Here is a 144,179-nt window from a genome sequence, read left to right as displayed (position 1 = left end):
GAGGAGGAGGAGAAGGGGTGAGATGAGATTCAGAGTTCAGGTGAATAGCAAGACTGTGCTGGTTTGCAAATAACTTATGTTTGTTTTTTTTGTTTTTGATTCTCATGGAGGTACAGACTTTTAATGGCACGGAGAAGCAAGTCCTGGATTTTCTGTTTTTGTTTTGATTTCACCCTCACAACCTCCCTCACTCACAGTTTTGTTTTGTATAAAAATAATAAACTTGTTATTTATAACTCAATGCAACTGTGTACATTGTCTCCTTATCGTGACCATCCTGTCACAGTCACCTTTCATACAAACCAGTGTACCATGTATAATCAATCTGAACATGCTGGTCAGTCTTCATTGGAATAACTTTACTTAAAATAATTCCTCTGTGATCGCTACAACTATCCATTAGGGGAGCAATTGGTTAAAAGAAAATGAATGTTTCCTTGCCTCTATCTTCGGACTACTTTAATCCGGTTATTTCTGTTATTTGCTACTCCAAGCACTCCAAATTCAGTGACAATACATTTTACATGATCTTTTCAATGGACTTTTAATTTAATGTGCCATGCTATTAAGCATACATCGAAAACATTACAGATTCTGACTCAACTGTCCTGTTTTGCTGTTTCCACAAGATGACTCAGCTCTGAGCAATACAGTAACATGCTGCAAGTTATCAGTTTTTTTGGTGCTAGATGTTTGAGAAGTCTGCCATTAAATTAAAGAAAAAAAGTATTTCCAATCTAAAGAGCAAGTAGCTTTGATTACCATTCACAATCACATTTTGACACATTGTAGCATGATATGTGGATAGGGTACTTGGTGCTCCATCTTAGTTTAAGTGAACGGCTTTTACTATGTATGACATCTAACTGAACACATGACGGCTGCAACACATTGTGACAGCAAGTCCAGAAGATGCTGATAGTTCTCGCTAGAGATCTAATTCTGCCATCCGTCAGAGCAATAGATAAATCCATAATATAAACAGTTAGATTAGCTGTCCTGACATGCTGTCTCAGCACAAAGTTATTTGATAGTGATGGAGATACATTATGTTATCTTCCTTCATACATCCATTTGTTGTGTTGGATGTCAATATCTGGATCAGCTAATACTAATTAAATATTTACAGTAGTCTCTCCTAAGAGAAAACTTCGCCTAAGGGAACACCGTTGTGGTGAAACAGATTTTTCCCATTGTAAATGCTCTGGCTAAAAGAACAGGCACTTCTCTTAAAAGAACACCTTGCCACCAATAGCAATTCGTTCACAATGGATACAGTACTGTTTTGTAAAAAAGCTACTTGAGGTGCACTGATTGGTTTATTAAATCTTTCCAGAACCGCTGTCATATAATTGAATTGTTTTGTATTCTGATTTCCACAAGTGCACCTCATTGGTACAAAATGCCATGTAAACAAACGGCAAAATGCACCGCTGTTTCTCTTGCTACAAAAAGTGGGAAATTGTTCAAGCTCTTGAAAAAAACCTGAATAAGACACAAGTTGCCGAGCAATTTGGTGTTTCCCATTCTGTAAAATAAACACACATTGCAATCTTGCACACAAACCTTAAAGAGCAACTTGGTACGGGCTTTTAATATCCCAGTTATCTTAACTATTGGATTCTTCTTATTTAGAATCTCTTTCTGTTTCAGTCATCACATCATGGTGTCTTTTTAAAACCTCTGAACCCCTGTGGTCTCATAAGAGCTCTCCAACATGTCTTCCTTCTAAGTACAGCTGGTGTACCAGAGTGTAACCATGAGCATGTTCTCCAGACACACACTGCCTCCAGTGGATGTAAGAGATACTGCAGTCACGCAATGTGGTATTTCGTACTGATGTATTTCTTGTTTCCACTTATGGCAGAGTTCTTTAGAATCTTTTCTTAGAGCCGTTGTCAAAATGAACTCTAATATCAAACAATACAGTCCCTTTGATTAACACTTTCTAAAACAAAATAACTCTGGCCTTTTAAATCGGTCAGTCCCTTTGTAGATTATTACGTTCACAGTGTAGTATAATTTTGTTCTGAACACATTTCAAGTTGAATACTTCAAAACGCCGTTATGCCTTACAATGACACCAGCAGTCATGATGCTGATAGATCTACTTCCTGAGTCAGTCACACAAACATTTTTTATTCCTGAATCAAATTGAACAGGATGATTTTTGCACAATGATAAAGTGTTAGCTGTGTTTTCAAGACCACAGTCGAGCTTGGTCAGAAATCAATTTCTGCTTCAGACCTTACCATCACCTGGTCAAAACCTTAACTGGAGGTATGATTTAAAAAAAATGGTGGCTTAGATCCATAATGGTTGTAATATTAATATTTGGTAATTTTTACTAAACAAGCCAGATAAAACAAAGAATGTACACTGTATTACATAGTTATAGAATTAATCTGCATCCCATCAGACGGTTTCAAACAGTAGCCTTCTTAATAAATACTATAATCTTACATAGCAAATTCTGAATAGTAGGGTTTTTTTGTTGTTGTTTTTTTTCTTACTGAATCTCATTTTGGAATCTGTCTTGCATTCATTTCAATATAATATCAGAATGACTGGGTGAATGATATGACACTGTTTCAGTGTGGAGTAGTGGTTAGGGCTCTGGACTCTTGACCGGAGGGTCATGGGTTCAATCCCCGGTGGGGACACTGCTGCTGTACCCTTGAGCAAGATACTTTACCTAGATTGCTCCAGTAAAAACCCAACTGTATAAATGGGTAATTGTATGTAAAAATAATGTGATATCTTGTAAGTCGCCCTGGATAAGGGCGTCTGCTAAGAAATAAATTATTTCAAATGATGCCAGGTTAGTAAGCAGGTGTAGAACTCCATCTAAGGAAATTAATTATCTGTACTCAGATGCTTAATTTAGTTTTAAACATACTTTTTCTTCCATGCATTGTACTTGTTATATAAACAGAATACTCCATGAACATTCATGGAGTGCTGAGTTTATTTCATTAGTATGGCTGAAAACTTACTCAGCCCCTACGGGGGCTCGTTGGTTCATGCAGTTCAGTTCATGGAGTATCCTGAATTGTTCTCGGAATCACAACCACTGCAGTACTCTTCATATTAAATGGGTCCAGTATCTAGATCTGTAGAAAGAAAAAAAAACATACCATTATGTTATAATCCCTTTGTTTCACAAGTAAGTTGTCATATTATATAACCAGTTCTTAGACACATCCTAAGGCAACACTAATTATTCAACTGGTGTTTTGGAATTGAGCAGTCTCTGTTGTATTTGAAATGCCAGAGCAGGTAAAATGTATATTGATCATGCTGCACAGTTCTGTTAAAAATGCCCTTTTCTATCTTCAAAAACCTGAGGAGCATCTTGAAAAGAAGACAGTACTTGAACTTGAGACTAATGCCCAAGGCATTTGCTCTACTTGCCGTAACTTTAAATCCCTGATTGTAGCTTCAATAGAACTCTCATAATCACATCTAACCTTTGAGTACAACTGGTACACCACAGTGTAGCCTTTCAGCTACCCCCTGCAACAAGCTGTCTCTAGTGAATGTAAGAAATACATCAGTAAGAAATAACACATAAAACAAATGTATTCTAACAGGGCAAGAGAGTTTAATGGTGGCACTCTGGTGTACCAAATGTACTTAAGAACGTACACATGCTTTTTAGAGCTTAGCTGAGTTTTTTGTTTTTAACTTCTGAGTTTTAAGCAAATGACCAGGATGTGGTGACTGAAACAGAAAATTATACAGTGGTTCTAAGCAACAAGAAGAATATATTAGTTATAAGAATATAAAAAGTTCAAATATCTAAATGCCCAATATTGTTATATGCTGGGTTGAGATCAGGTGAACATGTAGGCAAGGCATTTGGAAAGTACTATCTTGAAAACAGCTATGGGAACAAAAGCACAATTTTGTGCTATGCTGTAAATCATGGTGACCCCAGAGTTACAGATATACTCTTGTTTGAATACCGGGATTAGCCAACAGAGATGATCGCATTACATCATTTCTATGTTTTAGGATTTTAAAAGCTGGCCAAAGCACAACAGAAAACATGGTGGACTTTTTTAATACTCTCTCAAATTTCGAGTGTTTGACACTCACTGAGGAATATTATTAAACTGAAACAGTTTTTACTTTTGTTTGTTTTTCAATATATTTCTTTTATAATATGGCTATAATACATTTATTTGGTAAATATTTTTTGACCTTAGGAATAGTCAATTGTTGCTGCTGTGATGTTGATTACATGCAGGGGCACTGAGACTCCGCTGATTGATGTGTTCATCATATGTCTGGACTGAGTGTAAGGTTGTATACATTTTAATAAATATTTCCCAACGACATGCCTTAAAAGCACCTGGAAGCGATCCAAAGTAATTTGTTATTTCTGAATAAACTTCAGACATTTCTGCAGCAGAAAGAAAAACAGAGAGTTTATTCAAGGATAAGAGCCCTTACTGAAGAAAGACATCCTTTTGGGATTTAGCTAAAGATGCTAAATGGGTGTTTGTCACAAGAGAGAGGGAGAAAAGAAAAAAATAGAGCATTAAGGTAATAATGATCGTGACAATAATTAATGCAGACGTCTCCAACAATATAATTATGATTAACATTAATAAGCATAATAAAAAATATAAATGTAACCGTGTAGATTAATATATATGGCCATTATTGGTCATTTTGGCTTGGACCCAAATGTAATGGTGCTTCTTAAACTCCTCCTAACGGAATGCCCTGAAAGTGCATATGAATGCAGAGGCCTCATTCCCCAAGCTCTTGCCACTAGACGCCATCTGTGAGCCTTTAATGCTTATACGCATCAGCAATGACACGTGTGCCCTAGATACCATCTCCTTTGTTATATAAATTATAAACACATGTGTTTAAAGGTTCTGTGTCTTCTGTTTATATAAATCCATAGTTTACAAATGTTTCAAACCTAGTATCATTGTGCAACAACATAAGGAGCTGGCAATTCAACCCATGCCCTGAAAAAAAACCTTTAAAAGACTCTATTAAACTTATTATTTAAGTATTGTAAGACAACACCATCTTTTGTACTAGGAGGTACTTTTGAGGATTACCCATCACAATTCTGTATACACACTTTGAACAGTTTTAACTGCTCCAGTATTTGGTGAATTTATTCATGAATACATTTTATTTTACTTTTTCTTACACACATGTAACAATGTATTTAGATTCAAATAAATACAATATAATGCATTCCTTTGAGTATTTTTTTTTTTAATTGGGTGTGTTACCCATTCAGTTATTTCATTCTGAAGCATTTCCTAATAGAGTAAATGAGCAAGTTGCCTTCTGTTTTTAATTCTGCCACACATGTCTGTTTGGAAAGCTTGGTATGTAATGCTTTCTTGTTGTACTCCATGCAAGAGACATCATTGAGGTTGTAAGATATTTCTTCTGGTTTGTTGCCCATGACCTTGGTATTCATTGGAACCATTTTACTGAATTGGGTCGGTTCTCCAGAGAAATGTCATCACCAGACATTGACAAAGCAGTTGGTTTGCCTGACAGAAGTTTGATGAGTTTCCTGCAACAGTTTAACTCACATATCCTGTAAATAATGATGATGAAGTGCTAATCAGTTAGGGCTGACCGCAATGTAGTTCTGCACAAAGAAGGATCTGCCAAGTTGTTCACTTAGATGAACATTTTATGGATTTGCAATACAGTGCACAAAGTACAAGTTAGTATGATAAAATGGTTAGTGAAAAGCTAACATCTGTGTTTATAGCTGGAATACATAACTCTGTTTTCAAGGGTGTGATGGACTTTCTTTTAACTATCTTGTCATTTTCTGGCATTTTCTGGCATTACAAACTCATATCTGTATTGGGGGGGGGTTCAAAAAACAGTGTTACTGTATCAAACTTGCTGTATCGTAATGACAGCTTTAGTAGCAAGCGATTTTCAAATAAAATTTGTTAATAAAATCAATCCGATAATGCTTTGAAATTGAGTCGATGAGGCTGTTAATGAACGCATTTCTCGTTAAAAAGTTTAATTGTCGCAGGTCGTGTACATCACTTCCTGTCTCAGTGACAAAATGCATGTTAACGAGATCAAGAAAAATGAATGGAAGCATAGTTTGCTGTTATGGAAACTACTAGCATACAGGGAGACGGCTCTCCACCAGCGAGCAGCAGCCAAATGGAAATAAAAAAAATAATGGGAATATCAATTTTGTGTATAATTTATGAACTTAATTAAAAATTGTGCATTTTGTCATCCAGAATGTATATTTACTTAGAACACATATAAAATGCTGATTTACGATTATCTGGCGTGTGGGTAAAAATCGGATGGCACGGATTAAAAAAATAAATACAAAATTTAAAAATGAACCCCCCACTAGTCATAGCTTACTTTTAATGTGCATTTTGCAATTTTTTTTTGTGAAAAAGAAAAAATGCCTTTTTTTTTGGATGGGGCGGGGGGTAAGCTATTTATGTGGGCTTGGTTGGAATTTATTTTCTTACATTGACATCTACTTTTGTATGTATTTTAGTATGTACGAATGTAGGCTATAAATAAATAAATTTGAAGTGGCATTTGTGTTTATAGTTGTTAGTTATTATACATGTATACCATGTATGTAACACATCATTATATATTTATTAAGCTTTTAAAATTATGACAGAATTCCCTAACCCAATACACAATGTGTTTATATTGTTCATTGAATTTTCTCTGGTAGGCTACTCTTTGCTTGCCTCTGCGATAAATAAACTCAACATGTTTAGAAGTAGCCATCGAACACTTACAGTATTACAAGAACATTTTATATGCATACAGACGTGTGAAGATGAAAGTGTACATTGTACATAAAGTGTGAGGGAAGTCCGACAACATTACAAATACATTTAGGCAAAACCCATATCAATGCTCTCTTGCCTGTAAGGAAACTTTATTGTAATATCTAGTATGTCTTTGTATGTTTTCTATACCAAGATTTCATTATTTACTCTTATTTTTTTATTATTTTTTTATTTTTTGGTTTTTTACCCCAGTTTTTGGAATGACCAATTATTGTTTTTATCCCGGTTCACCGTTGCAACCCCCCCCCCCCAGCGACTCGGGAAACAGAGGCTGAAACACACGTCCTCCGAAACGTGTTCCTGTCAATCCATCATTTTTCGCACTGCGGATCCACAGAGAAGCTATCAGACCTATAGTGGACAACACATATCTGAATGGCTCCACTGCAGACTCCACAGACGCCCTATCAGCCACAGGGGTCGCTGGTGCACAGTGAACCATGGATTCCCCTGCCGACCTAATCCCTCCCTACCCAGGTGGCACTCGGCCAATTGTGCGCCACACCCTAGGAACCCCCGGTCACCTGCAATCACCTGCAATCTCCAAGCTATAGGGCGCATCCTGCACTCCACACGGAGCGCCTTTACTGGATGAGCCCCTACTCTTAGTTTTTAATTTGTATAATTCAAATGAATTCTACAGTACAGGTCAGTTGTCATATAATGTATGTATTCAGAGTTCAGATAGGCTACAGTTGCATTGATCATTTCTGTAACAATACACTAGGTGCAAATAAACTTATATAATTTTAGCAATACAACAAATGTTCTGTAAGGTTACAAATGATTATTATTATTATTATTTATTTCTTAGCTGACGCCCTTATCCAGGGCGACTTACAATTGTTACACGATATCACATTATTTTTACATACAATTACCCATTTATACAGTTGGGTTTTTACTGGAGCAATCTAGGTAAAGTACCTTGCTCAAGGGTACAGCAGCAGTGTCCCCACTGGGAATTGAACCCACGATCCTCCGGTCAAGAGTCCAGAGCCCTAACCACTACTCCATATAAATTGCATTCATAACCACAAGTATAGAAAAGGCTAAAATATTTTCATAACTACAAGTATTGAATTATCTAGGTAGTCTGTAAGAAATTAACCCTGATCCTGTACACTCTCTCTCTCTGTATCGTCGGCGTCATAGCCGCGGTCTGTTACATTTCTGTTTCAAGGTGAGTTATATACTCTTTCGTTAATTAAAACCCTTCTTTTCCAAGTGCAAATTAACTCCTGATAAATTATGACAACACGGATTTGCTTTTAAATTTCCACGCAAACAAAAGAAATAGTCGCAAGAAGCACTGCTCGTTAAGATATTAATATTATTTCGTAAATCAACATAATTTCGTAAATCACATTAGCACGATTATTTAATAATGAAAAAGGAATAACGACCGCTTGAAAATGCCTAAATCAACGCTACATTCTGATTTGTTGATTACAGATGTTTCAATACAAATGTTTGTAGTCGGACTATCGTTTATTGTTTAACAGCAGGAAAGTGGTTTCTGATTAGCTTGACCTTGGACTGAAGAGAATGACAGTCAGAAATATACTGTGAAGGTAGATTTATAAAGGCTAGACACATAATCACAGCATTATATATTCAAGAAAAGAAAGTGTTAGACATCACCTAAAATTATATAACCAATTGTCCGAGTATACCAATTATATATATTTCTACTGTGCCAGGATTTTTTCTGGGTCAATCTGTAGTACATTCTTATCCTTACTTGTTTGTAACTTCTGGTTTGTTTGGGGGGTTTTTTGGCATGAGCTGTCAGTCAAGCAGATGGTGTTGTAGGGATGTATAGTCTCCAAAGGACCTGGCTAGAATTAGAATGATTTTTCTTATGCAATGAAGTGATGCTTGGGCCAGATGGACCTAATTAGCATATTCTGTTTGCATATAAATGTAGCATTATTTTCTCATTGCTTAATGTAAGAAATCACATGCTGTACTTTTATAAAGGTAAGTATTCTCAATGTTGCTTATCATGCTTTTATTTAGTATATGTGACAATCACAGAAAATGTATTTCTTTATGTCCTCCTAGGTTTGAGGTTGCAGTAGGATGTATTATATTGACCACTGCAGGGAGCAAGATAAATCCAGGATAGTGTTTAACTGGGGCTTAACGAGCATTCTCATAAGACAGAGTGAAGTCTAAAGAATGGAAGCTGCTACTTTTAGTTCTGTTTAGTTTTAGGTCAGTAACCCTCCCAATTTGTCAAAGTAATCCACTCGTTAAAAAGTCTTAGCACAATATTCTATGTGTTTTATTTGGATGGCTTTATATATTATTTTTGATATTACAAGTATTAATGGAAAATCAGTATTAAAACTGTTGTAAACAATGTATTGAAATGGTGGCTATGTGTCTGAATAAATATCTTAGTTTTATCTATCATACAGTATCCAGAACTAGGATAAATAATGCATACATTTTTATAATCTTGCAATTAGAGATTTGTATTTTATTTTACTGGACACTAAACAGTCTTACTGGATGCTTTAATACATGCTGTTATTTGCCCTGCTAAACACAAAAATCACAGTAATGTTAGCATTGACTAAATGGTTTAGCTTAATGTGTCTATTGTTATTGCTGAATTAACACAGCAGTAAGGCTAATGCATAAAATACCAGCAATGACTTAATATATTTTAATTTACTTTTCTAATGCTGATTGCTTTAACTAAATACTTTTATTTTGTAGACTGAATTTAACCAAAATAATGCATTTGTGTAAGTAAAAGGGGTTTATAGATATTAAGATTTCTGATTGTGCTAATAAGATTATTGCAATTCTCAAGTCATAAATGATCGTACCAAGTTTTTCTGAGAAGTAACGAATGGAAGCCAGATGTGTTTTGTCCTGTTTGTATTCTACTCTTTTCAGTCAATCTGTTCCGTCTGGGACCCGTAACATTTATATAAAACAGCAGTAGGATGATGGGTTTTATTATTATTATTTTATTTATTTATTTATTAGTATAGAAAACATATATTTGTATGCAAACTGCAAAGACACATTTTGTGGTATAATAAAGGATGATGAAAAAACTGACAACGAAAGAAATTACAAGGAATGCAACATGAAGTCAGTTACAGGCATCAATTTTTTTGTTTTTTTGTTTAATACTTAAAAGTTTTCATAAATCTAATAAACAACTAAGCTTTTTTAAATTAGTACCCACAGTTGTTAACTTGGGTCACACTTTATGTTAAGTATTAACAACCAGCTGATAAACATGTTAATATAAATTATTTCCTTTTCTGTTAATTGTTAGTTAATATATAACAGGCCAGCTAAAACTGCAAACTTCAGATCCCTATAGATTATCAATTCCCAGTCAATCATTCATCGATTCCCAGTCAATCATTTATTTGAACTCGGTTCAACTTGCTACTGTAGTAATGCTTATCAAATGAAATCACTATGCAGAAGAGCCTGGCTCGTCTACATTCGTGTTTATAGACAATTTAACCGCATCACAACGATAGGGAACAGAATTAATAACAGCAGTGTATCACACAACAATGCCCATTACATTCGTTTATAAAAATGGTAATGAATAACCCTTAGCTCAACATCTGTTAACAGTTAATAAACTAAAAAAAGTGGCCCTTAAAATAAAACGACCAAAAATTGCTCCAGGATACTCATGTTTTGTATATAACAGTATTATTTTCTCCTTTAGTTTAATGTAATTTGTTTTATTGTATTTTTATTTTTGAAGTGCTATGGTAATGTATAACTGCTTTATTAGAATTGGTTCCAAGTTCATGAGTGATGGTTATTATATCAGTGGATTGGGAATAATACCTTTGCCAAGTTTATTTTAAGTTTATCCAAAATCACTTGTGTCCTTGAATGACCAGAAAAAGGATTACTAACTTTTGTGAATAAATCCATCTTTTTGTAAACCACGAACTTATGAAAGTTACAGCATAGCCAACTCAGGGCTGGTTTTGCTTTTACAGTACAGCTCCAACAGCTCTGAGTCCACTCTTGAGGGGGGCCAACTTTAAGTTATCTGAGTCCCCACAAGAACAGAATAAACTCACTGTGTAGTTAAGAACTGGCAATGATGATTCAGGCTAAGTAAATTGTATATGTAAAATATTTTAAGTAAAAAAAAACTGATGACATTTGAAGATAGTATACTACTGTTTACTTACCCATACAAGGGGTATTATGTTCTGATGAAAATGTAAATGCCTGCAAAGGATGTAATATATAATATAACATTCTTCAAACTTTATGTAAAGGTCTGATATACGACAATGTAGGATTCTTTGTACATAGCAGGTACTGCAGTTTGGATTTCACTGATTGATGCATGGTGCATGTTGGATATTGTAGGATAAAAATAAAACATTTCTATTCCATACTACACAACAAATATTACCCTGCAACATGGTTTTAATCAAGGGGATGGAAACAGTACTGGAGAACACAATAAATAATTGCTTTATTTCTAGGCTGAATTTCAATAACTTCAAAGCCAATTCCTTCTGCTTTCTTGTCAGTTCTCATCGACCTGAGTTATTTTCACAACTTCTACTCCTAAATATTCTTTGATGGCTTAAGTAGGATGGGCTTGTCTCAAACTTTAATCCCATAAGGAAAGGCTCATTTGTTTTGTCATTGTATTAGTCTCCTTAATCTAATGTGTTTCATGTGTGCATTATGAAAGATGAAGAGGAATAATTCATTCTTATGTATATACTGTGCAGAAATCTGTGACTTTACTGCCAGTACTAAAAACAAGTACAAGCTCGACAAATTCACTACTTAAGACAATTTTAACTGAAGTAACTTTGCTTGTTTCAAGATGTATTTGAACTCAGCTGGCCTTACGAGCACGATGGCAAAGTATAACATGCAGTGTAACATTTTGTTTTGTGGATATTTGTTTGCAATTAAGAAATTGTCATTCAAATACTGCCAGGAGGGAAACAACAATCACGCAAATGACTAGTAACGGTATAAGTAGTTAGAAGCATGTTTGAACATTTGAACATTTATTAAGAGGTGAATTTTCAAGAGCCATGGTCTCCTGACCACAGTCGAGAATAAAAGGAGGAATATAGGCAAAATAAAATAAATATGGGAAGATAGGAAACAGCACATCTTACAGGTATTGCTATAACTTATATGGACATGATAGTGGCTTTTTAAGTGCTATTAATTAATGCCTGGTTACCAGCCTGGTTTAATGAAAATGGTAGTCTCTATTTTTTTTCTTTTGGTTTTGAAATGGTCTTAAATAGATGTTTCTGTTAATGCAATACATGCATGTTCCATCATAACACTTAAAGGTCAATGTACTGCAATACCTGAACAGATTAAGTGCCTCTAAATGAAGAATTGTGACCTGGCCTCACTGCTGCAGTGGCTCAGGTTAACATTGGGTCACTTGTATAATGTCATTCATCTACCAATATAAAACAGTTGTCAAAAGTACAGCTATTGCATGCTTACTAGTCAATTGAAAATAGATGACATGTCTGGATAATTCGCTCACAGGACATTCCGAGTTCAAGAAGATTATTTATTTTCTTAGTAAACTGTCTAATGTTGTTTGTTGTCTAATTATGTTTGTTTCTAATTTCAGTAGTGTGGTGCCTTCCAAAAACAACAGGAGTAATGGACATTTGGCATGCAGACCCAGCCATAACCCTAATTACATGGAGGCCTTGATTTAAACTCACTGGGCAAAGGGCTTCTTTTTAGATTTATGTAAACTATGTATTCAGCACAAAATGGACTTGGATAGCATCTGGATTAGAAATTGGTTGATGACTGTGCTTTGAACTTTAGTGTCAATTACAAAATGTGTAACTGCAGATCAAGCCAAGTTTTCTCTCAAGAATTGTAAATGTTCAAGCTCGACAAGCAATCTTTATAGCATCCTATCACTCTGCCAAGGATTTCAGGATCCCTTAACAGACAGTCACCGCGCAGTGCACTGCATCCCTGTGCTGGAATATAATTATGTCCCCTGGATGAGGTCATACAGAATGTGATATGTAACCTGACTGAGATAACACATCTAAATGTATTCCATTACTGTGTGAGTCGTGGTGGTGGTGGTGGTGGTGGTGCACTGCAAGGTATACAAGAACACTGGTTTAAACTCCAGAGTCAGGAATGCAAATGAGGGGGTAGTAAAAGCTGAGATGCTCTTTGGTTTTGTAAATTATAATTAAGAGATTTTGAGTGATGTTTCTTTTCCGGGGTAACTGTGTGGCTTATCGTGCTTTCACTGTGCCTTTTCAATTCTTAACTGTTTTTACAGCTTTTTTTCTCAGTGTGTCTTTCGCATTTGCATATATATATATATATTTACAGTGGAGAGGGGGTTGTGATCAGGTCATTTTTGAACACAGTAGTATGTGCTTATTTTTTGTAAAAGCACTAATAGATACAGAGGTCGTTGATGCAGCAGTACCCATGTCTCTTCCTGCTAACTTTTCCGTTTCAAAAGGCAGGCCTTACTCAGCGCAGTCTCTGCTTTAGTGTTTAATCAGCTGTACAAATGCCAGTTCCCTATGTCAAGGCTCATCTAAAAGAAATGATTCCTCTAACAATCATTCCACATGCTCAATGATTAGCACTGGGAATTTGGACTAGGGGTTGCGGAGGAGGTGTCAGTGCAATGTAACAGCAAGCTCCTTGGGCAGGCTGGTGTTAGCAAGTATGGAAATCCTTGTAGGCTGCCAAATAAATCGTGACTGGGTGGGATCAGCATTCAACTCTCACTTGAATTGAAGAACATATAGGCAACAGTATTAGAATGCTGTCATGATAAAAAAAAAAAAAAAAAAAAAAAAAAACTCCTGACCTCAATGCATCTTAAAGGCACAGAGAGACAAAGGTTATGCTTCAAGCAGTAACTCATATTTAGGGCCTGTAGCTTTGCAGAACTTGTCTGCATACTTGTAATTTAGTGCAACAGCCACACAATGTCAGTTCAACATAAGTAAAGTAATAAGCACTAATTATCATCATATTTCTTAAATTTCACCATTTAGTGAATTCATCATCTCTTTACTACAAAATGAAATTTATAATTAAAGTTCGGGAGGAGGGTCAGACACCAATCTTCGCGTCACCAAGTTGAATCATTCAATTTACACATTAGCTCATTAAATTGTTAGCACTATAAATACCCTCTTCACTTATCTCTCAGTTGCGTTTTGATTTCATCGCAACCCACCACCTCCCCATCTCCACCTTTCTTAATAACAATTTTTATGTTTTATCAATGGGGGTCTCAGCCTCGTCCAGTCGGCCAGGAAGCGAACCCTCAAACCAAGTTAGGTTTGATGCCAAATGAATGTGTAAATACAGCATACTTTTCTGTAAAATCGCATACTCCGCATTCTCTACAATTTTGTGATTGGTGTTTGTCCCGAACTACTGAACTACTAATTAGCAGCTTATTCAACAGAACGCTTTAGATGGCCACTGGCATTTACTTATCCCTTTCTTTAAATGTACCTTTCTCTAAGTATAAACAGTATAGATGGATTTCACAAGTATAAGACAACTATTTATATTTTTTTATTGCCTTATCATTATATTAAATTTTAAAATGTTGAATTTAATTTAAATTCAAACATTGCATGCTGCCAAATTATTATTTAAGATACAATGTTGCGGCTAGTTTTTTTTTTACGTTAAACTTTATAAACATTTTATGGGACCTTAGTAAACATTAGAAGTTAAGATTAGGAATCAAGAAGTTAGTACTGTATCGGTTGAAGTCTTTATTTTAAAAATACATAAATGGTGAAATGGCCAGTGTTTTATAAGTAGCCAGTAGTTAACGTGTTAATCACTTCAATATTCTTTAGATCACTTTAATTGTAGTCGATATGTGGGTATCGTGAGGATTGGGACTGAATTGCATGCAAGTCAGTTCATGCAGATTCTGGATTTGTCAAAGTGAATGATCTGCTAGTGAATAATCTCACTATAACAACCTATATCATTGGCCTGATGTAGTTTACCTTTTGAGCCAATGCTCACTTCTGAGGCCTATTTTAGGGTTAAATTCTAAAGCAATAGGTGTTTAGGGGATTTTTTTAATGTATACTCATTTCATTTCATTAGGTCTGTTTTTGGAATTGTAAACAGAACGATGATATGATAATATTCCACCTATTCATTCTGCATTTGTACCAAGCATGGTAGATCAACAGTAAAACAGTAAACCAGAAAGAGATATGCCATGCACATTACAGCACGGCACAGAAAGAGATATGCCATGCACATTACAGCACGGCACAGAAAGAGATATGCCATGCACATTACAGCACGGCACAGAAAGAGATATGCCATGCACATTACAGCACGGCACAGAAAGAGATATGCCATGCACATTACAGCACGGCACAGAAAGAGATATGCCATGCACATTACAGCATGGCACAGAAAGAGATATGCCATGCACATTACAGCACGGCACAGAAAGAGATATGCCATGCACATTACAGCACGGCACAGAAATAGATATGCCATGCACATTACAGCACGGCACAGAAAGAGATATGCCATGCACATTACAGCACGGCACAGAAAGAGATATGCCATGCACATTACAGCACGGCACAGAAAGAGATATGCCATGCACATTACAGCACGGCACAGAAAGAGATATGCCATGCACATTACAGCACGGCACAGAAAGAGATATGCCATGCACATTACAGCACGGCACAGAAAGAGATATGCCATGCACATTACAGCACGGCACAGAAAGAGATATGCCATGCACATTACAGCACGGCACAGAAAGAGATATGCCATGCACATTACAGCACGGCACAGAAAGAGATATGCCATGCATATTACAGCACGGCACAGAAAGAGATATGCCATGCACATTACAGCACGGCACAGTATTTTCTGTCCTAAACGGTTGGTCTGGTAACACCTTCAACCATTTTGGACTTCTGTTATAAGATCAATTGATTGAAATAGAAATAATTCATTTTCTTGTAGCATTTGATCATTACTATTCCTGTGGGTATGATTTAAACCCCACTATCCCTAGCCGTGCATTACAAATTATGATTCACCCTGACCTTTCCCTTGTTGTCTGTTTTTCACCATTCTGTCTGAAATCAGAGTAGAGCTCCAGAAAGTCAATTATCTAGTTTCCATTCAGGGGCAGTACCCAAACCTGATACATGAAATTAAAGTGTCTTCCATGATTTAAAAAGGAAAATGCTTTTTTCATTCAGGGTTGTCTTAGAAAAACAACAGTCCGCACCTTAATTCTCTTTAGATAACCTATTCTATTACCAACCGAAATTTTCCAGAAAGTAGTTTTTAATGATAATATTAATAAAAAATAGGTGACTATGAAATTGTGGGAAATCAAGTTTTTTTCCAGGACAATTAAAAGCTCCAACAAACATGTTCCACTAGAAATATTTATTTAGAAAAAATGACCAATCCTACCAGAAGACACACACTATTGTACACATTTTCATGGAGGGCAATTATAAAGTTGCTTTTGAAAAACAAGGGGTCTATTCTAAGCAACCATGAATGTTGTTCTCCAGATAAATCTCTCCACCTGGCAGAAACCTTTTCCTGCATAACCTTACACCTCTACCAGGGGTTATGATACTCTGTTATGGTTAATGTAACAACAAAGGATAGTCATTGCACAACACATGGGCCAAATTAATAAAGCCATTTCAAATTGATGTGTAGTACTGTGTGTTTATCGGTGTGTTTTATGAAAAACGTCCTCATAAAAAGTGTGGCACTTTACTCAGTTTTCCTGACTTCTGAACTGTGTATCTTACAGGCCTTAAACTGATGAAATAAATACATTATAGGTGTCTAAAGCTGGCATTTCTGCTAAATTGTCTAAAAGCACTTTACTGGAAATACATACCTGTTTTTGTTTACTGTTGTAATTGAAATTTGTGTCTTCATTTTATGCTCCAAGCTCATACCACTACAGTACATAATTGATATGCTGGATCATTAAAGATGGCATCTGTTTAAAAAGTAAACAGCCTACAAGACCAGAAAACCCATGCACAGGTCATTAACAATACACAATAAGGACAAACAAGTAGAGAAAAAGATACTTGAATTGTAACTGACTGGGAGCTGTGTATGGAAACATCAGATGTTAGGCTGTGTACGATTCGCTATAACTAGGCTTGCTACTATTCGATTTTTATTTTTTTGCCAAATCGACGATTAATATCGACATCTATTTTTGGAAGAAGTTACCAGGGTTTTTTTTTCAAATCGACATTTATGCTTAAAAACATCAGGCTTTTAATGCCATTAGAAACATCTCATTTAGCAGAACCTCTTTATCATGGTTACCAACATTCTAGTTGAAATAACGTTTGATCACAGCAGAGCTACCTTGTATAGATAAAGATCCTACACAAATTTAAAGTGGTCTCAAATAAGCCATAGAAAATACAATATAAAAGTGTACTACACAGACTTTTATAGCATTGATTTACAAGTAAAAATAATATGCACAGCACAAAACATTAGATAGCTGAACAGAACTAACTTGCACTTATTATCCAGAGTCTGAGCTCCACACCTCTCCTGCTTCAGCACAGCTAGAGTTACTGAAGGCAAGGCAGACAGGCCCGCTTTATCCTGAGACTTCAGTTGTCGTTCTGGGTATTGTGCACAATACTCATTAAGTGTTTTCCTCTTGCACCCCATTTTCAAATCAAACTAGTAACTGTCACCGCATATACCTATAACAAAAGCCTACCTACACCTAAACCTGCTAATTTTAAAGTAGGTGCTTTGAATGATAGGCGCTGTAGCTGGCAAATGAAAGTGCACAGACGGTGCAGGTTTGATGATTGACAGTCATTTAAATGAATGAGAGCATTCTAGCGCTGCTTCAGTCAATGAGATCTGTCAGAACAGAATTAAATGACTGACGGTGAAACTACAGTAGCCACTAAGTTGACTGACAGCAAAAACTAGCCATTCAGAGCGGAACGGAGACGGGACAGACAGCACGTATTAAAACTACACAAACTAGAGATGATTTCTGAATTATAATTTTGGTAAGAAAAAAAAATAGCAAGTGGTTTTACTGATGTTTATCATACATAAATTTATTTCAGTCGAACGCAGATTTTTTGGGAATTTGACATTTAACGAGCTTTACCGATAGTAGCAAGCCTAACTATAACCTATTAGAGACTAGATAGCAAGACAGGTATAAGTGCCTTGAGCCTTCCTTTTGGCTGCAGAAACACCTGTGATGGACATGTTTTTAACAAGAAAGACAAGAATGTTTTTTGGCAAGAAAAGACCTGCTAGGCTGGGAGGTCCCACTTGCGGCTTATTACATTTTCAGCATCTTTTATTTTTTCTTCAGCAAAGCATTATCTCTGGTCACCCAGATGCAACAACCACCTTAGGCACCTACAGGCACAGAAAGAATAACTGGCATCGGCAGGAGAGGTCTGGCAGAGGGAGATGATTTAAGACAAAACACTGCTTTTTATGAAACCGTGGTAAACAGCAGTTCCAAAATGACCTATTGAGCCTGAATAACAATTCAGTTTTCTTTAAATGTCAAGGTACAAAGGTATTCTTATTTAGAGTGGATTGCATAACAGATGATTTGGGACTATACATTTAAATATTGGCAAGGTTTCAATATAAAATAAGAATTTCTCATAATATTGTAATATTTATCATGCAGAATTTACTAGCATGACAATTAGAACAGTATAAAACATAGCATAGAATTTAGCATGACCATTATGAGCATTTGAGATTTTAGCATGACAACATGGAATGACAAAGCATAGATGCTTTGGATTACATCATGAGGTCTGTCCTGCTCGCTGTCTCTTATTTCATCAATTTCCAAATAATACAACAAGATGTTTAAAATAAAATGTAATAAGACTAAATTAATATTTATTAGTCTTTTAACGTCTGGATCGCTCTTGCTGTGCATGTTTAAAAGCTACCTGTATTTAACACTGGGCTGCTGACTTCTCTGTGGGAATCCGAAGAGCTGCCTTCCCTAGTTGTCTCTGGTCTTACCCTTCAGCTAGTCTTAAGTTTAGGTATGGAAAGAAACACTGCTGACACTAGGGAAGCTAGGACGGGGATGTAGCTTGTTGTTATATTGTGGAAGATCCCTTTTACAACAGGAATCCAGAAATCAGTCAAACAGGCTGCACATAACATATATTGTACATTTTTCAGATTATTTTTTCATTGACCCTCAATTTCAGGCCAGTCCTATCCAAAGTGGGACTGGTGGTGACCCTTGTAACAATTGTAATTACAGCAAATGGCTGCCTAGTTAACACACATTAGGGTCTATTTGAACCATTTAAACAGCTGTGCATCTAAATACTGTATTTCAATCCAGCTTGACTTTTCTATCTGGGGTGAGTTATTGTCCTACATATTAACATTAATAACAATACAAATACAGTAGAATTAAGTATGAAAGAAACAGGTTTTAAAATGTTAGGGTGATGGTATTAAGATCAGCTTAAATCCTTAAAATAGACCCCACTGCTCACCAGCATTACCCAATAAAAAAGATAAAGGAATCAAAGCAATGTTAGGGGGATCTTTATATTAAAGATACATGTGATGTATACAAAGGTTATTTCAACCAGCAAATAACTACTTTTCTAGACCTTACCAAATCAAATGTTAAATTGGAGTCAGAAATTACTCCTGTAACTAGGGCTTTTACTCATTACAAAACCACTTTACAATGGTTACAGTTTCTGCTTTCCTGCTTTCTTTGTGTTTATGCTTCTTCAGCAGACAGACCAGAGCAATCAAACCTTACATCCACATGTTCTAAAATGAAATTCACCTATTTTACGAGAAATGTGTGCGCTGGGTGCACTTGAGTAGCTGATGTATTGTGAAATTGCTACACTTAATAAAAGGAACCATTCACCATTAAAATTCACTCTATAGAAGCATCTGAAAAGTACTCACTTATTTTCAAATGCACTAAATATGACTTTTTGCAGACATGTACTCAGCATTTTATAGTGTTTCCTTTAGGTTTCAGCACATTTTGCCTGTGTAAACTATGCACTGGACTCCTCTCACAATCTTCTCACTGCCTTTCAATAAAAATGAACTATGCATAAATGGTTACAAGAAGCAGAGTTGACTTTATCAGGAATTGGGTGTTGATTAAACTGTCACTTCTAAAAAAAAAAAAAAAAAAAAAAAAAAGTAGCAAGATATTTTTTTTTCAGTATGCAAATGACTGACTGGCAGGCGCACATTGCCTTAAGGAATTTGTCTCAGAAAACTGGATGAATCTCTAGAAAACAACCTTCCCTCTTTGGTAACATTGTGTTATTGGCAGGGCCTTTCCAATCTGTGCCACTTCTCATAAACATTAACAAAGTCACTTGCATGTAAAAATAAATGTCATTTGTACTACAGTAGCTTTTTCATATTTTATTTACAAGAATTGTGGGATATTTCTACTGGGATGTCAAACACGGCTTTATCCATTTCACAAAGTAAAAAGCAAATATATCTTTTAATAGAGGCTAATACAAGAGGTAATATAAAAATCTAAAGAAAGTGTGTTTGACATTTTCATTTTAGAAAACGAGAACAAAGATGTCTGTATGAGAACCTAATCAGGATCAATTCACTTCCTGGGCCGCAGGTACTAGAATTCTAATAAAGACCACAAGCTGGCATTCCCAAAGACTTTAAAACACGTAGCACTAAAAATCAGTCAGCAAAATGAAAAAAACAAAACAAACAAAAAAAACAAGAAAACATCAAAAATGGGATGTCGACTTTTTTTTCTTTTTCTGTATAGCACACAAACGGAAATTGATATTCTTCAGTTGTAATGATCATATTGTCTTAGATTGCACTACTTCCCAGACCCTTACCATAACAGCTCTAAGGGTTAACCATTCCTATTCAGTTTTAGGCCATGATTAGATGTCCTTACTTTTAAAATGTTTACTTGATGTATTAATTCTCAACATTATAAAAAGAAAAATCTAACACATGTTTACCATTGTGTGTGTCTTTTAAAATGTACTACATAATTGACTAAGATTTACTGGAATTATTATGTAGCTCTATGTATCTTAATGAGGGAAAGTGGGAAACGTTGACAAAAAGGTAAAATAAAAAGCAATTCATAACCAGTATTTCACATGGATTTGATACCTCTGTCATAACACTGGCTATTTTTTTTCCTCTGGTAACACAGCAAATGGATCTGTATATATAATACCACATCCCCACAAGACCTATCACATACAGTGTTTATGTAAAGTCTGATTCCCATGGTACCAAACAGAATGCCTCACTTCTTCTCATTAGAGATTGTGGGCCTTTAAGGAATTGGTTTATTTGCTTAACTTCCATTGAGCCAAAAAGTAGGACAGGTAAAGGGATTCTTCTCTCAATGGGGCAGTTTAATTAGAAGGGTGTCAGGAGTGCCAGAGTTACTCAGTCAGACGGAGGCTTGCCAAGGATGAACATCTGCAGTGCTTTGGCTTCCATTTGTTAGCTCAAAAAACAAATCCCACAGCTTCATTGAAGACGTGTGCAAGACATGTCAACATTGTGGCTAATAGGTATGCACTACCTGCTGGCCCAAAATTGTAAAACAACTTATTTAAATATAGTGGATATGACTTTTCCAATAATCACAATATAATAAAGAGGACTGCCTTCTATTTAAAATTACACATTTGTACATTCTCTGATATATATGACCAATATTAAATGTGTGGAATACTTGAAGATAGATCCAATGTTGCTAATGCTAAAAATGGGTGTGAAAGTGTTAAAAACACCTTTAAGGTTATGCGTATTAAAATAATGATCTACTGGTAAAAGTCCATGGAATAAAAAAAAAAAAAAAATCTTACATTCATTGTTTATTTTGTTAACACAATTTTTTAAATACTGTATATACAATTTCCCAACACCCTTCCCCCTAGTCACAGCACACATATTTAGTTGTAGTGATCTGCCTGCTTTAGGTTTTTCATTCATGTCATTACCCTTCCACTTATCCTTTTAGCATGTGTCCAAGTCAAGGCAGCAGCACGATACCTATACGCCTGTACTTTTACATTGCTTGGTATCAGTGGCAAACAATTGACTTGGAGGTGATTATTTAAGTCTGGTGTTTACACTTCAGCAAAAATAAAGACAGCTGAGCCAAAAAGATGTGCTTTGTATCTTACAGCAGTATAGCTTCCTGTGCTAAGCCCAAGTTTCTGTCAGAACAGTCTAACAAGGATAAGTCTATGAAGGTTAATTGCATCACTACCTGTGTGGCCACAACTGAATCATACATGCGTTAAGGATAGTGAGTATCTTGGAGTTTCTACATTATTTGCATAGTAGTACTCCAATGCTGATAACAAACCAAAGCCTAGGGGAATTAATTTACTGTAGTAAGGGCCCATGAGTGACATAACCACATTTGTGGGCTCAGGGTCTGAAGTTGATATATTACAGATGTCCCCCACAGTGAAAAGCATAAATATTAGAAAATTGTACAGTATGTTGTTATTCTAAACATACCAAAAACATCTCATGTTGTTAGGTTCAGAGGTTTGGAAGATCTAGGGCCAGGGGTTTCAATCCTGGTCCTGGAGGGCCGCTGTCCCTCCTGGTTTTTGTTCCAACTGTACCCTAAATTACATAATTGGACCAATTAAGTGCTTATCAGAAGCTTAATTGGTCCAATTAATTAATTTAGGGTACAGTTGGAACAAAAACCAGGAGGGACAGCGGCCCTCCAGGACCAGGATTGGAGACCCCTGATCTAGGGCATGAAAGTCAGGTCACAGTTTCTAAACTTCTAGCTGCATGCTGTCACAGCTGAAATTGCACTCAAGCTGCTATGTTTAACTGGTACTGAGACCTTCAGCTGTTTGTTGAGAAAAACAAATAAAGTAGTGTCAACATTCAGAATCTCCCTGATGATGTTAAAAAGGAGGTTGAAGTTTGTGTTTCACAAAACAGTCAAGTAGATAGGCCCACTGCTCATAGTATGCAGGGTAGTAAACTAAATATAGGGAGGTATTCCAGCTACTGCCACATTGCTACCACTACTGCAGTACAGTTAATACATGTTTTCTCTTGCTTTCGCTTATAAAGGTTTACCACTGTATTTTTGCAGTTTTGCCATGCTTTCCCCATGGAAGCTGATATGCTTCGCTGCACTATGAATAAACTAAATGTTTGAATAAGATGAACAGGAAGACAATAGTTTTTCAATATATTGTCTGCTAAATAGGCATGCTTATCTTCGGCATCACATCAGGCAATTCAGGTTCAAATGAATATAACATTATATTACCCAAGTCTTAGCTGAGTTCTAAGACATTTTTAGACTACTCTAAAATCTACTCTAATCAGCTTTCACAGATAACTTTCAACTGTGAGGTCAGGCTGTGGAGACTCATGCTAGGGGAAGAGGCCATGTTTTTTTGTTTCTTTGTTTTTTCATGAAAATGGATACAACAAAATATAGGTGTGTCATCTTCAGTCATTGAAAAAAGAAAAGAATATACAGTATTTAAAATCAAATGTGATATCAACATTTATATTAACCCATTTATGGTTCAAAATGAACAACAAATATCCCCCTAATCATTCTACATTGGTAGTAAAGGGACAATATTTGGGATACAACTGCACTTTTGAGACGTGTTAGGAAAACAAGAAAAATAAGAGTTCTATGGTAATACAGTATGTGATGTTTATAACATACTGTTTGCAAATTTTAAAAAAAATCATTTTGAAATAAATGAGTAGGAAAATAGATATTGATTGTATATGGCTCAATGTGTTTTTATATAAAATATACAAAAACAATTTGAACTAATTATAGACTGAAAAGATTTATACTGGTATTAAGGTTGGAGATTTACTATTGCAATTAAAAACATGGATTGATCAGTATCCGCTTTTTAGGGGGGGTTACTATATTGTGATGCAGTGGAGCACATAAAATGTAATAGTGAATATATGAAAAGATAAAAGAAAATACAAAAATCAATGTTTAAGAAAAAGTATAAATTAGATATGTGTACACATTTGGTTTATATTTTAACTGGGCACCTTAGCTGATCAAAGATGAAATGGGCATGGAGACTGAACCGCTGTGCTCTAAGAAGGTAGCATCCACAGGGTTGTCTTTAAGTCATGCTTGCAGAACAATGTGGGGAAGCTGTCTCTGCTTAGTGGATAGAGAAGAGAGACAGAGCGGCATTCTCTCACAAAAGTACTCTCTTTCAAAGTAATGAGCAATATATGGAATGTATAGCGCAAAGCATGTTGTATGAAGGTCATGGAATGCATATGGCAAGTTGTCCCTTAATGTGTCACACTCACAACTATTATTAGCTCTGCTGTACCTCAGAAAAACCACATGCTGCTGAGTCAAAAAGGAAGACTAAGGTTAATGCTGCATCTGTTGACTACAATGCTTGCAATATGTATTGTCTGTTTGTCTAAATCTGTTGAATTCCAGATATGCTGAGGATATAGACGTTAATCATCTTTGAGGAGAAAATGCAAAACAATCTACTGTATAAAATAAAATAAATAATACTGATATACTACACCTAATACTTTATGTGTAGTGTCACCCATGCATTAGCAATAAACATATACAACTATAACACATCAAGTTCCCTTCAGCCAATCAAAGCGCCTCAGCTAAATATTTGCTGACATCTTCCTATTTAAAAAGGTCCCTCTTCTCTAGTTGGGGATCCGGCATGGGCGTGTGGTGGGCAGGGTGAGTCATCCAGTCAGAGCTGGTTCATGTCCTGGCTATTTAAAGTTGCCAGTGTTCGCTGGGATTCCACTGGGAGCGTTGCATTGGCTGTGGTGCTCCCAGGGGTTAGGGATCACCATGCTATAGTAGACACAACTTTCCAGGCACCCAGTAGGCTCAGAGTGGATGCAAGCAGGGTTGACCAAGAGAAATATCTTGAAAACACACCACATCCACAAGTCTCTCTAAACCATATTTCTACTACTGGAACCAAAACTCCTATTCCCTTATTATGCTGCGTGACTCACACATCCAGAAGATGTGGTATCCAAAAAGTGAGTCATCTACTGATGAGCCATTCCTTATATTATATATTCCCACGCTTTGTTACTCTGTTATTAAATAATTTAAATCCATGCAAGATCTAGTTACGTCAAGTAATGTCTGGTTACTTTCAAATCTCAATCATGTTAAATAAGAATGTCATTTTTTTTCTTTTGGAAGGATAACAGGAACCGAAGAGCCTGCAGTCACTGCCACTTTTGCGTGATTCACTGCAGAGGCGTTAATGGCTTTTGAATGTGACATATCCACGATTAGATTCCAAAAAGTATAAATAGCCAATGTATTTTAGTCTGCACTATTTTTGTACAGTATTAATTAAAAATGATCCATTTGTTTAATAATACATTTAAATGTATTAGAAACGGTTCAGTATGCAATTAACCCCCTGAGGTTAATGTATGAAACTCTAGCCTCACACTTTGAGAGAATATATACTATCCAGCAGAAGCAAGGCATCAGATTATTAGATCCTGTCTTTAGTACTAGCCTTCATTGTAATTGTCCGCTCATGTACTGCAGCACATCGGTGCCATATGGAGGAAAATCATGTTTGTTAAGTTGTGACAATGAGGTCTATTTTAATGGGTTAAACAGTGGTGGATTTTAATACCACCACCCGAAAATAATAATAATTATTTTTAAAAAAAACTGTGGACTAATAAAGTTAATATGATTTGCCACAGTTCAGATATTTTTTTTTCCCATTGTGTTGGATCTGCTTTGGGCAGATGGTGGATTGTTTACATTTTTGGCGGCAGTTCTGAAATTAGCGTCTTCAGTCTTTCCAGTCAGGTAGTATTACGGTGCATCATGATAAAAGTCAGAAGATGCACCTATTATTTTCACTCAAGAGTATCCCCAAGCAAAATTCCAGTACATCTTGTGTACAAATGTCATCCTGTGCATAGAAGAGAAACTGTTTTTTTAGTGTTAATTAGTAGTAAATTAGTAGAATTGTGTTTGTGTGATTTATAATAAATGAACACTTAGTGTGTAGGGTGTCTCTCATCATAAGAGATGCACAGTTGAAGCTGGCACAGCCTTCACGAGATGACAATACAATACACAACAACAAGAGACAGCCCACATTATATTGCATGACAGCACATAACTGATTTATGAATAAAAAGCTGTATAGAAAACTGCAACCAAATTCATTGTCTGTTCTCATGGTATCATTAGATGTGCTGCAATCCTTTTGTTGACACTTTACAGATGGTGGTCAAATGCAGGAAATGGATATTGTTAATTACCAGCCACATGTGGAGAGATACAGCGAGGCAAAGGGAACAAAGGAAAATCAAATTATAGAACTGGTTGTTTCCTGATGATAATGGTGACACATGCTTAGTACAAAGTAGCATTTGTAATTATGTGGCACAAATTGAAGAATAACATTCCCTCATTTGAGAGTGGTACAGGTACATGGGTTTATTATTATGACACATGTTTTGAATACTCTATATTCTACGAGGCCTCATTATGTGTTGCAGAACTCCATTAAATACTACTTTTCATTCTTTGCTCCTATCCGGGACACTATGGACAGCAGACGTGGAATGTATTTTTTACCCTTTTAATATACTTGATTTCATTTGAAATTGCTCATCCCAACTGATTTGAAAGCCTAGGTTGTGTCAGAATTATCCGGGACACTATGGACAGCAGACGTGGAATGTATTTTTTACCCTTTTAATATACTTGATTTCATTTGAAATTGCTCATCCCAACTGATTTGAAAGCCTAGGTTGTGTCAGAATTATGTAGCTATGTTGCCACCTGCTGGATAAAGAAAAAAAAAAGGCCAATTTAGACCACAGAGGTATTTTGGATGGTAGAAGCACAAAATAAATGAATACAAAAAATACTACTTACAGAAACTACTAACATTAAAGTCTTGTACATGGAAGTGAAGATGTGATCTTATGAGTTCTGGATTTGTAAAAAGGAAGAATATATTCATGTGAAGGCATATAGTCACGTGAAGGTATAGTTACAGACTTTAGAAGTCATCGGTAGAGGTTATTCTTTTTTTGTTCTTTGTACTTTGTAATTTTACAGATAACTGTCCTTTCGGCTTCCTGCAGTCAATTGATCTGGCTGGCATTATTGCCTAATACAAATTTCTTGCTATTCTGTATCCCAGGGCCCTTTAATGGGGTTTACATCACTGCTTTTAATGAGATGTTTGGTGTAGCATATTCAGCCTAATTTACCATTACAGTAATGTCAAAAGAAAATGGATTTGTAAAATAAGTATTTTCATTAACACTTGAATACATTTGATAGCCTCTACATATGTATGAATTTGGACTGCATGGAGATCCGTTGCTCATAGCTCATGTTTTCAGATAAGCTGCTGTGTCCTCTCGCACTGGGGTGTTTTCACATTAAATTGATTCTGAACACATTTTCTGATGCACCCCAGAATCAAATACTGTATATTAAAGTTCCCTATCTATGATGTGTGTCAGAAAATGTCTGCACCTTACCATCACTGGGAATTAATCTTACTGAAACTCAACAAAGTATTTGCATTTTCATATGGTGAGGTTAATGTTTTGTAGACATTTTCTCCACTTTCATCTGTTCATCTATTCATCTTATAACTTTAGCATTTAGGGAATTGACAGCTTGAGACTAATGGAATATTTTGTACTTGTATAACTTATCTACCAGTAATATAAAACCTGCAAAATGCCATATTGCAGATCAGTTCCAGTATATTATACCTGGATGATCAATTTAGATATTTCAATAGTCTACTATAGTTTAAAAATACTTTTCACACTGTTCTGGAAAAGGTACTCTTTAAAAAAGCTGAGGCTTACGCTTATAACTTGACACAATGTCCAATAATTGTCGAAAGAGATTTAGCTTAATTTTAATTTAAGGATAATGATGTAGGGTTAATGGGGTCTGCCATGAATACATTAATTATATTTTAACCCTTCACACACACAAAAAAAATATTTCATGTACACTAATTGAAAAAGACATTGAAATTACTTCTAGTTTAAATGTTTTTCATTGAATTGGTATTGCATTTTAGTTTAGTATTTCTGTATTGAATATAGTTATGGGTGAGATTTATAATTTGTTTTTAAGCATTTTATCACCACATACCGGTAATGTAGAAAAGTATTAATAAAATCAAAGTATTAAAGAAATGGTAACACTTTACATTGTGTCTCTAATTACTGTGAATTTACATAGTAGTTATTTAAATGCATGTGTACTTATACATAATTACAATGTTATTGTGTATAGTTACTGTGTACTTATTATGTAAATCTTTTTGCACAATACAATCGTATCAGAAAGAGGTTAGGTTTAGAGTTAGGGACAGAGATAGGGTTATGGTTAGGGATAGAGTTAGGGTTACATTAAGTTCATTGTAACTATGCATAATAACATTGTAATTAAGTGTAAGTATTCATGTATGTACTAAGTAACTGATATGTAAATGCACAGTAATAAGGTACACTTAAGTTAAGTTATCATAACAATATAAATAACAGGTAGATGCCAGTTAAAAATGGTCTAAAAAATTAAAAAGTAGTCTGTCGTCAAATGAGACCAATGGCACTTAATAGGTTAACTAGAATATAAAAGCAACATTTTCCGTGTAGCCCTGTATGCTAGAAGAGAAACAAAACAAAGAAACTATTTACACAAATTAATTATTACCTGACATTTCATAAACTTATAGTGTAAGCATTTGGACATCTTAATGTTATTTAAATTTGTGTCTGTTTTTTTGTCGTAGTTTTTAGATTTATCTTTGCATAATTTCCATTTTTCTCTTTGCATGAGCAGCACAAATGCATGTGTTATGAATAGCAAATAAAGAGAGGTATTTGAGGCAGTTGTATAGAGCAATAGGCAGGTTTAATTTAAATGTCATGACTCATTTAGTAGAGCTAAATTAATCTGACAGGATTTAGTTTGCATAATCTTTTTAATACAGTTGCATAAATCAGGATGGGTTTTGTAATGGTGTTTTAGAATATAATAATGAAAAAATTGTTTTTGCCAAATCCAATCACACATCGGAGGCACGGGTTTATACAGCTGGGGCAGTTAGGCATCCCATTACAGTTGGCATGTGTATTTCATGTGGGAATATTATTTCATTACATTTTTGGCTCAATGAACCATTGCATTCTGGTAATGTAATAACAATACTTTATTGATGTATGCACTATTCCTTATTAAAAGTAAGCATACACCTTAGATGGGACACCACAATTCATGTTCTTACTTTGTCTAGGTATAAGAGCACCCATTCAATACAGATTACATAAACATTAATATGGCATCTACACACAGCAATTAGTGAACTGCCCAGTAAACAGAGATTAGGACACCTACTGAGACGTGAGCCATGATCTTACATATTTGAACACATGCTAATTCCTGATATGAAGGAACAGGAAACAATGAGCAGCTATGATTATTATGATCAGCAAATAATGTGTGTAATTTTTTTTGTTTTGTTGTTTTCTCCTACTACACAGTAGCTCTCTGTGAAATCAACACTTTTAACATTGTAGTCTTAACTGATGCTCCAGTAATAATCTTTTCCTCTGGGGTCATTTAAATCAGCCAACCTTGCAGGTTTGGAATATCTTGATACCAAGCTTTACTGAAGTGTTGTTTCTAAATGGGTTTCTTGTCAGGAGTTGGGGGCAAAAGCACAGCATTTATTAAGCTGCTGCTCTTACAAAGAACACAATCGAAAGCCCATGGCAATGAGTAGTTGTCTAATTAGCTTTTACTTTCAAACAATTATTACCTGTCATTGTGCTAAATAATTTCTCCAGAGGATAAATACCTTGCTAGTGGCTATATCCGTAGTAATAAACTAGTCAAAATATGAGAACTGTTTGCTTTGGTGGATTATAAAACAAGGAAAAAGCATCCTAAGGCTAAGACTGACCTTTAAGCCAGCCCTTGGGATCACAGTGCACACAGAAAGAAAAATGATTAGAGAAGCTAGTAATCCTTACAATTTTTTTTGTTGTCATTACTCTGGACTTGCCTAAATTACTTGCTGTAGGGTTATTACTTGTGGTACGTAGAGCTAACAGTAAATCTTTACTAACAGGTATTGTCATCCTTTCGTACAGCGAGTCTCACATTGTCCTTTATGAACACGCACACGTTATGATAAAAGGGGGATTTTGATTTTGTTACAGTATTTTTATTTTAAGCTATTAGTGAAGGAAGGTATTGATCTCTCCTTGCAAATAGTTCAGTGTTACACTTCCGGTCAGCCTGAAGAGGTCGCAAGAAAAGAACGCAGTCGTCATGGAAACATTTGAGTCATAGGAAAAGCAGCGATTGGTGCTGAGTAGGTGAGCTAAAGCTTGAAGATTTTAGGGGTTCAAGTTATTGTAAGGGAAATAAATTCCAAACATTTAGAATATTATTTTATTTTATTTTTTTTATGGAGAAATGTATTTATAGAAATGTATGGAAAAATAGCTAAAAAAGAGACTACAGAGTTAAAAAGGGGAGTACTGTACTGTACATATACAGTATATGAAATGTGCTTATAAAATAAACTGAACTAATCCAGTGTCTGAACTGATCCAGAGATTGTGTCTCTTGTGGTGCAGGACACCTGCAACATGAAGGGGCTTGAAGCGTTTTCAAAATTCCTTGTGAGAATACTGATAATGATGTTACAGCTCTGCAAGGGAGCTACTCATGAAAAAGATGTTGCTATTCTCTTTCAAACAATAGCTTCCTTTAAATGCTGAGCAAGTTGATAGTTGAGTAGTTGTTTACCTGAGTACTAGTTGCCATATCTCAAATATAATCACATTGACATGGAAGATTGACAGTAAAGAGTGGCTTGCTGACAAGAGGTATTTTCTAATTGGAAAATACTAAAAAAGCAATAATCAACAATTAGTCTCCAAACACAACTGCTCAGTTTAATTTGAGGAACAGTCCATTTACACAAATACTTTTGAAATATTATTAAGTAAAAATAAAAACAATCTAGCCAGTATGAAGCTATTCTAAAATTGCAGTGCCTTTTTTCATATTTAAGATGGTTTGTTACCTCGCAAACCCATGTGGAAAGTACCAGCTTTTCTTGAAAGATGTTACCAGTTTACAAAAACAACAAGATGTACTGAAAGCAAATTTCCTTTTGTTCCTCTGAGCTGAAACAGAGCTTACTTGTGGCACATATCCCTAGCTGCTGCAGGCAGTAGAATAAAGATGAGGTTTAGTTCACAGAGTGGCAGAAAGCTTCTGGGTGGGAAGCATGTGTCTGCATCAAGTAAATACACTGATAAGACAACAGTCTGATTTCTGACGAAACATAGTGCACAGAAAGCTAAACTACATGTACATAAGGATGTAGTAAATATCTACCCAGGGCCAGTGATCATATTATTGTAGAAACTAGAACATCATTGTGAGACACTGCAGCCTTCAATAGTCACTGGGAAGTATGTATGTATGTGTTTTTGTTTGGGCATGTAGATACCCAAAGAATGTAGGCAAAAGGTTTTCTTAACAAATTACACTAAAACAAGTGTTACAGTTTAGAAAGTCAGCCTTACAACAGAAATCCCACAGGTTATACATTTTTCAGGGATTTATTGATTTGATGAAAGCAACGAGCTGAGGTGTGCTCTGAATGCATAATGCTCAGCCTTCCCTTCCACTCTTAAAAATAGCCCATCAATTTACCATTCGGCACATCTGCTGTGCAATAAACACCCCTGTCCATGTCCCTGTAAACTATGTAGAAATTATTAGCAAGGACCGATAATGAAGATATTTACCAAAAGTGCCATGTCAGTGCATCTGTAGAAAATAAAGCTTAGGGAATTAGACCAAGGGATCACACACTAACCATCTAAACAGGCTTCTGTATTAAGCCGTCATGTTTGGAACGCCTACACATATATTTTAATAGAGTATATAGTTAGTATGGGGTCATATTACAAACAACTGTACACAGAGGTAAGACCAATTTATGGAGTATTGTATGGTACTGTATCTCAAAGGGAAAGAGTCTAGATTTAAGGTGTATTCTGACAAATATTATCTTCTTTAGCAGGACCCAATGGGAATGCTTTGCTGTGCTTCATTGTTTGTTAGTATTGGCTGATGTCCCACAGCAGGAAGCAACATAAATGATTTTTAAGATAAACTATTGAATGACCAACATTATGAAGCACTTTGCTCCCAGCTTTTTTGTTTATAGAAAGCAAATTCTCAGACAGCTTAAGGTGGACATGTTGTTTATGCTTGGCGTTTTTGCTGTTGGCAAAATATAGATGGGTCTGCATTTATAGAATGTTGTTTCAGATAGGAGATTTTAAATAGCATGACTTTATTCCTCATACCTTTACTGTGGGACACATACATTAAACAAGTGAATGAATAAAAGCTAAACTTGATAGAATATTATTGCCTTTCCTTCTCATTTACATTTTTTATAAACATCATTTATAAACTGTAAATGTTATAGACAATTTAATATATTATGTATTAATTACAGCATTCTTGTGTGGGCATTACATGTAATAAAATGGCTTTCAATTTGTTGCATGCCGAGGAAATTGACGTTATTCACATGCATTTTTGATTGATTACACAGTAAACAACGAGGGCAGCTAAAAAAAACAAAAAAAAAACCTGACGTACGAAAGTGTACAGATGAAATTTGACATCGATAAGCAGAGGCAACATTTTTGCAGCTCTGTATTTCACAGCTTTCTAATTCTAATACACAGGAATAGTAATCCTGATTTACATGTCATCTGCCTTGTTCAAGATATCGAACTATCTAAATAAAGGATTGTCATTACTGAACATTTCCCCCTATGGGAGATGTTACTTGCAAGTCAGTTAGAAAGCCTATTTCTATCTTATCTACAGTACAGCTGTACCAATTAAGCATGCACATAGGAGGCTGTGTGGTCCAGTGGTTAAAGAAAAGGGCTTGTAACTAGAAGGTCCCTGGTTCAAATCCCACTTCAGCCACTGACTCATTGTGTGACCTTGAGCAAGTCACTTAACCTCCTTGTGCTCCGTCTTTTGGGTGAGACGTAATTGTAAGTGACTCTGCAGCTGATGCATAGTTCACACACCTTAGTCTCTGTAAGTCGCCTTGGATAAAGGCGTCTGCTAAATGAACAAATAATGCACATAACTATATGTCTTCAAATGGCTGATTTGTTTAGTGTCCTGGGAACCATAAACTGCACATGTGTTGATTAATTAAACATACCCATAACTGTGAGGAGTCTCATTTTTTTTAATAATATATACTGTATGATGTTGGTCACTGGCAATCAAGTCCATACAACTTTGCTTAAGTCCCCTTAGTCCGCTTAGAGGGAGCCAATGCCCAGCCTCCCTTTTCCCCTTGATGTCAGTATTGTGTAAATGGGCTGTCCCTCATATCTGCATTATGAAAATTGGAAAAAACAAATTTAATACATAAAAACAGCATTTCCTGTTACAAATCAACAGCATGAATCACGAGCATTGAGAGGGTCAACGTGAAATATCAGAGCCCTGTTACACTGGAACTGCAAAGGAAACTACATAGCGGAGTGTCATGGCAGGGGAGCAGTCCAGTGGTGCAAGGAGTATAACACTATGAACACAGTATCAGCGGTGAACTGTGGTATGGTCAGATGAGTCCACGTTTTCCCACTGTCCATCAACTAGAGCCAGGATTCTGGAAATTCTTTAATGGTCTGTGGCCAGTTGTACAAAACATCTTAAGTTTTAATATTTTTCCTTTGAGTGCTGCAGAAACACTCAAAGGAAAAATATTAACACCCTGAAGGTAATACCTTAGATAATGGAAAATGTACTGTAACAGGGGAGATCTGGACTGACTGTCTGGCACATCCGTATTACTGCAGGTAGAGGGCAGCAGTCTCGTGGTATCCGCCTGTCGGTCATGGCGATGACACGGAGAGGTGGGGAAGAGGGTATGTGTGCTTTCCCTCTCTCTGAGTGGCTGAGGGGCGGGCCTTGGGAGACTGCTCGGCCCATAAGATCTGGCTTGGTTGTGCACTCAGGTGGCCGTGTTTGGGGAATATACAGTGACAATGACGAAAGACGTCAGTTTTAAAAACAAAACGAGGCAAACCTGGCTGGGGAAAACAGCCGGCCTTAAAATAATTTAAAGAGGAAATAAATAACAGAAATCACCACGTACCCGAGGGGACGTGTTTAGTCGTACGGGGAACTCCGGCCATCCCAGTGTATAGGGTAACTGAGCGTAGGACGGAGGCCCATTCTGACCGGCTTAGTGGCAGTGGGGGCACTGCGTAAGCAGCACTTTTGTTTGTAGTTTTATTACTGTGTTTTATTTTCCCTTTTTCTTTCGCCTTTGGTTTTCATTATTATTTACGAGCACTTGTTGTGTCTGTACCTGTATTGGTAAACACCGTGGTTCTGGTTACTGTTGTCAGTATCCAGTCCACGGACAACAGCGCCATCTACTGTACCAAATAAATCAGTGCGCCTGAGCAACAAATAAAGTACTGTCTCCTTGTGTCAGTGAATTGCCCACCACCCTTCCACATGTACCCTTAACTGTTATACAAATGTTTATGCAACTGACTACTTGGCTGCATGCTTCTGGCATGGACTGGGTATAAACATTCCTCCGAATCAGAGGATAACTGAAAACACATCCCTCCCTACCCAGTCGCCAGATCTGAATGTAATTAATGTTTTCTATTGGTTGACTGGCATTTGAAAAGCTCCAGCAATGGAAAAGTACTGACCCAAAGCATGCCATTCATGGTTCGCTAACTGTATTGTAATACATTGATTAGTAATTTGAGTCAGAATTTTCTCTCGATTTAAACCGTTGCATTGGGCAAGTTTGAATAGAAACTTTAGTTTAATGCCACCAATGGCAACCCCAAAATGCAACATCCCAGAAATGTTTTTCCAAAGATTGATTGGTTCTATGAGGTGCAGATGCACATTTTTTTTCTTTAACATTTTATTTGGGGGATCAAGGTACCACTCATTTTAACTTTAACACTATACCTTTATATAGGTAAAACTGAAATGGTTGTATTAATTATCTTAGGGTTATATTTGTGTATAATTTCAGTAGTTATGGAATGTTAACATTGTTCTTCCATTAAGTCACAAAGGTATAAACAACTAAGGTAAGGTGACGTGAAATGCTATTTTAAACAGTTTGAATTACAATGTCTAGCCAGTAGATGTCAGTGTAACATAATATAACAGAAATACTGCACTGTATGCACAGTCCAAACATCTTTGTAAAACCTTTATGTAAAAGGTTCTAGAATTATCTCAATATATGCATTCTAGCAAAGTGCTTAAAAACTAATTCTACAGTCTTCGGATAAAAAGCCCCAATAGGTAATGTTAAAGAAACATACAGTAACACAGAACTAATGTTTTTGTGGCAAGCTAGCAGTTAAACTTTATTTATGTCTGCAAGATCTTACCAAACAATTGGTTATTATATCAAACAATTAGCTTTTTCATTTTTAATACATACAAAAACACTATAAAATGGCACTCTGTAACAATGTTCTCAATGCAAAGTCTGTGTTTTAACATTCAAATAATAGTACATTGCAACAACTGAATTCTCTCTGACCAATCGCTTTCTCTGTAAGTGGGTCAGGGCACAGTAAGAGGTCACTGTCAGCAGTTTTATGTGTTTAATATTTATTTATTTATTTATTTATTTATAAATGTCATCATTTCCACACACCTTACTCACTGAATCCATAAATGTTTCTCTACACTGAATTTCTGTTCATATAAAAAGAAACAATTACAATATTTTTTTGCTAAATAAATTAAACCCTACAAATATCCACATTACCCTGACAATGACCTGTTTAGAGTGACATTTCCCTTCTCAAGCTTATATTGGCCTGTATGCGCTTATTAACACATGTCTACTTAAAGACAAGGTATTAGTTATTTCTGCTAATTAAACTTGCAATACTTTCTGTTTACATTACTGAAGCAAAAAACAAACTTATATTGTTGGTATTTAAAAGAATCCCTTTCCTTCAATTTAAGAAAATGCTTAAGTTGATCATGCTTGGCCAATATCAGCTGGAAAAAATAAAACTAATCACTTTAAGCTATGGATATATTTATTCTCCAAAATAAACATACAAATATGACCAAAAAACCAACAACTTAGTATAAGGGTTCAACTTATTTAAAAAAAGGCAGAAAATTAGGGTCATTTGTTTTTTAGTACGCACTTTCTTGCTGTGATGTCAGTACTGTGTCCTCATGGACCTTAGTGCTTGTAAAAAGAATCTGAATCTAAAGATTTGGCACATTGTTTAAAACTTTTTTTTTCAACTTCTCTTTATATTATTTAGTGCGTCGCGGGGTAGGTCCATTAGGTAATAGAGGGAGGGGGGGCAGGGTGTAACACAGTGTAGTGTTTAAGGTACGGTGACATGGAAAGGGCTTCCTGGAACATTTTCATCGCCCCATTTGACAATAAGAATGTAGTCCCCCTTTTCTTTGACAGTGTATGTTACGTTGTACATTCTGTTGCCCATATGTTTGACGTACACCTCTTCACATGGAGTCTTTGGACCGTGGACACCGACCATAAGCATGTTTGTGCCTAAAACAAAACAATTAGGATTTTCAAAACATATTTATAACATTCTGAGAGGAAAGTGTTGTTTTTATTTATTTATTTGTAACTGGGACATCTTAAAACAAATATAAATCCAGATTTTATTATTAAAACAGTACTAAAGAGATAACTCCTCCACTCTGTTTGGCTGGTTTTGTACAGATTTTACCAGGAAATTAAATACAAGCATACAATGGTTTCAGGTTATGAATACTTCAGTAAAATACAGCTCAAGGTGCGCTGTAGCCATTAGTTCTGATGGTGGAAAGCATGTGACTTTCTTTGAAGAAGCTTGGTATAAAGCATGTTTTATAACATCTGCCTTCAGTTTTGCCCTAACAATGCTGACTTACCTGCTTTACTGCAGTCTACTGTGAACGTGTTTTTCTGTCCTACAAAAGCCTTGGACAGGCCCGCCCCCCGTGACACAACTTTAGTGGCGTCAGATGAGAACTTGGGCATGGCTCCATAGCCCCCAACTGTGGCTGATTTGGTGACTGTTTCCACCAGCACTGTTGAAGTTTCATGCAAGCTGTGACCTCCAGATAGACGAGCACCTAAACATTAAAGAATGCGTCAGTAACAAATCTGCTCCTTGCATTATACTTCAACAACAGTATCTTCATTCACAAAATATTTCAACAACAGTATTTTCAACACAAATGCCCTTTTCATATTTACAATACATCCTTATGTGTGTTATTTTTTTTAAAAATTTGTATCTCTTTTGGCTTCACATGACATCTTAAAGTATAACTACAACTACTTTCAAAAGGAATACTAAGAAAGTCTAGGCCGGTTACCTGCTCCATTAGCTGTTACGCTGTTATGTTTGTTTTAAAATAGGTTTATTTTATATTTGTATATTTTATAATCCCATAAAATCTTACCTGTGACCTTTGCTTTAAAGGGGCTCCCCACGATGTGTTGAGGTCCACCATATTTGATAGATATCAGGTAATTACCAGGAGCCATTGGTGTGTATATAACCTTGTACCCCTCTGGACACTCATTACAGTCCATTTTAACCTTGGATGGGCCATCAATAGTAACTGACAGGGCCCCAGATCCAGCGTTACAGGTGTTAACTACAAACTCAGAAGGCACTCCTAAAGAAAAAACCAAACATGACATTTAGTAAAAATAGTAACTTCAGTATACTAGTCTTGCAGAGGCAGGATTTCACTGTGTAGTAGCTGCTGGTTTTCCCCTGAAAGATGTTACTTCCCAGTCCAATGTGAGTGGTTGAGCACGCTAAAAGAACCCCCTTATTTAAATGGTCAGTCAGTCAGTCAGTACTGTGTGAAGTTACCTGTTGTTCCTCCCTCAAGCCCTGGTCCGTACGCCGAGACGAGATCGGGGTCTCCTGCCTGGCCTGGCTCTCCCACTCGGATCTTGAAGGGGCTTCCTGGGATGTGGCTTCCGTTGAACTTCACATCAATGGAGTGGACCCCATTCTCGTGTGGAATGAAGCGGATTGCATACTTATCTACAAAACAAAAACAGAAAATGTAAAATAAAAAAAATAACCGGTTATGAGTGCACATTTTCACATAATCTGTGCCAATTTTATTAAATAGCGATGGAAAAGACTACTTTGTATTAACTTTTACACTGTTATCTTTTCTTTCTCTATGTCTCTCAGTTCTTCTGAAATCCCCTATCCTCTAACTGCTACCCCTGCAGATACTGTCCTGTACTGTAAGTATTAAATTCAGGTGATGGTTTACTTGCTGATGGCAAGCCACTGGCAATTGTAGCATGAATATGATGAACTGTGTCAAGTGCTATTGATAGAGTTCTACTAATATAAATGTTTGCAGGCAATTGGTTGAGCAATCTCACTGTCTGACCTGGTACTTACCTTTTTAACTTAGTTAATTGAAGTAAAACTGGTTGACCTATGAGAAACCATCAGCCCCATTTCTACTATTTTTACCCCAAAGCAATTCAATGCTTACAGCAAAACTCAATCATCTTTCAGCTCTTTATGTATTCTTAATCTCTGCAGTTAACAATATTTTAGAGTTATCTGAAGTTCAAGTTACTCACCACTGTCTAGTTCTGAGACATAGCACTCTTCCACAGCACCAGAGGGCGTGTGGACCTTGGCATCAATCACTCCTCTGGCTCCGTTCAGCTGCACAGCAAAGGATGCTGGTTGGTTGACCTTTAATCCGGTCTCCTGAAGGGGATCAGAGAGCAGTGTCAGGTTTAACTGGCAGGTTATTTCTGTCAGATTTAAAGATGAGCACATATCCCAAACGAGCAGGGAGGCAATACTATTGTAAAGTTCCCCTGTAACCAGAGCTCATTAAGATGGCATACATTTCAAAGCTTAGCATAGTCTGGTTGCAGATCAAATAGCCTATTTGCATGTGCAAAGGGACAGTTAAGCCCATGTAATGGTATTCTTTGACAAAGTGTTATTGCCAATTAAAAATGTTACTTTAGATTTAACTCAGTCCAGACGGAAATATAAGTTGTTGTTTTTTTATTTTTTGTCTATCTGTTTTATAGCATAGGATTTTTGATTAATTGTGTGGATGTGTTACATTTTACTCGAAGCACATAGCACCTTGCTATGCAAGGAATTACAAACTGTATTTGTTTCATGGATCCTTAGTAACATTACTTCTTTAAATGAATGCCATATATGAACAAGTGTGGAGTAGAATGACAACAACAGGCAGGACTGGCATTTACAGCAGCCAAGTACCTCAGATGCTGCCAGTTTTATTAAATCAGTGATGGAAGAGACTACTCTACTTTTTCTTCCTCTATTTCTTTTCCATTTACAGCAGGGTGTTGCATACTCTCAAGAATTTCTGATAAACCACCATATAAAATAAACAATGTAATATATCTGGAGATAAACCTACCTGAAGACTGGTTACAGTGAGTCTTCTAGAATCATCAGAAAGAGTGGCTACTGGTACAATAAAGGGACTGTCTGGGATGTGTTCATCATTAAACTTGATTGAAACCTCATAATCACCTTTGAAAAACAATGGTATTGAGACACATTTGGTAAAGCAGTGGCAGCAGTGTGGAGTAGTGGTTAGGGCTCTGGACTCTTGACCGGAGGGTTGTGGGTTCAATCCCTAGTGGGGACACTGCTGCTGTACCCTTGAGCAAGGTACTTTACCTAGATTGCTCCACTAAAAACCCAACTGTATAAATGGGTAATTGTATGTAAAAATAATGTGATATCTTGTAACAATTGTAAGTTGCCCTGGATAAGGGAGTCAGCTAAGAAATAAATAATAATAATAAATGTTATTTCAAATTTCACTCAAAAACTAACAGAAGTCATTATTTAACAATTGGACTGGTACTGTAGGTGCATATCAGTTATGTACAAATTAATAAACAAGGCAAAAATGAAATGAATGTGGCCTCTGACTTAAGGACTGTGTGGACAAGCAATGTAATTATTAGTTTCATCTTTATGTGGATACGTTGTTTCCACGGAGCACTACAATGATCAATGGACGAGTGAGAACTTACCAGGCTCCTGAACGACATAAGAGACGCCACATGAGCCGTCTTTTCTGTCTTCAAATGAAATCTCAGCTTTGCTTGGGCCTTCTACTGCTATGGAGAGACCACCTGCGCCTGCCTCTCGGGTCCAGATACTGAACTCAGCTGTGGGATGGGAAGACACGTCAATTACTGTATGTGGTAGTTTATGAGTCTAAAAGAGCTGTTAACATATTTAGCATGTATACTGTCCCATTCAGGTCCTGGGGCCACAGTAGTGGTCATGTCACTTCCTGATTTTCACTGAAGGGGATATTACCAGACCTGCTTGAAGCACTTACTGCAGTAGGTGGTCTACACAGGTTGTAGTTACAAACCTCACTACTTTGAAAATGAAGGCAAAAGTACCTGGAACTCCAGCCACCCCTCGGTCCAGGCCGGTGCCACCTGCCCTGACCTTGTGGGCGCCACCTTCACCCAGGGGCCCCACAGTAAACTGGAAGGGGCTGCCAGGCACATGCTGCCCCCTGTACTTCACATTCACAGTATGGGGACCCATCTCCTGAGGCACAAAGCGCACGCTGTAGGTGCTGTCCTCTCCCTCAATGATCTCTGCATCATCGGTCTTCCCTGACGGGCTAGTGACCTGGGCTGTCATCTCCTGAGACCCAGCTTCTCCTGGGAGGGGAGATAAGAGTGAACAAGGAACTTGAGAATGTCACTAAATGCATAGATACATCTTTTATGAAAATGTAATGGGTTTGATTTTCTAAAACATTACGTGCCATGTGGGAAACAATCACAGACCAACATAAAGCAGTAAAGAGTAAAATAGATTGCAGTGAGAAAAGACCTGGTGACACAGCTAAATGCTTTAAAGATCAGACTGAAGATAAAGACAGGATAAAGAATGATCCCTGGTCAGACACATACAAATAGCACCTTGGTGCCAATTGCTCTCCTACTGCTTTTCATACCCAGGTTTGACTTTATTTAGAGACTCCCTTTGTGTGCATTTGTTAAAAATGATTTCATGTTTGCATTTCTAATGAAATAACACCTCCAAACATAGCAACTATCTCTCAAGTGCATACAATACAGATTCCAATATGTATCTTAATTGCTTGGCTCTGTTGGAATTAATTTATGTCTGAATCATTACAATGAGATAACCTCTATGTTATGCTGCCTTAAGAACTACACCACAAAATTACACCACTTTAACAACTAAGCTACCGCAGCTGTAACAAAACATCAAGCCACATCATAAACTCTAGGGATTAAAAAGCCAAATCATGATCCAGAAAGCCCAGGACACACACCCTCTGGTCTGGGAATGCCAGTGAAGGTTCCCAGGCTCTCACGGCCAAGGAACTCTCCAAAGACATCGCGGAAGGGATCTCCTCCAACCTGTGTGGACTCCTCCACCCTGACCTCCCTCTTGGTCTCCCCGGCCCGAGTTTTGCTGATCTCTGTGCGCTCAGTGCGTGTGTAGGTGTGGCTACTGCGCGTGAAAGTGCGCGTCAGACGCTCCTGGGCTGACACCATCTGGAACCAGTTCCCTGAAAGCAGGAGGGAAGGAAAGAAGAATGGAAGAAAAGAAGGAATGAAGAAAGAGAGTCCAGCAGGTTTCTTTGACAAAAAGAGCAGCCCATACAACCCTTTAGAACTTCAGTTTTCTTATTCACCTCTACTTACTATTGTTAAAGTTTAATTTATTATATTTACACATACTAGATCTTAAAATAAATTATTGTGTTTTTAAAAAAATAGGCAGATTATTAAGAAAATAGCATATAGACCAGAGCTTTTAACATAATTTCCTATAGTCCAGATTTCAATCGGAAACCTAGTAAAATGTGCTATAAATCTAACTTCCTGCCAAAGCCGGCATTTCCTGTAAGTATGGGCTTTACTTTTTCCAAGGACAAGCAAACAAAAAAAGGTAAAGAGAGTAAAAAAAATTAAATAAATGATGGTGCACATTACAAACAAAAGTTATTAGAGAACTTGGGGACAGCTGAAGCAACATATAAAGTAAAGCGGTGTCTAGCAGTAAAAGTAGAATGGGAGAAAGGGAATCAAAGTCTTTTTTATGAAGTATTCTGGCTGTACTTTCTGTGCTTACCTGGAATTTTGAGGTTGAGGTCGCAGGTGCTGCCAACTGTGGCAATGGAGGGAGCCTGTCTCTTCCTGGTAATGCTCTCCTTCATACGCCCCTCCCCAGTCACCTTCACCGTAAATGGACTGCCTGTAATTGGAGTAATATTTTACACTTTGTTGAAACACACTTGACAAATTACGGTTTATCTGTATAATATCTTTTAATCTTTTAGTTAGGCATTCATCTCCTACTTACCGGGTACATGCTGGTCAGCAAATTTGATGTTGATGATGTAGTTGCCAGGCTCTGTTGGGCAGTATGTCACCTTACAAGTTCCATCCTCCACATCTTCACAGTTTATGTCAACTTTGCTTGGACCTTCGATTGACAAACCTAGACCCCCATAACCTAACAATAAAATGAAAAAAAAGTGTTTCAGTGTTTAGCTCTGGTCATCATTTGGAGTAAAAGTAGATAGAAACTGAACTTCCACCATTTTTTCTTACCTGCATTCCTAGTATCTACAATAAACTCAGACACCTCAAAGGTATGACCTTCCACCAATCCTTTTCCTGAAACCTTCACTTTGGTGGCATCTCCAATTTCCGACTGACCCACCATGATTTTGAAGGGGCTGTTAGTGACATGCTTGCTGTTCTTCTTAACACTAACCACATGCTCTCCAACTTCCTTGGGAGTGAACGAAATACCTTTCAGGGAAAACAAGTACAAGTTGAATTTAACAAGATCGTTTTCTGTCACAAAAGTAATTCTTTATGAAGGATTTGTCTTTAAATACTTCCATACAAAAACTTCTCAATTAAAAGCATTTCATTTTATTACAGGATAAAAACACACATTTATTTATAATATAAGTATGTTATTGCCAACATTTTGACTTATTTGAATTTTAGCCTACTATCTTTGTATTCTGTAGTTTAAAAAATGTACTGTATGCAGTGAAACAGCTTTCTTACAAGCACCACTGCATATGCCATACACATTTAGCCTATCAAGATGTCTATCGGTGAATGGTACCACTCACATAAATCAGTGTGGCACTCACCAATATGCCTGTTTGGCAGTCTCTTCAGCAGACAAGGCTCCTCATTGCCAGACGGCGCTCTGATACTTGCTGTTAACGAACTCAGATCTGTCTCTGTGATCTTCAAAGAGACATCTGTTGCAGTGCCAACATTGAGCTCAGATGTTCTCATAGAATCATCCCCTGTAAGAAAAGAGTATTTTACTTTATAACTGCCCATATGTTCATGCAACCCAGATCCTAACTTGGTGGAGGTTCAATAAACATCTAAAACAGTAAATCTTTATGCCTCTACATCATCAAAAATATTTGGAAGATATTGTTGAAAATTTAACAGTAGATCTGCTGCAAAGATCAGAATATTGGTATATCTATTGAATGGGTAGGCTAGATTGTTCATTAGTGCTACACAGTTCTTGACAAACTAAAATTCACATGGAAGCAGTAAGCTTTGTTCAACATAATCTATGCTCGGGGTTGAAGGATTTCTGCTTATTACCATATCTATTTTGTAATTATTTAACTGGTAACAGTTGTCAAAGCTGATTGCCTACCTGTGATCTTTGCAGTGAAGGGGCTTCCTGCGATATGTTTGTCGTCAAACTTGACAATAATGTTGTAATCGCCAGGTGATGTGGGGAGGTAGGAGACAGTGCAAGTGCCATCCTTGTTGTCCTTACAGGTGATCTCAGCTTTAGATGGGCCTTCAACAGCAAGAGACAGACCACCTGGCCAAAAAAAAAAGAATCCAACATAACAGATATTTTATTCTTAGTATAACGATCAAACTGAAGCTTTTTCTGGAGGTAATGTGGCCGTAAAATTAAGTTTATAATATTATCTGAAAAGTATTGATTTCTTTTTTTCCGGCACCACTAAAATATCTACATCCTGAATAAACATTGTCTTACCTTCTCCAGCATCCTTTGTAACAATAGTGAACGTGGCTGGTTTGTTCACCATTCCGTGGCTTAAGCCTGCCCCGTAAGCAGTCACGTGACCACTGTTGATGGCATCCACATAAAACTGCAGTGGGCTTCCTGTAATGAAAAAAGTGAAATGGGTTTAAATTGGATGTTCTGTTATGTATTAAACATCAGCATCTTGTATCAATAAATGCTCCTTCTCTAAATATAATGGTTCTGTAAAACATTACTTTTATGGCAATAGGGTAAGTACTTAATCCTTGGACTAGTAATTTTTGGCAACAATTAAAAGACATGAGAAATAGATCATACCAGAACAGTACTTTGCTTCTCCCATTGGACACTAAATCAGTCTGTAATTGAGACATTTTCAAAGGGGGATTAATTCATTGGCTACCTACCAGGAATATGGTTTCCATCATACTTAATATCCATTTCATGCAGTCCCTTTTCCGTTGGGGCATATTTCACAGTGACAGTTCCATCTTTGTTGTCAGTTATATTCGGACGGGCTGTCTTGCCTGAAGGCATACGCACTTCACCTGCAGTAACCATGAAACACAGATAAAGGGCTATGATGAGAATCTGACTTCAGATAAGGGTCTAGGGATCATTAGCACCAGCAGTTTACAAACTCAGAATCTGGATAGGTCTGGGAGGGGGTTCTGTTTTCACTAATCCTAATATTTTAGCTCAGTCCAGTGCTTGATTAACTATGCTTTTCCAGTCTCAAACTGCTATGAATACCTAATTAAGGACATTTAAGCAAACAAGGACTGTATTCGTTTTTTTTTTTTTAATTCAGTGACAATGGAGTCATCTCTTTGCAGCCTTTTGACCGAGACTTATGCTACTGTGTCACCTAAAGAACGTACCTGTAATCTCTCCCTTTTGGACAGTAAAAGGAATGACCAAATTAAAAGGCCTAAGCATGGACTCTATGACATCAACTGGGGCAATGGGTTCCTCTGTCGCCTGAGGGAAGGAATCATAACAGTCAGTCAAAGTAAATGAAAGACGAGCAGCAGGTAATAAGACAGGAAGTAAAGGAGACTGTTAACAGGAAATGATGTCAACGTTTAATGGAAGATCAGCTCTGGGTGATGAGTGCACAAGGTGGTCCAGGCTGGTAAAAGCTGATTCAAAAGAGGAAAAGCTGAAAGAGAATGAATGAATCAGTTGTACATTTAAATATGCTAACATTTAAAATGGGGATTTAACTGAAAAAATTAAACATCCAGGAAATAGGAGGAGGTGGGGGTTGCAGTTCCCAAGATATCAGTTAATAGAGCTGAAAATTGTAGTTTAAAATACCTGGCATTTAACACGTGTATATTCCTGCAATTATTTGTAAAAGTAATATGGGTAATATTAAATCCAATTGCCATACTAAATAAAAGAAGTAGGGCCATGTGCTCTACAGATTCAGGATTTAGTATATAAGAATATAATTGGAACATGTATAGGCAATAGTCCTATATACTGTACCTTCATAGTTTATCATTTAATTTCTCAGATAAAAGTACATTTGTGGGAACCATTACTTGCCAATACAAAAAAAAGTCATCTTTGGTTTCATGTTTAGTTTATATTGATGCACACATTAACAGATTTCTGGTTTTAACTGCGGGTTACTGGATTATTGTGATGAAGGACAAGGCTGTACACTGAAATACCAAATGAGTGAGAGTGGATGAAAAGAAGGAGAAACTGTGTTAATGAACGTTGAGGCCGTGGCAGATGTACCAACCGTTGCTTTAGTAATTACAACCAAGTTCACTGCAAAATGTAACTTTAGGCACTCAATATATACTGTATAGATAGATAGATAGATAGATAGATAGATAGATAGATAGATAGATAGATAGGTAGGATAGATATTTAAATGATTTGGGATCTTTCAAAATGCATTTGATGTTTTTGTTCGTTGAGAACAACAAATAAGGTGAATGCCAAATGCAAATTTCAGACAAATTAGGCAAACATTGGTATTGTATTGCTAAAGCAAACATAGTGGTGAACATACCAGAGCAGGAGTACATTGACATTAAAAGATTTGTGTTGATTATGTATTTATACTTTACAGAATATATTGTCTATTCAATTATTTTTGTAGTTTTAAGTTGTATTTTGTAATTAAAATGTTTAATTGTTGTTGGTCTATTGTTATCTCTATACCCAGTGTGATGGATAGCCAGTGTAGGGTGCGTAGGGCTGGTGTAACTGCAGCATGTCACATGGTTCTTCAATAATGGGAATGGTGTCACACGCCTACGGAAGGTCATTTACATGTTAAGGGGGAAAAAAACACAATATTATGTCATGCACGAACACAACCATACATTTTACAAGATCAAAGTTGGAGTTTAAAATAAATAACATTCAATATTCAAGTGCAGAATTTGCTGAAAAACTAATTCATACACCACTGAACGAAAACAATTACATTAGCTCCCATCAGCCACTGAGCTTTGAAGTCGTGAGAATATAAACTGAAATATATCATGTTAAACAAATTTATTGTAAAAGGGTGCATTTTGTTGTTGAAGAACAACAACATTTAGCTATGAATATTCTTTTGTTCATCGAAAGAATTCATCATCTTCCTTCTTTGAGCCTGTGCAGGATACACAGAGTTTGTCCAGATTATCTCTGGGATCTATGTGATAGCAGCAGATGTGGATGTGTTACCTCTAAGGTCTGCCTTGTTTGCTGGCTTTAAGATTATTGTACTGCATAACAGAATAACAGAAGCACTTACCACCACATGGAAGGGGCTATTTGGAATATGCTCTCCCCCAAAGCGGATGGTGATAACGTATTTGCCTGGTTCTGGAGCAGTGTAGTAAATATCAAACGTCCCATCTGAGTTTTCCACCACATCAACGTCCAGCTCAGCCCCGTCAGGGGTTGACACCTTACACGTAACCTTTCCCTTGCCAGCGGCCTTTGCATCAACCGTGATCACGGTCTCTTCCCCAATTTGAATGGTGGGTCCCAGACCAGTTCCTGTTGGGAAAGCACCATGAAATATGCCTACGTTTTTTTTTTCTTTTGAACAATTACATTTTTCATAAATGCCAACATTAAACAAGATTTGTTTGTTTTATTCCCAATCACTATATCCAGTCTCCCTCTCAATATACCCAAGTGTGTCAACAGACTGCTTCCAGGTGAAAGACCATAATAAAATACTTACCCAGACCGTGTCCTCCAATTGATACTACAAAATAAAAATAAAGCAGGTAGTTAGTCATTTTATAAAATATGAAAGAATCATGCATCCAAAGTATTAACTTTTTTATACAGTACTGTTTGAATTACTTTCTGTAAACTAAACATGCAGTATTTGTGTTTATATTTTGTTCATGTGTATTTTATAGATTCATAATTACAAGATGTATATAATTCTAACCTTGAAAGAACAGCAATGTAAAAATGAATACTCAGAGCAAAAAGCATGTAGCTTACCTGTCACCAGGCACTTGCTGGCATCTCCAGTTGGCAATGCATGAATACGGTATGGGGAGTATGGAATCTCATCGCCGCCATACTTGATGGTGATGGTATAACGTCCTGTCATATCAGGCACATATGATACTGTGTAGGTTCCATCCCCATTGTCCCGAATGTTTGCTTTTTTGGGTTTTCCTTCAGGATCCTAGTTAAAAAAAAGAAGAAATGTGGAACTCCTTTTTTAAAACAAAATGTTCATGGTTGCTTATTATAGGAGGTTTAAATGAGATAATGAGTTAATGTTGGGTTAGAAAAACCAAAGTAAATCCATAAAGCCTCATGACCCATGGTATTGCTAATGTACAGTAGTTCAATGGTAATGCTATTTCTTAGATATAAATAAAAATGACAAGCTTCACTTGAATTATAGCCGTAAATGGATTCCTCTCATCAGTTTGTCTAAAAATTCAGTAATAGTTTACTTGGTGGGAGTGACTACATGTAGCTTGATAAATTTATTTAAGATCATGGGCTGTAATTTCCAGCTTTTGTCTCATCATGCTTTGTAATTTATCTGGATTCTTGAAGAGGGCACTTTTGTAGGAGTAGGTTTGAGCAGAAACAGGCTACTTCATATCTGATACCCATTATTACCCCTTTGTAAATAAGCAGTTCCTTATGTATCCAATCAGAATCAAGAATTTCATTATATCAGTAGATTGTATCTGTAAAACTGCCAATAATGCATTTTAGTTTTACAGCACTATTAATATGCAAAATATAACAGCATTCTGGAGGTTAGTTTAACTCTATGAGTGTCAGTCCACAAAGACTAGGTGGACAATATTAAAGACATTTAAAGGATTTTGAAAACATCCAATGAAATGAATGGAAATTGATTTCAGCTAGAAAAAGAGAGGAGCTACGAAGCAAATAAAAACATGCGTTCTTTATCTGTATACATCTTATCTGTCTACAGAACATGTCTTGAAGGATAGATTACATTTGACATCCAAAACCCTGTCTTTATTTATCAACCAGGTACGTGTATTTATTGAACTACAACATTGATTTACCTTTGCTTTCCTTCACACAAGAAACCAACCCCCTGTTGTGCTATAGTTATAATTAAAACAGTTTCACTCCCATATTATATTAATATTTAGGCATCTTGATTCTTAAAACTGGAAACCACCCACCACAGCCAGTTACTGGGACAACATGAACCCATGTTAGACCTCAATTGACATTAACTAATTGTGTTTTGTTTTACCTCAACACAGAGTTATAATGTATTATTTTTTATTATATTTCTTTTTAAATATAGCTGATTCATAATATATTTTTTAGGATACACAACAGTTTGAACACTTGTTAGGCAATCTGGATTTCATAAATAGAAAGGGCTTGGTTTGTCTATTTTAATCGCCTCAGGGTAGCAACTCTGTTCTTGCACAGTATAGTGAGGACATTTCCAATATTAATATACTTACAAGAATCTGGACAGTGAGGAGACCCTCCCCAGCATCCCTGGCATCGATAGTGAACTCCACTGGCAAGCTGGCTGGAACCCCAGAGGCATTGAGACCTGGTCCACTGGCACGGACCTTGCTGGCATCGTGAGTGGGCGAAACCTTAATCTTGAATGGGCTGGAAAAGTAAATATTTTTTAAGTGATACAAAATAGACATAGACCTACACTTGAATACTGCTCCATGTAAAGAAATACAATATTTATCAAATACTGAGTTTGGGTTGTTTGATTCAGTGCAATGTGAAAGTACATCAGTTCAGAAAACAGCAGAAGCGAACGAGCAAAATAAACTGATTATACTTCTGAGTGATAAAAGTATTTTGCACTGTATGTATTTTTTTTTTGTTTAATCTGGAAACAAACAATATGTGAAAATGTGCAAAGCATTTACTGACATTGTGTGGACTTCAATTCTTCACAATCCATATATTAAGAAAACATTTTTACTTTACCAGTACATTTTTGGAGAAGGAAGGCTCAATCTCCTCCCAAACATAACCAAGATGAGTTATAATCCTATCTCAGCTGCTTTGAAAAAAGGAAACTGGCCATGTGCTGGATGTGTGAGAGCCTTACCATTCGATTATTACTGGTAATAAGAATAAAATTACACCGCAACATCTCCAAACCACATATTAGAACAATCATACTAAATGAGCTCTGTTAGTAAGGAATTGAACTGAACAACAGTTTGCAGGAGTTGAAAACCATAAGATATCAATAGTGTCTGCAGCTCCTACCTGCGTGGTACCTCCTGGTCAGCGTATTTCACTGTGACAGTGTAAGGCCCATCCATTGCTGGGGTGTAGTTAACTGTGTGGGTGCCATCTCCATTATCTTTGATATCAACAGGCTCGGCCACTCCTGTATGAGCACAAAAAAGCAATGATTAATACACATCCTAATAATTGCACTACATAAAATGTGTCATTGTACACGATAATCTTCTACTGACCGGCAGGCCCAAGCAAGAGCACCTCCAGTGGGGCAAGACCGGCCTTACTGCTGTCGACAGTGAAGGTCTGTGGGATGTGGGCTCGCACTCCGGTGCCCAGGCCAGGGCCTGAGCACTTCACTTTGCTAGGATCCACTACCTCCTTGACAGGCACTCGGAATGGACTTCCTGCACCAGGGAACAGATTAGGCTTGAGTCACGCTCCATCACAATTGGTGTAGACCAAATTTATTAAGAAAACAATATGAGACACCAAATTTAAGAAAAGAAACTTCTAGAGTTTATTCAAAAACTGTTAAAACATTTTTTTTTACATATTTGAATCTACACTATTATTAAAAGGGGTTACAGATTATTACCTGGAATAGGGCGTCCACCAAAGGTAATGTTGACGTCATAGTCTCCTGGAGTGAAGGGTATGTACTCCACACTACAGCTGCCATCTTTGTTATCTTTACAGGACATCTTGGCTTCTGATGGGCCTTCAATAGCCAAGCCGAGGCCACCGGTACCTGCCCCCCTAGGAACAACAAAGTAAAGTAAACTGTCAACTCATGATACCGCTGTACAGTCATCTCATTCTAAAGAGCAACATTCTTAGCTACCCTGAAATATCTAATGCAGTGCCAAAGAACACTGCTTTGCCATTTTTGTAACTTGTGGGGGAATTTCTTTCCTCAATCTTTATCGTTACAAGATTGTTTTACAACAAAGGATTGTTTAAAAGGCCACACTGTGTAGTGTCTTTAGCTAACACCACCTACCTCATTTCTAATGTGACTAAATCTCAGAAGAAAAGTTGGTACATTTTAGATTAATTTAGCTTAATGTATAGATGAAGTAGAGTGTCTGGATTGCTCAAATTGTTCTATACAATACGGTTTTGGCAATTAATGTTTCAACAAGCAAACAAACATTTTGCTGTCTAAAATCTGTTTATCACAAATAGATTTTACTAGGTGATATGCAATGTAAACCTGCACATCTTTGTTCTGTGTGTACCTCGTTTCCACGGTGAAGCGATTGGGTTTGTTGACAAGGCCTCCCTCCAGACCGGGTCCAAAGGCTCTGACACGAGTAGGATCACAGCCCTCAGCAACGCCCACCCTGAAGGGGCTCTTGGGAACAGCCACATCATCATAAAGCACTTCAATCACATGAATACCTGAAACCAAACAGCACAGCTATGAATCACTACTTAAAACAGGAAAATGCTACCTGATTGTTAAAAATCACATTAACTTATTACTGGCATAAAGATAACAGTATGGAATTATTGTTATAACTAGCATGATGTTTTTTTTTTTTTTACATAATTACAGATATCTCGGAATGAAAGGCACACTACCAATCCCAGATCTAGAAGTATTGCAGGGCAGCTGTTGTTTGGGAACAGCCATGTGTTCCAATTCTGCCTCTCCCAGCAGATACAACTACAAGGCAGTGCTTTTTCTGGGAACCGATATTAGGTAAGGACATGTAAAGAAAAGAAAGAAAACCAACTGCTGCTGTTTTCTATTATAGAAAATAGAGGTTGATCATGCTCTCATTTGTAAAAAATGTTTTTTTAATGTACTGTGTTGTTCTTGGAGTTCTAGGTTGCTTACTGTTTTTATAAATGAGATCTTCATTTGGCCCCTGTTTTGGATAACGTTCACTAAATACATTTCAGACAAATTCTGTCGCCAGCTCTAACGATTCGACAGTTATTAGTGAGCATGCTCTGTATCTGCAAAGGAATGGGGGGGGGGGGGGTCAAGGCCAGGTCACACCTCTCTTGTTTACAGAATGATCCCCTCTCTATTGTTCACTGTCAAAACTAAGTTACAGTTAGCAGGTGTGGGCCGATTGCCGACAGACCCAGAGCCAAAAATGTTGTCAGATCAAAGGAATGACAGACAATTTTTTCAAACAGGCCGGAATGACAGTTGTGCAGTTAGTAGATAGCAGGGCTTTCTATACCCTTCCCAATGCACAGTGGGATCAGCTGGTTGTGCATTACTCACATAGTAGACTCTTAGGCAGAGTTTTTGCTTATAGATCCCTACAATTAAACATGTTTTACAGTTTTTAAAAGGATGTATTTTCAAGATGTATGATTTGTAGAGTATCATAATTTAGCTTTGTTTTTTCTTACCATCTTCATAGGCTGTGTACTCCACCCTGTAAGTCCCGTCCCCTTTGTCACTGATGTAGGTGTCTGTTTTGCCACCTGAAGGGTTAACAATTCTTGCTTTTATGTGGTTTCCTCCAGTCTTGGTTTGTGCACGAGCATCCACAGTGAATTCAGTGGTAACTTCCCGAAGAACACCTACACACAAACAAAAGTTTCACATTAAAAGGTACAAATACGTACAAAATGAACTGTTAGGTATTTACATCTATAGAGGAAGATAACATGTTTACAATACTGCCTTGACCAGACATCAGCACTCTCTGCTGCCCACACACCTCAACCTGCCCACAGTTAAAAGGCTCATTCAGGCGTCCACAGTTACTAAATTCGCAATTGAAATCACATAAATGGAGGCTTGTTAAAACATAAGCATTTGCAGCTCTTTCACAATTTCTTTGTATGGGTGAGAAGCGATTTATTGCTTCACTGAAGTTTCTGAGAAGTCCTCTGTCTACCTTCAGTCAAAGTATTGGTATTTGCATCTCCAGTGTACCTTAAGAATCATATTTTAACAAGCACTGTAATGACATTCATGCCTTGTGTGTAAGTACAAAATTAGAGTCATCGGAAACATGAAAAAGTAGATCACTAATACCTGCATCCACCTTTTTAAAGATATGAACAGAAGGACAGATGCCTCACTATACCATCAGATTCTGATCATCTCAATAACTTGTGTTAAAGAGACCGAGTTTCTCTATGTAAAAATGTGAGTGAGACACATGAACAGAAAGGGAGCCTCTATAAACCCCACCAGATTATGACAAACTTGTGCTAAAGAATGTCCTTAGCAAGTTTCATCAAATTAGACAAGCAGTTTTCTAGATAAATGCACAAATGTATGTGTGGCATACAGATAGTAGGATGATCAGTCAGACAGTCTCTATTTAATCCAATAGCATAAATAAATGTATTTGGCAAGTTTCATCACAACTCTAGATGCAGGTGTAAACATATAAGTGTATACCTATATATTGTGAAGCACTCAATAACTTGTGCTAAATAAGGTTCTTAACATGTTTAATCACAATTAGATAAGTGTCTCTAGATATATGCAAAGCTGTAATCAAGATATATGCAGAAGTGTGACAATTAGCTTAAATCCCCAGCAGCAACTTATTTTAAATACAAAAAATGTTTAAAAAGTTCCCATTGCATTTAACTAGACTGCATTTTATTTCAATGTCAAACTCAGAGGAGCTAGAAGCAGAACAGGGCTATAAACGAAACCCATTGATTTCAAAGACCTATACAGTAATCATTTCATAGTATGTCTTGTCGCAGCAACTGTGCAGGTAATACTATAGTAAAAATACGGGTGGAAAATGTAGGGCCTATAGCAAATACTATAAACTGTGCTGAATTAATGCCAAATTGTAACAGTGTGTTTATTTTGTTAACTATTCTTTTTCCAAATATGCTCATAACAGAGCAACAAACACATTGAGAAGCCTGTATGATAGCACAAGTTATTTATTCACTGACCTGTGATCAAGTGAACAAAAGAGTGCAATATACTACAAGGCTTGCACTCATATCAATATACTATATAATGCACGTTTTACACCTGTCGATAAACATTTTTCTTAGCTTTTAACAATGCAGATTTCCATGTCTATAATCCTGTGCCACTTGGTTGTATAGGAGTACTGGTGGCACCTGTCACTGATTCTTGTGGTCAAGTGGGACAGGCCTACCCTCCAGACATGTGCTCATTTTGAAACAGCTGTTAGTGTAGCAAGCCATTATATTCCTGCTGATTTACTTTTGTGGCAACAGCTAATCAGTAAGACCAAATTATATGGTACAGAGAAAGGTGAAACTTCTCACCCCGTGGTTCAACTCCAGGTCCGTAAACCTTGATCCCACTGGTGTTGACAGCAGGGTCCACCTGGACACGAGCTGGGAACTTGGGCACGGAGTGTCCGCCATACTTGATGGTGATGGTGTACATGCCGTGGAAGGCGGGTATATAGGTGATGGAGTAGGTGCCATCGCTGTTGTTCTGGATGTGCACCTCAGCCTTGACGCCAGATTCTGAGATGATCTCAATGGTCAGTTCTGCTTCCCCAGCCTTGGAGCAGTCCACGGTGAAGGATCCAGACTCATTGACCTTGCCTCGCTCCAGACCTGGGCCACTGGCTGTCACCTTGCTAGGGTCAAACCCAGGCTTGATGGCTGCTTTGAAAGGTGATCCGGGGATGTGAGCCTCGGCAAAGAGAATGTTGATGGCATACTCTCCAGCCTCGGTGGGCAGGTAGGAGACGGAGCAGGAGCCGTCACCGTTATCCTGGCACTCGATCTTAGCCTCGCAAGGACCTTCCACTGTAAGACCAAGTCCGCCGGTGCCAGCTCCTTTAGTGTCAATGGCAAAGGGAGCTGGTTTGCCCACTATGCCTCCCTTCAGGCCAGGGCCATAGGCACGCACCTGGGGAACAGAAATATTTAAGTGCATTCTAAAACTCTGGAAGGGAGATATTGCTAAATTCAATATGTGGTAAACTCCCATGTAAATATACAGCATGCAACAGTCTCATTTATTGCAGTCTGTACATATATACAGTATATTTTGACACAGACTCTCCAATTTGCTTCAATGAAAAAGAACATCTGGTCAGACAACGACAATGCCACATAATACAATCTATTATTTCTTAAAGTCTTATAAAGCCAACTAAAATATAGTCCAAGCAGATGTGATATTAGCCAAGTTGAGTAGAACAATTAATGAGCTGTTATTTATTAAGGCTCTTGTCTGAGGACAAGGCTCTTAATCAGTAGCACAGTACAGCCGCATTGAATAGAAGAGGCAATTGGCCACAACTGAAGTAAATTTCATGCCAAGCTTTAATTAGACTATGTTTGTTTGATTTTCTTTCATCTTGAAATAACCTTTTTCTGGTTTCCACTGAAAAGGAATGTTATTTTTTGTGACTGATGGTACTTTTTGGTTTAACAATCTTAATTAATAATGGATGTCAATTTATTTGTTACACTTTTATATTTATAACTCATTGGAATATATTATTATTGATACTGGGTGGAGGATATCTAATTTATAGCATACTGGAATGTGACAAATATGGAAGCTGTATTTAATGTTCTCTTACCTTGGAAGGATCTGGGGGCATGACCCCCTCTACTGTGAAGGGGCTTCCAGGCACAGGGTTCCCATCATAGGTGACCTCCACTTTGTAGGGCCCCTCCTCAGGGGGCATGTATTTCACAGAGTGCACATCGTTGGTGGTGCCTGTCTCGACCTTGCAGGGGATGGGTCGACGAGATGGGGAGGTGATTTTCACATCCACGTTTCCCTGTCCTCCTGCCCCATGAGTGTTAATCGTGAACTCCTGGTCTTTCCCAACATCCACTTCTAAAAAAAATAAAGCAAAATCAAAGTCACCTTTTCTGTGGCTCATTTTATAAGTGGTTTGAAAGAGTCATAATTAATAAATAGGAAAGATCTCCCACATGGAAGTAATCAAGTAATCCCATTTAGGAAGCACACTCACTGTTGTTAAGTCCTTGCACTTTGACCTTGTTGAGATCAAGGGATGGAGCCACACTGACAGTGAATGGACTCTTGGGAATGGGATCGCCACCGTAGGTAACTGAGATAGTGATATTACCCTGTAAAGACGGAAAAAGAGCGTAATTAAGTTTGATCATGTCATTCAGGAATTGATACAAGTGGTTTAGGCAAACAGCAAACAAGTATGTGTGACACAAATCTTTTTACCAGTTTTCTTGAACGTAAAAAAGGGCATTTTTTTCATAGAATGGGAATGGTCCGCTTCATAAAGTTGTAAAGCCATTAGGTGATAAGATTGGAAATGTAGCGTCAGTAAAATGTAATGATATGCTTGTAAACCTACCTGCTGTACTGCAGTGTATCTCACTGTGTAAGAGTAGTCATGGTTATCAATGATCTCAAAGTCTCGCACTGCTTCTCCTTTTAAGGCACCAGTAAAATTAACATCCAGTTTGGCCTTGCCAGCGCCCTTAGTGAAGACTGTGAAATGGGTTGGTTTGCCCACCTCCACACCTGCAGTAGAAATGTAATACTGATTCATCAGAAAGAGTTGTGGGATATCTCCACGCCTCAGTTGAGTTGTGCCTTCACCAACCCGAGTAGTTCCGATATCTCACAAGAACACACACCCTGAAGTGCCATATTGCGATTATAAAATGGCTAAGGTAATTTGAAATTAAAAACAAGTAACAAAAATAGGTTTAAAGAGAACAATGGCAATGTCCTTCGATATAGCCTTGGCTATGAAATCACATAGCTCACTTGAAATGAGCAGGAGGACTATTCTTGTCGTTGAATAAAATGTAATATTTCTGTATTCCTACTAATGAGGATGCAATATCATTTTTGGTACACTAGTTAGACCCTTATAAAACTTTAATCTTGGATAAAGGCATATTAAGGGCACTAAATAAACTGATGGTTATCTACTGTCACTGCTACCATAACGTCATGTGTGACTGAGTTCTTACCAGTTTTGCTGAGCCCTGGACCTTCTGCCTTCACCTTGTTGGCATCATGGGATGGGTCAACTTTAATCCGGAAGGGGCTCATGGGAATTTCCTAAATTCACAAAGATATTATATTATCCTTTATGCATAGTGTTTAACACTGTCGCCAGAATTTTTAAGTACACACATTTTTGCTTCAGCAATATCTACAGAATCAGGCAGATTGCAGCAGATGGAAAATACACTAAAAAGAACCTTTTCATCTTGATGTTTATTACCTGGTCAGCAAACAGCACCATGATAGTGTAGCGGCCTGCACCAGGTGGGGTGTATTTCACAGTGAAGGTGTCATTGTCGTTCTTAATGATGTCAAAGTCAATGTCAGCCTCTGCAGGCCCCACAACTCCGGGGGCGCACTTAATACCAATGCTCACATCACCTATAAATACAGACATAATGTGAATTTGTACTGTATACTTCTAATTTGAATAGAGACCTCAATTCCAATTTATATGGCTAAAAAAGTCTTACCCTGCCCTGCTTCACCGCAGTCCACTGTGAAGTATGTGGGTTCATTTGCCTTGAGTCCTGTCTTTTCCACTCCTGGGCCATACACCTTGACATGTTCCGGGTGGCTGCCTTCTCCAATGTTAACCTGAGAGTAAGTAATTAAAAAACATGTTGAATGAAGATAGGTATGGGTGGCACATTCAATCCACTCAATACACTTTATTGCCATTCGGCTGACCTTGATCTTTCATTTGTTTCTCTTACCCTGAATGGACTGTGAGGGATGTTGACTTCGCCCCATGTAATGATGATGGTGTGCTTGATTGGTTTAGTGGGGACATAAACACAGATGAATGTGTTGTCTCCGTTATCAGTAATCTTGATATCGATGGGGATACCTTCAGCATCCTAAAAAATATAATACAAAAGAGATAAGACAGACGTTTTTCACATTGCTAGCAGTATTTATTTTTTTATTGTAAATGTCCTACCTGTGCATAGATCTTGAGTTCTGCCTTGCCGGCTCCCCGGGCATCAATGGTAAATGTTGCTGGTTTGTTAACAATACAGCCTGTTTGTTCCAGTCCTGGGCCATAGGCTTTAACCTAGGATAAGCACATACAATTAAATAGGTATTTCAATGTACCAACACCCTGGGATATTTAATGTACCATCTATTGACCTGTGACATACAGATTTTTATAATGTAATATACATTTGGTTGGCTTACCTTTTCTGGGAATACATCATTGACAGCGGGAAGGATGTGAGCCATGAAGGGACTGTCTTTGATATCCTCATCATCACAGATGACATGGACGGCATAGTCGCCAGGCTCGGTCGGCCAGTAGCGAACATCGCAGGAGCCGTCACCTTTGTCGTCGCATTCAATTTTAGCCTGAGAAGGACCCTCAATGGAGAAACCTGATACGAGACCGAAGGAGATTCAGTATATTAAGGCTGGTAAAAAAGAGACCTGAAAAGAACTAAGAGACCTGCCTGGCAGTATCCATATCCCATGTACCTTAACCATGTACTGTTACGTGAGAAACGTTTACTCAACAGTCCATCTGAGAGACAATTTGGAAGCTTTATTACAGCACTCCATTGCTATAGTATGAGCCCCAGCATGAGACTGTATATTCATGAGGTTCTAGTTCTTAGTCACACTGGCCTAAATGTTATCTCCCTCAGTGATGAGGTAGAGTAAAACCGAGCTTCAGTTATGGCAACACAAGCTATATTCTGACAAAGTTAGGGATGAACTCACAGCCGTTCTACTTCCATCAGCAAGTATAGCAATAGTGACCTGCAGAGTCTGTCCCTGTGGAAGGCGTTATATTGCAGAAAAACAGTCAGTAAATACTAAATTAAATGCAATGTACTCTGTTTATTGCATTACCCTCGAGCTTTGTAAGTGGGGAAAAGAACCAAGTTTTAATTAAAGTTGCTGGGTTTTTATTAAAAGTATTGGTTGAGGCTGCCAGAGTAAACTTAATTGCAATATTCTTCTTGTCAAATCAGGCAACAATTAAAGTGATGCTCTATAAAATCGAGTTTTCTCATGAATATTTTGCTAACAGATGGCTTTCACACAAAAACAAGATTTACAAGATTTTCTTTTTACTTTAGATTTACTTTTCACTCAGGCCTATTTATTTCCTGTTGACTTGCAGCGTTTGAACATAATTTTTAACATATTTTAAATACATGGAGTCGGAGGACTGGATGACGCCCAAGAGCCTTGACCTTTCCTGGTTATGTTCACAGCAGTGGGTGGAGGGGCCAGGCCCTGCATCCACCCATGTGTTAACATTTGCTGTTTTTCTCAACTGCTAACAATTTAAAACATTACAGCCAAGGCAGAAAGGAAGGCAGGAAAAAAAGAATCTCAGTGGGAGGAACAGTAATTAGGTCATATTAAAAGAAGAAAGGGCAAAATATTTTTTCATTATTGAAGCCAACATGATCATATTGGATTTTTTGTCCTAATACCTGCCAATAGTTGCTTAAAGCAGATTAAGCAGCAAGAGAAAATGCAAAGGAGGAATACATTTAATCTACCTTTTTTCCTATTTGCAAGTATTCTTCAATGACTCTCTTGACTTACCAAGTGTCCCCACTTCAGTTCCGATGGCCTCCACCACAAAGTCGGCCGACTTGCCCACCATGCCAGTCTCCAGGCCAGGGCCCCAGGCTCGCACCTTCTGCGCCCCTGCTTCAGCACTGACCTGGACCTCGAAGGGGCTGTGAGCACACAGCAGGATTTAGAGCCGTCACAAACAAACCTAAATATCTGCACCAGAAAGATGATTCCCTCTGCCGGTTCCCTTTTTTGTTCTGTATAAACCTTAATGCTTGTTAGGCAGTCGACCCATCACAGCCTTTCATTAGGTGGCTCACTCACCAGCTAATCACTGCATTGTTCTTCAGTTACATATGCTAAGATAAGAAGAACTGTTCTTCAGTTTTAAATAAGGAAAATACATCTTAGAAAATACACCATAGGTTATACTGTATATGACTGGTAAATTGTGTGATAGATTCTTGTTTCCACAGGAAATAATTCCAGGAAGTTCTCTAGAAATAACAAAGGCTGTAGGAAATTACTCAAAGCATGCTGCTACAAAGTAATCCCTTGGAAAACAAAATTACAGCACACTCAACAAAGGTTACTAGGTTACTTAAAGAGCATTCTTAAAGATTCTACAGTACTATAGATATATATATATATATATATATATATATATATATATATAAATAATGTTTTTTTCAGAGACAGTCATGATTAGAGCCCACATTCCCATTTACTCAAACACACTCCTCCATACCTTCTTGGGATAGCGCATCCTCCCCAAGTGATAGTGATAGTGTATTTTCCCGAGATCACAGGGTAATATTCACATTCAAACACTCCTTCACTGACTTCAGTGACTTTCACTGGCTCCTCTGTACCTTCTACCAAGAAACAAAAAAAAAAAAAAACCACATTAGTCACACTGAATCCAAGGATGAATATAACTTACAGTATATAATGTCGAGAAATACCAGACCTGCCCTGTCATATATAACTTTTCTTTTATGTTGAATTGATACAGATAAACCAATTCGTTTAGGCAAAAAATACATTATAAATCCTGCCTTTGCAAATTCTACAGTATGCATTGTCAGTTGTATGATGTAGCAAACCATATGCCATAATTTAAAATTAGTCAAGGTATGGCTATAAATATTTATGGGTTGGTGACTTACTTGGCCCTTTTACAAGCACCTTAAGCTCTCCACTTCCGGCTCCTTTGGTGAACACCTTGAAGTCAGCCACCTCCTTTACCCGGACCCCTTTAGGCTGCAGGCCTCGGCCTGTAGCCCGGCAGGCATTGGGGTTGCAGGCTGTTAAAGAAAAACACATACACAGGTGTGAAAAAACTAGATCAAACCTGCGGCAAACAGACACACAAAATCCAATCTTCAGGCAACTGGAGGTGTGTGTTAGTTCTAAAATTGACATTAACGCTTGTCCACAAGCCAATTAAAAAAAATAAATAAACAGGCACAGGAAGACTGCAAACGTGAAGTAAAACAAAACAAACAAAAACAAACCACATGTACAATAACTGCATTCAGAAAGCTGCCGTCTGCATCACAAAACTGCTGGTTTCATGCTGTACCTTTTTAAAAAAAAACTGAACAGCACCAGTGTTTACAAAATAAATAAATATATAAACAGCCAGAAAAGTGTAACAAAAAGGTATACTAAATATATAATGGGAAGAAGGGAAAAAATGTGGTGTAAATGCGAAAGAAAAAACAAACCACAGTCAAGTGATTATGGATGCCGGCTGCAGAGATGGGATGCTGGTTGTGGAGAGTGCAAGTCATGTGTTTTTCCACATGAAGAGAAACTGAAACATTCTTTTCCAGCTGGTCAAGTTTGGCAGTACAAAAAAGTGTTCAGAGAATTGAGATGTCATTAGCAAGAGCAGTACAGCTACAGCTGAATAACTACAGTACATATTATACATGTATAAAACTGTGGTTTCTGTGGTTATCAGTAAAGTTTGTCCAGTATCAAGGCTTATTATAGAAGGGAAAAGGAAACATATCTGTTGTAGTTTTACACCCCATGTTCAGTAAAGGCATTCAAAATAGGGGAAAAAGAAATCGAGGAAAGGTTTTGAAATTACTTTGCAACTTCCAAATGCATTTCCGGTTTATCAAGTAAATAATAACAACCATGAAAGATACATTTAGCCAACATCAAAAGCCAGTGTTGTAAATGTATCTAAACTGCGCCTTGAGCCTCAGAAGAAGAAACAGATGTTAGGTAATCTTGCTTTCATTAAAACAGTGAAAGGGATTTCTTTTGACCTATCACCATGAGTCTTTGCAAAACTACAAAAAAATGTTCCCACTGAAAAAGCACCCTTGTATAAGCCTAGGCAAGAAACAAACAAAAAAAGCTGCCTTTCTTGGGACTACAGAAGGCAAAGCGTCAGCACATGCCAACAAGCTCTGAGGCAGTGAGTCCCGACAATGGGCCAGACTACACAGGCACAAGCCACATCAGCGGCTCGTACTAACTTGGTTGCCGTGGTTTGGGTGGAGTTGGGGGTGGGGCTTTCTTTGGCTTTTCAGTTGGTGGGGTGTGTATAGACTGAGGGATAATCTGAATAGCTGGAGCCCCAGCTGGCTGGACAGACGGGGGAGCTAGAAAAACAGACAGGCAAGAGGAACAGGGTTTCACATAGGTCACAGCTGATAGAAGCGCCTGATTCTGATCTCTCGCTCTCTTATTGGTTTAAAGAGATTTTTTTTTTTCAGGACTACTATTGCGAACACAGCGGAGGAAATGATTAATGTTATTAATAGCTTCAGTAACTACAAAGCAATGGTTTTAGATCTGACCTAGAACTTCAACTTCAATAGCACAGCGTCCCAGCAGGTCATGCTGTGACACAGGTAAAGTAGACCGGGTTGCACTCTCTCTATTCATAAGGATTTTTTTGTTTGTTAAGGAATTGCACACCAGTATTACATAACCTATATTAAGTGTCAACCATTCTTTTTTGAATGAATACTAAAACTACCAGAACACTTGTTACACACTGATACAGCAAAATCATATTACAATTTTCTGATACTTCCAGAACTGGAAACTCTGTTGCAAGATTAGAAAGATAAAGGAAGTGAAAGATAAAAGAAGAGAAAGAGGAAGGAAGTGCATACGTTGATTATTAAGTCAGACAGAAATATTTACATGAACCCCCTTTTCTTCCAGCTAAGCCTACCTTCTGAAATGTTGACAGTAAAAGGACTCTTGGGGATTTGGGCCCCTGCAAAGGTGACATAAATAGTGTGAGGCCCTTCCAGCATGGGGCGATAGGTACAGCGGTAAATGCTGTCCCCTTTGTCTTCCAGGATGACCTCCACTGTGTCACGACGGCCCTGGGGGTCCACAATGATGACGCCCACGTCTCCTGCTCCAGCGCCTTGTAGAGGAGGACAGAGAGGTCAAGGGTTTACATCAGAACTCAATTCATTGCCCATGATTTGTTTTTAGTATTCTGAGCTTTTCTCAATTCCCTGCAATTAACCCTTTGCAGTCCTATGTCCTCGGACCTGGTCCGACATTGCAATTTTCCCTTTCCGGTCCAATGTCGGACCATGTCCGACATCATCAAAAAGATGCAAAAAACAGGTCTCTAGTCGTTTTTTCTCCAGAAAAAGCAGAGAAAACAATTCAATGGCCGAGTGAGATCAATAGGAGCCAAGAGAAACCGAAAAAAAGGGGCGTATCACATGAATACACATAGCCCTGGCATCACATAGATAACACGGACATAAACAAACAAGATAGCTGTTTCTGCATCCAGCGCTCAAAGAATATCACAGACATTTGCAGAGCTTTTTTTAGATGTTACAGTTATAAAATAATGACTTGGATCGCATTATTGAGAAGTTTGGTGATAAAACGAGTGATCAGGAGATGATTTATCGGTATGCACTACTATCAAGAGGTATGTAAAAAAAGTGAACAAGGGGTGGGGCGGGGCTGGAGATGCAGTACTGAGTGTCCTGTTGATATGCAGTGCCTTTTAAATCTCTTTTACTGTGAAAAAAAACACTTTTAAACAGTGCGTGTAAAATAAACTGCGCGTGTGAAAATAAATTGGACCTGACACGCCTGAGACGCTCTGAATAAATGGACCGCAAAGGGTTAAAACCGCAGACAGCACTACTGTGAGGTAACCTATAATAATAACCATCATTATACCTGCTGTGTAGATGTCAAAGTAGGTGGGCTTATTGGCAATGTTTCCTACAGGCTCCAACCCGGGTCCCCGAGCTGACACTTTGTTGGGATCACCCAGTGCCATGGAAACATTGACCATGAAGGGGCTCTTGTCAATATTCTGACCCGCAAACAGCACTGTCACCTGGAAGAAGAGGCAGGTGAAGGGTTTCAGAGCACCAGTGGTTTATCTGTATCCAACAATCATTTAAAAACAACATTTGTATCTTAAAGTTCAAATGCTATGATATTGATTTGGAGAGTGACAGCTAATGGTTGCAGTTATTCCTAGTAAGACTAATTCCTACTTGTGTTACATAATCAATTATTCTAGGTCTATTCACAAATGTATTCTGAAATGTAACCTTTAGCATGTTCCCTTACAAAGATTTGCAATGGTGCAGTTTCTAATTCTTTTCCCATGCTTTAACTCTTTGTTTACTTACCAGTGATTGACCATGCTTGTCTGCCCTTTACTATGCTGTCACTATGACTTTACAGAGCATTACTATGCTTTATCAATGATAAACAGCAGTAAACTTTTAAAATGATTATTTCAGACAAGTAAATTATCAACTTGCCCAGGCTCATTAACATCCTTACCTTGTGAAGTCCTGCAACTTTGGGGACATAAGTCACAGAGTAGGTTCTGTTTTTGTCATTGTTGGCAATAACTCTGGCCTTGAAATATACAAAAGAAATGTGTATTTTATTGAAAAATGCTCTCATTTCAATGATTGAAAAACAGCACAGGAAACAGGAAACAAAACATAAAACCATACATTTGTAAATCTATATATAGGAATACATAAATGTTATTCTTCAAAAATAAAAATCAATATTTTCAAACCTCCTCGTTATGCCCTTCCGGGTCCTCCACATAGACCAGCACCTCTCCCAGACCAGCATCAATAGTCTCTACAGTGAACTCTGCAGGCTTCAGCACAATATTACCGTGGGGCTCAATACCTTAAGCAGATACATGTGTTCAGGAATTATTTTTTAGAATGTACAAAATAAAATATTCTTAATTTCAAACTCTAACAGACATGTAGCTGTAGCAATTTGGAAATTAAGAAAACTATTTTCTTGACTTAAAAAAAATATATATATATCAATTTTCAAGAACTTTCTCAGAAAAAATTGAGGTACAGTACACACCACAAATACCTGAACTGATGAAGGCACCAATTCTTCAAATAGAGGTAATTATGTGGAATTACTTTGTCTGATTTGTGACTATGACAGCATGTTAAGCAAACACTTGTCAATAGCCACAGTATTCTCAGGTACCTGTAACAAGATTCCGAATGGCTTAATCTCTTTGGTGCCTCAGGTTCTGCTAGATTCAGAAGTACAAGAAGGAAGCCAAGTACGTAGCTATGTAAACAACTGATGTTCTGTGAAAATGTGTTCCATTTACTAAAATAAAAATAATAATAATAAATGCTTTTAAAAAGACCAAATTCCCATTGGCTTTTTTTTTGGAGTCTATTGATTTTTTAGTATTACTATGCAGGAAAACTGCTATAATACCATTACCTTTATTAAAAATGTGCACGGATTAATCTACCGATTAATCAACTAATGCCCATAAATTAATCGATCAAAATGTATATATATATATATATATATATATATATATATATATATATATATATATATAGTGGGTATAATGTGTTAATTATGAAGTGATTGCTGTAAAACTCTGTATATTTTCACTTTTAATTTCACTGGATTTAATATGCTTATATATATTATATATTCAACACGTCAAGGTTCAGATTTACATATAAGGCAGCTTTACAGCAGTAAAGATGCCTGTGATGCTAGATGAATACAGTCCTGTTTCTCTGTCTTCTTTCTTACTCAGTGTCAGTGCTGCTGTACTATGTTACTGGGTGAATCCTCTCATACCTGGTCCATAGGCCCTGGCTTTCTTTGGGTTCAGCTGTTTGGATCGGAGAGGAGCCCCAGGCTTCAGCTTGGCTTTGGGAAACTGTGACAAGTAGGTCATCACAGAGTGCTCATCTACATTGGGGTCAACAATCTCCTCAGGAGCGATCACCTACAGCACAATCAAATTAAGATATTCATTACAACAGCATGTGACAGTTTTAGCAACTCACAAAAAATAACTAGCGTCAACTTTTTTATTTGATCAAATTAACAAATTTGTTTTGTACTCTAGAAATTCCACCACACATTTAGCTTATTTAATTAAAATAAAATAAAAACTATTTTGCTGCTATACAGTGTTCCGCATACAAGAACCCACAAAAACATTGAAAGAAAACCTAATTCGGAAATATTTTACAAACATAACTAACATAAAACACTTCCTTTGTTGGTTTATGTTTCATCTGAATTCCATTTATACATTGGAATGCATTGCTTTCTTCAATACAAGTTATTCAGGTCTAAAGATAAAACAATATTCAAATAAAATAAAGAAATGCATAGTCTTAACTCGTTTGGTGGCAAGTTCTAGGAACTCAGTTTTGGGTGACTTTTTTTTTTTTTTTTTTTTACTAAGGATTTCAACCAAAGCAACCCTGTAACAACCTTCATATGAAAGTACTATCTGTTGTACTCCTGAGGTGTAACCCAATCTCTGGTAAATCTGTTAGCACAATGGCAGATGCTCATTCTTCTATGTTTGATAACGAGTGTAATGCTGATGATCTCCTTGAAAAGAACACTATTTAAAATACCTTCAGAATGAGCCGCTGCTCTCCCACCTAGTTGACACCCAAGAAAATTTAACCTCATTTAGACAAGACATTCCACAGGCTCCATGACTCAGACCTACTGCAATCTCTACAATGCACTAATCCCCTCCACTGAGATTGGTCTGCATCGCCTCATACCAGCTGTACTCCCTTTCACTAATCCCCTCCACTGAGACTGGTCTGCACCGCCTCATACCAGCTGTACTCCCTTTCACTAATCCCCTCCACTGAGACTGGTCTGCATCGCCTCATACCAGCTGTACTCCCTTTCACTAATCCCCTCCACTGAGACTGGTCTGCACCGCCTCATACCAGCTGTACTCCCTTTCACTAATCCCCTCCACTGAGACTGGTCTGCACCGCCTCATACCAGCTGTACTCCCTTTCACTAATCCCCTCCACTGAGACTGGTCTGCACCGCCTCATACCAGCTGTACTCCCTTTCACTAATCCCCTCCACTGAGACTGGTCTGCACCGCCTCATACCAGCTGTACTCCCTTTCACTAATCCCCTCCACTGAGACTGGTCTGCATCGCCTCATACCAGCTGTACTCCCTTTCACTAATCCCCTCCACTGAGACTGGTCTGCACCGCCTCATACCAGCTGTACTCCCTTTCACTAATCCCCTCCACTGAGACTGGTCTGCACCGCCTCATACCAGCTGTACTCCCTTTCACTAATCCCCTCCACTGAGACTGGTCTGCATCGCCTCATACCAGCTGTACTCCCTTTCACTAATCCCCTCCACTGAGACTGGTCTGCATCGCCTCATACCAGCTGTACTCCCTTTCACTAATCCCCTCCACTGAGACTGGTCTGCACCGCCTCATACCAGCTGTACTCCCTTTCACTAATCCCCTCCACTGAGACTGGTCTGCACCGCCTCATACCAGCTGTACTCCCTTTCACTAATCCCCTCCACTGAGACTGGTCTGCACCGCCTCATACCAGCTGTACTCCCTTTCACTAATCCCCTCCACTGAGACTGGTCTGCACCTCCTCATACCAGCTGTACTCCCTTTCACTAATCCCCTCCACTGAGACTGGTCTGCATCGCCTCATACCAGCTGTACTCCCTTTCACTAATCCCCTCCACTGAGACTGGTCTGCACCGCCTCATACCAGCTGTACTCCCTTTCACTAATCCCCTCCACTGAGACTGGTCTGCACCACCTCATACCAGCTGTACTCCCTTTCACTAATCCCCTCCACTGAGACTGGTCTGCATCGCCTCATACCAGCTGTACTCCCTTTCACTAATCCCCTCCACTGAGACTGGTCTGCACCGCCTCATACCAGCTGTACTCCCTTTCACTAATCCCCTCCACTGAGACTGGTCTGCATCGCCTCATACCAGCTGTACTCCCTTTCACTAATCCCCTCCACTGAGACTGGTCTGCATCGCCTCATACCAGCTGTACTCCCTTTCACTAATCCCCTCCACTGAGACTGGTCTGCATCGCCTCATACCAGCTGTACTCCCTTTCACTAATCCCCTCCACTGAGACTGGTCTGCATCGCCTCATACCAGCTGTACTCCCTTTCACTAATCCCCTCCACTGAGACTGGTCTGCATCGCCTCATACCAGCTGTACTCCCTTTCACTAATCCCCTCCACTGAGACTGGTCTGCACCGCCTCATACCAGCTGTACTCCCTTTCACTAATCCCCTCCACTGAGACTGGTCTGCATCGCCTCATACCAGCTGTACTCCCTTTCACTAATCCCCTCCACTGAGACTGGTCTGCACCGCCTCATACCAGCTGTACTCCCTTTCACTAATCCCCTCCACTGAGACTGGTCTGCATCGCCTCATACCAGCTGTACTCCCTTTCACTAATCCCCTCCACTGAGACTGGTCTGCACCGCCTCATACCAGCTGTACTCCCTTTCACTAATCCCCTCCACTGAGACTGGTCTGCACCGCCTCATACCAGCTGTACTCCCTTTCACTAATCCCCTCCACTGAGACTGGTCTGCACCGCCTCATACCAGCTGTACTCCCTTTCACTAATCCCCTCCACTGAGACTGGTCTGCACCGCCTCATACCAGCTGTACTCCCTTTCACTAATCCCCTCCACTGAGACTGGTCTGCACCGCCTCATACCAGCTGTACTCCCTTTCACTAATCCCCTCCACTGAGACTGGTCTGCACCGCCTCATACCAGCTGTACTCCCTTTCACTAATCCCCTCCACTGAGACTGGTCTGCACCGCCTCATACCAGCTGTACTCCCTTTCACTAATCCCCTCCACTGAGATTGGTCTGCACCGCCTCATACCAGCTGTACTCCCTTTCACTAATCCCCTCCACTGAGACTGGTCTGCACCGCCTCATACCAGCTGTACTCCCTTTCACTAATCCCCTCCACTGAGACTGGTCTGCACCGCCTCATACCAGCTGTACTCCCTTTCACTAATCCCCTCCACTGAGACTGGTCTGCATCGCCTCATACCAGCTGTACTCCCTTTCACCACCAAGCCTAGACAAAATTCAGACCGTTTGCTTGTGAAATAGTGAACACTATTGGAGAGTTTTCTGGCATGCCAAAATCCTCTCAATTTAGATACAGTGTATGTTTATCGTTGTTCTTTTGTTATGGAGTTTTAAAATCCTGGTACTGAATTCACTTTTGCTGTCACTAGGTGACTTTAGAGAGCATTCTTTAAAAGTAAACTTGTCCCAGGTTAAACATTCCTGTATTGTAGATTAGTAATGTTATACATTTTGAATGTTGATTCACTCGGAAAACTAACATTGTAAACAAGTGTAGGTTTGTTTATCTGGAAAAAAAAATAGATTTGTGACCAGGGAAACTCTGGGAACCCAAACTTGTGGAAACTAAAGATAAGGCGATTAATACATTAATATCATCTGAAATGACAGTGTGACTAAGATCACTTCCATACAGTACCTGAGGCACACCCAGCCAGTCATCGGCCTGCTGCATGGCTTCTCTGGCATTCTCCACAGGCTGGTTAGGGTCCCAGGACTCCCAGTCAGGGCACAGACCTGTAGGGAAGAGAAGAAAAAGTCTTATTACTGACCTTCACTCAAAGGGATGACATGAGAAAAAACCTTGTGATTAATGTAGATTTGTGTATCAATGTCGTGGTGCAGCCTTTATGACTTTGTAATAGTCAAATTGGTCAGTTCTTTGTTTAGATAAGTGATACACACTCTTTATTGCTCACTAAACACATAGAACCATGGTTTATTCTATCTGAATAGCAGGCCCTCCAACATCACTGTCTTGTATACAAGAGTATAAAAGGTCATTCCTAAACAGAATTTATACCATGTGACCTACTTGCCCAGAAAGGAGGCTACTTAGCCAACTGCAACATATGGCTACCTTAGGATGATATTATAGAGGGGCTTAATTATGGGAATCGTTCTTCAAGTTAAAAAATCACAGCCCAATATTGCTTGCTGGCAGCAAAAATTGGATGATGAAAACAGATGACAAAATAAATCAGGTTTTCCACTTCTGAAACAGAGCTTTAAATGTTTAAATAGGTCTTCAACTGAGCCTAAGATATTCTCTATGAGGCCCTCAGTTTTTCCCCTCAGTTTGGACAGCACGGTAATTCGTTCTTGGAATCCCAGTGCAGGGCCACTCTGGTCCAAGATGGAAAACCTTCCAGACACACATTGTGTAACTAAAGTATTTCAAAATCTGTAGCTTCAGTCGTAACTGCATTTGCACTGTTAAAGAAAAGGGCTTGTAACCAGGAGGTCCCCGGTTCAAATCCCACCTCAGCCACTGACTCATTGTGTGATTCTGAGCAAGTCACTTAACCTCCTTGTGCTCCGTCTTTTGGGTGAGATGTAGTTGTAAGTGACCCTGCAGCTGATGCATAGTTCACACAGCCTAGTCTCTGTAAGTCGCCTTGGATAAAGGCGTCTGCTAAATAAACAAATAATAATAATAATCCAAAGCAGTGGATTCAACAAGGAGTAAGGAAACAGAGAGCAAGATTTAAGAATTATGTGGTTAAGAAAACTATATATATATATATATATATATATATATATATATATATAAGAAATATTATATATATATATATATATATATATATATATATATATATATATATATATATATATATATATATATATATTATATACATCCAAATTTCCAGAAGTAGAAGTAAAAAATATTTACAAGCAGTTTCAGGATTCAGGAACTAATACAGGTACATTTTTTGGTTTTTATTTCTAAAACACTGCAATTAGGAATTGTATTCCTGCCACTTTGAAATGCTTGCACAGTTCATCTGGTTAAGTTTAACAGAAATCATATTCCACTTCGACCATGGAGCTCAGTGCCAATGTATTTATTCACACAATAGCCTGAGGCCAACACAGTTTGGAGAAGACTAATGTTCTCCTGAAGTATTAGTGGAAATTATTTTAATGACAACTAATAGTGCATTTTGAATTCATATTAAATTACACTCAATTACACAGGTCAGTTACCCACAATGCTACACACACACACACACACACACACACACACACACACACACACACACACACACACTTGTATATTCCAATAGGATTCCAATAGAACAACAGAAGGTAATATATATATATATATATATATATATATATATATATATATATATATATATATATATATATATAGAATTGCTGACTGTAAGAAAATGTTCAATGTCATGTAAAATACTATTTGTAACAGTTTGCAGTTGAGCTGCTGCTACCCGTGCTTTCTTTAAATGCTTTATTGATAGCACTGATGTAACTAGATTTTATTTTTTAAATAAGCAAGAATTTGGCCACTTTTAATTCTAAAAAAAAAGAAAAAGCTATCTGGCTCTAGAGATTTTACGATTGGCTGCATCGCCTCAAGCACTCTTTGCCACAGATATTTCACATACCGTACTGGCATACATTATTACTGTATAAACATGTTCTTCAGAATAATTAAAAACAAATGCCCTTTATGGTTATAGATATTGCAAGCACTAGTTGGCTATATTGTCTGCCCTTGTGCTGTTCAGTGTTACCCACTTACAAGCGCAATCGGATACAACACTTTGTTTTATTGCTATTTTAGTGCGCAGCAGGTAAATGTTATTGAAACACATTATTCTCCTGCATACAAGAATGGGCCTCTTGTGCATTATTAACAGCTTTGCTCCCTCCAACCTCTTGCTCACACAATTCAACACTTCCTATGTTAAAAATATCTTGTTGCAATAACAAAGTGTTTTGTGATCGAATCATGGAAAAAGCTGTGAGGCAGTGTTAAGATCCTTATGCAAGGGAAAAAAGTTTAAAGGGCCTTTTGAAGGTCACAGCATACAGTACTTTGTTTGAGGACTGGTTATTAAGAAATGTATGGTATATATAAATGTGATTACAAAAAAAAAAAAATGCATGGTATCCATGTTCTGCTCAGAGTACGTGTTGGGGTGGGGCAAACAATAGTTTTGACACATTTTTTTTTGCTTTTTTAGACACTTTTTGTTTTTTATTCCTTTGAACAAATAACATTTACTGGATTGTGTACCAAGTCTAATTTAAAAAATGAAAATCAGTTTGGAGTCCCATTGCTTCAATCCTACAATATGAAATATATAACAAATAATAACTTGTAAAAGTTCAGTTACTTAAATACAGATCAATACAATACTCCTATTTAAAACTTTACTCAGTGGAGACTCTTCCTGCTAGGTCAAAAGGAATTCAGGCCTAATTTGGAAAGCAGGTCCCTAAAATGAAATAAGACCTGGGCATAAAGTTATTACCTAGTCCTGAGAGACCTTTACTTGATCCAGATCAGCTGTCAACCACAGCCCCAGTCTTCCCCCTGTGTTTCATAAACTGAAACCACTACCACAAAATTTCGGTACTTGACTATACCCCAGTTTGACAAGAGCAGTTATAATTAGAACTACATTGCAGGAGATTAGGGGGGAACCACTTCTTGGTCACTAGGTATCACATACCCAGGGTCATCCATTGCATTATAGCTCTACCAAAATGTCAAAACATTTATTTTAATTAAAGAAAGTGGATACCACCCCTCTTGATCTACCCTTCCTACTATGCACTGGACTTGCCTGACCTGTGCACCACGTTACTGGATCCTCAGCTAATGCACTATCCTTGCACTACTGCACTACTAATATGTCATTGTATATATAACTTGTTGTAATCCTGACTTGTTGCTTCCTAGTTCTTATTGTATTTTAATAGTATTATTTGCACTTGCTGTAAACTATATTGTATTTAAATATCAGTCTTGCATTGTAACCCTGTACTGCCCTGTAACACCTGCAAGTCTCCTTGGATAAAGGCCTCTGCCAAATAAATAAATAATAATGTATGTATTATTTATTATAGTATTTACAGTTGATATCCTGTTTTCTATATTGACCAGTCCTCATAAATCTGCTGTCAGGCCAAGGAGCTGTGTGTGCTGTATTGGGGGAACGTTAAGCCTTACCTGGCGCACAGTTGTCCACCAAAGCACCCAAAGCTTTGCCGTCCTTCCAGTCTCTGTGGAAATTGGTGATGGGCATCTGCGGGATCTTGTTCTGGATCCATCCCAGCAGCCTTTGCTTGGGCGTCTGTTTCTTGGCGTCCTCCTCGTCCTCATCCTCCCACATGGGCATGGAGATGGAGTAGTGCAGGATGAGGGTCCAGATCAGGCCCAGGATCAGCTTCAGGTTCCCATCCACAATCGCTTTGCTGTCTGTCAGGGAGAAACACAACAAGAACTATGTTACAGGAACCCACAGCGATAACTTACCCAGACTATTAATCAACCCACAATTGAAACATATCTGGTTCAACAAAGCAGGCCAAAAATCTTTATGGGTTTGTTTAGCTGTGAAACATTAACTGTTGAAATGTATCTAAGGGTTTCCTATTCAATTGTTTTTGTTAACACTACAATATGCCAGTGAAACATGAAAATAAATGTGTATGTGTAATAAATGTATACAAAGCAAGCAGAAAAATGACCTTCAACAAGACTTATACAAGACACAAACCTATTCACCACCCATTAACAGGCACATTTTTATAGCTATTACATGTATGTAAAAAATTTATTACATGTTTTATCGAGTGATGCTTTTAGGAGGTTCCCTTTTTCAACCAAGCCGTCCCTGCACTCTGTCTCACATGGGTTCCATTTAGAATTAAACTCAGCCATGCGGGTAAAAAAACTGTTCGTCTGTAATCAAAGGTTAAACTTTTCCAGCTCACGTTAGGCCTGAGATTTGTATGAAAACCTGGCCATTTGAGTGTCCAAGGGGCTAATCAATCTCTTATTATAATCAGTTCTTTTGGAATACTAAAATAGTCACTGCTGCAGCTTAAGGCATAGTTATTCCCCTCAACATGAAAGTGTAATGCCAAGAAGATGAAGCACAGAGATACATCATCTCCTATTTTGACTTTTTTTTTTAATTTTCAACAGACTTTTTAGAAATTGTGCTGTTTACAGTGTTTAATTGTAGCCTCTTCAATATGACATTATTTTTTCACCAAACATTTACAAATAGTTAAACATGAATGAATATGAGTATAAACAGTGTAATTGGTTAGAGTTGGTTTGGCAATACATCATCATTGAAACCAGCTGTTTTAAATAATTTTGCAATCAGGAAAGTATATGTAGTATGCCTAAGAATCTTCAATGGAGCAAAATGTCAGTCTCTAAAATATATATTTTGTCTGTAAAATACCATGCTCACAGACATATCCAACACTCTAGTCTGTTCTGGCCTCTCTGGGGTGAAACAGTGCAGGTCTGTTTTCAATAAACATTGTAGCTGCAGCCCCCCACCTCTTCAATTCTGAAAAGGGCATTTTCTGTATCAAACGCTCATTTTAAATCTCCTTAACACATTATTTTATTCATGATAACTTCTCAATGATAAATACATTTTAGGCATGTGTGAATACTGTAAGTATGGAATGCATGTTTGTTTCAGATTATTTCAATTGTAAAACTAAATTACCATGGGCTGTAACATAAACTTCATTCTACATGGAATGTACTTGCACATATGTAAATATAACTCTTAATAATACATTACAAATACATTATCTATAATATGAACACCATCATCCTTTTTTAACACTTACAGCACCTTATTATGGCATTCAAAATGACTCTGTACTACATACTGCATACCAGGTACTGTAGAGCAACTGTGGGTTGCTTAATTGCACTGCTGTACAGCTATTTCCTGTTTCATCAGGGCGCTTATTTTTTTAGACCCTGTTCCCAGTAACTGATATTTACTGCAAATTCAACAAGCACCTCCTGGTAAAGTTGGTGGAATTTCACACGCGCTGTGTTCTATAAACAAAATAAACCTCTGGGTTACTGAGTGCTATATGGAGTGCACTGCATTCCAGGCCTAGATCAGATAGCAAGGGGTACTAGGGCTCTGTAACTAATTCTGAATGAGCGGGCTCCCTCTCGCTAGGAGGGAGTAGTTGACTACCTCAGCATCTCCATTCATGGTGCACTATAAGAGGGATGGCCTTGATATTCACAATTAAATCACGTTATATTTTAAACACTGTTAAATCCTAATGAGAGCACTCCATATCTGTGTGTGCATCCAGCATTATTTCACACTAATATTATAAAATATTATACTATTAAATATGGCGTTAAACATGTCTCCTTATGTCTGAACTGAACATTGTGGTAATTGGTGTCACAAGCGTTAAATATACTGTACGTGTAAAACTATTAAATGTATTGTTTCAGAACTTATGATCCGAGGTTTCAATTGTGTTTTAAATCCTTAAAACATTTGAGTTTATTTATTTTTTTAGGTTTTCTGTTTATACATTGAAGCGCCAACACAGTATCAGGAGTTTAAAGGATGTACAGATACTAAGTTAAATAAATAATTTTTAAAACTGACTTTATATATCTTTTATTAGAATAACTGGGATGTGAAGAGAGAATCTGCATCATTATCAAAATATTTAAATCAGTATTACTATGTATGTCAAGTTAAGTTTTCTGACTTTTATTATTATTTGTTTATTTAGCAGACGCCTTTATCCAAGGTGACGTACAGAGACTAGGGTGTGTGAACTATGCATCAGCTGCAGAGTCACTTACAATTAGGCCTCACCCGAAAGACGGAGCACAAGGAGGTTAAGTGACTTGCTCTGGGTCACACAATGAGTCAGTAGCTGACGTGGGATTTGAACAGGGGACCTCCTGGTTACAAGACCTTTTCTTTAACCACTGGACCACATAGCCTCCTATTTTCAAATCCCAATATCCATTCCAATATTTTCCCTAGACCCCTAGCATTTGTCAACAGCCAAGAATAAAGTGTGATGCTTTTTTCCCCTCAAAGAGCTTAGCAAAATCCCCAAATTACACATTTTCTCCAGCACAAGCGTTACACATTGTTTCCAAGGACAATGCAACCACTGTGCCCATGGTGGTTATTTTGTGCTTTTAGTTTTGAAGTGAATTCCTGTAAGAAGGGGCTTAGATACTGTAGTGAGAAGTCAAGGTCATCCTTTGAGGAAGTTTGTTGTTATATTCAGTTGCCAGGGAAAACAGAAGCTTGTAATCATGTTTAAAAAGACGGAAAGAGAGAGAAGGAGAAAGAATGTTGCATGCTACTTCTTAAAACTGCTGAGGCCAGCAGAATCTTTGGATATTTTAAAACAGTAGCTCGAACAAAATTGATCAATTCCTCTGAATCTTTTTTCCTCCCAAAGTGCTATAGAATAAGATACAGTAAACACAATGGAAAGGGCTGACATTTCCACCAAATGGGATATGCTCTGTGATGACATGTGTCTTATTAGCAAATGCCATTTCTATTGTTTAACTTGTTCAGTCTCATGTCAAAAAACCCTGAATGCAAGCTAGAAGAGGCCAGCTGTTCTTTTCTTTAAATCTTCAAATGCTTACAGAAGAAAATGCTTGCCAACTGCTTTACATCTAAGCAGTAGCATCTCCTTTTTTCTGTAATGATACTGAATGCAGTGAAAATAGCCTAAATGAAGTCAAACTTGCAGCTTTATGTTTGAGTTCCCATATTCCAATACATAAACCAGAAATGTACAGGCCTGGTTGACTTGGGTAACCAATTCCTAGAAATCAGTGCTGATTAGATGTAAAACTTCATAACAGAGGGAAATGTGAGGATTGCAGATAAACACGCCTGCATTATATCAAGACAGACAGTGGATGCCTTGACATCTCATCACTCACTAAAATAGAACAAGGGTTTGTAATCTAGGACCCAGGTTAAAATGCACCGACATAAAAAGTATGTCTGTGCCAACATTTTCATATACACATTCCGATATTAAACACAAAAAGTATGTACAACAGCCAGGCAAAGAAAAAGCACTGTTCCTGAATTGCTGAAGCAACGTTTGTAATTAAATTCTTTAATATAGAGGCGTTCAACTGTGAAAGCACTTGAAATTGCATCAGTATCAGCCATCAACCAGAAAATGAGTAATCTTGGGGGTCCCTCTCTTACTAGAAGTCTAGCTTTATCATTGCTGTACCTTATCTGAATTGACACTTTCCTGAGACAACATAAACACACACACAGGGTGTCCGGTGGCAGCCGTTTCCTGACTTCTTTTCCTGCCTTCTTATCAAGCTCCAGTTCTTGCACTGGACGATTTCCGCCCTTTGCACCCTCCTGTCTTGTTCCACTGGCTGTCTCTCCTCAACAGAGCCCTCGAAGCATACAGAGGTGACTATAATTCCATTACTGTATCGTTCCAATAAAATAAACTGCTCTTTCCAACAATAAAACAACTGGCTGGCTGTGCTCCACTGAAACTCACTTTTTCCACAGGATTATTAAAAACACAATGAAGCAGGTCCAGCAAGAAAACAGATGCTCTGAAGCCATTGTCTTACTTGCCCTGATTTTTACCCATTAGATAAGTCATTTTAAACTCAAGAAAAAAATACTGTATTTATGACCCAGGAGTTGGTAACCTTTTAGTGGGCCAGACAAATCAATAGATTAATACCTGCCAAAAAGATAGACTGGGCCTATCCTCTCTAAATACCCCCCTTAAATGAGTGTTAGGTATCTAAGGTATCATTATTTAAAAAATGTGTTAAGACAAGATGTACAATATTTCCATCTCATCTCTTGTTTGTTACACTTGCTTTTAATGTACATTATCTTCTGGTGTCCAAAGCGCAGGAATGGTAGAGCTGATAAATATTACCAGTATACTCTGGTAAGAAACTGTTTAGTTTTCCTACATCCCTGGCTCACCTTAAACCAATTGTTTTTTTAATGAGACCACCAACATCTGGGCCATTGTTACCAATTCAACTTTGCAATTCACTAAATGCTGTACAGGCAGTATAAAATGCAGACTCCTTAGATATTCAGTTTTTCTCGTTCAGGATTGTGTTTCTCCAGGTAGGTTGTTTTTGTTGTTAAAACATATATAAACAATACAGAAGGTTTCAGCATAAAAATAACCCAAGAAGATCTTGAAACGTGCAGTAATTGGTTGGGCAGTTTAGTACTAATTAGCATCCTTAAGATACAAAATTCTACATTTATTTAAAAAAGGAGTATTGGACCATGAACAGAACAGGACAAGGGATAGTCACAGTTGTAACTTCTAAATAAGGACACAAAAAATGAAGGCATTACACCGAATCTTGGAGAGACCACCAAATGCTCTGCTTGATGAGGACAACTCTGACCTTTATTGACCTCGGCTAGACAGCCCCTCCTCCTCCCCAGTTGACATGACCGTTACATTCCACAGCTGCAGTCCCCAGGCCTCCAGGGTCGCTATGGCAGCAGGACAAATGTTGAAACTGCAACCGAAACTGCTTGATGCACCCCAACAGGACCCAAGAATGCTATGAATATGCCATATTGAGCCTGTTGTGAAAATCATATTAAATTTAAAATTGACCAACCATGCACTTTGGTATTATGCACCACTAACTCAGACAGTATTTTTTATTAATAAAAACTCAAACTGTCCTGCAAAAACTATTTCATGTGGAAGGGTTTGAGTCCAATCGTTTAAATCCCACACAAATTGAAAAATACAGAAGATATCTTCCGCAAATCCTACAAGATCTGTTTATTATCATTCAAAGTATGCAAGTCAAGTTCCTGGGATTTGATAGTCTACCCATAGTAAAGCTCATTCAAGGATCCTGAGTCACGAAACAGTGTTATTAAAGGGATGACTAGTGATTATTCACCCCACCAAAGGAACAGTCAGCAGTTTGTGAATTGTTGAACCATGTGTTGCCCAAGTAATTATTTTTCAGAAGCAGCTGCAACCAATATATACTTGCCCGTAAAAAGCGCATCTTTTACAAATTATACACTCACTTATTTAAACAGGTAAAGATGACTCTGTAGTTATCAAATGTGTTTGATATATAGCTGAATTCATATTAATATACGTCACTTTGCAAATGCAGCTAATACATTTTATAATCCTGACAGAACTTTGTAAACAATAACAAGCCATCTAATTAGTTATTGCACAGGTTTTCTACAACTGCCTTGTATAGAACAAAAGATTCAAAGTGTGAGCTCAAGAAACAAACATGGAACAGAGATACAACAGTATTCAATATTTTGTTTTCTACTTGAGATGGCAATAATGATCTTGCCCAAGGGGCTTTCCAGAGCAGTTATTTACAAAACTCTCCCAATTCCCAATGAATGCACTGGATCTTGTTTAAATTAACAACTGGGGCTTGCAATGAATTCCATGTTGTAGCATAAAGAATGAGTCCTCACGGCTTGTAACAGTTTTCTTTTTTGTTTATTAGCTTTTTGGTAGCTTTGAACCATGGTTACAACTTGGCAAGAGAGTAATGTTTATATTGAAATAGGTAAATCTCTTTTTCATCACAACTATTATGATGTATACTCAAAAGTTCAGAGTTTGACATATTAAAGTAAGGAAATCCAAACTAGAATCAATTGCCAAAGCAGCTCCAGATGTATTTTGTAGTTGTTTTACAGAAAGACTATTTCCCTTTTATCCGACTCCTGTCAGCAATTAGCATTGGATCTGCAATGGCCTTCCAAATCGTTTCTAAACACATTGGGTCAATTGCAGTGTACCAGATTTACTCCACTTGATGTGTCTAACTAGTGGATTATGCAGGTTTTATCCACTTGATTGGTCTAAAGTTAACACATCTTCAAATCTTGATTGCAGTGTATCAGAAGTTAATCATCACAGGTGGATCATCTACTAAATCAGACTAAACAAAAACCTGACTGCAGCGTACCAAATCAGATGTGTGATGATCCTGTTCAAGTGGATTAATTTAGTAATGTAAAGAATAAGACGAACTTGCTTACAGTGTTTGCAGGGACAGCTGCATTTTCCCCCTGAAATGACTAGTACATCTGAAAACTTTATTCCGTACATTTCTTATGTTTGTCGGGTTCGGGCAGTCAATCCATGAGAATAAAGTCGCACAATATATATACCATACATTTAAAATAAATGTTTTAATCATGTACCTTTGATAACATTTTCAGTTCAACGCAATACATTTTAAGTTAATATACCTTAACCAAGGAAACCTTAAAAAGGAGGCCTTTTTTATCGCATATCAGCTGTTGTTCCCATTGTCTTCCCAACTATAAATCCTGTATCAAAAACCTTGTTGTTTTTTTTCTGTCAGTAGAGAATGGAAAGCTCACTCCTTATCATCTCACTCAGCTGTTGTCCAGTTGTTTAAACAACTGAGAAAGAGCTGATCCCACCCTGGCTGAAAACAGACAACAGCAGCTGCCACTGGGTCTCTCTCTCTCTCTCTCTCTCTCTCTCTCTCTCTCTCTCTCTCTCTCTCTCTCTCTCTCTTGTGAGCTGACAAACAGAAAGCTTTTTTACAGGGTTTTAAATCACTGCTAAAGGTCGATTGGTCCTGCAGAAAATAAAACTGTTCAAAACAGCTGAATGAAGAAATAATTAACCAGTGCTACTTTATAAATGTGTAAGACAATCTGTGATGTTCTCATCTTAGTCCTAAACCACTGGCTCAACCCAAACCAATGTAATTGTCACTGCAAACAAAAGTTGACTGGATGTCACACATGTCACACATAAACATAAACATAAACTAACATAAACAAATTAAGTGTGTAGAAATGAATGCACTTTTTTTTTTCTTCTAACATTTTCATAAACAGGAATCACAAGTTACCTTAAAACACAAACATTTAAGGGATGTTTGACTTTTTAAAACAGACCCTTTTTCAGGGGGTGGCCAAAGTTGGCCCTTCCAGCCATGGTCTTTGTTCGAACCCTAGTCTAAATTGTTTAACTGAATCAATTAAACCTCCATCCATACCATGAAGTAGTTCATTATCTAATTTTACCTGTTAAACCTGGAGAGGAACGGCCCTCCAGGACCGTAATTCGATTACCCTGATTTAGGGTTATCACTGCAGGCATTGTAAACACAGCACTAAACCCTACTAGAGATTCACAAGTGACTGACAGATGCTATCTCAAACGCTGAGAATAGGAAACAGCCATGGTCATGGATTTCAGGCCAGCAATGTGACTGTCAGCAGACAGAACACTCTGAAACTAATCGACTCGGAGTCTATAAACACTGGCGACTAACTTAGTAATATCTGCCCCCAGGCTTTTAAAAATAGATTTTATAGGGAGCTATTTATTCTGGGGGAGCTACTCACAGTGTTCAGAAACTCTATCCTAGCTTTGTGATAGAACCTTAAAGCGAAATATCCATTTGTCTTCCAACAAGGCAGAAGAATGTGATACCCACCAGCACCTGTGTGTCCCACATTTTTAGAGACATGAGTCAGCATTATTAAAGGAGGGTGTGTTGTTATGAGTAGAATTAATGACATTTGTTACTGTATATATATACAGTTTAATATGATGCATATGTTGTAAATACTGTAATCTATTGTTCATAACAACAGAACAAAAACGTGAATAATGGTCTTACCAATAGACAATCAGACTGTCGAATCTAACATTAACCACGTAATGATTTGGAGTAAAAAGCTTTCGTCTTTGGTTGTATACTGCATTTCACTAAACTCCAGTACTTTGTATTCTGCAGGATTCAAAATAACCTCATAAACAAACGTCTGGAAGACACAACCGATGACTGAGAGGCAGGATCTACTTGTGATGTTAACATTTAAGTGTAGTTCGGGGGGCGGTACTAGGCCCCTGCGCCCTATCATCTTCTTCTACCAATTAAATTTATTCTATTTAACCCTTAGTCACCTTCACCTAGTTGTCTTGTGTTTTTTCGTTTCCTCCTCCTCCCTCCTCTAGAATCTCAAACCGCCTTTGCATCAGTCTCCTCTGGGGGGTTAGTGATTCCACTTTCTCCAACCCTTTGTTAAGCTTCACTTCACTTCATTTACCTTGTAAAGGAGGGTTCTCCGTGAGTCAGAGGGGACCCCCGGTCAAACCCCTCCTTTAGCATGCATGATTCTTTGTCTTCTTCTCTTTTAGGTTCTGATGCCTCTATTTATGTGGGCCCCAAGCGGAGGAACCCCTCTTGTTTGTCGGGTCTCCTCAAAGACGGTGACCCCTCTCCTGTTTGTCGGGTATCCTCAACGACGGAACCCCCCTTCTATAATGTTGGGCTTTTGAAGAGGTGGAACACCCTGCTCAATACGTTCTAACAACTACTAACTTCTTGTTTTCTTTCCAGTTCGCCAGCCTCTTCGTATCTCGGGTAACCTCAACGACGTTGACCTGGTTTGTATGTCGGGTCACCTCAAAGACGATGACCCCCCTCCTGTATGTTGGGTATCCTCAGCGATAGAACCCCCCTACTACATATGTTGGGCCATTGAAGAGTCATAACCTCTTTTATGTGTTAATATTACTAATCTATGTTTTTATTTCTGGTTTGCGAGCCTCTTTGTATGTCAGGTCATCTCAGAGATGGTGACCCCTCTTTGTTTGTCGGGTCATCTCAGAGACGGTGACCAACCCCTCCTGTTTGTCGGGTCTCCTCAATGAGGGAACCCCTCTTTATATGCGTAGGGCCTTTGAAGGACGGAGCCTCTCTTTATATGTAATACGTTACTAACTTTATGTCTTAAAACATCACAGCAGGTGGCCTTGTTCCACCCCGTGAATTATTGTTATAGTCTGGACTATACATTAATGAGTCATTTTCTATTTTAGAAGTTATTGGAGGAATATGTGTCTTTCAGATGCCGGTAGTCCAGCTGCCACTTTAACAACAATAACAACCACTTTACACAGAAAAGGGACATACTGTATAGCACTGCTTTGGAATTATTGTGAAAATGATCAGCCTTTTGATAAGTCAACAGAAAAATTATTTATTGACTCTCTCCCAACAATTCCAACAAAACATCTGCCTTCAACAGATGTGCTACATTTTTTAAAGTCTAAAATGGGAATTCCTCGCCACTCAACCAAGCAGCAATTAAGGATACAGTCTGTCATTAATGTTGGTGTCTAATACTTAAAATCTCTTTTAAGCTTCTCAACCCTGGGAAAAATGCTGAATATGTTATCCGTATTTGTTTCAACATATGTCGACGAACAAAGTTGTATTTAATGTATTTTTAAAATTAAATCTTTCACAGGGATGTAATAGCATTTCTCAGCAATTAAGTAGCACAACAATGTCTAAAGACAAAGGAATGAGGCTGTCCCCATCCATCAGACCAGGATCTGGAGACATCAGTATGCTGGTGACATCATTGACAAACACAGCACACAAAATCCAGCTGCACTCAGCACATCCCCTAAAATGGTATTGCCTCCTTGCACTTTCCTGTAAACACCCATCCTTTTTAACAAAGGCATGGCTATGAATCAGAGCACTTGCATGGGTTTAGAAGCTGGCCTGCTGTTCATGCAAGATGTAAACATTGAAAACTTCCAAGACTTTCTATGGAGGTGGTGGGGGTAATTATTATAAACGACCTCCTGTGAAGATTTATTTGCAATGTGTGCAATAATGGGCCCAGTTCTGTAACCCCTTGGAATTTAACCACAAATTAATTAAACGTTGAAGGCAAAAATATTTTCACAGTTTGGAGCTTCCCTAAATATTGCACTATTTGCCATAGCTTTTAGGTTGATCTGGATTGAAAATCTAATTTAAAAAGGGTGGGAAATGTAGCTTGTAAATTTTGTATAATTTAAACCCCACTTGCACACATTTCACGTCCTGAATGCTAGGAAGATAATATTTGGCCTCAAATGTGCATTTTTCTGTGCTTACTGCCTCCGTGACACATGGTAACAATTGGGGGTCATGTTATAGAGAACTTGTGCAGAGTGTCCAGCAATTTCCTTCAGAAACCACTGCAAAGAAATCTAACTCGTTCGGCACAGAGAGAACACTGCCAGAAATCTGCTATTGAAACACAAATATTTAAATAATGATAAAGCATCAGGTCTCTCTGTGGAGCTCAAAGAATGAGCGCACCTCCAATATTAGCAGACAACCTAGTAACATTCAGTGGAAGTGGAATAATGTAAAGCATGAAGACTCTGAATCCTTATACAAATCCATATACAGGTATAGCCCTTGCTGGATACAACACTATGCTCCCTAAACACACTGCTCCACAGGAGACCTAAAGCACATCTGAGGGTACTTTTTCATACACTGTTACTGTGAATTAAGATTACCAACTTAATCATGAGAGAGCAATGCAAACTGAAAATGTGATTGTCATCCATTTCATCTACAATGTTGGTTGTGCATTATTTGGGTAGATCAATATACAGTAAGTTAAATGATATAGTATCTTTGTTTTTCACTGATGTTTAGCTGAACACCATGATTAAAGCTTTAGAGTATAACCTCTGCCAAGTTTACTGCTATGTTCTATAGTCTGTGTCCAAGGCAGTTGGTCAGTCTAACTGGCACTTTGAAAGAGAAAGGATTTTATTATCACAGGCCAAGAACTTATCAGGAATACATAGTCCCTCTGGGAGTCTTGCCTCCATTTTCCTTATCTTGCCTTTCATTAAATGAATGAGAAAAAACAGAAAGTTTTCTTGTGATTAACAGACAGTTCTTGTGATTAATGTGCAAAGATAACCTCAGAGAAAACAATAAAGCAAAAACTTTTTAAAAGATCTTTTCCCCCTATCATGACTTTCACTTGCATTTTCTCGTTGGCGTAAAAATAATTTAACTGACTTTACCAGGGGTTTCACCTCGACAGCTATAATTGCTCTGTACCAGATGGCCTAAAAGTCAGAGTGTTTTTCAGAAACACATGCCCCTCAAGCCCCACTGGCATCTCACTCTGTTGAGTCGTGAGCTATTTTAAGCACCTGTTACTGGAAAGAGACCAGAGTCCAGCTGTCTCCATATCAATCACTCATGCTTGGGCTAAAAGGAAGCACCCTAAGACATTCAATATCCAACAGTCATTCACATGTTCCATATAGACCAACTGCTATTCCTTTTCCAATCTGAGCAGCCAGGCATTAGCACGATATGTGTGGCATCTTGGATGCTTATTCTACCTATCTTTGAACATACATAACATGCTTCATTAGTGTTCCTGGGGCACGTGCCAGTGCATTCCCCCCACACCCAAAACTATGAATTCAAGAGCGCCCTCCTTGCCAATCTCCACTGAAAAGTAAGGGTCCCCATTCTTGTATTAGAATACCTACTCATAGTTTATTAAGTTTTTTTGTACTTAAAATGGAACAGTCAAGTGATTGAGAAAACAAACACCGACCATAAAAAAAACTGTAAGTGGTCCTCATTGTTTTCATAAATATGACTTGAGGAGAGGTTGTGACTTCCCAAAAGCTATAGAGCGCGTCAAGACAGGTGTAGAATTGCTCAGCTCTAATCACTTAGTCATGTTTCCGTCCATCTTACTCAACTGAAGTTTCCGACATTTCTGGGCAGGATTTTTCAAGGGACCATCAGCCACGAGGCCTTATGAAATCAGACACTGCAGTGCAGCCAAGGAGGAAAGAACTTTGTGAGGCATCCTTCTGGAAAGCTTGTACATATCTGCAGAGTCATCCTGTGGCGTACCCTCGTTTCTGCATATGTGCTAACCCACTCTCTCAGTCACTCAGACTCACATGGAGAGGAGAGTACACCAGGCTGCAATGCTGAGCTCAGCTGCTAAAATCGGCAGCTAGCAGCCATTGACATGAATGTGATCATTAGAAAGGTTAGAGACACAGGACCTTGGTGGGGGGGGGGGGGGGGGGGGGGGGGGGCAGGTATTACTATCAATGTGAGGACAACACTTGAGAAAATGTCCACACAGAGATAGTAACTCCCAAAAAAACGATGTTGTGGAGACATCCCCACTTTGTAAAACACCTTTTTAGGAACTAAATATGCCTTAAAAAAATAATAAAAGTGCCAAAATATTCAGTTTTTTGTTGACTTTCACCCTGTGTGGAGTTTTGTCTGACACGAGTTAGAAATAGTAAATCAAATTATAGTGAGAGTCAATGAGAAGTCCACACAAATATAGGAATGCAAACGTGTGTGTGTGTGTGTCTCCAGCTTTTCTGTCTTCCACCCTTGTTACATTTCTCACATTAGAAGAATTTCAAATTATTTGTCACATTCAAAAAAATATTTAATACAGTGCTCCCTCACTATAAGGCTCTTGATTATAACGCGTCCTGTTTATAACGCTCTTTGGTTATAACCCTCATATTGTGTGTGTCCCGAGACCCGCGTTATAGTGTGGGACCGCTGTATTACAAATTGTTATTAAAGCTATCCCTTACTCTGTCATTCCAAAATGATCTCAACCCTCATTGTAAAACTTTCCACTGGCTGCCCTCGAGCCCAGTGAGAAGAAAAAAAAAATCTACTGGTACAGGAACAAAATATGTTAAAACTTAAATTGCCACAAAAACCATGTCTAAAGATGTTAGCTGCACAGCACTGACGTTTGAGGAAAAACATCAGTGAAAACATGTAAACAACTGTTTTCACTGATACAGTAGATACAGTAAACAAATGAGTCAGGTAGCATGGATTACAATAATCACTGAGAACATACATACCTGCTTTAGGTACTTACATTGTACCTGCATGTCATACATGTGTTATTACTTGCAGTATATTTAATTATATTATTGTCTTCACAATGGAGTAGGTTTTAATATGTTTGGAAGAATTATTAAATCCTAATGCTCTATGAGAAGATGTAGCCAGTATACTATGTGGCAGTTTATTATTATTTACTTTTCGGAAACAAATTATACAATTTTTCGATTTGTAAGACAAAGGGGTCTTCCATGATAACTTTCTTCTTTCCTGTCTGAAAACATATCCCCAAAGCATAAACCATTGTGCTAAGTTAACATCATTGTTTTTATAAACAGAAAACAAACTATTGTTGTAAAAAAGCTTCACATAGATAACTCAGGGACTTCATTTAGTGGTGCATTGCTGTTTGATTTTCATTTTAGAAAAGAATTGTGCAAACTTAGTATGGTAGCAAAATAAATTCTGTCTATCAAAACTCTATGGGTTCATGGATTTCTCAGAATAAATACAAATCAAGGCACAAGCAGTATTTTTAACCGATATGTATACCCTGACACATCCTTGATTGCTCACAACAAAACTTTATAATAATTACTTGCATTGTCACTCAAGTCTTTCTAGCTCTGGCTGGTATTCATGCTGGAAATCAATGAGCATAGTAAAGTGCATTGCCCAGCATGGAACAACACTGGACTATTCCTAATGGCCAATATGAAGAAATATGTATCCATGCTGGTAGAGATTTGCAGCAGGTGAAGTGTTTTCTAAAAATGCCGAAAGCCTGGATTTCATTAGCTGGCCCTCATTTAAACAAGACCCACTCAAACTCAAACTGCGAACTCCCACCAAAGTTCACTAAATGCATCTTCATTATCATGTAGTTCACTGGTCTCTATCCCACGCATTTTAAGGGACTTCCCCCTGGAAAGCACTGCATCTAGACACATGGGTTTGTAGCAGAATTTGAAAGGTCTGAAACGGTTTGAAACAAGAAGGATGCAGCAAAGATTTCTTAGATCTGGACAAAATGTTAAGCTTTGATTCGGATTACGTTCATTGGCCTTGTGTCCACAAGTGTGATAAGGTCTTAAAACAAATGGAATCACACTACAAAAATAAAATCAACAGCTATTCCGACTTGTCCATAAGAATATAATATCGTGTACCAGTTGTATTCAAACACTAAATGCAACAAAAAAAAAAAACTAAACCTAGCAGTGTTTTTATTTACAGTATAATTATTTTGTACACATCATTATGGGTTAAATAAGCTTGTAGAGACAAGATGCTATTTGTGTATTTGAATGTCAAAATTAGTTACATTAAAGAGTAGTATGCTAAATTTAAACTTAACGCAAAACATTTTGATAATGCATTGTACATCATGTATTTCGAAACGTGTAACCTCGCCAGCACCACCCCACCTGGGAAATACAGTATGTTAAACAACTCGTTCTACCGACACTGACAATATTCGTTTTTGATAAACAAAACAAAATGTGCATTTGCCCTGAAGTTAATGTGACATAAGTTAATGAGTAAAGTCTTTCAAAATTAGATTACTCGAATTGCATTATATCCACACCACTGACACCCCTTGATGTATAACGTAGGGCCTAGGCCATTATTACTTGTGTACTCTGTAATGCTAATAATATAGTGATTTCACTGTATTTAAACCAATATTGTTTATATAGAATTACAATCATTGAACTATTCATGTAAATACACATTACTTTAAACCGTTCTATTCAATTACCTTTAAAGCAAATACTATTGCGTGATACAGTCAGACACAGTACATTAAAAGGCTACTTAAATAATAAAAAAATATTACTGTGTGTGTGTGTTTTTTTTACATAGGGTGTGTTTTTGCACTACATTACATGAACACTACAGCTAAGCCCTTTTTATTTTGCAAACAGAACTTTGCTGTCTCAAGTACGCCCTCTATCCTCCCAGTTGTTTTCCCCGCTATGTGAAATAATGAACAAAAATGTCAACTTTCTAGCGTCCAGACAGTACACGCAAAACAATGAAAAACAACACTTCAAAAGCAAATAAGCACACATCTCTTACCTATAGAGACCAGTTTGATATGTTCTCTATCCAGAAACTCCAGTGCCACCGAAACATTTTCGAATTTCATCTGTCTAAAGTTAGGTCTGGGGTGGTATTTTCTGTACATTTTCTTCTGACTCAGGACTTCCAACAAACCGATCAGCTTTAGCCCATCGCTCAGATCTTTATGCAGATCGTTGATCTTTTTATTGACGCATTTCAGGTGCTCGTTGCACCATCGGGTGAAGGTGTTCTGTTGGATCTTCTTCCACGGGGCATCCTCGGCCAGGTCCTTCTCTGTGGCAGGCATCTCTTCCTGATCTTCCCCGTTATTGGTGCCTTGGTAGTACGGAGGCTGCTGCTGGTCGTAGTATGTGTTATTGCTCATCATGATTTCGGTCTATGTGCCCCTTTTTATAACGCAATCAATGAGGCCAGTGTGAAATCGACTGCACGTAGGGCAGTGCCAGGCGCGCGCCACTCAGAAAACTTTTTTTAAAGCTTAAAAAAAAAAAAGAAAAAAAAAAAAGTCACAGCTTCTTGCTAAAATGATCGCGCTTGTCAAACCAAGCAAATCTGTCAGCAGAATGATAAATTAAGGAATCCAAGTTTCGTTTGAAAACAGCGAGTACTCTTTTTAATTGACAAACTTGTGAGAAATATGTTACCTGGTTCTTAATAGACAGCTCGAAGCAGGGTAGGAAATTTCAAAAAGAGACGGCAGATCGTGAAGTAGAAAATAATGCGAGATCAGTGCAGCTGAGTTAGAAGAGACTTGTTGACTTGTCACTAAATGAAGAGGAAGGCAAAACGGGGGTTTAAAAAGATTTGAGAACCCCTTAGCACGTCAGAGGGAAGGATTCTCTGGAATGCCTCTGCCATGACCATATACAACTAAAGGATGAGTATTTTTCTAATCCTACTGAGATAATGCTGATTGGGTGCTAAGGATAGCAGGGACAGGGATTGGCTCGACTACAATGTGTTGTGACAACTTGCTTTATTTTTAGGCACTCCAAATCAGGATCTGGGGGGCTGGAGTTTTCAGTTGTTGCCATTAACACAGAAGTCAAGGGTTACAATTGCACTCAATTAGTTTATTTTGTTGAATTGTGTTATGTTGTTTGGCTTTGATCCACTGTGATTTAATTTTAAATACTTGCATTACAAGGTCGGATTAACATAGTATCCCCCTGTGGAGTAAAGAACATAAATTAAGCCAGTGGATGCCCCGTTGAAATGATATCATCCGCTATTCTGGACCCAGGAAACGATAACACAGAAGAGAGTTTCAATACCCTATGGTTCCCCTCTTCCCCTCAGAATAGAGAGTTTTTAGCTATGAGGTCATACATAGCCTTTGGACTCGGGTAGCTCCATTTATTAAACTATGACGTTAGAGCAATTACTTAGATCCAAAGTTATGTAACACCCTACAATGAAAAAATACTTAAAAAAAAAAAAAAATGCAGCCCTGGTAAACAATGTGTGTGATGAATACTGTACTTCATGACTCTGCAATTTCTGAAGAGAAAGGTCAGAAGTGTTTTTGGGAAGGTGAATAAGCTAAGAAGAATACCTTATGAATTAGTGTTGAGTTATTTTCTAGCTAATTCTTTTAGACTAGCTAATCGACTTTTTTTGAATTGGTCTATATTATATGGGGTAATTTAAAACAGTATTTTAATTCAGTAATGTATTCAGCATTTTTAGGGTACATGAGTTAGGTAGGAGATTAAGCAGTAAGTACAATTAGCTTTTCTTCGCTGGGTCACTACCCGTTGTTTTCAGGCCTATAATTAATTGTACTTTGCTTTAATTGCCACTGATAAAGACAGAATGGCTATTGAATGTGTTACAGACAGTAAACATACTCAAAACAAATACAAAGGGAACATGAAAAATAAATTGTGTTGCATTTACATGTGCAATGTAATGGACATGTTTCATATGTTTTAATTAATATCTCTTCCTGAATAAGTGTGGAATATAAACAATGAATGTAAATATTTTGTATAGCTTAACAGGGGCACATTTTCAAAGCTTTGTCACCCTTTTTATTTTTCATTATTATTGTTTGTTAGAAACAATTTGAGTTTATTTAGAAGTCTTTAAATAACCAGTTATTTATTTCTAACATTGTAATATTACCATGATGTTTTTTTCAAAAATTGTTTATTTTGCACTAGAGCTGTAGTAGTTTTCAAAATAATATACAAGTTAGTATATGTATTACAAGTATCCTTAACCTACCATAAATGTACTTTAATATAGCAAGCCAGTGGAGATAGGGAGTGGAAAGCTGCTGATGTGAGTTCTGTTATTATTCAGGTCAGAAGTTCAGCTGATGAACTATAATTGTATTGTCTTAACTGAAAGGTTTTTATAGGTAATTTAACACCCAATGGAAGGACAATAAGAAGTCCTTTTATGTGCTGTGTTTGATTAACAGAAACTATGTTAGCTGCTTGTCCAATTAGGAATTCAACAGATATTCAGAATATATATATATATATATATATATATATATATATATATATATATATATATATATATATATATATATATATATATATATATCTATCTACTCAGACTGAAAATCAATCCTGATAAAGCTTACTGGCATTTCTTGAGCGCCGTAGCCGATGCACTCATACATCATGGTTAATGATTTTGGTATTCTATGGTTGGCAGTCATGAAGGTAATGTACTTTCTATTTTAAAAACAACTCTTAACTGTCTATTTCAGAATGTTCTTTTCATTAATGTTACACAGCAGTACCCTTGGTGACTTTGCAGTGTATAAATAGTGTAATACTCCCATTACCGTTACTCTTGGCAGTTGACTATTACTACTAAATTCACAGAACTGAGTGGCAACTTGGTATTTGCAGCTATAGTGTTCTTCTTTGTATTTTAGTTTTGTATTCAAGATATTAAAATTACATTTAAATAATATTGTTGTGGATTTTAGATTGCATATCACTGTGTGTATAGATAGATAGATAGATAGATAGATAGATAGATAGATAGATAGATAGATAGATAGATAGAATGAATAAAAAATCTTAAAAAAATTAAATAAAAATAATGTACACAAAAAGTTTAAATGATTAAAAAATCATTTATTTCAGGACGTTTCGGGCAAAAGCCCTTCTTCAGCTGTGTAGAAAGAAAAGTAACACAGTGCAGTAAACTTGTTGATTTTCAAAAATTCTGAGGATGATGTTAAGATGATGTCAGAATAGAATGTTCATTCCAAGAGGCTCCAAAGTTCCAAGTTTGAAGATAAGCTCACGTTCCGCGGAAGAAAAGAGAGGTTCTTATCAACCTTCATTTTTGTACACTGCAGTTCTACCTTCTCTGAAACATATATATATGATTTTAAGATTTGAACAGTGGTAGTTCTTGATAAAATATCAAACACACACACACACACAGTTTTTGCTTTTTGTTTCCTGTTTATAAATGTTGTACTGGAATTCCTGAAATGTGCTTGATGATTGGTGGCACATGGAATTGAAGTCCTGTGTTTACTCACTGAGTAGGTGCAGTATGTCAGACAGCTGCAAGCCTCCACCACACCACACACACAGCAAACAATGTGACTCAGGGGTGCTCCCGGGTGGCGCATCCAGTAAAGGCGCTCCGCATGGAGTGCAGGATGCGCCCTATAGCCTGGACGTCGCAGGCTATGTCATTGCCGACAGTGACCGAGAGTTCCTAGGGGGTGCCGCACAATTGGCTGAGCACCGCTCGGGTAGGGAGGGATTAGGTCGGTAGGGCAATCCACGGTTCACCGCGCACCAGCGACCCCTGTGGCTGATAGGGCGCCTGCGGGTCTGCAGTGGAGCCATTCAGATCTGTGTTGTCCTCTGGCACTATGGGTCTGGGGGCTTCGTTGTGGATTGCAGGGTAAAAAATGATGGATTGGCAGGAACACATTTTGGAGGACGCGTGTTGCAGCGGTGAACCGGGATAAAAATAATAATTGGGCATTCCAAATTGGGGAGAAAACCGGGATAAAAAACATTGGCGATGACTAAATTTAAAAAGAAAAAAAACAAAAAAACAATGTGACTCAACACTGCCCTTGGTGGGGAGGGTTATAATAGTGTTTTTTTTTATTTTTTTATTATGACACATTCTACCACTGATATAAGTGATATAAGGTAAACTCTGTGTGGCAGAGCAGGGCTCTGCCCTTAGAAATACTGGCAGGGAAGGAGTTAAATTCTCCTCCCTGCCCAGGTTGATTGCATCAGGTGGGAGCAATCAAACAATTAATCATTCAATTAAGGACCCAGCCACCTGGCATAAAAGGAGGCCTCAGCCACCCATTTGGGAGAGAGTTTTAGGAGAGGAAGCAACTGTGTTTTTCTGTGTGTGCTGTTTTTGCTAATCCAGTGAAGGCAACGCCCACCCTGGAAGCCTTATTTTGTAAGTTTTGTTTTGTGTTGATTGTTTGTGTTTTTGAAGCCTTTTTGTTTGGCCCTTGTGCCTGTTTATTTTGTATTTTTGTTTATTAAAAAGCTTTGTTTTGAATGTTTAAACTGTCTCTGAGTCTCAACCTCTGTCATCCTTGTCATATTTGGTGAGGTGCTATTTGAGTAACATTCCTGTTTTTCTGCCCTCCTCCACCTCCCAAAGATTTTTTTTTCTGAGTCACAACCTTGGTGACGGGAAATTCAATTAAATCCTCTGGACATCCTTTCATCAGAAGATTGGTGAGATTGTCACACCTTTTACTGTTAGATGACAAGTCTGAAATTCTAGGAGATAGCAAAGCAAACCAACAAAAAATAAATCTTAACTGAATAAATACTCTTCTTAATACAGTAACAATATTTTGCACTCTTTTTCATTACCTCTTTGAGTTATACCAATTCTGGAACAAGTGTTTTCAGCAAAGAACTTGTTAAATTCTGCAGCAAAGACTTTTTAATGAAAAACGGTGTTAAGGAGTATTAAAGAAGAAAAAGTCACAGTTAAATTCTTTTTTTTTATTAAATCACATTACAAAAATCTGAAAAAAAAACAAGAACAAACATGTTTGCCATATTGTATGGAAATCAAAGAAGACACATACAATAAAGCAAAGAAAGTTCACTTTTTAAAAAACTGTTAAAGCACTGACTATTGGATGCCAGTTTTAAAAATATACATAAAACATAACAATTCAAAATCAAATAAAATCTAATTTTATTTATAAAGTGCCTTTCATGGCAAGCCAACCCAAGGCACTTTTAACAAGAAAAAGGACATTCAGAAGTAGACTTAGTACAATAAAAAAATATGAAGAACCTTAAAGTCAATCCTGGACAGCACTGGGAGCCAGTGGAGGGCTGCTAACACTGGGGTAATGTGCTCACTTTTTTTGTTTTGGTTTGCACCCTGGCTGCAGCATTTTGTACAAGCTGCAATCATGACAGAACAGTTTGGAATTCCAGAGAACAGGGCATAATATCTGGCTCAAAGGAGAGGTCAGGGTCAAAAATTACACCCAGATTCCTCATTTCAGTTTTCTGAGAGTATGGGAAACTATCCTCTGTGAAGGTGGACAGATCTATGTTTTTTGTTTTTTTTTAATCTTTTGATCCCAAAATTATTATCTCTGTTTTATCAGAATTTAACATGAGGAAATTATTAGACATCAATACCTTGATGTCAGCAAGACAGCTTATCACATTTTTTTTTAGAAGAGACACCATCTGGTTTTAGAGACAGATATAGCTGGGTAACATCAGCATAGCAGTGAAAGCTGACCCCATGTCTACGGACAATGTCACCCAAGGGCAGCATATATAATGAAAATAAAACTGGCCCAAGAAAAGAACCCTGAGGAAGGCCACAAGTAACCTCAGATAGTAAGAAAATGTTGCCCATTTGAGAGATATGATTTAAACCAGGACAATACAGTGCCTGACAATCTCACAAGATGCTTGAGACGGTCAGTCAGGGTGGCATGGTCAATGGTGTCAAAAGCTGCACTTAGATCTAAGAGAACAAGGACTGTAGGCGAACCCGTGTCCACGGACATAAGGACATCGTTCACCACTCTTACTACAGCAGTTTCAGTACTATGTCCCGGGTGGAAACCCGACTGGAATTTCTCACATAGAATTTTCTCTAAGAATTTAGATAAGATGGGGAGATTTGAAATAGGCTTAAAATTGTTCAGTGTTTGTGGATCAAGGGTAGGTTTTTTAAGCAGTGGTCGTACTACAGCAACCTGGAAAGACTCAGGAACAGTGCCAGACGGTGTTATTTATTTTAGAAAAATCTTTGAGCAATTTAGTAAGAATGGGGTCCAAATCACATGTGGTGGTTGTAGTCTTACCAATTAGGTCAATAAAATCTGGTTGATTGATTAAAACGAAAGAATCAAAGGTGTGGTCTGATAAAGCAGGACCCAGGCAAATCACTGTGTCTTTATTGCTGAGTGACCTGTTTAAGTTGTCAGTAGTATTAGAAATCTGATTTCTTATATCATAATTTTTTTGGTTGAAATAGTTAATAAAATCATCGCTGCTAGCTGAAGGTAGTGCACCAAGAGAGAGTTCTTTCTGTTGATTAGTTAGTTTGGCTATTGTTTTGAATAGAAAATTGGGCTTTTCTTTGTTTGTTTCTATTAGGTTTGAGTAATAAACTGATCTTGCTGAAGACAAGACTGCCTTGTATTTCAGAATATTACCTTTCCAAGCGAGAAGAAAGACTTACAGTTTGATATCTTTCCATTTACGTTCTAGTTTTCTGCATGCACGTTTAAGTGCACGTGTAATTTCATTGAACCATGGAGAAAATCTTGTAACAGTAATTATTTTGTTTTTAATAGGGGCTATAGTATCAAAAATAGTGTTCAAAGTGGTATTATAGTAATCCACCAGCATATCCACTGATTCTGCTTGGATAGGCGCTTGAGTAGGCAGTGCTTCCAGAAATAAATCAGTCATTTGTGAGTTATGAGGGCGAACTTTAACAAAGCGCACTGATTTTTTTTAATAGAGCTAGGTAGTGATAATTAAAAAAGGATGGCTGAGTGGTCAGAGAGTGCAAGATCTGTATTTATTAGATTTTGAATATTTAAACCACGAGTGAGAATTAAATCTAAAGTATGACTATGAATATGGGTGGGACCAGTAACATGTTGGGAAAACCCAAATGAATCTATCAGTGACCTAAAAGTCTGAGCAAAGGGATCTAGCTCCACATCATTATGTATATTAAAATCACTCAATATTAAAATTCTATCATGCTTAACAGTCATTGTAGATAATAATTCAGCAAATTCAGTGAGAAAAAGGTAATTTGGTCTGGGTGGTCTGTAGATTACTATGATATAGATAGATTGAGGGTTTTTTTACAGAAGCAGTAAGTAGTTCGAAAGATGTATAACCATCAGTATTCTCTAGGTAAAAATCGAGTTCCTCACCAAAAATGGTAGCAATGCCACCACCCCGGCCTTGGACAGGCCTCTATAAATGTGACAGTCTCGCCCTGTTTTAGCCATGTCTCAACCAGAGCCAGGATGTCTATTTATAATTCCAGAATAAAATCATTAATTTGGAGAGATTTATTACCCAGAGATCATGTATTCAGTAATGCCACAGGAAAACAGGTTGCTGTTGAATTAATAGCATTTTCACTAGCTGTCAATTTAATTTTTTTTTTTTTTTTTTAACACGATCCCTGAAAAAAAAGCTGGAAATAGATCATGAGGAAGTGATACTACAGTGATAGAGCAACCTGGGGTTTGTATGCATGGCTGGGAATTCACAATAAAGTCTCCTTGAAGCTTAGTTAGTCAAAGGTTTTTATAACAGTTTTGTATATTTTCTGCTAGTCTGATTGAGCCACTCTTGTTAGTATGCAGTAAATCTCTCTTAAAAAACACAGGTTTTTCCCAGAAGCCTTCCCAATTATTAACAAACCCTAAATTCTCAGAGGAACACCAATCTGCTAGCCAGTTGTTTAATGAGAATAGTTTGCTAATAGTTTGTTTTACTTCATAACAGAGAGTTTCAAAGTGTTGTTAAGGGTCTCAGATTCTCTATATCTAATGTCATTTGTACCCAGATGAATAATTATAGTTGAAACCTTGCTATGTTTTTTGACGAAGTTTTTTAGTTGGCTGAAATGCCAAGAACTCTAGCACCTGATATGCTTTCAACAGACACCTTCTGGCTATTCGCAAACAACATGTTGGTATTTCTCCAATCTCCAATCAAGAGCACCTCACTAGAGGTGGTTTCAGAATTATCTTCTGTGGTGAGGTTGGCTAAATCTATTGCAAATATTGATTTTTGAAGACATAGCTGTGGACGTCACAGCTCTCAATGTTTTTCTTTGATATACCCATTTGTCTTGAACTTGGAAGTGTGGTGGTAGAGAGGCTGGAAATTAAGTACAATTATGGCCAATACATATGACTGTAGTTAATCACATTAGTAATGATATTTGCCTAGCAGAATAAGATTTTAGTGGTGCACTGGGATTCAAATTAGCATTGGTAAATTTTACAAATGCACTGTTTACTGTGTACAAGGCTTGGAGCATTTTTGTACAAATGTAACAGGGTATTTTTAGAAACATTTGTTGTTCACCAAAATGTTGTAATTTTAAAACGTATCCACATCAAGACAGCACATCGAAATATTTGGGAGCTGTGACAAGCGCTTTGAAACAGTAAGGTGACATTGATTGGCTGATAAACTAGCATTTTTGTTTCTTTGACTAAGGCCACAATGTGAAAGTGCTACCATCACATACCACAAAACAAACGTGAAAGTAATGATTTAAAAAACAAGTTCACAAAAATGTTAAGTCATCCCAAGTAATCGGATAATATATAATATAGTTTGCCGCCCCCTTCCTTTTTGCGCATTCATGTACATACTACACCATGTACAGATAGACTTGTGTATTTTCATACATAATTAGAATGACATCTTTCAGGACCTGCAATATAGGGAGTACAAGCAAATTCCTAATTGTTTTTCTCTGACCTTTCACATAGGAGTAACAGAACGCTTTGCTTTGAACTTGCGACTAAAAAAATAAATACTAATACTAATAATAATAATAATAATAATAATAGTAATAATAATAATAATAATAATAATAATAATAATAATAATAATAATAATAATAATAATCTTACCTTGTTTCGTTCTTCAGTAGCCACTGTTTGTCTATCCATGGTCATTGTTATGGTCTTCTTCTGTTTTAACAGAAGCTATTACGGGGATTTACTGGAAATACAAGATCTTGGAAAGATCTTTTGCCGTTATATTTTTTATTTCCAGAGCTCATCGATGGCCTTATGAATCTCTCCATAGCTGAACTAAAGTTTGCACTGAAACCCCGCCACACTACTCACTATACAAATAGCATGAATGCGCTTAGTGACATGTACAGTGATAGTAATGAGTTTTCATTTTTTTTGCAAAAAATTGAAGATTCTGCGAGAGAGAGAGAGCGCAAATTCCATGATTTTTCCCGTGATCACGGAATCGTGGAGGGAATGATATATTTATACAGTTGTAGTCAAACGTTTACATAGCCCAATGGAAATGTATGATTTCTAGAAATTTCTCGAAAACAAAGAAGTCAATTTCGGATTGTTATTAACCTTCCTCACAATTCTTCTACTTGTTTTTGGTGAAAGAACCTTCTTTCTTCCAGACCGAGGGAGTGTTGTGACAGTACCATGAGTCTTGTACTTCTTGATAATAGAAACAATAGTTGAAATTGGGATACTCGGATGCTTGGAAATCTTCTTGTATCCTTCTCCAGCTTTATGACAATAAATAATTTTCTGCCCAAGGTCTTCAGATAGATCTTTACGTTTTCACATATTGACTTATTGGTAATGACAGCAATCATCTTATGCCTAACCCTTTTATACTCTTTAAGAATGTTCATCTACAATCCAGTATTTGTTGAAATTTGTAGCACCTTGTAGATAATACTATAATACTATCATAGCATCAAAGGGTATGAATTAGCATTTTTTGAGTTTTGCAAAAAAATTGCTGAAATAAATAATTGTAGACATCTATTTCTTGTAACTTTTTTTCCTCATCCACAAAAGCAAAACTTTTGCTAATTCTTTTTTTTTCGAGAAATTTCTGGAAATTATAAATTTCCATTGAGGTATGTAAACTTTTGACTACAACTGTGTGTATTTATTTTTAAGAAATTAAATAACAAACAAATCCTTTCAATGTGTAGCCTGTAAAATATGCACAGTAATAACCAATGACTGTGTATTTGTAGTAATGAGGTCATACTTGTTAATGTCTAGCCCATGGTCCATGAAACACCAGCAGTCCTTGGTATCACATTACATCCCAAACCCAGAATAGGTCCTGAGTCTTACTTGTTGAGCCCCGCGTGCTAGTGTTCTCATCGAGCTATAGTCACTTTGTGCTGGAACCTACTGGATCCTTTCAGTAACTTGAATGAACAACATATATATATTTAGCTCAAAGAGCCAGCTTTATATATACTTTATACTCTTCCTTAAAGAAATGTCCTACCCAATTAGAATAGCTTGAAGGGACTCAAGCAGAAAACCTCAAACAATACACACAGGAGAAGGCCTAGTACATAATAATTTCCAGTTGACATGTAGCATAAAAAATAAAGATGAAAAGATCACCCATAAGAACCAAGCACAAAACATACAGAGTCAGATCTATTGCAAAGTTATAATAGTAAACGTGAGAAAGCTTGGTTAGAATATCAGGCTTCAGACCTACCAGAATGGATGGTTATTTATCATGACAGCTGCTCATGAGTTGCTGTTTTCTTTTTTTTAACATACTGTTTGTATGTATAGTATGCTATCCTCTTGGCAATATGTTCTTGGAATGGTAATTCTAAATGCATATTGACTGGTTGAATTGGGAATGTTATTTTAGGCTGAATGCGTATCTAGTCTGAGTCAGTCTCAGGTCAGAGATTGAATCCATCACCTCACAATCTCCATTTGATATCCCCAGTGGCACAAGTTGGGAATTGGTCTTGATACACATGTTTTAAATGTTGCAGAATTCATGTGGTGCTATTAGTACCCTCATATGTACAGTAAGTACATGGTCAGGAATTCTGAAAAGCATAAATCTAATTTTACGTTACTTAACAGTACCATTGGTGAAACAAATACGCTCTTTAAGGATCATTTGATTGTATTTATTTGTTTCAGATCTTTACAAAATATACCGCTTGTTACCAAAATACTCACAATTTTTCAAAACAACATAGCCATCTAAAAAGCAAAACTTTGATCAGTATTTTTACAAACTTCTTAAAAAACACATTACATTCCAGATGCACAGCTATTTCACATACAGTCACCACAGCTTATACACTGTACATCAACACTGCACATAAAATAATTTTAATATAGTTTAATACATACTAAAATTACATATTGTATATTTTAAAGTGAAGCTTTTAAATAAATGTTCACATTTCCTAAATAGAGTGTAAGTGTTAGTTCAAGAATTGTTCTTACAAAGAAAAAAACATAAAAATAAACATTCAGTAAGCTTTAGTGGTAGTTCTTGTGATAAGAAGATAAAATGATCATGAATGGTGGACTGTTTTATTAAAGGACAACATTTAAATGATAGAGAGATTGTATATCCATGCCAAGTATTGTATAAATCATTCAGTGGACTACAAGTAACTATGTACCGTGGTGCTATCACAACAAACACCTCTATTACAAAGGTAATGTGTAAAAAAAAAAAAAAAATTGTTACACCTCTAGGGATATCATCAGAAAATGTCAAAGGTATTTATGCATCACCTGCTTGAGTTTTTAAGAATCTCCATGAAGTTGGTTTAGACTGCTGTTGGCATCTGTAATACAAATGCATACTAACATATTTAATCCATCTATTAAATAACTCATGCATTAGGTTTTGTGGATGTGGTGCAAAAGTATGTATATTATTGAGAAGTCATTTTCATAACAATATATTGATAATTAGTAAATTGTGTTTGCAATAATACATAATTATGTCTCGAAGCATAAAAAAACTGACTAGGGCTGGGACCAAATCAAAACTTTGACAACCTGCTAAACAAAAATGTATTTAATAGCATTTTTTTCTTTAAGTATCTTATTTCTTCTACTCATAAAAACGCTATAAAATACAGTTTTGTTAAGTGCAATTAGCGGGTTGTCAAAGTTTTGATTTGGGCCCAGCCTAGATTACATATTTTTGATTAAGAGTCCCATGAAATCTAACACTATAGGCTAGATTGTTTGGGCAGTTTATTGAATGACTTTATATATTTTTTCACAAATGCTTTATAAATAAATAAGTTTTATATATATATATATATATATATATATATATATATATATATATATATATATATATATAATTAGAAGGGTGTGTATACCAGGGCTAAAAGAAAGTTTATATAAGATATACGTGTATATATATGTTATGGACCGTTGCCAAAATCGAGCCGTAATGCCCGGGCAGTTGGCGAAGTGCCCAGCTGCAGCAGGCAGGTGCCGAATTAGCTTCAAATTTTATGTCATTTCGTCAACTGCCCACAGCCACCGGGGTGATGGCGAAGAAAGACTTTAGTGCACCCTGTTGTATCAAATGAAAAGATAATAGAAAGTAACACAGCAGTGATCATCCTCTGGGTAACTACTGCAGTTCTCAACAAATCCTGATTTAATCATTAGACCGACTGAATCGTTTATATTTATTTATTTTTAGTTATTTATTTTAATGAAATGCTGAGACAAATGTATAATTGTCTGATATCTGATGTCAACTAATGTTAGACATGAAATAATGTGTAAAAAATATTTTCTACAGAACGAAAACTAAACTTTTTATAAGAAAATGTTTTCTTCCGAGTCAAATTGTCGGTTATATTTCTAAATAAGAAAAATACGAACTTTATGCTGTTGATTAATTATTAATTAATATTGCTATGATAAATTAGATTTGGCAGTGCATTCATCCTGAGTTTCAGGTAACTATATTTAACTGGGTGGCTTTTACACGTTTTAACTTAACTGTGATTGTCTGTTGCTGATATTGAATGATCTCTCTGTCTCTCAGACAGTAACCGTGGCCACAGGCCAGTTCAGATTCAAAACCACTCCCAGCATCCCTATGGCTTTACACTGGGATACTTCTGATAGTAGAGTTCACCAAAACAATATACAGTAATATATGTTTTTATCTTCATGTCTTTACACCAAAGCACAGTTTGCACACAACTATTAACAAACCACTTAGGCACATATTTTATTAACCTTTTGAGTTACTAGACTGATTCTCCTTTTCAAATAAAGACTGTGGTAAATCTATCTTAGTGCCATGTGTGTATAGACTGTTGAACCATTTTGTCACTTCTTAGACACAGATTTCATTATTGCTTTACAGAACATGGAAAACCTTTTGCATGCCTGTTATCACAGGGAAAGAAAACTGTGCATGCCTCATAAAAATAGCATATGCATACATATAAGTATAATTTAAAACAAGGCAGCAATGGGTTTTTGGCACTCCCCTAAAATCTTTCTCTCTAGGTATGAGATACTATAGTGTCAAACAGTTTTAAAACAAAAAAATATTGCTTTAGATAACTGTTATTCTGTTTTCACAAAGCTTTAACTGATACTTTTTTTAAAAGTCTGTTTTGAGTATAACACCAAATGGTTGCAATAATGGAAACTTTGTTACATATATTAAAACAGATTTTTTCTGTGTTAAGGTTTTGTCAGTAAACCCCATAGCTGATTCAGAGATAAAATTAGGACCACAAGAGAAAAAACGAATTGTTTACTTTGGTATTGAATTTAGTGCTCGGATAGAAGGGTTGGTGGCATTAGGGTGTAACATTTCCCATTTACAACAGTACTAAATGCTGAACCACAACCCATTACTACCTCATGTGTAACCTAGAGGGAAAAAAGATTCCTACAGGGCTATCAGTGAAATTGTAAGTTTACAATTTATCTACTTGACTCTCATAAGTTTGAGAGCATACTCTGATCCTGAAAAAAACAAGAAAAATCAATTCTTCACTTTTGTAACTAATGAGAAGATTGCCCACTAAGCAATCTCATTAGACCCGTTTTTAAATGTTAACTTTAAAGTGGAGTTCGGGGGATGGAGCTGGAGCTGCTCTCCTCCTATCTTCTCCTGCCTATCAAAGCTATCTGCCTAATTAAGCCATGTCACAATCTATGTTCCTTCTCTTGCGTTTTGCTTTTTCCTCCTCCTCCCTCATCCTCCTCTATATTTCAGTTGCCGCGTTGCCTCTGCGCCGGTCTCCTCTACGGGGGGATAGTGAATCTCACTTCCCCGGCCTCGAGTCAGCCGCAGCTACTCATGTCTTCGTTAAAAAGGGGGGTCCTCGCCACAGCGAGTCACAGGGGACCACTGGCCACACGGTGGTCTTCTACAATTCTTAAATACTAAAACCAAATACTAACAAAACTCTATCTTTCAGATACCCCTGCGGGCGCACTCCAGTGCCTGGCCTTGGAGGATTTGCCTCACCTCTCTGAGGACAGCTCCTGGAGACAGGGATTCTCTTCTCTTCCTTCTTTCTAGGTTATGAACCTTTCGTCCTCTGAGGGCATGACCCGGTCCACGAGGCAGTGCCTCCAGGATTCTCCGCAGAGTCAGAGGATTTCTATGTTTTCAGGGGGTCCCGGGGGCCCATGGGGTCGACCTCAGCAGTATGAGGTTTTTGCGGTATGAAGTCTGGACCCCGTCCTTTGCCCTGGCCTGCAGGCCACTAACAGTTCAAAACAAGCAATCCTGGCCCGCAGGCCATCATCTCAAGCACCCCTAGCCCGCAGGCCATCATCAATCCCTCGAGGCTAAGCCTCTAAATACTAACACATATTCTTCACGCAGCCCTAGCTCCTGCCTGTGAAATATAAAGTTATTAGCCAACATATAACAATAAAATGGTGTTCTAGAATTCACTGATTTGCTTGGGTATTATCACTCAAGTTTACCAAGAACATGAAAACTGTACAAGTTTCAATTTTGCCCTAGGAATGTGGGTATCATTATAAAAGCCATTATGAGGGTATAAACATGGTAGTGTATTCCACAAAATGCATTCAACAAGGGTGTAGGGGACAGTAAAAAGAAGTCACTAGTTCCATCTGTCATCTACAGTACAATCCCACCATCCCTGTAGAGGTGAAACTGTGTAGTGGTTAATATCTTTTAGATTAAACAATACCGTTTTGAGAATGTATACATATGATACTTTAGAGACATGATTTTGATCTTTTTTTTTGTTGTACCATATGGCACATGGCTATTTCAAAGATGCCTACTGACTGAAGAACTAACACAACCAGTTTAAATTAGTAGTGCAGCTATATTAGAATTCCCATGTGCAGGGGTATGAATACAATACTGTGTTTGTTTATTTCACTTCAGTGTTGTCTCTTTTCCAATACTTGTTACACACCTATTTAGTCAATGCAAAATGATACAACTGTAGTTGTCAAACAAATACATAAAGTCTGTGACCTGGTCAATGTAAAACAACAGACATTAAGAGTATGCCGTACGAGTTAATGAGCAAATCAAAAAAATAGAAAGTAATGTGATCGTACTTTCTTTGATCCTTATCATTTTATATTACCATTCAGCTCATCTTGCTTGTTTGCTTGTTAGTAGCTTATTAATTCCAGAATCTCATCAAGCAGATTCTTGAAGGATTCCAAGGTGTCAGCTTCAACAACATTACTGGGGAGTTGGTTCCAGACTCCCACAATTCTGTGTGTAAAAATAAAGTGCCTCCTATTTTTTGTTCTGAATGCCCCTTTATCTAATCTCCATTTGTGACCCCTGGTCCTTGTTTCTTTTTTCAGGTCAGAAAAGTCCCTTGGGTTAACATTGTCAATACCTTTTAGAATTTTGAATGCTTGAATCAGATCGCTGCATAGTCTTCTTTGTTCAAGACTGAATAGATTTAATTATTTTAGCCTGTCTGCATATGACATGCCTTTTAAACCCGGGATACTTCTGGTCACTCTTCTTTGCACTCTTTTGGTTCAAATTGTTCCTGTAGTAATGTTTAACAAATTAAATCAGGTTTTCATTAGCAGGTGTCTTAACCACAATGCGAAAGAGCCGGGCACATCTGCATTCGTGGTTATAGAGCTTTTAACCTCATCACATCAACTGGGGACAGAATCTGTAATGGCAGTGCATCACAAAACACTGCCCATTAAATTACTTTATAAAGATCTTAATGTGTTACCCTTAGCTCAAAATGAACAATGTTTGTTAACAGTTAATAAACTAAAAATAGAGGCCTTTAAAATAAAGTGTGACCGAAATAGCTGTTTAAATATATATTTTTTTGGTCCATAGTGTCTCTTGCAAGTTGTGGCAGGAGTAAGTCCAAACTAGATTATTAATCTCAAGTGACTTCCTAGTACAAGACGGGTAAAAAAAAAAAAATACCATGATTGCAAAATGCTGAAAACTAATATGCTCATGTAAATTAATACTTTCATTTGCTTCAATTCAAAAGTTACACAGGCTAGTAAGTTAATTGTTGCAAAAGTGGTGCAGAAATATTGTGTAGTGAAACGTTACTGTAGTGTACCATAGATACGGGATAAAGCTTTACTATCCCTGTAAGACCACTATTTTATAAAAAATACAGACCTGGGAGTATCTCCTGTATAGTATTCATAAAACATCGATTGCCCAGGGCCTGAAAGAAAGAGGGGGCTTGACGAGAGAAAGAAACCCCTGGACCTCTGTCTTGAAATGTATAGAACCACACATTGGAAAACTGCAACCACAGAATACAGACGACCAGAAATGTGTGACATTTCAGTTCAAGGATCAGTGAAGCTTTAAGTGTTCTGATTAGGTTTCAGTCAACAACCACAGGAATATTTTTTCAGACTTGGCATTACCTCCAATGGAGTGAAGGAGTTATTTGCAATAGTCAAGAATGTTGAAGGAAAGGTTTGTGAAAAGGGTAGAGAAAAACAAGGCCGTAATTAAACATTTAAGAAGGATTATTCCTTGTGTTTGTAGATCCTCAGCAGTGAAATGCATGCAACTGCTTAGTGCATGGAAAAGGTATTTCATTTAGCGGTGGTCCAAAAAACCAATGGTAGTGTGAGTATCTGATAGGTAAGTCTTTACATCAGATAGAACACACAGATGGACAAGCAAAAAGGTTTACAGCTATTAAAGGAAAACATGCTTTTGGGTAAATCAAGAAAGGATATTTGAATGACGCATTGTAAGGAAACAGTGTTTTCCTAAAATAGATGTCAATTTGTTTGTATTTTCGGATTTGTTATTCTCTGAAGTAAGTTTTCCTTTGATTTTGCAGCTAGGTTTCTTTCAGGATTGCTTGGACTGCAGGTCATGTTTAACCAGCAATTTCAAGTGCTTCTTTCTTTGCATGTTGGTCGTTAAAAGCTAACACATCAATCTGTAAGGCAGAATGACCCTTTACATTGTTCCAAATAAATAAATACATAAAAAAAAAATTCTGTAGCATATTCGAATGAAGTGGCATGTGAGATTTGCAGTCCCAAAATGCCACCTGGCCTCTTACAATAACACACTATGTTTAAGATCTTATAAACAGACCCATATATTTATAATGCTGAGGTGACTCTAAACAAGGCATTTGGAAATTAATTCTGATCCACACTGAAGGGCCAAGCACTAAATTAACAATAAAGAATAAACAGAGGGATTTAAAAACTGCACTGTTGGCATATTGCTTCCCCTTCTGGCTTTTCATCTTTCTTGAAATAATGTATGAGTATGCATCCAAAAGGTATTCTACAGTTTCTTAAATGGTCGTCCAAGGAATAGGAGCTCAAGCAACAGGTGGGGAAATGACAAATCCACTGACTGTTGACTAGTTGTCAGGCAGAGATGTCGTCAAACCCAAATAATATCTTGGGCGCAAAGCCGAGCAGTGAAGCGGCAGACAGAAGCGTTGATGTGAGGGAGTGTTGCCCTTGGAAGTGGAGTGCTGCTGGGAGACCCCAGTGAGATCCTCAGGAGAGTGCCCTGGTCAAGCTTGGGAAGATCAGGACAACAGCTGTAGCTACAGCCACCACCATCAGTGGGCTCCAGCCTCCCGTAGGCCCCTGTGAACACAGGAAAACAGCTGTCACCCACACACAGATACACACTGACTGCTGTTTATACAGGCTACTGGGCTCCATATGTGCCAGATTCTCTGATCAGTCCTCATCAAGGCCAACCTTTACGATTCTGTCAGGCATTACAAATAGCTAGGCAATTATATAATTACAAAAATGTGTTTAGTTCCAAATTATTTCATGTGAACACCTCTTTTTCAGTGTTTCCTAAGTGTTCCCAATTTAGTCCCTGTTATGTATCGAACTAATTGTTTATTAATAAAATAGTGGCTTTTGGACTGACAGATTGTGGGGTGCTGGCCAGGACGGACTTAAACATATATTTCAAATGAGAAGTCTGCAGAATGCTGGCATTCAGTGAGTGAGAGTTTACACTCGGCTGTGTCATTTTGCCTTGGCAGGGAATCCCCTTAATAAATTGCAAATGAGAAAAGATTCTGGTGCAAAAAAAGGCAGATACTGTGTTACTTCAAATTTCTACAATTTAATTTAGACACATGCCATGCTCTGTCTCAGTTGTAAATTATTGATTGGCTCTCTACGTGTTCACGTCTCAGCAGTTTTGATCCAGCAACTGTGGCATTCCTAGTGTAACTGCCAAATGACATTCATGATGTGGTTTCTTATTTGTTGTGTATTCCCCACACTTAAAAACAACTTACCTATAGTTAAAAAAAAAAAACAAGGGTGAAAACATAGCCTTCACTTTTTTCTATATGGTATGTTGCTATTGTGGTATGAAAATGTTGGTAGTGTCATGAATGGAATAAAAAAAAAACTTATCACAAATATATACTACAAATGAAAAATGCTATTGATTCCTGTCTGTTTTTGTAGTCACACTGTAGCCACTATTGACAAGCTACATACAAATAATATATGCTCTTGAATTTTAGGATCCATAAAAAGCTCAGTGGTGCCTTGACTACATCATCATTTATATAATTTGTTTTCCAGTTACCATTGTCCCAACTTGTATTGTGTATTTATAAATGTAAAATGTAACTTTTTAGTTTTATTTGTGTTTAAGGGGCTTCCTAAACTGAACACTAGAAATAACAATCATCAAGCAGCAATAACTTTTTAGTTGGACCATTTGCACTTCTGGAAGAGAAATAAATAGCATACCGGTACCTTGTCACCTCTAGAATGAAGACTCCGCCCACCAGCACCAAAGTAGGGCCACTATAACAATCATTCCTATTAGTGGGATGGACAGAACAGGTGGCTCAGGGGTAGGAGAGTTCTGAGGAAAAACAAGGGCAGTGCCATGTGAGGATGAAAGGGAGGGTGGAATAAAAAAGAGGTAAACCAGAAAACAGAGAGAAAAAAGAAAGAAGGAAAGGAAGAAAGAATGATCAAATGGATAGCACAGAAAGAAAGAGACAGATTTTGCATGAATTAGATATAAAATAATAAAAACAATAAATGAGGGTACAGGCACAAGAAAGACATGGTAAAGACAATGACAGGGAAATAGAAAGAAAGAAAGAAAGAAACAGAATGTGATTATAATCCAAACCAGACAGGGTTCCTCACAGTGAGATAAACCCCTCATTACAGTTCACATGTGCGGAAGCAAACTGCTGTGACACTGTTTGACAGCACAAGCAAGTTTTGATTCAGTGAAGGGGTTAATCACAGGGGTAACAACAGCTATGGAAGACACATGAATGGCATGAGACACAAAGGTCTGACATTTAACATGTACTGTACCGTTCTTAGGTACAGGCCTATTTGAAATGCGCATCCACTGCCATCGCTTACCTTGCATGTCTTAGATTCCCAAGAAACCACAAAGTTAAATTAGTTTTATTGCTTTGAATTTAATCGTGGTTCATCACTCTAATTTTCTCGTTATTGTTGCAACTCTAAAGTGTTCTGTGGTATTTATTTTACTCTTGTCATTGACAATATTATTATTTGTATTATTAATATTATTATATGCATGTGTTAATGATCTAAAAATACTAAACATTTCAACCAGGGCACCGCAGATGGATTGGAACAGGGAGAAAACTATGAAAAGCTACAGTAGTAATATATGGTGGTATTGTACAGTCAGCAGCATCTTTATAAAATGTAAATTGTTTGTAGTTATAGCAAATGAGAAATAAAATGGTATGAATGGGTATTCCCTAAGTGATTGTTATACATCATGATAGTAATATCATTTGACTAAGGATATTCAACAATGCAGCATAATCTGTACACTACCTCTTCACTTTATTTTTTCTATTTATATTCACATGTGTTTTTCTATTATATTTTATTTGTAATTTTTGTTTTGACTGCACTTCACCTTAGTTGAGCACGAGACTTTTTAGTTAAGCAGTGTGGCACTTTCCCCCTTGAAAGCTAGGTTTTATTAATATAATTTTGTTTCCTTTTTAATTCTGTTTTATAGCTTATTTATCCTGTTTTTATTTTATTTTCAGAAAGATACTGTTTTATTCCTTTTTGCCTGCATTTGTATTGCATTTAAAACCCGGCCTTTTTAGAAGCAGCATATTTGGTGAAGTGCCTTTATATTGTTACTGCTATGCAGTAACTCCTACCAGTTTCATCTGGCCAGTTTTAGCAACCGTTTTTATAGCCCTCCCTCCCCTTATTTTTAGCCTATACTCTCTGCGGCTAGACCAGACCCAAGATACTGTTTTTCCTTTGTTTTCTTTTTTGTTGTTTTGTTGCTTCCGGTGATCGCTGTGGCCTGCGTGGAAAGGATCTACCCAAAGAATTGGAAGTCTTGTGTTTGCAACAGGACTGGCAATTGAATACTGCAGCGGAACTGAATTAACTATTGGGCTGAAAGTTTTGCTTTCATTTTATGATTGAATGGTGTGCTGTTTGTTTGATTTTAACTTCATTTTATTGTGAACTAAATAAAACCTGTAAAATTGCACAACTGTTAAATGCTGTCTGCAAAGGGTGCAACCAAGGATTAGAACCTAAAATAAAATAAACTATTTAACAGGGTTTATAGTGCCCATAAATCACCAGGGGGCGTAGCCGCGACTACTGAGAGGGTGTGAGATATATATATATATATATATATATATATATATATATATATATATATATATATATATATATTGTTAAACCCCCATGAATGAATAGATCTATATTCTCAATCAACAGTCCAGTACACCAGACAAAACAGCTGAAAGATTATATCGATTGTTATACAACAACAACAACAAAAAAACCCAAAACATTACATTTATACAAACACTACGCAGCACAACATGAGGAAGGATAAGCCAAGTTTAAGCAGACACAAGCCATACAGTCATGGAATTCAGCAAGCTGCATGTCATGCAACAATTACATGTGGAACAAAGCTGTTTAAAAAATTCTTCTTTTTCACATTCTCATTAAAGACAAACCCTAAATATCTACAGACTAGCTCCAATATAGCTGCCAATGTAAAATTAACTACAGTTGGTATACCATTGTGGTCTTTTTTTTTTTTTTTTGGAAAACAAATAATTTGTTGAATTAACCAGTATAATTTTACCATGAATAACTATGATAGTAATGCTAAATATTTCTATAGAAACAATAGATAGGTACACAGATGTTCGTTGCAGACAAAACTTAAATATTGCACTTGTAATATTCTTTATATATCAGTGAGATGGAAGCTTTAGTGTATGGAAGAAATATATTGTAGCGATCTCGGTCACTAAAGCACAGCGTCGATACCGCTGTACAAAAGAGCCGGTTCCTTTGCAAGGAGCGTATATCGGGCTTATGTCTTCGTGTGTGATTACGACACCTACCAGCCCTACTGCTGCCTTCCCCCGTGCACGCTACAATATGAACATTGTATAATATATATATATATATATATATATATATATATATATATATATATATATATATATTTTTAAATTTAATGATATCCTAATGATATTTGTGCTTTTATTTAACTGTATTAAGTGACCACCTGTCTAACGCGACCAGCGACCACAATTCTCTTACCCAGCAACGGCCTCAGACCTGTATTAAGCACCCTTACACAGGACTATTGTTATGTCCTAAATTCAAAGGAATATGGTAACCATTTTAGCTGTCTTTTATCCGTAATCAATAAAACAGCACTCTCTTGTAAAGGAAGAGAGAAAACATGGAGAAACAAAAGGTCCTCCCTAGATGACATAATTAAAGTTATTAAACTTGTAAAGACAGTAAGTGCCAGAAAAACTGCTGAAGAATTCGGCACTAGAAAGACGCAGATACAGCATTTTGAAACAGAAAGAAGGCTTGAAGTTTTAGGTTTTTATTTTTATTCACGTGACCGCTTTTTGAGCCGATTCAATGGCTTAATTAAACTGTTAATTACTAAACAAAGTCACTTCTTTTACCTTGATGTCCTGATTGACTTGCTGATTCTGTTTCACCACCTTCATTATTCGAACAGAAGAGCAAGCAATGACATTAATCACTTCCCCCAGATGCTACTTTAACTTACATTTCGTTCTCGAACTTGCCTGGGAACTAGGTAGCTTCCAATGTATACGTTTCGTGTTGTGTTGTTCTTTCCCACTAATTTAATAGAATGTTCTAATACTTAGGATGTAGCGGCTTAGACTTAAAGGCAAACCGTTTAAAGGAAAATAAACACCGAAAAAATTCAAGCCTTAATTATAAGAGTATGAAATCAGTGTGGGTGGTAATTGAAAAATATCTTATGCTCATGCTGGCGTTGTTTTCAGGATGCAATGAATCAACACATACCTGAAAGTCAGACACAGGCATTGAAATTTGCAAAGGATTTAAAACATTTTGTGTGACCTGAGACAGGCAAGCATTCATTACTTTAACAAAATAATGTGTTTTGTAAATGCATTATCTAAATGAATGTTATTAAATTACATACTTCCTTTTGTTCACATTACATCGTCTGGCTCTTACAGTGTATGTAAGACATACATAATTACAGGAAAGCAGGTCAGAGACAAATAGAAAATTCATAAGTTATGAGCCCTTTTTTAAGAGACCACCTGTGTTAAGAGGCCACTATTAGACTGTCCCTTGAGTGGTCTCTTAATACAGGTTTGACTGTACTTTTGTTTTCTATTGGGCCAAGCCAGGTACGATACCTCTAGTCACACCCTCACCTTAGCATTCTTCCCTGTGAGTTGCTGCATCTCCTCCCGGCACTTCTGAAGCTCCCTCTCCAGCTCAGCCCTTTCCTTCTGGCTGGTGCTGTAACGGCCCTGCAGCTCCCTCAGTTCAGCCATCAGCCCTGCACACTGCACCAGAACATGCATATAGGATTAAAACTACATGTCTCACAATTAATCAGTCTATAACTATGCTGGGGGCCTCAGAACACTCTATAGGTACACATGGGCAAAAATATGGCAGTCAGGATTTGGCTTCACTCTAGACGTCAGTAATATCAGTAAAAAAAAAAAAAAGTGAAGTTAACAGTACTGTTATGTTAAAAATATTACCATTTTATATACTGATACTGTATAAACTGAACTTCTTTTCCGCTCTCTGGAACTTTTCCACGACAGCAACTGGACCACTAATGACTGGGATTTTTTTTTTTTATTTATTTATTTATTTTTATTTAGTCGTTGCCAATTATTTTTCTTATTTTCTCCCAATTGGAATGGCCATTTATTTTATTATGCTCAGCTCACCGCTACCACCCCTGCGCTGACTCGGGAGGGCGAAGACGAACACACACTGTCCTCCGAAGCGTGTGCCGTCAGCCGACCACTTTTTTTCACACTGCGGACTCACCATGCAGCCCCCCAAGAGCTACAGTGTCGGAGGACAACGCAGCTCTCGGGCAGCTTATAGGCAAGCCCGCAGGCGCCCAGCCAGACTACAGGGGTCGCTGTTGCACGGTGAGCCGAGGACACCCTGGCCGACCTAACCCTCCCTCCCCCGGGCGACGCTCGGCCAATTGAGCGCCGCCCCCTGGGAGCTCCTGTCTTCAGTCGGCAAAGGAACAGCCTGGACTCGAACTCGCGACACATCCTGCACTCTACGCAAGTGCTTTTACTGGATGCGCCACTCGGGAGCCCCTTTACTGGGATTTCTTAAATCTGTTTTCCTGTTGTTGCTCTGTACTACTGTAGAAATATATACATCAATACGTACTGTAGAAGCATATACCTCATGCTGCACACAAAGAGCTTTCTCTTCAGCTTGCTTCAGTTGTTGTCGAAGAGAGGCTACTTCTGAAAAGCCTGATGAGAAACTTCCCCCATTTAAGCCACCTGTTGGTGTCATTGGTTTTCCATCAAACGATATATTCTTCTGAACAGATGCATCTACTAGCCTACAGTTTGAGGTCGACTCTGCTAAAGTCATGTAACTCCCGGCCCTGCCGACCTCATACCCCTCTTCTTCTGTTCCACCACTTAAATTTTTCTTTCCAGTGGAAGACTTTTCACCTTCACTGCTCAGAGTGCCTTCTTTTAGTGCTAGATACAGGTCATTAGTGCTGTGGGGGAACAAAAGTTATAGGATTTGAGTCATTTTGGAAAAGTGGCGCAAAGGATTTTGAGACGCAGTTGAGCCCTATTCACATGCTATATAAGAAGATTCAACATGGATCAGTATGTAATAATAACATATGTAATAATTTGGGTCCTGCGTTTTATACAACCTGTTTTTTTCAATTGTAATTCAACTGCTATCCCCTAGATGTCCCTGCAGCCACTCCCGTTATAGTAATCGAATTCACAATTAAGAAATCAACACATTACGCTTTGACTAATTAGAAAAATAAAAGCTAATAATGATGAATATAAATGGTAATTGAATAAATTGATGCGTTAAAAAAGAAATCGAGAGACCTAAACATGGAGTCAAAGACATCGCAATCAAAAAGCATTTCATTGAGCGAACGCACGCAACAATATCCACCTGGTGTTCTGTACACCGATGGGTAGAATTTATTTTGCATAACTTGCAATTTATCTTTGGACCACACTCGAAAGTCAAAAATAGACCGACATTTATCATCAGAAAAACACAGAAAACAGAAAGGCTGAGATTGACAGCTATGAGACGGCGTCCTCCAGTAAAAAATTAAAACGCAGACGAGATGTTATTTTCGATTTGACAGAGACATTTGTTTGTGCTAATATTCCCCTGGAAAAAAAAAATGATAATCCCAAACTATGTGAATTTCTGAACAAACATGTAATAAATGTGGGAGCAATTCCTACAGCAGTTCAACTGATAAGGGAATATCTACCCAAATTGCTGAGTTGCACGAGATGAAAATTGTACAACTGGTAAAGATGACGAGTCTACAAATGCAAAAGATCAGTATGTTTTGCACATTTTGTTTGTTCTCCAAGGACTATCGTACACCTTCGAACTGAAAGTAATATTAGCCGATACAGTTAATCTGCACTCTGTGAATTACTCATCGATGGCACAGGGCGTTAATTTTAATAATGTGACTGGATTTGTCTCCAATAATGCCAGATCAAGGCATACAATGACATTGTTTAAGGTTTACTGCCAAATTCAGTACATTTGACTTGTAATGCCCACACAATAGCCCTTGCCAGCAATATCTGGGAAAATAATTTTCCGAAAGCAGACAAGCTGGTTGCAACCGTTAAAACAAATTGTTTAAACATTGCCAAAGCAGAAAAATATGTTTTAAACACCACCTGACAGAAGCAATCCAACAAGAAGGCTGTACTTTGCCCATAAAGTTGCCACCTGAGCCATGCAGAACACGATGGGGCACTTGGTATTCTGCTGGTGAATATCATTCCAAATACATCCCTTTAAACGCAGGCTTTGTGGAAAAGGAAATGCACATTTCACCAAACACTGTAGTGTTAAAGGACCTCCAGAAATTGCTTAAAGATGTGCACAGTTTAAAATCTCAACTCTCCCTAATTGCAACACATGTCAAGGGGCTGGTGGATCTGATTCAGTGGTTTGAAAGCCGTGAAGTGAGAGTCCATCAAACATATAATAAAGTTGCAGAATTAATAAATACATACCGAGCAATGGCACAAGAGGTACACAGCACAGACGCCACAATAAACAAAAAAACTGTGTGTAAAAACCTTCCATGACGTTTCTGAAAAACTGACTACAAACCGGATCAATGCAAAAATAAAACACGTTTTTTTCAACCAGCTCATAACTTTCTGATGGCAGTAAGGATATTCGACCCACAACAAGTGTGTAGTTTGGATCTGGAAGTCCTCCCATTATATTCTATTCCAGGATTTGATGCTGACTGTAAATCAGAAATGGATAAATACTTACCTTATGCAAAAGAAAACAGCAGTAGAATGACTTTGAATGCATTTTGGATTAAAGCTGAAGAATTATTTCCCAGTTTAACACGAAAGGATATAATATATATGTCAGTTGTTACCAATTCTGTAGATGCTGAAAGAAGTGTTTCTTCTTATGGTCAAGTTTTTACAGAACAACGTCAATCAATGAAAGAAGGCAGGGTTAACCAACTGATGGTGCTTAAGTTTAATAGCAACATTTAATGCATGGGATATTTTCTTTCATGAAACTGTAAGAGACACTTAATGTGCTGCTTGTGAACAACCTTGCATTATTATTATTATTATTATTATTATTATTATTATTATTATTATTATTATTATTATTATGTTATATTTGTAATATATATGTTATAGCATTGATGTTATGAGTTCAGTATTTTATATAAATTGTTCTGTTTAATTGAGCAGACTATATGACCATCTTGCGGTGGGCGGAATGAAGTGTAGCCTAAGAAAGCAGGTTGCGTAAAACGTAGGGCCCTAGTAATAATATGCAATAATACCACTTCCACAATGATAGCCTGACATATAAAAGTCCTTCTCTCATAAAATATGTTATCTTTTGCTGAAGTATGCAGTATCAACTATACATCTTTGTAGGTGAACATGTGACTACTCAGCTCCTACCTCTCCCTGTTTTGTGACAGGTGCTGCAGTTTCCTCAGAAGCTGTTTGTTGTCCTCCTTCAAAGACTGAGACTCTTCCTTCAGGCTCCAACACTCATCCCGCAGCATCCGCACTTCACCTGAAGAGATTCCACACGACAAATCAGCGAGCAACGGCTTTATGATGTGCATTGCATACAACAGGCATCAATAAGTGTTAGCAATTTCCAAAGAGATAAATATTTAAACATGCAAACTGGATGCCAGTGTTAACATATCCTTCAGAAAGCGTAATAAGTAAATCAATAATATGCCTAATTACATGAACTCAGGAGGCCTTATTTTGTCTTCATCTGTTTATTACTAGCTCTAAAACTGACTATTTATGCATTTATTAATTTATTTAAAAAATGGTGCATATTTGCACTGAAGCAAAAAGCAAGTGTAAACCTGCATGGCCCTCTCTCACAGCTTCAAAGCATTCAGAAAATCTGGCTAACACTGACTAACTTGGAAAAAATTACTGTAGTAAAACTAAAGCGAACCACTACAATGTTTTATTACTGTCATAAGTCATTTTCGCATTTCTTTCAGTAAACATAGTTCCAGACCACAATATTTCTTTATTAGGTTGGACAGTTAATGCTAAGCATACAAAAATAGGGAATTAAAATATAGGTAGTATATCCAATAGCACTAAGATAGTACTATCTATAATGATATAAATGGTACTACTGTAGTAGTTGAAAATTATGTTGAGAAATTCTACCTGTGTAAAACTGTGGCTTCTGCAATAACATTATACTAAATCAAAAACAGTACAGACAGGCATACATCAAGCAGCATATTGTCATCCTTTTCCACAGATTAGACTCTGAGACAATAAGTAAGCACTGAAAATGATGTTAGTGCACAAATGTATTTCAAAACTACTGTACAGATCCAACATATTCTAGACTAGAGTCCGGGCTACTGAGGTAAACAACAGGGTTTTAGATCATTGCGTCACACTCAGTTCTCCAGCTTTTATTTGGTTTTAGTTGGTTTTCATCATGCCAGATGAATGAATTTCAAAGAAAAACAGAGGTATGGAAACAGGCCAGTTTCTTTTTTTTTCTATAAATTGTTAATTTACCAGAATCCAAATATATGTTTGTACTCAGTGGCTTAGCTATAAAAGAACAAAAGACAGGGATCCATTACTATACTCATTTTTACATATGCTTTTGCAGACTTTTAAGATTAGCCATTTGGTACCGAAAACACAGTTCTATAGAATTAAACCAAACCTATTGGTGAATGTTTAAAAGGACGTCAATGAGTGTGGCAGGGTGATTCCCCTGCACAATGGAAAATTTGGTGTAACTTGTATGGGGAAATGCGTTTATTTTGTGTGCTTTTTGGAGTTGTTGTGTGTGATTAAATTATTGTTTACAGACGAGCGCTCGATTGAGACTTGCTGCCTGCTAGCCTTGGTTGAGGGGAAAGGCAGCATGTGATTGGCTGTGCCAGTCCTCAATCAGCAGGTGGGCGAGTCTCGACTGAGTGTCCGTCAGCATAAAAACATCCGATAGAGATCGCTCTGGGCGACTGCAACGCCATGCTACAGAGGGGAGCTGAGTATACTCAGGAGGAGAGAGTCCACTCTGCAGAAACTACAGCTACACAACCCTGAAACTGCAGCACGGTGCTTGTGAAGGCAATGCCCAGCCAAGGCCGTATGAAGCAGCTGGAGTTGTCGTAAGAATACCGGCTTAAAAGTAGGTTAGTTTAGAGGATATTGATCCCAAGTAATGTATAGCGAGGGTTACATAGCGTAGCAGGTTCCTGGTGCGGGACGCCTCGTTTATAAGGCTAGCGCTCGCCCTATGTGGCACCTTTTATTTCTAGTTTTTGTACTGTGTTTTATTTTGCCTTTTGTACAGCTTGCTGTATATGTCCTCTGTGCGTTACCATCATTGGTAACATCACATGACCCCTTTGTTTATTTACTTGTATTAATAAATCCTGCGCGCCTGTGCTGGCGTTTCAACTCCACCTCCCATGTCTCTCTGTATTGCCTAAGCAGCGGCTACCCACACACATGACACGAGCACCCTGTCACAATGAGTCATAATGAATTAGAAGTACTTCCATGCAACTTTGAAAACAAAAACCAGAAAATGTAAATGTTATACAGTACCATAATGAAACATCATTAGGTGCGCTCCTTGTTAAACTGTGCACATTTTAGATATAATTACCCAATTGACATTTCTAGATTGAGAGATGCAAATCCACAGATCCACCACCTTCAGTAGTAGCTTGCTAGCTCTACTACCATTGACTGTTGAAAACATTCCAGCTTTAACTGCTTAGTTAAAAGCCCCATAGCCAGTTAGCAGACCATTTAATTGTCTTGTTTTTGCATGCTTTTTCAATCTTGTGAATAACATGCACTAACAGATTCAAATACAGTTCAGATTTAATTTAGACTAATGACATTAACAGCCTACTGTCCTGTCATTTTCTTGTTAGCTCTTAGCTCTCTATACGTTTGAGAGCCTTTAGCAAGTGTTCCCTCTGAAGTAGGTGACAGGAAATATGAAGTGCTTACATTATACAAAACAAACTTACAGTCCATGCCTACTCTAATGTAATTTATGAGGACAAACTTTCAAGAGCAAGAACTGCATCCTAATTACAGGTTTCAAAATGTTGACAACAATATTGAAATCACGTATTCACAATCAAAACACATACTTTCCATTTGCATGATTTGTTTTTCTAGTGCGCATTATTTTTGAGGTGGAACTGTGTGAAGTTATTTTGGGATATGATAGTTCAGTATCAGACTACTGATATCACCCTGGCATACCAAAGACTGCCTAACTGTCTGTCACTACTGTAACTGCTTTTACATGTTATCTTATATTGTGCAGTATACAGATAGACTATTTATACAATATACCATCATTTTCTCAAAGCATGTCACTTTGACAGTGGTGTTTATGGACACAAGGGGATGGGAAATCACATTAATCAGAACTAGTAAGAAATAATTTTAGTGCCTGTAGGAGAATTATAGTACATTAACATTCTGACTTTCTGACAAAAACAGTTTTTGCTTAGTACATCTGGTCTGAGAGAGCCTTAACCTGGTAGGTGTCCCTTACAAAATGAGAATCACTGTGTGTTTACCATTAAATACTGAGTCTGTGGCAATGCTGAGAAAGTTGCATGTATTGATATTAGTTTATATGTATTTGTTTAAGCATTATATTTTTGTATACAGTACGTAAGTACAAACTGTTAGAAACTGCTAGTCCTGGTCTTTATTCCCTTTTCCAAATTGTTTAATTGAACCAATTAAACCTCCATACAGACCCTGAACTAGTCAATTATATAATTTTACCTGTTAAACCTGGAGTGGAATGGCTCTCCGGGACCGCGATTGGACACCCATGTGTCAGAACCTCAGATAGAATTATAAGTTTATAGATTTTGGTTAGTTTCCGTCAGGTATTTTTGATTTGTATGTAACTTAATTGCTGTGGGATACATACAGGTAGATCAGAATTTGCATAAAACAAGAAGAGTATAGTTCACTTACAATGGTGGTCTTGACTTGATTGAGAGGGGATTCCACTGTAGTTTATTTGTTCCCAAAATAATTCAATGTGAAAGCCAAGTGCACTTGAGTTCAGTTGCAACCAAGCAGCATAGCAAAGTGTGGCAGTGACTAATGTCTCCTTATGCATAGAAAATGAAAAAAAAGAGAGCCAGCCTCCTGGGGATGCCGGCGCTTGATGTACAATGTGTAGTATCTGCTCACCTTGCAGCGGCTCCCCCTCCTCTCTGTCGTGGGCGCTGCCCTGACTCTTCATGCGGATCTCAGCCCGCAGGCTGGTGATCTCCAGCTCGTACTCCTGCCTGGTGGCGTGCAGTCTCTGCAGCTCAGCGCGTAGGCGGCACAGCTCCTCCTGCAGGCTGGCGATGTCGTTCTCCCGCTCTGCCGCCGCCTCCTCTGCTGCCTGCTGCAGCACCAGCACCTCCTCCTGCGCCACCCGCAGCTCCTCCTGTGCCTCGGACAGCTCGCTCTCCTTCTCCTCTTCCAGGCTGTCTATCTCTTCCTGCACTGACCGCAGCTGGGCTGAGCAGAGACAGGGAGGAAGAACATTCTAGAGCCCCCACTTATATGTCATACTTTAGAATGAGAATGATATGATTACAGGTTGCCCATAACATGCGAGGTGACTCAACTCTTTGTGTTATTTTACAGGCAGTCCTGTGTCAAATGACTGCCCATGCAATTGTTGATACAGATTGAGTTGGTTCCAGCTAGTCACTGATTGGATGGAATCTCCTGTACTAAATAAAATGATCCATTATCCCATTCTCACTTTCTGTACTGTGTTTGCACCTTGGTGAATGACAGAGCAAAACAATTGTAATATGCCTAGGCAAGTCTTACATGTGTTATGATCCACCCAACTGAGACATTTCTATTCTCTCTGCTTTCAAACTCTGTCACAGAATGTCAAACAAGCACATTCAAAGAGTGCTGTTTAGTTTGCATTGAATTAGAACACAGATGGTAGAGTTGTTTTTACACCATATGTGTGGAATACCAAAAAAAATAAAAATTATCTGTCAGAAGATCTAAATTCCAACAGCATATGAGGTCAATAAAAAAAAAAGATTATTGTTACACCGTCTCTCTCAATTTCAATACATTTATTCCTAAGTAGTTTGTCTGTTGAGCATCCCAATTTCAGCAGTAACATTGTATGATGAGTGTTATGTAAGGAATTACTTGAAAGGTACATCAGTGCCCTTAACGATTTACTGACCCAGCAACTGAGGACTGAACCCTGATTCAGAGACCAGCACAATGTCTGCAATGGCAAAAGAGCTGGCCTTTAGTAGCTTTATACTACTCAACCCAGTCAGCTACATTATAGCTTCTAATTCAGATGTAAATACGTAAGAACAAACAATGTATTTCAAATAGTATTCATATGAAGTAAACTAAATTCATGACACATTTATCATGTACGGACAGGTCAGCAGTGCTACATAATAACTGTCACATGCCATTGCAAACTCTCTGGGTAGGAACTGATAGAGATGTTCCTTGTTGTCTTAATACACAAGGGTTTGGAAGGGTTAAGTGGGTTAAGACCCAGGCTGTGTCACAACAACATGCTGGTGAAACCATCATTCAGTCGGTCAGCTGTTTAAATGTGAGGAAACTATTCTTAAACAAAGATAAAGGCACCCAGCCAATAAAAAAGATTAATATCTACTTTACCGAGGCCTGGCTGCCTAAAAACAGTGCTTTTGCAGACATTTTGTAAAGCCTGCTGCACAACTGCTCAGACTGGGTGTAAATTATAAGTGTCTTTCATCTTACAGGGAGGAACTGCCATCTGCCATGGTATGCAGTGCAATATGGAACAGATGCAAGAACAGTTACTGCTGTGGTTTACAGAGGATGGTGAATAACCTGGTGAATGTAAACCACTTAAGACAGAATGGAAAAACCGAATCTGAATGGAACACTTCTCAGTTTTGAGGGATAACTCTACAGCTGCTGATTTGTATTTGATTTATTTTATTATTTTATCTTTTAGTTTTACCTTTTAAGATTTAAAATATTCCACACACACACACAAAAAAATATGGCTTTTATGTACCAAAAAACACAAACTATGAAAACTGTATTATTTAATGCTAACGTTCGTTATCTTTATCACACGTAGTTGGTTTTGTTATTTGGTACTTTTTAAAAGCCGTACAAGGTTAGCACTGCCATAATTTCCAAAAAAAAAAAAAAAATATCCTAAAAATACAAATAATCTGATTTGCTGATCTTAATTTAAATACATCTATTGATACGTCAATGTATTACTCTATAAAAACCTAATACAAACAAAGGTCATTTGTGAAATCACTGCCATTGATCATGAATTAATTTACTTTGTAATCCATTTCCTAAATGGGAGATGCTTGACATATTACCAAAAACATTTCTGTGCATTCTTTTGTAATCTTATCTTGTTTGCATAGCAATTGTTCCAGCCTTGCCAAACAAACATAGATATGTCTATGTAAAACATGGGATGATTTCATCGTACCCATTTAGCTCTTCTGGTATAAAATGACATGTCATTTATTTCTGCTGGTTCTGTTTGAAACGGTATTGGTATTTATATAAGACAGTAAAGCTCAAGTTACCTTGTAATCTCTGTATCTGCTTAGTGAAGGTCTCAGCCTGGTGGGCACTTGCCATGCGCTCATCCTCTAACAGACCTGTTTGAGGTTTAATAAGGGTGTTGGGTTAGAGGTGAAATATATACCATAAATCAACCACTCGCAAAGCCAAAGCTGAAGGGCTAGGTTCAATAAAACACAACATCTTCTATGTTATTTACCTGTTTTATGTGATGTGGTCTACATGAGTGAAGGAGGAACATTATGACTTGCTTCAATTGCCGTGTAGAAATCCAAGAAGTGAGTAAACCCCAATCTGCTATCCAGATCTCTGTGCTATTATTGGTCATTGGACATATCAACAACAGAATAGAAACACTTCATGATTTGATTTTTTTTTTTTTTTATGTAGAGCATGACATGTGAATTTGTCTGCTGCAGTTAGTGGGAAATGATTTTCATGGCAAATTAAAGTGGATGGTTTACTGGATCCCCACAGCTTTTCAGTTAATTGGAATGTTTTTTTTTTTTTCTCACAAACTACTCACTGAAGCAGCAGGAGACCTGTTATACTCATATCCTCTTGGAAAGCTTGTGTCAGTTTGTTTGTAAGTTTGTAAGCGTGGGGTCAGGGTGGACTCTAGAACACTTTTATGACTAAACATAAATTAAAATGACATGGCTGTGGGACAGTTGTGGCCTAAAAGCATGATATTGGTACATTGTAACCCATATATATATATTGTAAAAGAACCACTGCCACACGGGTTCGTTGCCCCTTTAAAAACACGACCCAACACACACAGGAATTGATTTGTATGCGCTGACGCGCTATATTTTTAATAAACAACAAAATAAAACAAACACAAAATAAACACCTAGCTCTTCTGGAGCACTAACTAAACTTTCAGGAACACCCTGACTATAAATGGGATGGCTAAGCCGTTTCCCCAACAAACACAACACAACAAATCAAAACCACACAGGTTTACACTGCTTACGTTTTCCTCTTGACTGCTCGGAAGCAGAGCACCTCTCCTGCCTCCTTCCACTCAGCAGCCCCGAGCTAACTGACTGCTATCTTTAAATACCCTGCACCTGGTTCTAATTTAACAATAGTTACCAGGTGCAGGGGATAATTAATAATAAACAATTAACAAATTAAATTCCACAATAAAGCAACACAATCAAACAATAAACCAAATACAATTAAATTAAACAAATGTGCATTCCACACATGTTTTTCTTCAGGGAGGCTTTAACCCCCTCCCTGCTGTCTTACAATATATATATGTTATTACCACCCCAGACGTACTTGTCAGTTTTAACTCTTTCTTACCTTGTAACTCCAGGAAGCCCTCCTCGTGTCTCTGGGAGAGTTCCCGTGTCTCCTCCAGCTCGATGAGCAGCTGTATGACCTGGGACCTCAACTCCTCAAGCTCCTGTTCATCTGACATCAGCTCCTCACTTTCCTGTCCCCCAGTCTTTTGCTCCTCTACCTCCACCTTTGTTTCCACAGCAGTCAGCTCCTCCACCTCAGGCTTCTCTAGCCTCTCATTATAAGACTCCTCTGTTTAGAAGAAGATAAATGTTACCTATTGTGACAGAGATCGAATGATTTTTAGTGTTAGATCTCCCTCCAGACCTGAGAGGGCACTGTAAAGGGAACAGAGTACTCCGGACTGGATGGCCTGACAATTAATTCCCAGGGTTAGGTGGAAGTCGACCATCTAGAAAGGGGGCGGAGCTATGGTACACTAAAATCATCGACCCGGAAGGGAAACGATGTGGCATCCGCGGATTGGGAGAGCAGTTGCACTCGTTAACCAAGGGGTCACGGTTGACAGTATTTAAGGGGACGTAGTGATGTGATGTGTTCCTTTTGTAATGGTTAAAGGTAACTGGAAGGAGAACCGTGTTGTAAATGTAAATCGTGAGTGCTTGTTTGTTTGTTTTATTCTGTCGTGTCTAAACAATTGCACTGTTTGTTATTATTAGATGGCTGAAAACGATCGGAGCTATCGCCAAAGGCCAGCACAAAAACTGGACAACATCAATGCACTTTCTTTCACTGAAGAACTGTATTGTCACTACGAGCGCTACAGCACGCACTGTGGACTTGTGTTTGTGTTTGTGTCTGTGTCTGTGTTACATGTGGGTGAATAAGAATGGGACTGTGTATTATTTCGGGACCAACCTGTGGATTCTAAACAGAGCAATACACGCCGCTGTATCGTCTGTTAACATTGTTATTGTTTACTGCTGTTTCGCCATCAGGCAATTGGATTATAAAAATAAAACATCATTATCATTGTCTGTCTGATTATTGATCACCTGCACCTGCACACAGTTAACCACTTTGCCACACCTACCTATGAAAGCAAATGTGTCCCAATGGTTATGTTTTTAATATTCGCTATAGATATTAATATGAGTGTTAATATTAGGTGTACTGATTCTATAAGTTGTATTTTGCTGGCTGACAGCAAACATATGGTAGTTATGAACATGGTTACTTAACCAATCATAATTCAATTTCTGTAGTTCTGGTGTTCTTGTGCTCAACACTGTAGCATAGCTGAGTAAAATTTATTTGGCTGGCTGCTGGATCCTGTCTCAACATACAATGTATCAATCACCCTCTTCAACAGTTGGGCAAGAAAAAATGGTGTCATCATGCAGATGGAATATCAGATAAGTACACAGGGTGGGCCAGGTTCAGGAAAAGACTGCCTCTCATCCCCTCACCACTGACCTACCACCCTCACCATTCCTCATCGCTATCATAATTACCCAGGCAGAAGACTTCATCTAAATATAGCCCACCTTTCATCACTAGTATGATTGCTTCTCTTATTCTGTCACATCAACGCTGACAGGTGCGTATTCATGTCAAGCTTATTTCTCTCCTGAGATTTCAATGAAGCTTTCACCTTTTGTTTGCAAATTACTTGGGCTGCTGGGGCCTTGGACAGAAGCATGGATTTTGACAATATTAATTAAAAACCTAGTAGATCTTAATCATTAACTATATAGTAAATCACAAACTAATTCATAGATTTAAAAATAACTAAGTGTAGTTGCCATGGCATCAAAAGCCTGTAAGCACCTTTCTCTTGAGAAAGGTTTGTTAAACATACCGAAACAGGAAAGTTGGCTCTTTTTATAAATCTAGAATAATAGATGGTCTACAGTGAATTACAAGTAAATAAATTGTATCCAGGGGTTCCATTGTGAAATGTCACAGAACCGTGAGTTGCAGATTTTTTTCTTGTAATTTAGCAGGTCATTTGTAATTTTTGTATTTGACACTGTTACACTGTACAGTATAGTAATAGTGCATCCTGTTGACATGCAGTACGACTGGCTTGTGTCAAAACCGTGCAATACGACTTTTTTTTGGCATGGGTCAAAATGCAATTATAGATCCTATACATGTAGCATAGGCCCTGTATATGTAAATACTGTATGCTGTGTCTTGGGTATCTCCTATTATAGAAAGGGAATTCCACACAGTTTGAGCAGCCCAAAGTGCACAAGAACATACAGTATATTTTATACAACAGGAGCCACCCTACACACACCCTAACTAAATCAAAACCTATTACTTAATTAAACACTAAAACACAAATTCCACTGTTCTATTTAAAAAAATTTAAAAAAAAAATGGTTCAGCTTTTGTAATGGAAGGTAAAACAAAGTCAGACTAACGGCCAGTTGCTTCGTAAGCTTCAGCAATCATCCTTGACTCCATGGAATCTCAGCGGTAAAGAAAATACTTTACCTGGTTAAAATACAGTGTTCAGGGGCACAAATCATTTCTGAAAATTAGTGCTAAACTGTTTAAAAAAGTTTAGCACCAGAGAGTCTACTTCCCACAAGACACAAACCCTCTCTCCTGTGTATGTGGATGAGTGTGGGGGGTCATGTGAACAGTCCAGACCCAATGAAAAACTACCATCATCATCTATGGTTGCTAAGGAATAAAAAATATGTATACATATATCAAGAATCATAGCCCTATATAAAATGTATATATAAAATGTATATATAAAATGTATATATATATATATATATATATATATATATATATATATATATATATATATATATATATATATATATATATATTCGCTGTGAACATCTTTTTTTATTTTGGTTTCTAGAGGATTACAGTACTTTTCATTATTTAGAAATAAACCAGTACATTTTAAAGCTAAGGATTATCCTCTTCATACAGCGAACCTATACTAATGATGAAATCCCACTTAAGGGAATTGATGACTATTATACATGTAATAATTAAACCTGTATGTCCTAGCAGCCTACATGAGCCTTGTATGTCAACAAGGAAATCATGCAGACAAAGCATGAGAAAAACTGAAGCGATCCTAATATGAAGTTGAAAAAAAACTTTCATACATCTGAGACATAGAAAATAGCGTTGCTTTCTCTGTACCATTTACTATTCACTTTTAGTCCTTTGATTGGTGTAAACTTAAAGACAGGAAATTATTTGGTTCTGTAATTGTTAATAAATTAAATGCAAGTGTAATGGACGTTGATGTGTGACGCACTGCCGTTACGGATTCTGTCCCCCGTCGGTGTCATGAGATGAGGTTAAAATCCCGACAACCACAAACGCAGATGAGTCTGGCTGTTTTGCATAGTGGTTAAGATGCTCACTTGCAGTGTGCAGGGTCTCCGGTTTTCTCCAGCTTCCACCTTGTTATGCAAGTCATGAGCAACAGCACCATACTATAGCAGTGGAAATCAAATCAATTACAGCGACAATTAACTGGATGGTGGATGGCATTTAATTAAACCCACATCACCTATAAATCATGTTTACTGAAATTAACAGTTCCAACCAAATTCAGAAATAATAGCAATTTGTCTGCAATGTGTTACTGTATTTTAGATTTTTGTACCAGTCCATCACGGTCCATGGTTAAAAATCTTTCTTCGCACAGTACTCATGTGACAATATCTGTGATAAAGATCATTACTTTTTTCCATTCACTTTTAATATATACCATCTTGTGCTAATCTTTGATTCAGTTGCTTTACAGAAGTGCAGTTACCATTCTTGGATAGTAGATTATGTTGTTATTCTCTACAAAGTTGACACCACTCTTTCCCAAGATACAAATATTTGCCTGTGGATGTTTATCAATTCTATTGACACAGACCACTACAGTACTCTATAAACCTTTACTATCAACAAGCTCTGTACTTCGCAAGGTTCGATGACTGGAAATATACATTTCTCTGTGAAGTATCTCTAGGTTGCTTTTTTAATTGTTGCACCCTAAGCTGAGAAAAAACAAATGTCGAAGGGCACTTGAATAACCATAAAATTACCCAGAGTGCAAGCTCAGTATTCCTGGTAACTAGAAAAGTGAAATGTGGGTATATCTAAAAAGATAGTGTAGTAATTTGGTAGTTTTTTAAAAAATTGTCACACGGGACCTTATCTGATACTGGTTGAGTTGGCATTTGCTGGTCCTAACCTATGTTATTTTTTCTTATGGCTTATACTTAAATGGTTTTAGGACATTGTTTAACCATTTTTTAAATGAAATCTTAAGGGCATCGCATCAGAACACACATGGGGATTTAACTGACACCCTCCTTTACGCAGTGATATACAACAGCAGCATGTAATGTGCAACATTTTTCTATAGCAAGAGCCCCCTCTGTTGTTTATTCATCTCTCAGCTTTGCAGTCTACACTCAGGACACAGAATGTAACTTGCAGCTAGTCCATTAGTCATCCATCACAAGCAGCAAGCCAACTATTCTAGCAGCGTAAGTCGGCATTTGAAAAGAAAGGAACAGTCATAAAAAGCTACACAAGGGGGTTCAAAACAAATTCTGTGATTGGTGTAAAAAAAAGTCAATTATTCATAAAGATTCATACAATAAAATGAAGAATATGTAATCTTACATAATTTAGTATGCACCCTAGAGCAGGGATGGGTATGAAAATATTTTACTTACAAAATACTTTTTAAAAATCTGTTTTTTATTTTACCTGATTCTGCCGAGTCAACGCCCCAGTTTGAACGATCACCCCACCCCAGCTTTTAGCTAAAAGTAACATTTTCACCATTCATTTCCTGGTTTTAATAACCATGCGCAAATAATGCCTGAGGGGAAATAGTGCAGCTCACGTGAATAGAAAAAACTGCCTAGAAGTAGTTTCAGATAACAAAGATGTGGAATTCGGCAGTTTCTATGGAAGACCATCTGGGTCATTTAGTACACGTTTCAAATATTTAGTACACGTATTGATTTGGACCAATCACAATACATTAAAAAGCTACTTGTTCTAAATAAATTTAAATTAACTACGCATTTTCTATGTAGGGGCTGGTCATTTTACAGTAGTACCTACGTAGTGGTTGGTCATTTCACAGTAGTAACTACGTAGGGGCTGGTAATTTTACAGTCATAGAGTGTAATTACAAGAGTAGCCAATAATAGCTTTTTAATTTCAGACACGAAATATGCTTAAAAAAATAAAAAGGAGAATAAGGAAAATTGCAAATCATGGCGGCGAGACATTTTCTTCTACAGTGCAAATATAGATTGCTGTGACTTCTTGAGACAGACCATGTTGACCGTGACATGGTTCAGTTTGTATTAACAATTAACAATTAACAATTATTTTCTAATTGTATTTATTTCAGTTTTGCACTAAAATATTGAGTTACCATGGCTAATATTAGATTCAAATGCCAGATCTTTCAACACTTGTTTAAAATGCCAGTTGATGCTTGTCTCGGACAGTCCAGGTCTATCCATCATTCACTAGACATTACCCAATGCCAAGTCCACATACCGTCACCAACTGGATGGGAATGGCAGATGTAAGGTGACTTTTAATTGGATAATTTATTACATAAGAACATAAGAACATAAGAAAGTTTACAAATGAGAGGAGGCCATTCGGCCCATCTTGCTTGTTTGGTTAGTAGCTTATTGATCCCAGAATCTCATCAAGCAGCTTCTTGAAGGATCCCAGGGTGCGCTTCAACAACATTATTGGGGAGTTGGTCCCAGACTCCCACAATTCTCTGTGTAAAAAAGTGCCTCTTATTTTCTGTTCTGAATGCCCCTTTATCTAATCTCCATTTGTGACCCCTGGTCCTTGTTTCTTTTTTCAGGTCGACATTGTCCCATGTGCTTCTTTAAATTCATTGGTTCTCATTTCATTTTCAGTGATCTGACTGGCCAGACTACTTCACATAATAATTAGAATTACAACATGTACTAAAGTCAAATTAGAAAGTATACTAAATAACACATTTGTGACCTGGACTGCCTTCCATAGGTTTAGATACAATATGGACGGTTATCCTGGTCAAAAACGCATACCTAGTACACATATTCATTTGGTCCAATCAGGATGCGACCGTTGCATCTAAATGCCGTTGATTTTTTTATATACGTAAATTACCTTTTTCTTTGATATATATATATATATATATATATATATATATATATATATATATACACTGTATATAACACACAGGGTATTCCATTGGTTTGTATACAATGTTCGTGCCGATATCTTTTGAAAACAAGACAGCCCCATAAGCATTGTACTTTTTAACTATTAGATGAAATATTTACAGAATACTTAAAAACTGCTGCTACAACAATAATTAATTTATTATTAATAGCGTTTTACTTAAATTATACCAAATCCCATTTTTATTCACAATGAAGGTAATACACACTGTGTCGCCCAAATTCAGGGAACCAGGGTTACAGTAAATAACCTTCCCTTTCAATTCAAAGACGTCACCAAAACATACTTATGGGAAAGTATACCAGAGCAGAAGGAATGGCAGCAGATGAGGGACGCATCAGAACTGCATAACCCAAGGGTTAGCGGTGCGAGCGTGCAACCTCAAGGACCCTCGTGCCTAATGAAGGCAAGGAAGGATCTAGCACATTAAGGCGATAGAACCTGGAGAAAGTATGCGGCGTAGCCCAGCTAGCTGCAGTACAGATATCGGACAGCGAGGCCCCTCTGAAGAGAGCCCAAGATGTAACCAACCCTCTGGTAGAGCGCGTGGCTATCCGCCCAGGTTTGGGCAAGCCAGCATTGTCATACGCAGTCGAGACTGTGTCCGCAATCCAGTGCGAAGCTGCTTCGAGAGGGGCTATCCTAGGGTCTATATACCATGACAGACAAAGAGCTGGGCAGTATGATGCAGAGTTCTTGTCCTATCCATGTAACACCTCAATTCCTGCACCGGGCAGAGGAAGTTCAATCTCCTATCCTCCTCCGAAGAAAACAAAGGTGGATGGAAAAACTCCAGTTCCATAGACTGGTTCATGTGGAAGGCTGTGATCACTTTAGGGAGGAAAACAGGGTTTGTACGTAGTGACACCCTGCTGCCATCGTCCCAAATACGCATACAGGAGCTGTGCACCGACAGTGCAAGCGTGCCAGTATTGCAGCTGGTGTGTCGAGAAAGGATGGGTCTAAGGCTGCAAGCACCGAGCACTGTGTACCAAGCACCGAGGGCGTTATGCGCACTGAGGTACGAAACACCATGTGCACTAACATTTTTGAATAGCCTATATCTGGAGAACAGCTTATTAAATTATGATTATACATTTCACTGCAAATTCTTATTCTATTATATTCCGTACATACTGTTAATATACGTCATTGTCTTCAACGTTTTCATAATGTTAATTTTCTATGGCTTTATGTCGCTGACATACATGTTGATTTAGGCAGTATACTGACATCTTCAGTTAATTATTGTGGAAAAACTTTCAGTGTATTCCATAACCAGTACATGGTATCAAAACAGTATTTCATATTTTCTATTTAAAATATATTAATATGTAGTTGTCTCTGTAAGATGTGGCATTGTGGTCAGTAAAAGCTGATAGATTATGGAAACGTGTTTCCTTATTGCATGGCCTGTGTGTTACAGCCCAGGTGACAGTATATGGAAAATCAACACACTGGTATTAGTATTAAATCACATTGTGAATGTCACCAGCCCAGCTGACATCAGTATACAGATAACACATCAACACCCCTTCCACCATCATTGCTGAGGCCTGTAGCTAGATCCTGATATAATGTCTTTTTATAGCCAGTGTCTAACTTTCCTGAGATTTAAGTAACTGTACACCTCCCCTGGCAGCTTCTGTTTATAGAAAAGGATGCGCTCTTATGACATTGCTTCTATCCGTATTTAACAACCAAATAAGAATGAGGCACAAGCAGGTATACAGCTTCATGATATTTAAATACAATAGTGTAAATGACGGGAGAAAGCAATAGATTCTTTGAGGATGGGAGACATCACATCTTAATAGCATATTTATAATGCAGTTGACCCAGGCCACACTAATTTGAATTTCTGGAAGAAGGTCCTAGTTTATCAAAGTGTAACAGTGGTGGTAAAATTCAGTCCAATAATTTAAATAGCTCCAAGGAGCTAAATTCATCAGAGTAAGTGGCATAATATTGTTGCTGGAAGGCTTAAAGGGTACATAAGGGCATTTTTATTTTATTGTGTTACATGTGTTGCTACAACTGTTTACGTAAGGTGTGTGTATTGTTTTAATTTTATTTATTTTTTTACATTTTTGACCACTTTTTTAAACTTTTAAATTGCATTCCTTGCCTCAAGATGGCTTCACATGTATCCACATGGACCCCATCATCCTCCTGTTCACTGGTAAATCCATCTCAGTTACATACTGTATGTGAGCAGGGGGGGTGATAGGAAATGTAGTTCTGAGAGGTCCATGCGGGTACATGTGAAGCCATCTTGAGGCAGGGCATGCAATTTAAAAGTTTAAAAAAGTGTTCAAAATGTAGAGTAAAACAGACTGTTCTGATTCTGATATACTGTATTCATTGCATGTGCAGAGAGACACATCCATTATTGAAGATATTTTCACCAACCTCAAGAACAACATATTGAACCCCTGTGCTCGTCTCCAGCAGAAATAACAGTACATATTGCAAGTGTTTATAATTGTTAGTATAACAACTGGAGGATTAAGCAAGCCAGCATCTTGAAAAATGTAGAAATTGTGAAAGACTATAAACGATAAAAGACAGTGAATGGTTGTGTAAAGTTTGCAGAGATAAATATGTAGTAAGCTTGTTTACTGTATGTGCTTACATGTTTAGAGGTACATTCTTCAAAAGGGGCATATCATTTTAAATGGCACAGCACTAGCATTACAATGTCAGATTTCAGTGGCTGCAAGCTGATCCATAAATCATGAACCAACACAATGAAATCAAATGTGATAAATTGCCTATCTCCGCTATGCACAAACCTGACGTTTAGGAATGCTCTATTTTTTTCACTGCATTTTAAATTGCCCACAGTGCATAATTAGGGAGTTCAAATCTGGGGGTGGTGTCAGAATATTCCTGAGCCCTGAGGAACAGCTGATTAATTTAATATAACTTGAGACGCAGCTTAATTTGTAGTCCGCGGAGAGGAACATGTCTCTGATCTCAATGCGTCACATTAACTGTGCTCTTTAGTCTTTTAAGGTATTCTGTGAGACTATGCAAAAGACTGTGCACCTTGCATCACAAATTTCAATCAACGACACAGATCTGTGCTGAGGTGTTGAGTGGACTCTTCATGTTTTTTTAATTGTGTATTAAATATAGGGCTTGAAATCTGCACCTAGTGACTTGGGACAGTCTCTGAATTAGTAAAACCTTTGTGTGTTGCATCTGGTCAAATGGAAATAAATATGGGACAGCAGTAGCTTTTACAAATTAGCACACACAATTATCAAGATTAGTCACTCAGAATATCTGTTCTTTTCCAGTAGGGCGAGATACAGATTGGCCTTTATACTGTACTAATACATGTACAATATGCACTTTTATATTGTATTAGTATTATTACAGCTTTTACCATGCTTGCTGCAAAAGTAAGATAAATGCAACATCATTCAAAACTTGTATGATTTTATTTGACACTTAAATTGATAGGAGTGTATAAGTAAATGTTCACTCAAATAAGTACACGTTTAAACAAATAGACAAAGATAGAAAAGCACACCAATAATGTTTTTTACACATAATTATTATTATTATTTATTCCCTTGCTATGGCTCTGTGATATTCAAGAAACATTATTCATACAGAAAAATGAAGGACATTTTGTGCTGATTCGGCAAGGTTTATTCTTACCCAGGTAATGGAGAGCAGATATGAACCTAAACCAGTTCATTTTCATCATCATTCTTGAAAAAGCCATTAATATTTGATAGGTGGGTAATGAGTTAGTAATGAGGGACTGTAAAAAGAGAAACACAAGAAAATAGCTAGACCCAGAGGCCAAAAACAATTGCTGTTCCAATTTACAATGATAGTTTCCAATCCGTGATATTTAAGAAGGTCCATTTAATTCCAGCTGCTCTAGTTCAGTTTGACAAATAAGTAAATGATTATATAGACAGTATATGCAGTAACAGTATAGTATATTGTTCCTCGATGTTGCCAGCAGCTTTCAAGACCTAATGAGTTTCTGTCCAGCGCTCAGTTAATTGGATTTTATAGCAATAGAGCCAGATTAAGAAACTGGGCCCCAGGACAACTGAAATCTCTGAGCCCCCCAACCATCACAATTTCCAACCTTATTAACCAAAATTAAAATAATATGAATGCATGCCAGCCTTATTATTTAAAGCTTGATATTTTAATTGGGATATTTCTTATTTAATACATTAGTCTGCATTAATATTATGCAAAATACAATTGAGGATTGTGTGGGTTTAAATACCCCCCCTTAATCCTAATTAACCCTGTACTTGTATCCTTCTCTTGTTGACTTAGAATAGCTTCTTTGACTAAAACAAAAAAAATGCATTGCAACTAGCAACTTCTCCAGATATTAGGTTGTTTAACACTTTATCAGAAATGGTTGGGGGTTGCTTGGCAACCAAGGGTGTGAAACAAAAAAAGAAACCTTGATGTAAGACAGAGCTGTGATAATGAACTTCTCAAGAGCAAAGAGGTGTCAGTTTTCTACCGATTCATACAGGTTTAATCACATGGAAACTAAAATATGAGTAGATTTTTATTTTTATTTAACAGGATATTACACACTATATATGGGGCCAAAATAATGTGTTTTAAAAATAAATAAAAATGTGTCTTCAAATTGATTTAAGAAATGAACCTTATCAACTGAACAAAATACAGACTAAAAGCCCTTGTTTTCAAACACTGCAAACAAAATGTACTCCATAACACTGGATAAAGGGTGAATGTTGCAAAAGTCAGTGGAAAGGTTTGTGTTTTTTTCACCAAGCTCACAGATTATGTGACAAATAATAGCATTGCTCACCTGTCCAGAAGCATGAATGGTGAGATGGGTAAATCATAAATCACTTTCTGGAGATTTTGGTCAGAAAGACACCAAAACTGTTGCTTCAAAATCTCTGCCTAGTTACACAAACAAGTGATTGACAATGAAGTAAGAGGAAACTTAATGTTGCTGAGGGGTTAATTCCTGTAGTCAGTGAAATAGCAAAGACATAGGGGGTTGAACAGTTTCCTTTTTTCTCTACTGCATTGCCTGGAAAAAGAAATATGTGTTTCCTTAACATTTTAATACTGTGAAATGTTGTTGACAAAGATAAAACAATTCACCACTAACACCACTGAGACTTGGTGACTCACAAGATAAAGGCTGCAAAAGCTGGCTGTACGTTTCCTAATTCTTTCTTATTATGGAACTTAGTGTCAGTGGTGCTTGTCGTCCTAAACTCATTTTAAATGAGATGGCTACTCACCTAAACAGAATCTGTTTTGCAACATCTATAGACCCATACACCACAGAAAGCCCCTGCGCAATGCAGTCCTGCTGCATTTTACAATGTTTTACACTACTAAACGTAGGGTGAATTATTGCTCATGCAACATTAACCTGTTTCTTCCTTTCAGAAACTGATGCAAATTTTATACAGGAGCAAACATTTTTAAATGGAGTGTTTTGTCCCATGTAGCAACGTACAGTATTAGAGTGGGTTCACGTGTCTTGCATCCTTTTTGTTTTGTGGAAGGACATGGATTATTCAAAGCCCTCCTTATGCTTGCAAAGCAGAAACTTATTACAAGAACCATAGTGCAGTGGAGTTGAGTGCTGCAGTTCAAAATGGAGACTGGTAGAGTTTGACATACCTGATGGGTGTCAATGTACTGTATTAAATGTTGTGAGTGTATTTACTTGACCTATGGAACATGGACATCAGTCCCAAGGCTCTGAAAAGCAGCTTAACTGCTTGGGAAGGAAGTAGTGATATACCAGAAAGGTAGCTATAACCGTGCAGGTTTTTAGTGTGGATCTAGAGCTTGCGCTTCTATTTTGGGACAGTGGTTCTGTGAAGTTAGAAGAAAGGAGTGCAGATGATACATGATTCTAAAAGGTCACTGCACCATGGGAGGAGACTAAAAGCAGCCTCAAGGGGCTTTGCCAGGATACCACCATTGATATCAAGCCACCTGACGGCTCAACCGAGTTTTGGGACTGTTTCTAATCGATTTCCACATCTGTATAACTTGTATAACTTACACTTACTTACACTTAACCAATTCAGTGGATAGAGAACGTGCAGCCCACGCCAGACAGAGAATGTCGGCAGCAACTGCTGGAAGATGTTGCATGCTTGCCTTTAACAAATCTTGCCTTTATAGTGGTCTGAATATGGTCTGTATATTGTTTACTTAGGTTTATTTAATGTTTAAACAGGAGCGCAAAAATATCCACGAAATCCTAATTTTATTCCATAACCTACCCACGAAAAATACCTAAATCTACCACGATTTAAGTAGACCCCTACCTATGACATCGCTCTCGAACCAAGTATTACACAATGCCAAATTTCTATAGCAATATATAACTATAGCAACTATATATAGCTATAGCAACAACTGTGAGAGAGTTTGTGGGAGAGTTTGTCTCTCGGAAACTGGACAAATTGCACACACATCATTGGACTTAAAGCTCCAACAATATCCTCTTCCAAATTGAAATGCTACTAATATATATATATATATATATATATATATATATATATATATATATATATACATATATATATATATATATATACACATATATATATATACAGTACTGTGCAAAAGTTTTAGGCAGGTGTGAAAAAATGCTGTAAAGTAAGAATACTTTGAAAAATAGACATGTTAATAGATTATATTTATCAATTAACTAAATGCAAAGTGAGTGAACAGAAGAAAAATCTAAATCAAATCCATATATGGTGTGACCACCCTTTGCCTTCAAAACAGCATCAATTCTTCTAGGTACACTTGCACAAAGTCAGGGATTTTGTAGGCATATAGTCAGGTGTATGATTAAACAATTATATCAAACAGGTGCTAATGATCATCAATTCAATATGTAGGTTGAAACACAATCATTAACTGAAATAGAAACAGCTGTGTAGGAGGAATAAAACTGGGTGAGGAACAGCCAAACTCAGCTAACAAGGTGAGGTTGCTGAAGACAGTTTACTGTCAAAAGTCATACACCATGGCAAGACTGAGCACAGCAACAAGACACAAGGTAGTTATACTGCATCAGCAAGGTCTCTCCCAGGCAGAAATTCCAAGGCAGACAGGGGTTTCCAGATGTGCTGTCCAAGCTCTTTTGAAGAAGCACAAATAAACGGGCAATGTTGAGGACCATAGACGCAGTGGTCGGCCAAGGAAACTTACTGCAGCAGATGAAAGACACATCATGCTTAGTTCCCATCGCAATCGGAAGATGTCCAGCAGTGCCATCAGCTCAGAATTGGCAGAAAACAGTGGGACCCTGGTACACCCATCTACTGTCTGGAGAAGTCTGGTCAGAAGTGGCCTTCATGGAAGACTTGCGGCCAAAAAGCCATACCTCCGACGTGGAAACAAGGCCAAGCGACTCAACTATGCACGAAAACACAGGAACTGGGGTGCAGAAAAATGGCAGCAGGTGCTCTGGACTGATGAGTCAAAATTTGAAATATTTGGCTGTAGCAGAAGGCAGTTTGTTCGCCGAAGAGCTGGAGAGCGGTACACGAATGAGTGTCTGCAGGCAACAGTGAAGCATGGTGGAGGTTCCTTGCAAGTTTGGGGCTGCATTTCTGCAAATGGAGTTGGGGATTTGGTCAGAATTAATGGTCTCCTCAATGCTGAGAAGTACAGGCAGATACTTATCCATCATGCAATACCATCAGGGAGGCATCTGATTGGCCCCAAATTTATTCTGCAGCATGACAACGACCCCAAACATACAGCGAAAGTCATTAAGAACTATCTTCAGCGTAAAGAAGAACAAGGAGTCCTGGAAGTGATGGTATGGCCCCCACGGAGCCCTGATCTCAACATCATCGAGTCTGTCTGGGATTACATGAAGAGAGAGAAGCAACTGAGGCTGCCTAAATCCACAGAAGAACTGTGGTTAGTTCTCCAAGATGTTTGGGCCAACCTACCTGCCAAGTTCCTTCAAAAACTGTGTGCAAGTGTACCTAGAAGAATTGATGCTGTTTTGAAGGCAAAGGGTGGTCACACCAAATATTGATTTGATGTAGATTTTTCTTCTGTTCACTCACTTTGCATTTTGTTAATTGATAAATATAAACTATTAACATGTCTATTTTTGAAAGCATTCTTACTTTACAGCATTTTTTCACATCTGCCTAAAACTTTTGCACAGTACTGTATATTTATATATATGTGTGTGTGTGTGTGTGTGTGTGTGTGTGTGTGTGTGTGTGTGTTATACATGGTTTTTGAGAGCAAAATCGAATTCTTTGAAAACTACTATTCAATACCTGATACATTACCAACAACAACAAATTAACTGAAAACATTTTTTTTTCCAAATCCTTTGGGGTGTGTTATACCACAACATAATACAGTACAATGGAAGAGTTAATATTACATTTGGACCCAAAAAGATAACTACTGTACATGTATCTGTTTTCTCTATCATGGCTACAGAAAAAGTCACCTTAGGTGCACTTATGGGCATTTGGAGAATGAACATGCACAGTTGTTTACTGTGTAAATGATGTCCAATGTGCATCAACAGTCTTTTCCCCCAACATTATACTGCACACCTTGCTGCTACACACGTCTCAGCTCCTGAAAACAGCATAGTGGATGGCAGTGTGGGAGGACATGAATTATTCAAAGCCTCATCCTTACACGGCTTTGAAGCAGTAAGTATAAATAAGAGCCTTATTGCAGTGGATATTGTGTAATAGTGGATGCTTATTCTAATCTAAAAGTAAAAGCAACGATGCATTGTTCAAATGTTTAAAATGAGATGGTAAGTGTTTTTGAAACTGAGCAACCTAACTCCTGTGTTTGAACCATCGTCACTGTCACTATGGTGACCACCACCTCCACCCTCCCAACACACACGCACTCCGATGTGGGCTACACAGACGTCTCCTTAGGCTTTGCTGCAGAGCCCACCTTTAATAAAAGAAAATGCTCATCTGTAGTGACTACTGAAGGGTTTAGCTTGTATACACAGTACAATTAGCTGGAAAAATGGATTATTCCCTAATAATATAACCTGATTAACACAGTGCCTCATTGTTAACTGTTAACTGTTAATAAGGTAAACACAATATAATTATGAGAGACTACACAGTCATTTAAAATTGCTGATGTGAATTTATTTCCCTACAAACTACCCCCAAGAGCATCACAATTAAATACAAGTAACATGATTAACTTTACAACCAAACCGCTGACCATATAAATCTGTGAAAGGGACCGTGTTTTTGAACTATATGAATACTACAAGAAATAAAATACCAAAAGCATAAATAAATGAATAGGACACAAGACACACAGGAAGTGTCACTACTAGTTAGCTATCATTAAATTGTAATGACATGTTAAGTAATTTAACACATCTGAGAAGTGGCTATCTTTACTTGCAACAAGTTTAACAGTACTGTCAACTTTCATTAAAAAAAGAAAACTCACAGGGACATTCTCTTAGCTAAGTAGGTCAGGGTAATTTTTTGCTGGAAAGAAAATCTCCTGAAATAGAGCTCATGGTACAACAGTATTATGCATTAAAGCAAACAGGTACAGACTATAACCATCTGTAATATCCAAGCAATTATATTTGCCTTAAAATGTACTTTATAAAACATTTTGAGCTTGGATTTTAAAACCATCTGTTACTAGTAGAGAGCAGTGCTTAAAATGGTCTAATTATTTATTAACAAAGCCTATTCCGGGAAAAAACAAAACAAACAAAAAAAACGTCCCCATGACAATTAGTAGACTATTATTAAGAATTACTAATCAATGTGCATTTCATGGTTACCTGCAGCTATTGTTAACCCAGTTTTAACACATTTGATAGTGGATCCTAAAAGAGCAACTTGGTAAGGGTCTGAACTATCTATTGTATTCTTTCATTGTTTAGATTCACTTTGCATCATTTTCTGTTACAGTCATCACAGCCTGGTGACTTTTAAACTCAGAAGTTTAACACCTCAATAGAGCCCTCAAAATCATGTGGTACATCAGAGTGTCAACACTACCTTGCCCCCTGATGTGATTAATAATGTTTGTCTATTCTTTTACATTGTGTGTGTGTGTATATATATATATATATATATATATATATATATATATATATATATATAGTGGTATTGTAATAGCAGTACAAGCTGTTAAATACATTATTTCCACATGAAAACCGAATTGAACATTGACATCTCAGCTGTGTTGAAGCAATTCTGCAGTTGGTGTTGACTGATGCAGATAATGTGAAGTGATTTGCCCCAGAGGTCAAACACTGAGCCAGCCACAGCAAGGATCAGGGGGCAAGACCTCCTTGTCCTGAGTTCCCAGCTCTAATCAAATTCCTCCATTAATATTATATATTGTCACTGGTCACTGTTGTGTATTATATACTGTCATTCACACAGCATCTTGTGGTCTGTACATTATTACATTTGTTTCTTTCCCAGTATATTAAGATTTCTTGGAATTATTAATAGTTCTTGTAATACAAATACCTACTTTTAAGCTCCCTGCTAATCTAATATATATATATATATATATATATATATATATATATATATATATATATATATAGCTAAAAAGTAACAAAAAATTATTGTACAAAGATAGAAAAAAGTCTTTAATGCGTTTATTTAGTCAGTTCATTTCCCAGAATATGTGCATTGCTGAAATGTTATTAAAACAGATTTAGTAACTCTTCGTGATAACCAGACAATAATTATCAGTAATTATTATCTTTTAATTTTGTATTTTTTAATTACTCCAACCTTAAATTATACCATTAATTAACAGAAACAGAGACCCAACATACATCAGAAAGAAAGTGAGTCTGTTAACTTCACTAAGCTAGCAGTGCCCTTTGCATTATTGGTACATGGATTTAAACTTGTATTTCTCTGTCCCAACATCCAACCTAAATAATGTAATTATAATATTAATATTGCTATAAAAACAAATATGACAATGCAATGTTGTTAACTAAGTTACTAGCCTTTTACATACAAATCAGAAGTACTACGTACATTGCAGCATTATGATATTTTTAGCATAAATCCCAAATCCCAATGCTTGAAAATACAGTACATATTGTATTTAAATTCGCTGTCATGTCTACAAAGTAGTAGACCCCCAAAAAACATCCCTGAATGAGCAATACACCCCACCCCCCAGTACGGCTCAGACAGACAGATTAAGCTAATCCTCCTTGCACTGTTAATTTAATGTCTGTTAGGCAAAAACAAGCAGCAAGGTCACTGCTGGACACTGACCTGCAGGTTCCCCGACCTCTTCCATCACCGGAGGTAGCCTAGTTCCATCCATCGCTGTTGTTGCTGGCTGAAGACAGTTAGACGAGATGATGCCCTGGTCTTGAGAGAGCGAGAGAAATGGAAATGAGGCACAGCAAATCAGGAGAGCATTCAAGAAATTAGGAAACTGAAGACAAGGTCTTGATTAACTCCTCAATATCCACAAAAGCAAGGCCCTGCTTCTAAAATTATAGCTACTATGAGCGAAGAGCTGGCAGGACTGGAGGTAAAAGGAAAGCTGTCTTTCTAAACCCAGCTCCTCTTTGCTGTATTTAGATACAAGCTCTCTCTCTCTCTCTCTCTCTCTCTCTCTCTCTCTCTCTCTCTCTCTCTCTCTCTCTCTCTCTCTCTCTCTCTCTCTCTCTCTTCCCCCACCCCTCTCTCTCTCTCTCTCTCTCTCTCTCTCTCTCTCTCTCTCTCTCTCTCTCTCTCTCTCTCTCTCTCTCTCTCTCTCTCTCACACAGACATACGCACACACTACTCCTGTGCCAAGCTAGTCTTATTTACCCTTAATAAGATCCAGGCCTTTAAGCTCAAGAGACTTAAATTAATTTTCCTGCACCTAATTTTTAATCTCCATTCTCCTCAAATGTGTTTTTTCTGCACCTTCCTTGGCATTAGTGATTTAACTGTAATTAGCACAAGCTCTGGCGCTTAATGGTATTGTGCGTTTCTATGTCATGTTCCTCTCTCTCTCTCTCTCTCTATCTCTCTCTCTCTCTCTCTCTCTCTCTCTCTCTCTATCTGCACAGCTGGTCTTTAACCATTTGAGAGCTAGCTCTCATGTGCTTAGCCAATCAGCTGGGCACCCTTTGCTACCAGCCTGAAATATGTCAGACGTAACCACAGTCATTAATATACGAGTGATGTGTCATAGCAGAACTTAACCCCTTGCCTTCCTGCACCCGGCTGCACAAAAAGTAATAAAATACTGCTGTCTTTCAAAAGAGCTGGAATCAAATAAATGCAAAGAATGCACTTAGTCACCTAATTAGTGAGACAGTTGATTGGACACTGGGTATGGAGTGATTTCAGCTGTTGAATTGCAGGCTTGAATAAAAGCAATAAAGAAAATCACAGAAAAAAAAACAATATGCCATGTCTGTCAAGAGAGCAGAGTCTTTGTGCAATCGGCATGTTGGAGACTGGACTAGGGCAGCATACTGTGGCTCGCCGTCTTGGGTACTCACAGCTAGCAATTTCAAACCTGGCAAGACGGTATAACCAGACACACTCTGTCAATGACAGGCCATGAACTGGGAGGCCAAGAGTCACAACACTTGCCCATGATTGACAGATCATTTTGCAGCATCTTCGTCATGTCAATTGTTAAATCAACACTGTACCTTAAGTCACTGTACCTGCTCTAAAACAGAGTTTGTCATTTTTCGATCACATCTAGTGAATTTTATCCAAATATAAGTGATAAGTTTATTTTGATGCTCAGTATAGTTGGGTTACAAGATATAAAAACAATGAAAAACAAGTAATAAACATTCAGACTTAGGGTACTAAATTCAGGCTCTGTGCAATTATCAACTTCCAGACCCTCCCTACGGAAATGACAAAAGAAAATACCTCTACTATCCGGCCCTCGCTGTTTGTCAATCTGAAAAAGCATTGACAAAATAAACAAAAGATGAAAGACTACTATGGTTACAAACTACGATAACAGCTGCCAGTATTTTCCTGTATTCTAAAAAAAATAAAAAAAAAAATAGGAAAAGCATAAGACACATTCAGAAAATTAACAGTAACATTTTTTTTTTTTTTTTGTGAATCTTCTTCAACTGGTCTGGTGTTCCTGCACTAGTCTCAACTTCTCACACGGGGTTTTGGAACATTACATTACTTATTATATCAAAACTATCCTATCTAGAATCACAGATTTCAGACCTGCTTTGCTTATCTCCTAATAAACCTGGACTGATTTTTCTCCTGAAGACAACAGACATAAAATTAACACTAATTTCACCTTGACTGGCCCAGCTGAACTGCTACCCAAAGTGCAGGCAACTCATTCATCCTGAGGTTTTTTTTTTTTGTTTGTTTGTTTTTTAATTTGTATAAAGATTGTGTGGAAAGAATTATTATACAATTTCTAAGAGTAATACAGCATCAGACTTTTATCTTTAATGTGTTTAACAGTAAAATAAACTTTAGTACTTTTAAAGGTTTTAATCCCAGTACATGTGTTTTTTTTTCTGTTCTCAGTGTGTTCATCAGACAGCCTGGAAGGTGTTTTTCAGAAGTCTCTCATACAATGCACACTGGGAGCCGGTGCTGTCACAATGTGTTTGTATGAAATGGGAGATATTACTCAGAGATTAACCAAAGACCTTAGAACCTTCCAGAAACCTCCACAATGAAGCTGTCTGTCACCCTTATTCCCTTTAGCCTAGCAAATACAGAGGGAGGCTTGGCTGAGACATAAAGGGCAGATCTGTGCATTCATTAATATCTACAGGTGTATTCACTGACCACATATTTCTATATCAAAAATAATAACATCATCTGTTTGTGTTACTATTTGAGGTGAAATAGTATAGAACACAAATTAGAATATGAAACATAATATTGTATCTATAATTCAATCTGGGTAAACAGCAGGCACACATTATTAAAAAGTAAACCAGAAGTAGATGTGATGTACAAATCAAAAGACAAGTTATATATATTGAAAAAATTGCCAAGACACAATTGAGGCCCATGACACATAAACAGTGATGTAAGTATACTGTTAAGGGCTCAAATTAGCCCCAACTGGCCAAAGCTCAAGCTGACTTTTCAGGGTAAATTGATACTTTTTCAAGTATAAACAAAGCTATATACATGAAAACTGAGTGCGTTCCTTAATTCAGTGAAATATTATCCAAATAAGAGTAGCGGAAATAAATGGTGACATGCAATGCAGAAATGAAGTTCAAACACACTTTTTCCTTTGAGTTAAGTGGATAGATTAATGACAGTTATGTCTTTTAGTATTCTTAAATAGAGCTGCTGTAGTAGTAGAAAACAGACTGCACTTTTAAGCAATTAAACTCAATGGTCATGGTTCTTTGTTTAAAACACTGTGGCCAGATATAATGACAATAACTTGGAGAGTTTCTATAAGCTTTTAAGAGTTGCTTAGCAACTGCACTGCAATTGAACTTAGGTGCCAATTCCAATATTTTCATAGCAAACGAGCAAGGTAAAATGATTAAACATAGTCCTGTATTTTACATGTTATATAAAGAAATGAAAGAATGACTGAGTGTAGGTCACAGCTGCAAAATGGAGAACCAGATACTAAAAAAAATGTTACAATTCATGCCCTGACAAATGAAACAGAACAGGGTTAGGAAAGCAAAATTGGCACTTTCTTCTTACCTACACTACAGCACTGCAGAAGACCTGGTGAGCTCAAAGCTGACACCCCAGGGTTGGCGTTGTCCTCCAGGGGCTGATAGCTTACACCCAGAACTCCTGGGTGTAAAGAGGTCATTGACTGGGTCATGGGATTGGAGGGTACCTGCTGACGGTCCGTTCTCCCGAGCTGTT

The 144,179-nt window shown here is 37.6% G+C and overlaps 2 protein-coding genes across 8 annotated transcripts; both read right to left on the bottom strand.

The window, feature by feature from the left end:
- Window positions 1-35,439: 35,439 nt before the first annotated feature.
- Window positions 35,440-89,334, bottom strand: LOC117419693 (filamin-C). 5 transcript variants are annotated; one of them, XM_034032695.3, is made up of 49 exons: window positions 88,492-89,334; window positions 72,841-73,089; window positions 69,277-69,374; window positions 65,545-65,695; window positions 64,478-64,596; window positions 64,231-64,308; window positions 63,610-63,772; window positions 62,624-62,824; window positions 61,917-62,042; window positions 60,588-60,725; window positions 60,167-60,293; window positions 59,446-59,582; window positions 58,066-58,259; window positions 57,827-57,940; window positions 57,600-57,743; window positions 57,357-57,480; window positions 57,104-57,264; window positions 56,847-56,937; window positions 56,219-56,388; window positions 55,856-55,973; window positions 55,454-55,716; window positions 54,174-54,771; window positions 52,305-52,478; window positions 51,170-51,332; window positions 50,527-50,687; window positions 50,168-50,335; window positions 49,953-50,076; window positions 49,172-49,328; window positions 47,694-47,883; window positions 47,422-47,445; window positions 46,984-47,231; window positions 46,401-46,493; window positions 45,098-45,197; window positions 44,624-44,764; window positions 44,208-44,336; window positions 43,851-44,024; window positions 43,318-43,479; window positions 42,758-42,961; window positions 42,507-42,659; window positions 42,276-42,398; window positions 41,470-41,709; window positions 40,556-40,825; window positions 40,175-40,312; window positions 39,547-39,662; window positions 38,717-38,849; window positions 37,977-38,153; window positions 37,555-37,773; window positions 37,018-37,221; window positions 35,440-36,649 (listed from the first exon to the last, which is right to left on the bottom strand). In XM_034032695.3, exons 1-49 carry the CDS (start codon window positions 88,862-88,864, stop codon window positions 36,462-36,464), a joined length of 8,310 nt encoding a protein of 2,769 aa, XP_033888586.2. In that variant the 5' UTR covers window positions 88,865-89,334; the 3' UTR covers window positions 35,440-36,461. The 5 variants fall into 5 exon arrangements, with proteins under 5 accessions (XP_033888586.2, XP_033888590.2, XP_033888587.2 ...); XM_034032699.3 differs by lacking the exon at window positions 41,470-41,709; XM_034032696.3 differs by lacking the exon at window positions 46,401-46,493 and having other exon boundaries at window positions 88,492-89,333.
- A 10,320-nt stretch (window positions 89,335-99,654) lies between these two features.
- Window positions 99,655-141,003, bottom strand: LOC117419690 (coiled-coil domain-containing protein 136-like). 3 transcript variants are annotated; one of them, XM_034032691.3, is made up of 9 exons: window positions 140,598-141,003; window positions 123,088-123,318; window positions 121,773-121,847; window positions 119,368-119,685; window positions 115,576-115,693; window positions 112,784-113,114; window positions 111,769-111,903; window positions 107,780-107,891; window positions 99,655-106,630 (listed from the first exon to the last, which is right to left on the bottom strand). In XM_034032691.3, exons 1-8 carry the CDS (start codon window positions 140,647-140,649, stop codon window positions 107,790-107,792), a joined length of 1,362 nt encoding a protein of 453 aa, XP_033888582.1. In that variant the 5' UTR covers window positions 140,650-141,003; the 3' UTR covers window positions 99,655-106,630; window positions 107,780-107,789. The 3 variants fall into 3 exon arrangements, with proteins under 3 accessions (XP_033888582.1, XP_033888579.1, XP_033888581.1); XM_034032688.3 differs by having other exon boundaries at window positions 112,769-113,114; window positions 140,598-140,687; XM_034032690.3 differs by lacking the exon at window positions 107,780-107,891 and having other exon boundaries at window positions 112,769-113,114.
- Between the last annotated feature and the right edge of the window lie 3,176 nt (window positions 141,004-144,179).

Source organism: Acipenser ruthenus, chromosome 14, assembly GCF_902713425.1.
Source record: "Acipenser ruthenus chromosome 14, fAciRut3.2 maternal haplotype, whole genome shotgun sequence".
Classification (NCBI taxonomy): domain Eukaryota; kingdom Metazoa; phylum Chordata; class Actinopteri; order Acipenseriformes; family Acipenseridae; genus Acipenser; species Acipenser ruthenus.
The sequence above is the reverse complement of the archived record's forward strand: the minus strand, read 5'-3'. Positions and strand labels throughout refer to the sequence as shown.

Excerpts from the sequence above, each read along its gene's own strand:
- LOC117419690 (XM_034032688.3), bottom strand. The coding sequence starts at position 140,649 with ATGGATGGAACTAGGCTACCTCCGGTGATGGAAGAGGTCGGGGAACCT. Across the intron at positions 115,694-119,367 it reads GGAGGGGGAGCCGCTGCAAG|GTGAAGTGCGGATGCTGCGG; the intron begins GTGAGCAGATAC and ends GAATCTCTTCAG. Across the intron at positions 113,115-115,575 it reads CTGTCACAAAACAGGGAGAG|CACTAATGACCTGTATCTAG; the intron begins GTAGGAGCTGAG and ends GTTCCCCCACAG.
- LOC117419693 (XM_034032695.3), bottom strand. The coding sequence starts at position 88,864 with ATGATGAGCAATAACACATACTACGACCAGCAGCAGCCTCCGTACTAC. Across the intron at positions 50,077-50,167 it reads GCTCTTGCTTGGGCCTGCCG|GAGTGGCCGAGCCTGTTGAT; the intron begins GTCAGTAGAAGA and ends GTGCTCATACAG. Across the intron at positions 42,660-42,757 it reads TGTAGATACTAGGAATGCAG|GTTATGGGGGTCTAGGTTTG; the intron begins GTAAGAAAAAAT and ends TTTTATTGTTAG.